Source organism: Lepidochelys olivacea, assembly GCF_965140295.1.
Source record: "Lepidochelys olivacea isolate rLepOli2 genome assembly, chromosome: 3".
NCBI classification, from domain to species: Eukaryota; Metazoa; Chordata; order Testudines; family Cheloniidae; genus Lepidochelys; species Lepidochelys olivacea.
The window spans coordinates 102,109,036-102,232,464 of record NC_140413.1 but is presented as its reverse complement, the minus strand read 5'-3'; the positions used below and the strand labels follow the sequence as shown (position 1 = coordinate 102,232,464).

Below are 123,429 nucleotides of genomic sequence, written 5' to 3'. Positions count from 1 at the left end.
GTTTATAGCCAGCAAATTAAGCAATCTTAACTATAACTGAAGAAAATTATTTAAATTAGTTACTTAGAAGAAGCCATTTAAGGAGCTGTCTTAAAGGGGCCAATTAACCAATATTAAGAATCTTAAATCCAATTAAATCTCACTGTGTCTCTGTTTACCAATCTTTAGCCCTCATCTCCTCCAAGAATACATGGTCTAACCACTTGGTGATTAACAGGAGAAACTGTTAATATCTTAATTTTAATATCCCAATAAAATCATTTTACAAGTTTAAATCTAACCCCTTGGCAGTGTCTTAATTAACTCTCTTTTATCAATCCATGTTTAAAAGTTTGGGCAGGTGTCTTTGGGTTGGTTTCTTCTTGCTTCTTCTCTGTTTTCTTATCTGTTTGTGGCAGGTTGCTTGGAGAGATGGATAAGGTGTATTGGGTAATGCTTTTCAGCTAGCAGAGTAGCAGGGAATGTAAGTACAAGGTGCTCACTTCAGAGTCTTTTATGCCCTTCTTATTTTCATGAAATTGTAGGAAAACACACCTCTTTTGTGCCTGTTTAGATTTAAATGGGCACTATTTCTTAGGTTCCAGGCCTTTGGGGTTGGCTTAAATTACACTTTCCGCTCCTCCATATATAGTCTGTTTTAAAGAATGTGCAACATTTCTGTAGTTGCCTTTGTTTGTATTGCAGCCATAAAGGTCCAAATAACTTCTTTTTCTTCCCGCCCCAGTTCATTTTCTGAGAATTTTTTTCCTGTATTGGGTGAGGGTTTGTTTGTGCACTGCCAGTAATTAATTTCCCCATTAATATAAATATTCAATACTTAAATGGCTTCTAACATTGCTAATTAGTCTAGCATCAAATTACCTTGCTATATTTGTACATAAAACATCTTGCTATTCATACAACAATATCAGGCAGTTGTTATATGAAGCCTGGCATTTAGGTACAAAATATTTGTAAATGTATGTAAGAAGCTTATGCCATCTTAAGCATTTGAGAAACAACAAAGGGTTTTCATCTTTAGGTGGAAAACAGCATTAATTGGAAGTAACCAGTATCTTCTGTAAAATATTTGCCACCATAAATGTTCTACAAGTTTAAAGAATGAAGATTTTAGTGTACTTACAAATTAAATCAATTTCAATAAAGATACTTCTAGAATTCTTTGTGTGGGTTAAAACTCAGGGTTTTTTTCTTGGTATAGGCCCACTTTACCTTTCTATTTTTTGCTCTGATCATAGAATATCAGGGTTGGAAGAGACCTTAGGAGATCATCTAGTCCAACCCCCTGCTCAAAGCAGGACCAATCCCCCGTTTTTGCCCCAGATCCCTAAATGGCCCCTCAAGGATTGAACTCACAACCCTGGGTTTAGCAGGCTAATGCTCAAACCACTGAGCTATCCCTCCCACCCAATAGAATGTCAGGGTTGGAAGGGACCTCAGGAGATCATCTAGTCCAACCTCCTGCTCAAAGCAGGATCAATCCCCAAAAGCAGTATCAATCCCCAAACAATAACATAACAATATGTAGTTCTGGATACCCTGATATACTGACTGGAGTGGGCACCTGAAGATTAGTTTTTGTTTTTTTTCAAGCAGTATTTATGTCAGTTTCACTTAGTTGTATTATATGCAATATTTTAATTCTTTATCCAGTGTCGAAACTGAGTGTTTTGAGTGGCTTTTAGAGCTGTCAAGCAATTAAAAAATTAATCATGATTAATCACACTATTAAACAAGAATAGAATGCCATTTATTTAAATATTTTTGGATGTTTTCTACATTTTCAAATATATTGATTTCAGTTACAACACAGAATACAAAGTGTACAGTGCTCACTTTATATTTATTTTTGATTACAAGTATTTGTGCTATAAAAAAATAGAAACCGTATTTTTCAATTCACTTAATACAAGTACTGTTGTGCAATCTCTTTATCATGAAAGTTGAATTTACAAATGAGGAATTATGTACAAAAAAACTGCATTCAAAAATAAAACAATGTAAAATTTTAGAGCCTGCAAGTCCACTCAGGCTTAATTCTTATTACACCAATCACTCAGACAAACAAGTTTTTGTTTACATTTGCAGGAGATAATACTACCTGGTTCTTTTTTACAATGTCACCTGAAAGTGGGAAAAGGCGTTCTCATGACACTGTTGTAGCCAGAATCGCAAGACATTTATGTGCCAGATGCACTAAAAGATTCATATGTCTCTGCGTGCTTCAACCACCATTCCAGGGGACATGTGTCCATGCTGATGATGGGTTCTGCTCGATAAGAATCCAAAGCAGTGTGGACCAGCACATGTTCATGTTCGTTATCTGAGTCAGATGCCACCAGCATAAGGTTGATTTTTTTTTCTTTTTTTTTTCTTTTTGGTGGTTTGGGTTCTGTAGTTTCCGCATTGGAATGTTGCTCTTTTAAGACTTCTGAAAGCATGCTCTACGCCTCATCCCTCTCAGATTTTGGAAGGCACTTCAGGTTCTTAAACCTCAGGTTGAGTGCTGTAGCTATCTTTAGAAATCTCACATTGGTACCCTCTTTTGTGAAATCTGCAGTGAAAGTGTTCTTAAAATTAACATGTGCTGGCTCATCATCCGAGACTGCTATAACATGAAATATATGACAGAATGTGGGTAAAACAGAGGGGACATAGAATTCTCCCCCAAGGAGTTCAGTCACAAATTTAATTAACGCATTTTTTTTAACGGGCGTCATCAGCATGGAAGTATGTCCTCTGGAATGATGGCCGAAGCATGAAGGGGCATATGAATGTTTAGTATATCTGGCACATGAATACCTTGCAATGCTGGCTACAAAAGTGCCATGCAAATGCCTGTTCTCATTTTCTGGTGATATTGTAAATAAGAGGGCAGCATTATCTTCTGTAAATGTAAACAAACTTGTTTGCCTTAGCGATTTGGCTGAACAAGAAGTAGGACTGAGTGGACTTGTAGGCGCTGAAGTTTTACATTGTATTGTTTTTTGAGTGCAGTTATGTAACACACAAATCTACATTTGTAAGTTGCACTTTTATGACAAAGAGATTGCAGTACAGTACTTCTATGAGGTGAATTGAAAAATACTATTTCTTTTGTTTATCATTTTTACAGTGCAAATATTTGTAATAAAAATAATACACTTTGATTTCCTTTACAACACAGAATACAATATATATGAAAATGTAGGAAAACATCCAAAATATTTAATACATTTCAATTAGTACTCTATTGTTTAACAGCACAATTAAAACTGCGATTAATTGTGATTAATTTTTTTGAGTTAATTGCGTGAGTTAACTGCGATTAATCAACAGCTCTAGTGGCTTTATTAATACATAACTACTTTGTTGCCCAGAATGGGTAGTTAAAGGTCAGTATGGTCTGTTTTTTCATAAGTATTCTGTTGCTCCCAGTTAGCTGTAGTGTATGTATCATTTTCATCCTCTGTGCCACTTTGGAGCAGTGTATTCGGAGTGATTTTAGTAACAAAGCGATTTATTTTCTGGAATGGCCAGTGAAAGCTCGGTTCAGATGGGTTTTTCATTAGCATTAGATTATTCTCACCTATTTTGTATAATCTTGGTAATCTGTGCAACTTCAGAACTTAATGTTCTGGGGCTTTTTTAATCTTAAAAATGGTTCTGGGCCCAAACAGGTTAAAGAAGGTGTGCTGTTAATTAGTTTTCCTTACTAAAATATTGTTCTCAAGATTGTCTAACTGTATCAGCTATTTTTAAAATCAGTTTTATTTATTAAAATGCTGTTCCTAGGAGTTCCGGCTCCTTTCATCTTTTATCTCCTTCCATTAAATCCTATTTGGTTTACTCATGCAAACGATCCTACTTCAGTAAAGAAACTGCTTGTGTGATTTAAGGCAGAAGGATTTAGCCCGGCATGTATAAATAAGTAACAAGGTAAAGAGTAACCAGATCCTGCTGTGACTTTTTCCCCTACTTGTTTTTCTACTGGCTTCATATATATTGTATTCTGTGTTGTAATGGAAATCAAAATGTATATTTTTATTACAAATATTTGCACTGTAAAAATGATAAACAAAAGAAATAGTATTTTTCAATTCACCTCATAGAAGTACTGTACTGTAATCTGTCATGAAAGTGCAACTTACAAATGTAGATTTTTTTTTTTTTGGTTAAGTAACTGCACTCAAAGAAAACAATGTAAAACTTCAGAGCCTACAAGTCCACTCAGTCCTACTTCTTGTTCAGCCAATCGCTAAGACAAACAAGTTTGTTTACATTTACACCATTGGCTCTGCCACAGACTTGCTCTGTTTCTACATCAGCACTGCTGTGTTTCTGCAGCTTTTTCCCAGTGACTTCTATGGCAACAAAAAGGTAATTAAAATGGCACAGCATTACTTGTGCAGGCCTTTTGTCCTTTATGGTGTAAGACTTTCTAGATGTGGTAACTGTGTGTTGCACAGTGTTGGCTTCTTGCAACAGAATGCCTTGATTAAATAGGGAATACGTTTCCCAAGCGAGGCAATCCCTTTTCTGATTTAGTCCCCCCTCACCTTGCCTGCACTTGCAGTCATTTTGAGCAACTATCAAGCTTCAAATATGGCCTGTTCCCAGCCTCATGTTTACACTGCAGCTTTTATTCTGCCTGTCCTGAAGGCCTGTGCCTTGGACAGCTACATTGCAGCAGTGTACAAGCGCTCAATTCTGTTGTCAGAGGACACCAAAATACCAGTTTCTCCTGAAGAGGCTTTGATGCTGATGAACAAAAATATGGACGTGTTGGAAGGGGCCATCAGGACAGCAGCCCTGCAGGTACTGTCATTGGCTATTCTGTACTTAGATGTGTTTAGGGGGAGACTTTTTGTTTTCGCCTGTCTTCTCAGGGTGCATGTATCATTGTGCCTCCTGAAGATGGTATTTACAGCTGGGTCTTCCCAAAGGAAACCGTTTACTCCTATCTTGAAGACATCCCAGATCCACAGGTAACTGGATTCCATGTAGTGACCCTGAAAAATATTGTCTTTGCTACTAAAAGGGGCAGCGGTATGGTGGGAGAGGGGTAAAAATCTTTATTCAGCAGTGAAGACCAATAACGTCATTGTGGCTTGTATAGTTCTAAAAAGTATAGGCTAATAATGAACATGTAATATCTGAAAAGTCTTTTGTGGCTGGTTGCTTTCACGATTGTTTGGTCTCTCCCCCCCCACCCCCCGCATAAAGTATAGTCTTAAATAAAATGGAATAACTGTAATGTACTTGTTGGGTCCGATGCTTATTTGAAACAAAATATAAGGGCCCTGCTTTTTCAACGAGCTCTGTAGGTTCTATGGCAAAACCAGGACCTAAGAAATATTCACCATTACAATGCAGGAAACCTGCTCAAAGGGCTAAAAAAAAATCCTGTAATCTGTTTTTATCTGAACTCTGAATGATGAGTTATTACATAGTGATCTTTATTCAGTGCTAGTAATAAATTTCTGGTAACTAGGTAAAAGTCAAAGTCCAATAAGCATAAACTGACATCCCTTGTTATCAGGTCCGAACAGATATTCTGTGATGTCACAGTGCAATAATTTATGTTGCGCAAATATGAAAAAATACTTCTAAAATGGGGGAGTAGCTTCATTCTAATAGATATTAGGCTGCATTTAAGGGGAAATAGTCCCAATAACTTTATAAATCTTAGTGCTAAAACAATAACAGTTTACAAAAACACTACTGAACAAACAAACCCATAAGAAAAATATCAGTTAAACTTGAAAGTCTTCAAAGAAGGACTTTCAGACCTTCTAATTTCAATTCCTTGCTTTTTAAGCCATTCCTGGCTTTGTCCCATTGCACAGGTTACTAGAATTAGGAAAGGAATATAAAGTAAAGGAAGCTGTCAAATTGTTTTCTGGTTATTATAGTACTTGAAGTCCTACAAACTCATTCGGGCATGTAGGAATGAAATCATGAAGGCTAAATCATACCTGGAGTTGCAGCTAGTGAGGGATGTTAAGAGTAACAAGAAGGGTTTCTTCAGGTATGTTGGCAACAAGAAGAAAGCCAAGGAAAGTGTGGGCCCCTTACTGAATGAGGGAGGCAACCTAGTGACAGAGGATGTGGAAAAAACTAATGTACTCAATGCTTTTTTTGCCTCTGTCTTCACGAACAAGGTCAGCTCCCAGACTACTGCACTGGGCAGCACAGCATGGGGAGGAGGTGGCCAGCCCTCTGTGAAGGAAGAAGTGGTTCGGGACTATTTAGAAAAACTGGATCTGCACAAGTTCATGGGGCCGGATGTGTTGCATCCAAGAGTGCTAAAGGAATTGGCGGATGTGATTGCAGAGCCATTGGCCATTATCTTTGAAAACTCATGGCGATCGGGGGAAGTCCCGGAAGACTGGAAAAAGGCTAATGTAGTGCCCATCTTTAAAAAAGGGAAGGAGGAGGATCCTGGGAACTACAGGCCGGTCAGCCTCACCTCAGTCCCCAGAAAAATCATGGAGCATGTCCTCAAGGAATCAATTCTGAAGCACTTAGACAAGAGGAAAGTGATCAGGAACAGTCAGCATGGATTCACCAAGGGAAAGTCATGCCTGACTAATCTAATTGCCTTCTATGATGAGATAATTGGTTCTGTGGATGAAGGGAAAGCAGTGGACATGTTGTTCCTTGACTTTAGCAAAGCTTTTGACATGGTCTCCCACAGTATTCTTGTCAGCAAGTTAAAGAAGTATGGGCTGTGTGGATGCACTACAAGGTGGGTAGAAAGTTGGCTAGATTGTCGGGCTCAACGGGTAGTGAACAAGGGCTCCATGTCTATTTGGCAGCCGGTATCTAGCGGAGTGCCCCAAGGGTCAGTCCTGGGGCTGGTTTTGTTCAATATCTTCATTAATGATCTGGAGAATAGTGTGGATTGCACCCTCAGCAAGTTTGCGGATGACACTAAACTGGGAGGAGTGGTAGATGCACTGGAAGGTAGGGATAGGATACAGAGGGACCTTGACAAATTGGAGGATTGGACCAAAAGAAATCTGAGGTTCAACAAGGACAAGTGCAGAGTCCTGCACTTAGGACGGAAGAATCCAATGCACCGCTACAGACTAGGGACCGAATGGCTAGGCAGCAGTTCTGCAGAGAAGGACCTGGGGTGACAGTGGACGAGAAGCTGGATATGAGTCAACAGTGTGCCCTTGTTGCCAAGAAGACCAATGGCATTTTGGGGTGTATAAGTAGGGGCATTGCCAGCAGATAGAGGGACGTGATCGTTCCCCTCTATTCGACATTGGTGAGGCCTCATCTGGAGTACTGTGTCCAGTTTTGGGCCCCACACTACAAGAAGGATGTGGAAAAACTGGAGAGAGTCCAGCGAAGGGCAACAAAAATGATTAGGGGTCTGGAACACATGACTTATGAGGAGAGGCTGAGGGAATTGGGATTGTTTAGTCTACGGAAGAGAAAAATGAGGGGAGATTTGATAGCTGCTTTTAACTACCTGAAATGTGGATCCAAAGAGGATGGATCTGGACTATTCTTAGTGATAGCAGATGACAGGACAAGGAGTAATGGTCTCAAGTTGCAGTGGGGGAGATTTAGGTTGGATATTAGGAAAAACTTTTTCACTATTAGGGTGGTGAAACACTGGAATGCGTTACCTGGGGAGGTGGTGGAATCCCCTTTCTTTGAAGTTTTTAAGGTCAGGCTTGACAAAGCCCTGACTGGGATGATTTAGTCGGGATTGGTCCTGCGCTGGGCAGGGGGTTGGACTAGATGACCTCCAGAGGTCCCTTCCAACCCTGATATTCTATGAGAATTGTGCATCCTATATTAGAAACAGTCATTAGAACTGCATTGAGCTCTGCAAGGTCCATGCTTCTTCCAAAGATATGGCGGAGACTAAAAAAGCAGAGCACAGGACTGTGGGAGTTATAAAAACAATACAAAAATTATAGGATGGAACAAGCATTATGGGATGGAAAAAATGGTGTAGGCCTTTATTTGAGGATCCTCTGAACTCTATCCGAGATATTCTGATTAGACCAACCTCTGTGTACTAGACACTGGCTATCAAGGACTACAGATCCCCTGGTGGGTGCCCTTTGGAACTGAACTGGGCTTCCCAGGTCAGAAACTGAGAGTTGCTGCTCCTTTCTGTGGTTTGGGCAAAGAAAAGCTGTGATGGAGCCCTTTTGTTGAATTGCAGCGTTTGAAGATATGCGACCAGGGTTAAGACTGAGCTACTGTTGACAACATGCTAGTGCTGGGTTTATGCTCTCTGTGCTGAAGATGCAGTGTTAAGGCTGTGTGGCTACATTTAAGTCTAAGAAGAAGGAGGGATTTATTGTATGATCAAATTCACAGGCTATTGCTCTCTGATATAACTGTCTGTATTATCAGCTAGTACTGTGCAATCCTAAACTGGTCACAGTTCAAAATCACCTCACTCCTTTTTATTTCAACTAAATTGCCTTTGCCAGACTTACAGAGCACTAGCCTGAACTTCAGCATGCCAATGCACAAAGGAGAGCCCAGGACTATAAACTTAAAGGAGACGGTGCATTCAGGAATGGGGTGGATCTGTGTATAATAAGAGTGTTGGTTAGGTTTATGTTGCAGTTGAAAGCTGCAGCCATTAGCTGAACTATAGAAGTGCTACCTACTGACCTCAGATAGTTATAATAACTAACGCTGCATTAATCCACTGCATTTGCCATTGTATGTTGCTCAGATAACCTTTTAAATAAAATTGTGTTTTCTATTTTGGGTGTTTTATTGCCTGTATAAATATTTATACTTTTTGTTCCTGGAGGCAACTGAGGCATACCTATAGGTTTGTATAGTATCTGTCTCTCTGGAGGCACCACCAACTACAAATATTCATATGAGTAAGAGAACTTCTGCAGAAGGATGACTAGAGGATTTCCACCTAATTCCCCATCTCAGATGGGACCCACCTTCCCCTCCCCCAAATCTCCATTATCCTTAATGACATAAGGCACCCAGGCAACAGGTATGAGTTGCCTGCTCCTGAATAACCTAGGAAGGTAAAGAAGCTTGTGTGGGAACTTGACTCCTAGTTCCCAGGAATCCGTGGGCAAATCATTAGTATCCCACAAAGCATTGTGAAAATGTCCCATAAGGCATTGCACTGGATGGCAGCACAGGACACACTGGGATACCGATTCGTAGTGCACCACTTTTTCTATAGCTGCCACCACTCTTAGTGGGTATGTGCAGTGCCATCATAAGCAGCCAAGCATACATATATCCAAGGGATATACAGATGTTGTTGGCAGTACACCAATGCAACTTACATTAGTGAAACTTGGCAAGGTAAACATAGCCTTAATTTCCTATCTGTAAAATTAGGAGGAGAATGCTACTTCACAAGAATGTAGAAATGATTAAGGTTTATAAAGTGCTAACATTCACCCAAATGCACCCCAAACCTCTAACAACTTGGCAATCCATTGACTTCCACATTCCCAGCTTATTTTGACAAATGACTATTGAAAACATTTTTAAACGTTGATAACTGTGCACAGACCCTAGCACAAGTGGAAGATTTGCCTCTGTCTTTGTACATAAAATTAGTCCTTTAGATTTGGAGGCCCACTAAAGCTATAGCACCACTATCATCTTGTGTAAAAGCTTTTCTAAAATCTTTGGGCTGGCCCTGTTCATAGAGATGTGATCACAAGGAACAGGAAACAGTTTTGTCTGTTGAAGGGCCAAAAATATTTCCCAGGCCTTTACAAATATACAGTACCAAAGTGAGGAATGAGTATTTCCAGGGTGTTTTGAGCATTTCAGGGTATTATTTATGCCCATGAGATTATATATACTAGAGCAAATTATTACTATTCTTATGTTTTCATGTAGCGGACATGAAAATTAAAAATGCATGCAGACTTTCTTCAATATTTTTGTTATGACTTGGGTGAAATCTTGTTGTGGGTTAAGTTAAAGCCTCATTAAGATTGATAAGTGTGAATGCACCCTTCAGTTAACATAATTGTAAGGAAAAGCCCCCCCTAAAACAAAAGGAGTATTTGAACCTGCCCAGAAGCTTTTGCAGAATATTGCTTGGGTCAGAGAGAGAGAGTGTGAAAATTGGCAGAACACAGAGGATCAGTGTGAGCCAAGCGAACAGCCAGAAAGATCTACTGAAAGTCTAGTGTATGACCTTGGAAGAAACCTGTGAAGAGGTTTGTGGGTCAGGGTGAAGGTTGAAAACTGTGGTTTTGTTTTGGTGCTCTGAGCAAAGAAGCTGTTCCCTGTTCTTTGATTCCTTCTGTGTTCAGAGACACAGGACTTTGGACTTTCTGCGGGAATAATTAAAACTGTATCAAAGAAACACCTATCACCAATTTCTACTACTAGACACCAAATTTTTGGCTAGCTGCTTGGGTCAAAACAGGTAACAGTGTTAAGAGTGGGATCCAATTTCCAAGGAGAGAGATTGTGAACGGGTATAACTGTTGAAACAAGTTGAAGCAAATGATGGCAGCTCTCTCAGAAATTAAAGATGGCCAAAATGAATTAAAGTAAGACCTAAAACAAGATCTGGAGGTTTCCCAGAAAGGCCTCAGAGGGGACTTGCAGGCTGAGAATAAATCCCTGTTAGAGCATCAATTACAAATTGCCTGGACAGACTGGGAACCACAACTGCAACACACTCAGGCTGGAATAGCAGAATGGATTGATGAAGTGACCAACAATCTGATGGCCATCAACCAGAAGTTTTACCAAGAAATAGTGGAGACCAAACAGGCTTTGGCCAATCTGGAATCTGCTAACTGAGAAGAATTGAAGCAAGGACTTAAGGAGCTGAAAATTTGGATCCAGAGGGAAATCAAAGGATCACAGACCACAAGGGAAAGCAGCCACCTGGATGAGACTTGAGCTAGCCAGAAGACTTGGATAAGACTGGATATTTACAATAGCTTTCTACCCCATTTGTAAACCACAGAGGCCCAGAGGGAAAGAGTGGGCTGTGCAAGAGCCATCTTTCAGGGGAAAAACTCCTGGGAAGCTTCTTTGGCTCAGTTCGACATTGTAGCTCAAATTGATGGCTGGAAGGGACCGAAAGGGGGATTACTAGCAGCCAACTTCTGTGACCTGTCATGGCATTCTTGCATGCTATCCAGACCAATGAAGGGTTGTATCACTATCTGCCCTGTAACCCTGTGTGCCTGAAATACTCTGCTGCTATAGCTCCCAGCCTGGGATGCTCACAACTAGCCTTCAAGCATGTAGGTCACACTCTGTGTCTGGGTGCTAGACAGCCCTGGTTTAGCGGCTCCAACTTCAGCAGCCTATCTACTGCTCCACTCTGGCTTCCACCAGCCTTGGTTACAACCAGCAAGGTGACCCCAACACACCCCTCATCCCAAATTTTCCCTAAGACGTGTGCCCTGAAGTATCCACCCCACTTGGACTACTCCGAGAAATAATAAGTTTCATTGCTTGTTTAAAGAGACAAAAGCAAGTTATAGCTTACTAAATAGCTGCGGTAAATATGTCCTTCCCTATAAACACAGTACTGAGTTGGTTTATAATAACAATAAAACACCATTTATTAACAATAGGACATAGGGTAAGTGATGCCAAGTGAAAGATATAAAAGTGGAGATGATTACAAGCAAATAAAAGTGAAAACATACATCTAAAATCTAAAGTTTTATCTAGTGAGGTGCAGGCTTTGTTCAAGATGGCTTTTTCTTCAGTCAGGACCTTCCGCAGAAGTACAAGGTGCTGGTTTCCTTTGTCTTCCTAGGTGGAAGTTCTTTGCCTAAGCAGATTTCTCACCTCCATTCAGTTTCCAGAGACTTGAACCCTGCATTGGTTGAAGTAACCATCTTTCTCAGCTTGCAAGAGCTCTGGCCTCTCATGTTTGTCTAGGGATGGATGCATAAATGGCTTTCTGTCTTTGCTAACAATGTTGTGAATCATTATGAAAGGAATCGATAAGACAGAAAATATCTCATTGCCGCTATATAAATCTATGGTATGTCCACATCTTGAATACTGCGTGCAGATGTGGTTTCCTGTCTCAAAAGAGATATATTGGAATTGGAAAAGATACAGAAAAGGGCAACAAAAATGATTAGGGGTATGGAACAGCTTCCATATGAAGAGAGATCAATAAGAGTGGGACTTCTCAGGTTGGAAAAGAGACGCCTAAGGTGGGGATATGATAGAGGTCTATAAAATCATGAATGGTGTGGAGAAAGTAACTAAGGATGTGTTGTTTACTCCTTCACATAACACAAGAACTAGGGGTCACCAAATGAAATTAATAGGCAGCAAGTTTTTAAAAAGTATTTCTTCACACAACGCACACTCAATCTGTGCAACTCCTTGCCAGAGGATGTTGTGAAGGCCAAGACTAAAAAAGGGTTCTAAAAAGAATTAGAGAAGTTCATGGTGGATAGGTCCATCAATGGCTATTAGCCAGGATGGGCAGGAATGGTGTCCCTAGCCTCTGTTTGCCAGAAGCTGGGAATGGGCAACAGGAGGTTGATCACTTCAATGATTACCTGTTCTGTTCATTCCCTCTGGGGCACCTGGCATTGGCCACAGTCAGAAGACAGGATACTGCGCTAGATGGATCTTTGGTCTGACCCAGTATGGCCATTCTCATGTTCTTATGTCTCTCAAAGTTCAATGACTTTATTTCAGGAGACAGGATGGTCTTATGCTGTTCTTCCCTTCCTGTGGGCTTCCCATCCTCCTGTATGTCAATGGGGGTTCCATTGTTTTAATTCCACCATGTGTAATTTACATATAAGATAGATAAATAACTAATGTTCCCTGCTGTCCTGGAAGAGACCTGTATCTCCCTCTGTTTGGACACAGACTATAACATTTAAAATCAATTAATGTTCATGATTCCTGATAGTGTTAATACATCCATTTTACGATATTACTCATCGGTGTTTCATAGGCTTTCATAAAGCCTCACTCCAATACTTTTATAATACACTAATATTGTATACAATCAGCTGATTCAGTTGCTTATCATTTGAGGTTCAGTGTCCTGCCCCCCCCCCCCCCACTCTTCCCATGCCGCATTTTATACACCAGTCAACCTTTGAAATGTTTTTGAAAAGTGAAACCCAGACCAAGCTTCTCTATCCTACTGGGGTGCAGACCCCATGCTGTTTCTTCCCCCACTGGTTAGATTGATTTGATTTCTTTACCTTATATGTAAATGGTCCTTCATTGTCTCTGTCTGATGACGGGGTTGGTCAGAGGAGGAAATACCCATTCCTTTGTCTAGGGCAGACCTGTCTACCAACTCCCCCTGACCTGAGTAGTTTAAACACATTTTAGTCATTCCCATAAAAAAACAAAACTCTTTATACATACCACATATATACATCATGCAAGAATATTAATGATCAGTGAGTTATTAATTATCCAGTGACCTATTATATGACTCTTAGATACAGATTATATAACCACACCTGAGTTGAAGTACACTGAATTGGTCAAGCCAGCTGAAACTCATTACCTGATACCAGTGAACCTGTGGCTTTAGGTTGCTCTTATGCTCACATCTTCCCCCTTACAAAGCTGCAGGAGGCTTAGCCATTGACTGAACTGGAGACAGCAGGTCAGAACTGTCTTACCTGAACAGGGCCTCTACCACCATATTTTCTTTCTCCTTTATATAGAAGAAATGTATTTTTGTCCCCTTGGTCAGCTTACAGTCTCCAGAACATATCAGAGAGAATCTATAATTTCTTCTACAGAGTTATTACAAACATTTCAGTGACATTAATGACCAGTGTGGTGTGGTAGCTTTCAAATGATATATCTTTTTAGATGAATACTCACTACACCTTACAGACTGGTGTCATGATATGTCAGGCCTGACAAGAATTTCTGAGACCGAGTAGTGAACCACAAATGAGCCTGTGTGTCACAGTAACCCAGCTCTGATTTTGCAACACATCAAAGAGGTTTAAAGTTGAAATATTGTGTAGGATGTAGGAGAAGAATGCTGCATGAAGGATTCAAGAAACTTAAAGAAGAAAGTGAGCTTTGGGATAAATAGTTAATATCGGGAGCTTTCATTAAGACTTTAATGAAAGAGAGGACACAACACGATTGTTTCAATGAATTTGTGCTTGCTCTTTGTTTCACCGGACAACCGCTGTTAATTGCAAAGGGACCTATTGATGACATTGTGCAGCAATACTGTCCAGCAGCAAAAACCCTTCCTAATGCAGACAATCTCACTCATAAGTATCTGAAAGAAAATGATGATGCTTTATTATCTAAACTGATGGATGATTTGATGGAAATGTGGTGTCTAATTTGATTTTTGACTTGTCTCCTGATGCTTTGGACTGTCCGATTCTTGGCCTTTTGTTTTTGTTTTGATTTCAAAGCGAATAAACCCACATTGTTTTGTGCTGACGTGACAGTCATCCCCCCTCTGCTGATAGCCATGTTGTCAATGCATCAATACCTGACATGTTTGATATGTACCATCTAACTTGGGAAAATGTGGACACAACTAACAGATTCTGCTTCCCACATGGCTAAGTTTGCACAGGAGATTAAATTCAATCAGAAACCAGAGCTGCTACATATTACCTGTCTTGCTCATCTAACGAATGTTGTATTGTCAGCAGCTACTGCTACCGAAGAAATGAAAGACATGAAAACTTGCATCATTGGATTGGGGGTCATTTTCAAGCATGCGAACAAGCTGAAGGCTTTGTTTTACACAGTGCAAGACAAGTGTAGAGCTGACTGCTTATTACCTTCCCCAGTGTGCTACATGGGTGGATGAGCTTGCACTTCGCTGCCTGTCAGGTAAATAATGTGTGGATGGTGCTAATGTATGGATCATCCTGAGTTTGCTGGAGAAGCAGAAACTCTGAAGAGACTGGCAAATAACCAAAATGACTGCTAGATTTTGTGCACCAAGTTAATGTTCATTGGAACATCATGAAAACTTGGAATCTCTGTGTGTCACACAGAAAACACTTGAGTTTTCTCTGACTACTGCCAACAGGTTTGCCAGTACAGACATTTACCAGATCTTGACAACCAAAATCTCAGCTGAATTGAGCACAAAACCTGAATGAGAAACCTATGGCGAGAAAATCCAGCTATATCTGAAAACCCTTCGGACCCTGGAACATGAGAAAAACCAAAAAAGTGTTCAAAACCTTCAACACAATGGTCCGCAAGGCTCTGTGACCTGTAATCTGAACCCCAGAGTGTGTGTTGTTGAAGATTCTCTTTGGAATGTCATCCAGGTGTTGCAACACTTTCTTAAGGTGATTTTTTTGCAACAGACTTCTACTGTTATGCCACAGTGTTTCAACCATTTGCCACTAAAGAAGAAATTCCAAATCTGAAAGGGGAATTTACTACTTACACGAATATGCCTAACCTTGACAATGTGAAACTGGATGTGACGGCTTTTTGGAACAGTCATAAAGATCTACTTCTCAACTTCAGCAAAGTGGCAGAGCAAGCTTTGAGTGTACCCCCTGTATTTATTGATGCAGAGCACGTATTTTCAAAGTTGGACTACCTCCACGACAGCAAGCTCAACATGAGTGAGAATATTTTTGAAGAAAATGATGCGAGCATATGCAAACCAGGATTTCTGGAAAAACTACTAACTGTGAGAGACAAAAATACCTTTGCCGCCTGACTCCTTGTTGTTTTTGTGGATACAGACTAACACGGCTACCCCCTGATACTTGAAAAATACCTTTGTACCTTTTTTAAAAAAAGTTTCAATTATACTGTATGTGTATATTATGAAAGGCTTCTCTCTCTCTCTTTCCACCGCCTCCCCCCCCCCCCCCCCCCCGATTTTCTTTTTTTCTGTTTCATCCTGGTTTTAATTTTTGGAAGATAAAAAACCAAAAAATTCAGGGGGTTTTTTGGGATAAAAACTGAAAACATGGAACACTAGTTACAATCTTAAAACTGCTGGACATTTTGGGGTTGCAAATACCTTAGCCAAGCTAAGAAAGAACTTCTATTGGGTAAAATGCAGGCAGGATGTAGAAAATTGGTGCAGGAAATGTGATACTTGTATTGCAAAGAAGGGACTCCCTAAAACTGGAAGAGCCCCTTTGCAGCAGCATCTTGTGAGGGCAGCAATGGCGAGCATTGCCATTGCCATTTTTGGGCCACTGCCTGAGTCAGAGACTAGCGATCAATACTTGCTAGTAGCTATGGACAACTTCACAAAATGGCAGTAGCAGGAGCCCTAGTGAATGAATCCTCCACCAGATTTGGGGTCCTGGATGAGTTACACAAAGGAGATACTTTGAATCCAAAGTGTTTCAACAGGTCTGTGAGATTCTAGGGATTCACAAAACTTTCACCACCCTAACAGACTCAAGTCTGATGGGAGGGTGGAAAGGTTCAATCGGACTTTGGGAGTTCAGTTGGCTACCTTTGTGGAACAGAACCAAAGGAACTGGGATCAGCGTATCCCATTCCTTTGGCTTGCTTGTAGAATAGCTGTCAATGAGAGTATAAAGTGTTCTGCACTCATAGTTGGGTATGAGCTAAGGACCCAGCAAACCTTTCATATGGAGTTGCTGAAGAGGAACAAAGGGATCTGGACTATTTGGAAACCCTAGAATCACACCTTAAAAATGTGAAGGTTGCCTCTGACAAAATGGAAAGGTTCTATGATGTAAGGTCACGTGGGGAAACTTTTAAAAGAGGGGACTTGGTCTTGTTCCATAATCCTACAAGAGCAAAGGAAAGGAGCCCTAGATTGGATAAACTGTGGGAAGGACCCTGTACGGTACTGACCTGAATACACAAAGTGGTGTAAAGGACCCAGTTGGGTCCCAGGATGAAACCCAAAGTTATCCATAAAAGCCACCTCAAGAGGTATCGGGGGGTGGGGGCGGGGACGGGACAAGATATAAGCATGACAGCCCCCTGAAACTGAGAATGTAGCTGTAGAAGTTGAGGCTGGGAAAGTTGTGAGGGAGCTGTCCTAGCCATCCAGCTCCACAGAAACAAATGACACACTTTAAGAACACACTGTAAGGAAGTCCAGGAATAGAAAAGTCCCAAGAGATTTGGGTGGGAATAAAAGTATTTTGAGCTGGGGATGTGAAACAAGCCTGACAGAAACACATTGTACATAGTTGTAGATCGTTAACCTAATATTTTTAATTTGTTAAATAGTTTTTTCTCTTTGTTTGGGTCGTATAAGGTGTCACCATTTTGAGCACTTTCAGGCTGATGGGTGGAGTTACAACAGGGGGAGTGGTTATGCTGAGAGGTATGGTGACTGCCTGGATCACTAACCTTTGAGACTGGGTATGAACACACCCTTCAATTAGGGTAAGGATAAGTTAATCACAAGCCAAAAGGGGTTGTAAACTTGCCTGGGAGTTTTGGGCCAAGTGTCAGGCAAGGTTTTGCTGAGTATTGATTTAGATAAGGGTGCCTGTGTGTAGGCAGAAGAGAAAGGATCAGAGCCACACAAAAAGCCTGAAGGAGAAGCTGGAAGCATAGTGTATGACCCTGGAAGAAAACTTAGAAGAGTTTTTGGATTGGGGGGCAAGCTGAAAAGAGCCATGAGCAAAAGACGTTGTTTCTTGCTATTTGATTCTTTCTACATTTAGAGAGAGACAGATGTTTGTACATCTTTGTAAATAAACAAAACTGCATCAAAGAAATCCCTGACTACCACCAATATTTCCTCCTAACTGAAACAATTTACTAATTTTTGGCTAGCCACTAAGGTTAAAAGGAGTGACAGTATTTATAAAGAGCCTGGGGCACCAAGACATGAGTTTGACATACCCTCATGGAGGTGGGTGGAGGTTTTTGTTTGTGCTCTTTCTTTGTGTTTGTTTTTCTCTTGGGACTGAGAGGGGCCAGACAGAAATCCATCTTCTCCAACCCATCCTAATCCATGTCTCCAATATTGCAACCAGTATAGGTAAGCCAGGCAAGGCAGATTAGTTTATCTTTTGTTTTATGAAAAATTTTCCCTGTGTTAAGAGGGAGATTTATTCCTGTTTTCTGTAACTTGAAGGTTTTGCTCAGAGGGGAATCCTCTGTGTTTTGAATCTGAATACCCTGTAAAGTATTTTCCATCCTGATTTTACAGAAGTGATTCTTTTACCTTTTCTTTAATTAAAATTCTTCTTTTAAGAACCTGATTGATTTTTCATTGTTCTTAAGATTCAAGAGTTTGGGTCTGTGTTCACCTGTACCAATTGGTGAGGATTTTTATCAAGCCTTCCCCAGGAAAGGGGATGTAGGGCTTGGGGGGATATTTTGGGAAAAGATGTCTCCAAGTGGTCTCTTTCCCTGTTCTTTGTTTAAAACGCTTGGTGGTGGCAGCATACTGTTCAAGGACAAGGCAAAGTTTGTACCTTGGGGAAACAACCTAAGCTGGTCAGAATAAGCTTAGGGGGTCTTTCATGCGGGTTGCCACATCTGTACCCTAGAGTTCAGAGTGGGTAAGGAACCCGGACATGGAAGATGGATGGAAAGGAGCTAGTGTCTGAGAGAGATCACTAGACCGAGGTGGGCAAGAAATGGGGAGAGGGCTGGCTTGTAATCATGGGGGCCTTTTGATGTAAGGAAGCTACAGCTATAAGGGGGGCAGTGATGGTATATGGAAAGTGTTAATCATATCCCTGAACGGATTGTTTTGATTGTTCCTCTCTGCCTTAATAATGGAGGCTTGGTTTACTGTTTCTTCCTTTCACAGCTCTAATCCCTCTCTCTGCAGCTTTCCCTGATTTCCTTATATTTGTGCCTCTTGCTCCACCTATGCCAACATTCTACCCTTGTCCCTTAGCTGAACTGAGGATCACCGTCAATGCCTCTTCCCACGTTGTCGTCATGTGGTTGTTTGAGGGGCAGCTTCTACAACAGAGTTTTTGTTTTTGTTTTTTGCTTTGCTGGAGGCGGATATGCAGAGATCACGGCTGTTCAGAGGAACCTTCTAACCTCACAGCTTAAGGCTCCTCCAACTCTATAGGAGGAATGCGATAAGGGTAAAATAATATCACTGCTCAGTCCCTGTGTGCGGCATAAGATAGGCCATCCAAATACATAGCTGGAGGGACAGATGCATGACTTTTTTTGTTCTTGGTGACTGGGAAAGGATTTTAAAGTTTCTTAATCGCACTATAAGAAAATCATTCTATTCTAATCTGTTATATGGGGTTAGGGTTGCCAACTTTCTAATCACACAAAACTAAACTCCCCTGCCCTGACCCTTCTCTGAGGCCATGTCTCTGCTTGCTCCATTTCCCCCCTCCCTCAATCACTCGCTCTCCCCCCACCCTCACTCTCTTGCCCCAGGCTGGGGCAAGGGGTTGGGGTGCGGGAGGTGGGTGAGGGCTCCAGCTGGGGATGTGGACTCTGGGGTGGGGCCAGGGATGAAGGGTTTGGGGTGTGGGAGAGGGCTCTGGGCAGGGGTGTGTGTGGGGGGTGAGGACTCTGGCCAGGGGTGCTGGTTCTGGGGTGGGGCCAGGGATGAGAGGTTTAGGGTGCAGGAGAGGTTCTGGGCTGGGGCCCAGGGGTTTGGAGTGCAGAGGTGGGTGCAGGCTCCAGCTGGGGGTGTGGGCTCTGGGTGAAGCCAGGGATGAGGAGTTTGGAGTGAAGGAGGGGGCTTGACTGGGGCAGGGGGATGGGGTGTGGGGGGTGAAGTCTCTGGCTGGGGGTGTGGGCTCTGGGTGGGGCTGGGGATGAGGGGTTTTGGGGTGCAGGAGTGGGCTCAGGGCTGGGGGAAGGGGTTGGGTTGTTTGGGGTGGGTGGGTGGGATCCGAGAGGGAGTTTGGGGGTGGGGGGTGGGATTCGGGTAGAGGTTTGGGGTGCGGGCTGTGGGGTCCCCGTGGCGCTTACCATGGCTCCCAGGAAGCAGCTGCCAGGTCCTTGCAGCCCCTAGGTGCATGGGCAGCCAGGGAGGCTCCATGCACTGCCCCTGCGCCCGCAGGCACTGCCCCTGCAGCTCCCATTTGTCGTGGTTCCTGGCCAATGGGTGCTGAGGAGTCAGTACTAGGGGGCAGGGACAGTGTGCGGAGCCTCTCTGGCTGCCCATGTGCCTAGGAGCTGCAAGGACCTGGTGGTTGCTTCGGGAGCTGTGTGGAGCTAGGGCGGGCAGGCAGGGAGCCTGCCTTAGCCCCGGGTCCCCACTATGCTGCTGACCAGACTTTTAAAGGCCTCCAGGGTTCCTTTTTGACCGGGTGTTCTGGTCAAAAACCAGATGCCTGGCAACCGTATGGGTGGTGGTGGTCTAAAGTTAGATACTGGGAACATTTGTCCTTACATTGCTCTACTGGGAATCTTAATAATGTAATTGGTGCCCAGATAGTATTGGTGATTGTGTATTAAAAATACCTGCTAGGCACATCAGACAGAGCTGGATGCTTTCTTACAAGCCTTCTCCTGCTATATTTGACAACCTGCATTGAGTCCGTACTGCTGAAGCAGCACTGTGGAATCTTTGGCAAGGACAGTGACCCACCACCACATATATGCCACTCACTTTCAGTGAGATTGGCATAAAGAAACAGATACTACATCATCAATCTCTAGTCCCCTTCCTAATTCCAAACTGCTCCCAAAGAACTTGGAGCAAATGCTGATATCGATTCTCTACTGCCTGGCAGGTATCATACCTTTCAGGTCAGTCAATATCTTCTTGGAAAACCATGAGTGAGAAAGGTATCTTAAACAAAGCCTTGAACCAAAACTGACTAGATTAAGTTTTAAATGTATGTTGTCACTTGTATTTGCCTCATAACCATTTCTAACTTCATTTCTTATACTTGAATTCACTTAAAACCCTACCTTATTTTGTTAATAAACTTTTATTTTTAATCTATTCCAATCCAGTGCTTTGTTTAAATTGAACCATTTGGTAATGCCAGTTAAGGTATCAAACTGTTGACTATTAACTCTGTATAGGAGCAACAAACCTTTAACATCTGAACGGTTCAGGAGAGGGCAATGTAGAACACACTTTTTCTGAGAAAATTCAGGACTGGAAGTGAGTTGGGATCAAGCTGCAAGTAGTAACACAAGCTGGTGGAAGCCAGTGAGAGACTGGTGTGTGGCTGACAGGCTGCTGGGGTCAGAGCTGCCCAACCAGGGCTGCAGCTATACACGGACTCTCAGTGTAATCTGCATGCTGGTAGGTTGTTTGTGAGGTTGGGAGCTATGACAGTGAAGCATTGCAAGGCACCCAAGATTGTGCAACAGGAGGTGACAACCCCTCACTGGTCTGGATTGCACCAGGGTATGTGACACATCCCACTTCAGAGTCTAAACAAATGCCTCTTTTGGATCACTTTCCCTTCTGGTCCACTCATACCCTTAATAATCTCTTGAGTGGAGTAATGCAAATGGAGCTCCTACAACAGAAGCGACCCCAGTATTACCTCCATCTCCACTCACAGGGGAATGGGGAGCCTCAGGTGTGGCTGTTAAACTGCCTTTTTGGCTCTCCATTTCTGATGCAGCCTGACTGTGGCAAAGCTCCACTGTACCCCGGCCCTCCTTGAGACCCCGTGCCTGAAGGTCAAGCCCTGCGAGCTATTGCCTCAGTAAGAGGACCTAGTCCCATACCCAGGGCTCCTTTTGGCAGCTGCTCCCCAGCAGCAGGGAGCTGCGAAGGAAGCTCTTTTTCCATTTGAACATGTACTCCTATTGCCTGTCCCTTCACTCCCTGCACTGCAGATACCAGGTCACCTTTGGCCTGGGGGCACACTCCCCACCCCTCTTCCTACCCCAGGAACATGGCTCATAACATTAGCTGATAGCATCTTTGGCCTGCTAAACCCAGGGTTGTGAGTTCAATCCTTGAGGGGCCCATTTAGGGGTCTGGGGCAAAAAATGGGGATTGGTCCTGCTTTGAGCAGGGGGTTGGACTAGATGACCTCCTGAGGTCCCTTCCAACCCTGGTATTCACAGATCAGTGAATCATAGAATAGTAACCTCTGCATCAGTCTCCAAACTGCCTCTTCCAGCATCATGTCCAGAGAACTTATGGGAGTGTAGCAAATTAGTTAATTTTATCATCCATTTATCATTGTATTATGTGGTGTTATGGTCAGTTTATATGCTATTTCATATATAATCAATGTATGCTAAATAGATTTAAGTTGTAGGATTATAGACGTATAGGAGTGATAAGTATTTAGGAGCAATATGTATGAAATTCAATGTGGATAAATGCAAAGTAATGCACATTGGAAAACATCCCAAATATACATATGAAATGATGGGGTCTATTTTAGCTGTTACCACTCAAGAAAGAGATCTTGGAGTCACTGTGGATAGTTCTCTGAAAACATCCACTCACTGTGCAGCGGCAGTCAAAAAAGCAAACAGAATGTTGGACATCATTAAGAAAGGGATAGATAATAAAACAGAAAATATCATATTGCCTGTATATAAATCCATGGTACACCCACATCTTGAATACTGCGTGCAGATGTGGTCATCCCATTTCAAAATTGGGTATATGGGAATTGGAAAAGGTTCAGAAAAGGGCAACAAAAATGTTTAGGGGTATGGAACGGCTTTTGTCTGAGGAGAGATTAATAAGACTGAGACTTTTCGGCTTGGAAAAGAGACAAAGGGGATATGATAGAGGTCTATAAAATCATGACTGTTATGGAGAAAGTAGATAAGGAAGTGTTTACTTCTTCTCATAATACAAGAACTAGGGGTCACCAAATGAAATTAATAGGCAGCAGGTTTAAAACAAACAAAAGGAAGTATTTCTTCACGCAACGCAGAGTCAACCTGTGGAACTCCTTGCCAGAGGATGTTATGAAAAGGCCAAGACTATAACAGGGTTCAAAAAAGAAGTAGGTAAATTCATGGAGGATAGGTCCATTAATGGGCTATTAGCCAGGATGGGCTTTGATGGTTTTCCTAGCCTCTGTTTGCCAGAAGCTGGGAATGGGCGACCGGGCATGGATCACTTGATGGTTACCTGTTCTGTTCATTCCCTCTGGGGCACATGGCACTAGCCACTGTTGGAAGACAGGATACTAGGCTAGATGGACCTTTTGTCTGATCCAGTATGGCCGTTCTTACGTTCTTATGTGATTGTGTATTAGGTATATAAGTAAAACATGGCTGAAATGCAAGGCCTATCGATTGAGACCTGTAAGATTTTAGCTTAGCCATACTAGGTCATAGGTTTAAGAATGCTTAACGTGAGTGACCTAGGAATAATGCTATGCCTGTAAGGTCACAAGGTTTCTGCATAAGATGTTCTAATAGGTGAGGTTACGGAAAAATACATTGCAAAAACTGGAAATGTATTGTCTGAGACCATGAGACACCTGATTGTAACTTCTTAAAATGTCTGTCCTGACCATGATACAAAGCATGCATAAATGCTAATGAGAATAAGAGGAACTATGAACAACCTATGAAAAACAGGGTACCCCTGGGATTCATGGGGTGTGAAAGTACAGATAAGGGAAAGAAGGCTGACACCTTCATGCATACTCATAAGGTGTTAGGCATGGTCAGAATTACAATTACAGAATTATGCTGGCTGGGTAAGAATGGGAAGATCCAAGGGATAACCCCACAGGAAACCCTAGCAGGAACCATCCCTCTGGCAATGATGATCTATTGAGAGGTCCATCTAACCCTAGAATATCATTGAGGATGGGAGTATGACTACAATTATAATTATTGCATAGATTTTTATAGGATTTCTATATCCATGGGTAGTTGTCACTTTACTTATTGCTAAATTACATTTATGTCATGGAAGTCATGGAATCTGTGACTTCCAGAGACCTCTGAGACATTCTCTGCTTCAGCCCCAGGGACTCTGGAGCTGGCAGCCAGCAGGGTCCTGGCAGAGTTCCAGTGACAGGTGACAGCAGCGACAAGTGATGGGGGGCTCCCTGCAAGGTTCCAGCGACAGGTGACAGACTCCTGAGGGGGCCTTCCTCAGGGTTCCAGCGACGAGCGACAGCCTCGGTTGGGGAGGGAAGACGGTGGTGCCTCGGGTGAGCGGCTGGGGGTGTCCCATTTTCTCTTTGGGATATATGGTCATCCTGCAGCTTCCAGCTGCTGCGGGCGGAGTGGGAACCCCACAGCTCCCAGCCACCATGATGGTGGAGGAAACCATGGAGCCACAGCAGCAAAAGTCACAGACAGGTCACAGCTTCAATTAATTTCTGTTTTATTGCCTGTGACATGTCCATGACTTTTACTAAAAATAACCAATACAAAAATCTTAGCCTTACTTATTGCTTTAACACCTGTAGTCAGTGGTGAGCTGGAACTGGTTCGTGCAAACCAGTTAAATTTTGAAGCCGGTTTAGAACAGGTTGTTAAAGGGGTGGGCAAACTCTGTCCTGTCCGGCCTGCCTGAGCTCTTGGCGGCGGGTCCTTCACTCGCTCCAGGTCTTTGGAGGCACTTTGGCAGCGGGTCCTTCAGTGCCACCGAAGACACGAAGCGGGTGAAGGACCTGCTGCCGAGGTGCCACCGAAGACCCAGAGCGATTGAAGGAACCGGTTCTTCAGCTTTTGGCAGCTCATCACTGCCTGTAGTACAGATAAGACTTTGCACTTGTGATTGTGTCCGTAGTCCTTATCCTTGGACTTCATGTGTTCCTAGAGCCACTAAATCTGAGAGAAGCATCAGATGCAATTTCACTCTTGAGCTTGAAACTGTAGCAACTGGAGCTAAACCCAAGGTGGTGTAATACACATCATCACCAAATTCACTTTAAATAAAATAAAAGGATAGAGGAACACAAAGCCTCCTTCAGTCCCACCATCTATGACTGCAGCCATCTTGACAAGAAACAGAGGTAAGAACTATTTCTCTCTAGCTCCCCAACCAGATAGACTTTTGTTTTGGACTTTTAAGTTTTGGGAGTTTGGAATCTGGGTCCTGAGGTAAGAGCCATTAACCAGTTTTCCAGGTGTATGCAGTTCTGGTTGCCCCATCTCAGAGAAGATATATATTAGAATTGGAAAAGCAGTAGAGAAGGGGAACAAAACTTAGGGGTATGGAACAGCTTCCAGATGAGAAGAAATTTAAAAAGACAGAGGTTCATCTTAAAGAAAGGACTAAGGGGGGATATGATAGAGGTCTATAAAATCATGACCTGTGTAGAGCAAGTGAATAGGGAAGTGTTATTTACCCTTTCACATAACACATGGGATTCTATGGAGCAGGATCACCTAATGAAATTAATAGGCAGTATGTTTAAAACAACCCTAAGGAAGTGCTTCTTCACACAACACACAGTCAATCTGTGGAACTTGTTGCCATGGGATGCTGTGAGGGCCAAACGTAAGTGGATTAAAAAAGAATTAGGTAAGTAAATGGAGGATAGGTCCTTCAATGGCTATTAGCCAAGATGGTCGGGGTGCAACCCTATGCTCTGGAGTTACCTAAATCTCCAACTGCCAGAAGCAACAGGACAACAGGGGATGGATCACTCCAAATTGCCCTGTTCTGTTCATTCCCTCTGAAGCATCTGGCATTTGTCACTGTTGGAATACAGGATACTGGGCTGGATGGCCCATTGGTCTGACTCAGTATGGATGTTTTTATGTTACGTTCTCCATTCATGGGGCTTCCTTAAGAGGGAGACATACCTGTGTTAATTAGTGTGTTGGTTTCTCATTAGTCTGATCTGAACAAGCACACTTGTTGATACCGAGGTAAGATAAAGTAGGGTGAGGTGTAGCTGCAATAGCACACCTGGCTACAAAGGAGTGCATAGGGTGACCCACCCCTGTATACATAAAAAGTTTCCATCACAATGTGCAGTGAATGATCATAAAAAAAAAAAATCTACACAAATGCAAATGAACAAATAAGAGGGAAAAATAAGCCCTGAGAATATTGGTTTACCCTGTTATGTCATATTTACTTCCTGTTTAACACAGTTACTCTTCTGACTATATTGCGTGTGTCTCTGTTATTCCTTGGGAGTATCCAACTATCTGGCAAGTAACTCAAATTCTAACCACAGGGTAACTTTTCCTTCCAAGCTGCCTTGCTGATCTTGCCAGGAAGGAGAGAGGAGAGTGGAGGCACTGCCAAATAACGTTATCTGGGAAGAGAATAAGGAATTTAGCTCCTGCCGCTCTGGAGGCGGGATTCAGATAACCCCAGGCCTGTCCATCAAAATCCATAAAGAGATTGGCATTAAATGAGGTAACCAGGCGCATAGGAGCGCTACACAGATAACACCCCAGCATCCATCCCCACCCACCCAATATGCCCAGGTTCCTCTCTTCTTTGGATATCTTCTAAAATTCTTCCTCACTGCCATTCTTTTAGCAGAGGGAGCCAACTGGCCTGTTGCCTCATATGTGTCTTCATGGGAGCTGAATAACTTAGGTCTGCTTCTCAAAATATTGCTGGAAACTTTCGGGAGACTAGGCAGCCCGTGTGACCCCTCTGTTTAGCAGTAGATCAGAAAAGCAGTTCAATGCTAGGCATGAAGTGCCCCATACTCCACCACATAGAAGAAAAATCCAGACCTTCCACCCAAATCTTGGCCCAGAGAAGTATGAACTGCCATTATTCATCTTAATGGGAAGTTGACTCTGAAACCTAATGATGACAACGTAAACATCAGTGTTAACCACTTCACTACTGATCAAAGCATACAGCAAAAAAGGTAGAATCATAGTTTGAAGATATACAGTCTACTGAAAATGACATTTCTTCTCAGCATCATGAATGGGTAAAGCCAGGGGTGCTGGAACAATTTATATAGAGGGGGTGCTAAGAGCCATTGAACTAGACTGTAAACCTTGTATATGATGGAAACCACTTCAAGCCAGGCGGTGTGGCAGCACCCCTACTTCAAACACCTATGGGTAAAACTTGACTTATAGGCAGTTTTTCTAAGTGTATCACCAGTTATATTTTTTTCCAGTATGACCCTAGGCTCCAGCTCGCTGAAATGTCTAAACCTCAGAGAACCTTTTTGTGAACATGGGCTGAGGTTTGTTGCTGGTTTTTGTTTTTTCATCATCATCAATCATCATCATCATGTTCCTATTATGCCTCTAACGTTTAGGGCTGTGACGAAGCTCCTCCACTCCTGTTTGTTTCTGGCAAATCTTTCAATGGTTCCCCAGCTGTGCCCCAGGTTTTTCAGCTCAGCTTCTACAGCTCTCTGCCATGTTGTTTTTGGGCAGGCTCATTTTCACTTGCCTTCAGGTGTCCATCTTATTGCTACTCTGGTGATGGAATCAGTTTCCATCTGAAGCACATGACCGATCCATCTCCAATGTCTCCTGGCAATGATGGTGCTTGGATCGTCTTGGCTGGATTGTGTCAATAGATCTTGGTTTGAGATTGTTCTGGGCCAAAAGATACAGAGGATTTTTCTGAGGCAGGTTGTATGGAATGATGACAGTTTGGATATGTCATACTTTCTCATTCCCCGGTATTCTGCACTATAAAGCAGTGTTGAAAGTGTGCAGCTCTGATAAATCTTGAGTTTGGTTTTGGTGTTGGTGTTGTATTTAAGCTCCTGAAGGTGTTCCTGGCTTTATTGATTTTGTTCCAGGTGTCCTGGCTTGTTCCACCATTCTGGCTGATGGTGGTGCCCAAGTATGTGAACGTTTCTACATTGGTGAGAACATAATCCTCTATCCGTACTGGTGATGGTGAGGCAATATTAAAGGTCATGATATCTCTTATTGCGGTTGATTTTTCAATCCAATTAGCTGGCTGAATGCATTGAGTCGAGTTTTTTCTTGTATACGGTGTTGCGTATGTGATAGGAGAGCGACATCATCAGCGAAGTCCAGGTCTTCAAGGGATGAGAAGAGTGTCCATTTAACACCTCTTGGCACGTCTTCTGTTGTACGCGGCATTATCCCGTCTATGGCAATGTTGAAGAGGATTGCAGATACGACACACCTCTGATGTACTCCTGTTTTGACTTCAAAAACTTTACTGAGAGAGAATTATACATCTAGTAAAGGAATTGCTGCTGAAAGGTGTTGTCATTACGATCTCCTATCAGCAACTCAGGGGGCTTTTTGCTATCAGAATTTTCCAGGGGGCTGGCAGGCAGCAGAAGAATATGGCTATGACTTAGTGTTGGGATACTTCATTGTAATCATAAAGAGAAAAAAGGTGGTAGGGGGAGCATAATGAGAGCTAATGGCTGGAAGCTGAAATTAGAGAAGATAATTTTTATTTTTTTTAACCAGGGAAGGTAATTAATCATTGTAACTATTTATCTAGGGATGCAATGAATTCTCCATCACTTAGTCTTTAAATCAGAATTGGATATCTTGCTAAAATATATGCTATAGCTCAACTGGAAGTTATGGTCTTGATGCAGAAATTTAGGGTTTCAATTCTTATAGACCAGTGGTTCCCCAACTTGTTCCGCTGCTTGTGCAGGGAAAGCCCCTGGTGGGCTGGGCTGGTTTGTTTACCTGCCACATCCGCAGGTTTGGCCGATTGTGGTTCCCAGTGGCTATGATTCGCTGCTCCAGGCCAGTGGGAGCTGCTGAAAGTGGTGGCCAGCACGTACCTCGGCCCGTGCCGCTTCCCGCAGCCCCCATTGGCCTGGAGCAGCAAACTGCGGCCAGTGGCAGCTGCGATCAGCCGAACCTGTGGACGCAGGCAGGTAAACAGGCCAGGCCTGGCCTGGCCCTCCAGAGGCTTTCCCTGCACAAGCAGCAGAACAAGTTTGGGAACCACTGTTATAGACTATTTCCCAGAGTCCTCCCTAAATGCTATAAAAACACCAGGGCAGTGGTTGAACATATTTACAGGTCTTGGCTCCAGACAGCTCCAGCTGAATTTAAGTCTGGCAGAAAATTACTGGGTGACGTTCTGGGGCTTGTGTTATGCAGAATGTTAGAGTAGACCATCATGATAGTCCTTCAGATTATAAACTCTATGAATCTTGTGTCATGGTCACTCCTACTTTGCTACATGCTAAGCACGCACCCTCCTCCCCGCAGCTCCCACAGGTTTGTCTGTCGGCTTGGGACACTGAATGGCAGAATAACCACAGAACACTTCCACCGGTGTGATTCCAGTGCTCAGGTGTAATGTCCCTCTTTTGCTGTGACGGTAAATTCGCAGCTGTTCTTTGTCACCCTTCACAAATTCTCAGGGTAGAAGAACAACAAATATGTCCTACAGCCGCTGATTGGCGGATTAAACAATTAGGGTGACGTAGCCTGTGTCTGCCCGTGGAAAACTGGGAGGGAACGGCCGTGTCAGCTGCTCCCCCGTGCGGCTAAGGAGCGGGTTTAGCGTGAGCTGGGCATGCTCACGACTAACAAGCGAGGCTGCTGCTCCTCTCGCAAGTCTTTCCCTATTCCCGTGCGAAATACCAGGATAGACATTTTTGTCTGGTGAAGCTACATCAGGCTGCGGTATTCAGGACTCTTCGCAATGGGCAGCCAGGAAGCAGAGACCCAGGAGACTTTGCAAACCCCAGGTGGGAGTAAGGGAGTTTTTGGTTCTTTCGGATCCTGCTCTCTTTAACCTTCTTTAGTGTGTCCGCGGTGCTGTTTTCTCCGCCCCCTCCTTCCCCCCGCAAGGCAATTGGGCAATCGCTTCGCTCACCCAAGCAGTCTCCGAATCCTTTCGAGACTCCGGGCTGGCTCCTTTTTGTTTCGTTTAGTTATGGGGTTGTGTTTGCTGCTGAAGGAGTTTTCGGGATCACTTTGCAACTTGGGAGGGAGAAGATCTTCTCTTCCCACCCCGGTTATTTTCTTTTCCTGTTGTTGTTCTGCCACTAAAGTGCACATCCGAAGAATTTAGGACTACTGTACAAAGATCTCTGGCACGTCTCGCCGTTCACGTGTAAACCTCTCACTGTTGAAATTAACCCATAGCATTCTGTTCTAGGGTAATGTGTTCAATTGGCTATTTCTTTTTATGGGACAGCTAACTGAAGCGCAACAGAAACTTGGTTCCTTTAGTAAAGGTTTATAAAACGATGACGTCGAAAGGTTTTTTGCTGGGTATTTAAAAACTCTCTGAAGCTAATTGCGACCCTAGCCAACTAATGAAAAGCCTTACTAGAGGGGCCTGAAGCCAAACCTGTTAAGTAACCATCCTAATTCACCTTGGATAAAGACATCCCTCCCTCCCTGGTAACCTCTTCTGGCCTCAACCTCACCCTGGAATACAGCAGGAGACCCCTCTCTCTGCCCACTTTTTAAAAAAAGAACAATTACTTTACCAAGTATGTAGCAAACAGAAAGGTTCAGGTCTTAATTCTTGTGTTCTGTGACCATGGCAAAAGAAAATAGTACAATTAAATACTATCGATTACAAAACTTTCTTTGAAGGATACAAAGAGCTGGTAGATGGCCTACACCTGTATTTTGAAAGTTTCTTACATGTTTATTTGTAAGCTGATTATTTCTGGGTCTCTGGGCTGTAAAACAAAGTGTATGTGAGGGGTCAGGTGCAGACTTTTTATGGCATACGTAATGATCATTAATACTGTGTAGACAAAAGACTACAACTTTATATGCTAGAAGTTGTCAATTCACTTAAAGGTGCCCTGGGATCTGATCAGGCACTCAGTACTCTGGTGGGCAGTTCTTAGTCCCGCAAATAATCCCGTGGAGCTATGTATGAGTCAGGGCAACGGTGTTGGATCCTTTTGTCATTGATGCTGCAAGCTGCTCAGCTGTAAAAAGACACTGGGACTCTTAGGCCTTGGCTACACTTACAGATGTACAGCGCTGTGAGTTAAACCCCCCTTCCCTTTTCCTGAGTAGGGAAAGCGCTGCAGTCTGTCCACACTGACAGCTGACAGTGCACTGTCCTGGCCACATTTGCTGCTGCATTGGGAGGGGTGCATTGGGAGCAGCTATCCCAGCATTCAAGTGGCTGCAGTGTGCTTTTCAAATGGGGGGCGGGGTGTGGAGTGTGACAGGGAGCAGGGGGGAGAGAGAGAGAGTGGGTTTTTTGGGGTGCTGAGTGTGTCAGCTGAGCTGTCTTGTAAGTACAGACTTCCCCCGCCTCTCTCTCACTCACTGAAAGCATAGGGCAGCTGTTTCTTTTTTGCTCACAGAGGAGATAAGCAGCTGCTCACCGAAAGGGACCCCCCCCCCCCGCCGCCTCTCTCTTAAAGCAAACATGAGCTGTGGGTGCTCCAAACGGGGCGCCCCTGCCTGCCTCTCACTCCGTCAAAGCAAAAAGTAGCTGTGTGTGTTGTTTTGATAAGCAGCCCCCAGGGCTTTGAGCGCACATCCGCCTCCGGAGTTGACCACAAAACAAGTTAAAAGAATCATGGCGTTTCCGGAGGTCAATCAGTGCCTAATAACGTTTCTCCCTGTTTACACTGGGGCTGGAGTGTCTCAGCCAATGCGCAACAGTTGTTAATCCTCTCCGGGAGGTGGAGTACCAGGAGCACTCCAGCCAGGGAGTCAGAGCACTCTATGTGCCTTGCCAGTGTGGACGGGGAGTAAGGTAGAGCACTCTGGGAGGCTTTATTGCGGTATAACGTGCAAGTGTAGCCAAAGCCTGAGAAGTCAAAGGGACTCTGGGTGCCAGGGGCAGGCTATCTGTACAAATTAGGTTGCAGGGTTGGGGGAATCTTCATTTATGGTACAGTAATATATTGAGAAAATGATGGGATTAGGGCTCTTACTGGCAATTACCTTTTCCTGACCCATGGGTTTAGGTTACTAATTCCAAATTCCTGGAGGGCACATCTCTTGTAAACAGACAGCTTGAAATTGTGTCCCAGTTTATCAGAGCCTAATACAAATATTTGTAGTTTTAGAAAATGGCAGACCAGAAGTTCCCAGTGAAGAGTCAAGCAGGTTTACCAGAGATCAGCTCTTCACAATGGCAGCAACAGCTTGTTTGAACTTCAGTTCGATGATTTGCTATTCAATCCTGGGGCCCTTTTTTCCAAGAGAGGTAAACAATATACAGCTCTGCAAACTATTCAGATTTAAAAAAAAAATGGGAAATAACTTTAAAATATAATCCGATAATTTATATTGCAGCATCATCCCTAGAGGCTACATGTGAGCTCAAGCTCCTATTGTGCCAGGCGCTGTAAGAGACTGTTCCTGTCCCAAAGCACTTGCAGCCTATTTTAGATGAGACAGACAAACGGTAGAGAGAGGTGAAGTGATTTGCCGTACCTCACGTAGCAGGTCAGTTGGAGAACCAGGAATAAAACCCAGGTCTCTTGACTTCTATTCCAGTGCCCTATTAGATCACTCTTTTCTCCCCTGCCACCTCCAACTCATCCACTTAAGTCTTCCTCCTCAGCCTTTCCCACGCAAACGTTTGGCAGGCTGGCAGATAGGAAACCCACCTTTACTGTCACATTAAATTGAAAGAGTTGAGAAAAAAAATGCATGTAGAGCCCCATGACACTTCAGAGTAATCTTTTTAGAACAAATCCATTGCTGAGAGAGAGAGGCAGGCCCTGGTCTGTTGGCCAGATCAAGGGTTTTCTCCTTGAACATTCCAGTGTTCCACCCACCTGCCGCATGGAGTGATCTTCAAAGCTTGCCCGCAAATGGTGCATAGCCACCAGGATCTGTGAGAGGCCAGTGCTCTCTGTGCAGAGGCCTTGTACCTCTGTTCCAGTGCTGGAGTCACCCTGGTTCTTTTCCCCCTACTTTCTGAGCTCCACTGGCAATGCAGCTCCAGTGGAAAAGAAAAATACAGCTACCAAACCTATTACCTCTTCCCAGATAACTTCTGTAGGGCCAGTGGGGAGATGATGTCATCTTTCCCCCCTGCCCAGTCCACACTCCCTCCCCTGCATGGATCCCAAATTTGCAGGGTGTCCTCTGTGGCATCCTGGGATGTGGGGGTAGGGGAACTATGCTGTGGAGACAACACATTCCTTCATTAGCTCCTTTCTTGCAGGGGGGATGAGGTCTGTGCACACCAGGTTCCACCTGTGTACAGACTTAGGGAATGCGTTCTGTCCCTGAGTAAGGTCCAATTAGCTGGCCTGTAGTGCAACAAAGCAACTTAGAATTTCCATCCTTCACACCTGCTTCCACGTGGAGTAGATGCTGCTTCTGCTCCTAACTACAGAAATACTGAATTGTGGTGCAATTTTAAATTGTTGTCGAGTTACTGCTGAATCTCCCATTCTTTAAAAGAGAAAATGTTTTATGACCATACTGGCAGGTACAATGAAAGAAGGATAAAGACGGAAGACTTGATTAGAAAGTATTGTCACCAGATGCTAACATTGTGTATGGTGCTTTGTTTTGTTTTTTTGTTTTGTCCATGTTCTGAATCTGGCTGTCGTGATGTTTCCTTTTACAGGCAGAGAAAAAGGGTGCCAGTGATGCAGTTGTTGGACTGATTTTTGGATGCTTTGCTTTATTCAATTTCTTGACTTCTTTAATAGTAGGCAATTATGTAAGTATCTTTAAAGTTTTCAGTACTGACTTAATTATGGAATAGGACCTAACAACCTTACTCAGAGCCTGGTCCAGACAAATCAGTTTATGAATGCTAGCACACACAGGCTTGCTTTTTTAGAGAAAAAGAGATGGGTATTTAGTGGATAGGGAAAGCTAACTTAGGCACTTTGAGACTCACTCCATCCTCTAGTAAATGTGTTTAGGTAGTCTTCCTATTTTCCAGTTGCTTTTACAGACATCCAGCATCCTCCTGGCAACGAAGAGCCTGGACACCTGTAAATTAAACTAGAAATAAGGAAGACATCCAGCAGCATGAGATCAAGTTGCTCTGCTGACCATCAGCAAGTGCTCCACAGTAGAGAAACCACTTTTCTAACAGATGGCACGTTTTTCTCTGTCTGAACATTCAGACAGTTAGTTTTGAAGCAATAAAAGTCTTTGTGCTGTTGTTAAAATAGTGGGTGGTTGCAGACAGAGCTCCAGCAAGAAGGGGTCAAAAACGCAACCAGAACACACTGTGATCAAAGCTCTCCTTTCCACTCTTTTTGGAGTACTTTTTTTTTTAAATTGCACTTTTGCTGGTCTTTTGGTACCTAAAGATTTGAAAAATGCCCACTAGTTCTTCCAAAATTGACAACCTCCTTAGGCACTCTCTTCATTGACTGCAGTCTGGCCTGTCATTGGGGATGGAGCTAAATCATTCAAGGAAAATGTTTTAAGGCTAGAGAATGTCTTCTAGGTTCCTACGCTAAATGTGGCTATCAAATATAATTCTTAAACCTATGTACAGGTTGCTTTAAGGCCACAGCTTGACTTTTTTAGGATTTTGAGATTAACTTTTCTGCTCTCTCTCCCCTTCCTTATCTAAAGAAACAAGGAAAGTCCTCTAGTCTTTTCAAGGAAAGTGGAATTAGACCTCTGGTGTCTCCCTCTAACTATACCTTCCAACCCTCTCTCTCAAAAAAAGGACACTTACAACAGACCACTGATGTATGGGAGGGAAAAGTGGGATACCCTGCTGTCTTCTCATCACTGCTGTCCTGTCTAGCATATTTACCCTATTGCCATGGTTTGAGTAGAAGGAGTTAACAAGTGCAAGTTCTAAGTTTACCTTATTCCTTTCTCCCCTCCATCAGTCTACATCCACCACCCTTTTCTTCCTGTGTTTCATATTATTTTCTCAGTATTCTCTCTCTCCTGCTACCTCCCCCACCCACACACACAGCTGAAGATATTCCTCTGGCTGAGCCAGGAGGCTGCCTCAGAGCTAGCTGTGGCTGGAGCTGTAGTTTTTGTGTATCTTGTCACTAGTCGGGAGTACATATGACTGCTTACCTTTCTGCTGTGAAGTCGGTGGGAGCTGTGGAGCAGTTGAGGCCTCCACTGGAGGTGCTGCTGTGTGAAACACACAATTCATTACCAATGCAATAGACAAGTGGGTAGCCCGTTGCAATGATTGGACATCTCAGGGTTTCACTGAAAGCTGGACAAACCACTGGTTTCAGTAAAACAGGCTGCTCTTTCTCTAACCCTGAACAATCCAAAGAAACTGAAATGTCTGCTCATGCTAAGGCAGGGTTAGAATGCAATTAGAAGCCCCACAGGGTTATATTGTTGAAGGTGACCTGGCCATAGGCTGTGCCCCCAGCCATCCATTTCCTAGCTGGCACAGTCTGTAGTGAAAGCAGGCCATGCTGTCTTGCCTCTGGCATTTCTGAGAATGGGGAGAAGTGAAGTGCATTCCCTTTGTCCTGTCAGTGATTTTTCTAGAGCGTGCACACAGTGTTTTGATTTCATAACAAAACTCCCCAAATAAGTTTCCTTCATAAAAGTGGACTTGAAATAATTTAAAATGTAATATTTATTCTTTACCAATTGCAGCTTGTACAAATTGGAGCCAAATTCATGTTTGTGGCTGGGATGTTTGTCTCAGGATGTGTTACAATTCTGTTTGGGTGAGTGTTGTTTTCTTGCATCTTATTTCTAGTGTGAAATTTGCATTGTGGTGTTAATTCTATGAAAAACAGATGGTCTTGCTATTAAAATTCAGGGCTAGGAGTCAAAAGACCTCAGCTCTGTTTCTGACCTTGAGCTGGTGACTTAACCTCTTTGCCTTAGTTTTCCTTCTCTGTAAAGTGGGAATAATACTTACCTAATTCATGGGGTTATGAGGCTTCTTTAGTACTCTGAGATCCTTGGCTGGAAGATGCCATCAATGTAATTTGCTATTATAGTTGTTGGAAAAACCTCAAGTAAGTATGGTAATAAGTGCATACAAAATCTAGCTCAGAAAATGGGATTTTAAATTGTTTTAAATCCACTTGGAAATCAGAAGCTTTGCCTGGCAATTGTAGGGGTTAAGGCACTAACTTGTGCAAAATGTTACTTTTAAAAAATAAAGCCATCTAGTCCTCATTGGGCAGCTGTAAAATCAAGTCTGCTTCGTGCGGATGCTTCTTGGCAAGACTATGAGGAGCAACAGAGGAAGGCACTGGAGTTCTTCACAGGGAGAAGGACCCTGTGCTGGCCACCTGCCCCCAAAGGATGGGGGAAGCTGGAGGAGGGCTAGAGACATTTCCCTCCCCTTCCCAGCAATAGGTGGTAGAAGATAAAATGCTCCTTTTCTCTTTCAGGTGATAGGGGTATGTCTGAACTGCATTGTCAGCTTGGGACTGTGGGACCCAAGTCTCCAGACTAGGTATTTCTGAGCCTGTCCTTTTGCATGCACACTGCATAGTGAACATGGGCTTACAATTTCTGGAGCTGGGTCTCACAATCATGCTGACGCATCTGTACTGCACTACACAGACCCAAGTCAAACCTTGTGATTCTGGGGGCGTATCCCAGGCCTCTTAGTGAAATATCCAGCTGAAGGGACTTCCCTACACCCCCATGTATTTCCCCATCACCCCTACCCCCAGTGGTCAACTTGTTACATGCAGTGTTGCCAATTTAATCGGTTGGAAATTTGAATTTAAATTGAAATATTAATACACCCTTTAAATGCATATGCAGCATATGATAAAATACTTGTATCTGAAAAAAGCATAATAGGTTTGAAAAGTATGAAAAAAGACTAGCTTCCTCAAATAGCTGTATTTTTTTTATGATCATGTCAGCACATTTGTTTTGGTGGTGACGGCTAACCTAATAATTTCAAATTATGACTTGCGAGCAAGGTCTCAATGAGCTCTCCCTGACAGCTAGTGATGAGCCTGGGGTAGGAGGAGAAGGATTCAGGACCAGACTGTATTTACATGAACACACCTACTCTACCTAAAAAGAAAAGGAGTACTTGTGGCACCTTAGAGACTAACAAATTTATTTGAGCAAAAGCCTTTGTGAGCTACAGCTCACTTTATTGGATGCATGCAGTGGAAAATACAGTAGGGAGATTTTATATACACAGAGAACATGAAACAATGGGTGTTACTATACACACTGTAACAAGAGTGATCAGGTAAGGTGAGCTATTACCTCTTCTGCTGGTAATAGAGGTTGGGGTGTGGCAGGGGGTTGGGGTTCAGGGTGCGAGCTCCAACCTGGGGCCACTTACCTCGCAGCTCCCATGGAACGGGGAACTGCAGCCAATGGGAGCTTTGGGGGAGGTACCCACTGGCGAGGGCAGCATGCGGAGCCCTCTGTCCCCTCTCCCCCGGGGCTGCAGGGACCTGGTGCCGGCCGCTTCTGGGAGTGGTGCGGGGCCCCTGGCAATCCCTCGGGCCGTAGTTTGCCCACCCATGGGTTAAACGCATGCGGTGCAACAGTGAAAGACTCAGGAGTTGAAAGAGTGAAGAACTCTCACAACATTCAAAAAAAATGTGTACATGGCTGATGAATGCACTGATGCAAATGGGCATCGAGTATTAAGTCATTGTGTACGCTGATGTCAGTGGTAGGTCAATAGATGCATTTCTAGATGTTCAGGTTATAGAAGATACACATTGGCTGCATCTGTGACAATCCGCATCTTAGAATTAAATTCTTGTAAACTGAACCTCAAACAAATGGTTGGTTATGCATTTGATGGAGCTGCAAACTTCTCTGGAGACATAGTGGAGTACAAACTTTGCTCAGAGAAAAGTATAACCCTAATCTCTCCTATACACACTACAGAGGCCATCCACTCCAACTAGCAATAGTACCAGCTGTAGAATCTTCAAGACATTTAAAAAGCCATAAATGTAATGTCTTCATTATACTTGTGATTTAAAAAAAAAAGTCCAGAAAGACTGACCATCTTGGAAAAAATAGATACACTGGGACTGGAGTTCAAATTAGTCCAATCTGGTAATGCCCGCTGGCTTTCTCATGAATGACCTCTGGCTGTTGTCTTAATTACTGCAACAGTTATTACTCTCTTTGGAAAGTATCTAGCAAGGTAGGACCGATCTAAGTGGCGAGGCTGGTGGACTACTTTTGCTACTTTGTTCAGAGAAGACTATCACCATTCTCTCTTTTGTAAGTCTACTGTTGAAATCACTTAAAATTGACTGGAAATGTGCTACAAAAATAGTAGACCTTTGTCCAGCAATAGAAGCTACATTTGGATCAGTCAGAATGATACATTGAAAACATACCGGAAGAAGCAAAGACTTCAGTCCAGAAGTTGACTAATGAAGGCACTTGTATTGAATCCTTAAGTGAAGAGGACAAGATGTGTTTAAGCCAGCTGAAAAAGTATACAGACTTGATTCTTACAAATCTACAAGAGCTACTTCTGGTTTCTCTTCAACCTCTAAGTAGCTTTTTACAGATGACTGTCTTATAAAACACTGATAGTTGAGTGGAGTGGGGCACTACCAGCAATGGGGCTGCCTTCTGACCTGATCACATTAGAGAATTTGAACCTAGAGTGGAATATCATAGGATGAATGAATGAAGATTTGACTTCAGCTTCTTTATCATCACTCGTGGCTCAACCCAATCTTTGTGCTATGTTTCCTGGGATGAAAGAAGTAGGAATTTGTCTCTTGCTACTCCCAGTTACAACAGCTACAGCTGAATGTTCTTTTTCTTCATTGAATAGAAATTTTGTGTTCCGAAAGAAGTCACCTTCTACCTGATCATGTGAATGAACTAATGAGCATATCAATGGAAGGACTGGACCTGTGAGAGTCCGCCAAAGATGAACTTCTCAAATGCACTGCATTCATTAACAGAGTTGTGCAAACTTACAACAAGAAATCAAGAAGGATGTAGATGATGTGCTTCATACAAGGCTTGAGTAGCCAACTTTAATTTGTGTGATTTTTTTTTTTTTAAACTTGAGTTAAATCTAATAGAATGGTCGTGAAATATTTTGCAATTTTTACTATGATGCCATACAGCCCACCTTTGCCCTCATGGTCTCGCCCATCGTCAACCCTCACCCACCCTGTAAATTCAAACACTCCAACACCTCCATTTCTGGGGAAAACACTATTCCTGGGGAAAACACTGGCTGTAGCCACTCTAGGCCTTAGTTCATGGAGTATGAAAACTTGACTGTTCATTCCATGGCACTTGACCAGAAGTTGTCTCAGCCTGCCAACACACGCAGTGGAGCCATCTTTGCGTCTACACACTCCCAGCAACTGGAGCCACCGAGAAGGATGAAGCGCCTTTGGAAGAACTTGTCAAGCTTGCACTTTCACGTCATGAGCAGAGCATCTATGAGACACTGGTGGACATCTTGGCAGCCATTTTTGTCCTATCAGAGGGACTTCTTGGAAGGGAAAACAGATGTAGCAGACTCCAACTAGTGGCTGTTGCTCGTGACTCTTGCTGTAGCCACAGATTTCCCATATGTAGATTGGTGTTTCTGGAGCAGGGCCATGAGCATAGACTGGGGGGAATCACATCACCATGCAGACCTGGGATGCCCAGCAGTGGCTCCAGAACTTTCACATGAAGCAGTTGATGTTTGTGCAGCTTTGTCAACCGCTTTACCTGACCCTGCAGTGTCAGGATGCACACATGAGGGAGGCCATGCTGGTCCAGAAGCAGGTTCCTATAGTCATCTGGTAGCTGGCTATCCCTGACTGCTATAGGTCTATAGCTGTCCAGTTTTGTGTTGGCAAATCAGCTGTGTTGGCAGCAGTTTGTGAGGCAGTCAGAACTGTGATTTACTCAAAGGTTAGTGGGCATAAACAAAGTCCCTGAAATAATTGCTGGTGTTGAGAAAATGGGCTTTCCAAAGTGTGATGTGGTCATAGGTGGGACTTGTGCCTTTAGTTTGCCCTCCTCGAGGAGCATTTGAATGCACAAACCACAAAGAATTCTGCTCCATCATTGTGCAGTACCTGGTTGAACACAATGGCCAACTGATGGACTCTAATATGGGCTGTACTGGCAAAGTGTGTAATTCCAGGATTTTCCATAGATTGGGACTTTTCCTTCATGGACAATCTGGGACACTCTTCCCACCAAGTGATGTTGTTATAAATGGGTAACTGTCCCCACTGGGGGACCCTGTGTTGTACCCCCTTTTTGCCATGACATTTAAAACCGTACCCTGAGGTCAGAGCGTCTGGTAAAAGATGGCTAATTACATTCTCAGTAGCTGTAGAATGTGTAGTTGAATGTATTTGGTGGATTGTAATCCTGTTGGCGCTCTTTGCAGAACCATTTGAATGCCAAAGTTACCAAGGCCGTCTGCATTATTGTGACCTGCTGCATTCTGCATAATGTCTGTGAGGACTGAGTTGAGCCATTCCAACAGGAATGGACTCCGGATCCTGCTGGATTGCTTGACTGGTACACACAGCCAAAAAGTGCACCTGTCCTAACTGGAGCAGGATCCCTACATGCAATGGAAATCAGGGATGTTTTTTGTGCCCACATTGTGGGCTTGCACAACCCCAAGGATGAGAGTGAATGTAAGTGCATCATAATATAAACAGTGAGCGAAATACTATCTGTTACGAGATGGGTTCCCTTCACACATCTCACCAGGGATGGTGGTGTGATGGGTTATATCACAGAAACCCCCTTGGGGCTGCCAACTGATGTGCCAAGACTACTTCTGCCTCTGCTTTCGCTGCCAGCGTGGGACTCCAGCACCCTGTCTTGCTAAGCCAGACATGCCAGTCTGCTCCGACACAGACCCAGGATCTGAACCACGTGCCCCAAAGCTACAGCCTTAATTGCAAGCAACTTAAGAAGTGTTCCTGTCTTTAACACTCAGATGCCCAATTCCCAATGGGGTCTAAACCCCCAATAAATCCATTTTACCCTTTATAAAGCTTATACAGGGTAAACTCATAAATTGTTCGCCCTCTATAACACTGATAGAGAGAGATGCACAGCTGCTTGTGTCCGTTCTGCCCACCCCCCGGTATTAGTACATACTCGGGGTTAATTAATAAGTAAAAAGTAACTTTATTAAATACAGAAAGTAGGATTTAAGTGGTTCCAAGTAGTAACAGACAGAACAAAGTGAATTACCAAGCAAAATAAAATAGAACATGCAAGTCTATGTCTAATACAGTAAGAACTCTGAATACAGATAAAGATCTCACCCTTAGAGGACTTCTAGTAAGCTTTCTTTTACAGACTAGACTTCTTCTAGTCTGGGTCCAGCAACCACTCACACCTCCTGTAGTTGCTGCCCTTTGTTCCAGTTTCTTTCAGTTAGCCTCTCCACCCTCAAGGATGTCTCCTTAGCCAGCTGAAGACAAAATGGAGGGGTCTCCCACAGGCTTAAATAGACTTTCTCTTGTGGGTGGAGACTCCCTCCTCTCTCCTATGCAAAGTCCAGCTCCGAGATGGAGTCTCATGGGCAAGTCACCTGTCCATGCATGACTCAGAACTTAAAGGTGGCAGCCATGGTTCACATGCTTGCTTGAACATCCTCAGGTAGATTTCTCATGTGGATTGGAGCCTTACAAGATTCATTGTCCTTTAAGTGTTTCTGGAGTGGGCACCTAATTTGCACATTTCTTTCTCAAGAAGCTGACCAAATGCTCTACTAAGGCTGCTTAGAAATCAAGCCAGTATTCACAACTTCAAATACAAAAAGGATACATGCATACAAATAGGATTAATAGATTCAGTAGATCATAACCTTGACATAGATATGTTACAGGGCATATGTAGCATAAAACATATTCCAGTTAAGTCAATCAGTCATTCAGTCTATATATATAAAAAGCATATTTCCATGGGGTACAAATCATAGGTGGTTCTAATGAATTTGAACTTATGGATGCAGTGGAATATATTGCTGTGCATTATTTATCTTTATTGTATAAAATAGGCATGTGATTTAACCCACTGTTTGTGGATTGCTATGTAGGTCAGCTTTAGTAAAGATAATAAACCGTTCCCATGACTCCACATTTGTGTGGAAATAAAATCACTTTATTTCTAGACATGCATCTAGTAACTGACTACATATAAAACACTCCAAGCTCTGTTTCACTAATTCTTAGTGTCCTGTGTCCCTCTGCTCTTTAGCCCTTCTAGTGTGTGCTGCGTGCACTGGCCTGTGCTGCACCAGAGTAGAGGAGTGAACAGGGTACACTTGTCCTCTCCACGTAATGTTTATTCCTTGTGGCATGGACACCCAATCACAGAATTGTGCAATTCTCTGATATGGTGGCACTGTACCATGGTGGGGACTCATGGAATGGGGTAAAACAGGAGGGGCTGGAGTCATGGAGTTCGCTGTCATGAACACAAGCAGTCTCTCAACCAGTTATTTCTGCTGTACTCTAGTTTCCTCTCTCAAGCGCTGTTCGTGTTCCAGAAATTGCACTGCCAATCTCTCCTCATGCGGTGCAGCCTCTTTTTGCCTGACACCTGGCCATTGGTATTGAAGTTGCTGGCTGGCCTTATTCAGGATCTCCATCATTCTTTATGTACCTGTTTTATTGACAGATAGGAGTGTGCCCCCTTCACAAGGCTCATGGTTGGCTATGGTAGCCCTGCAGGGGTGGAAGGGCATGCCAAGCCTAATGAAAGAACACATTATTGTCAGAGTATTTATTTAAAAAAAAAAAGTAAGTTTTTGACTTCATCTGTAGCATCTGGAATCTCAAGATCAAAAACTGATACTCTGGTTTATTATATTTAGATAACGTTAAGTTCTCAGACACTACTGAGAGTTGAGCAGAGCAGAAAGCAGTCACATGTTATGGTAAAGTCCAATTTACAAGATCAATTTAAATTATAAAATTACAGACCATTTTCCCCTTATGGGTGTCGGGGAGGAGACCACTTACCATGGATTACTCTGCTTGTTTTTGCAATTCTCTTAGGCTGTCTACTTTTAGGAGGACATAACACTTCTGGCAATTCCTGAATGTCAAAGGGATCTTGTGTTCCAAGCTACTGGAGGCAAGCCAGCTGTATATGCTAAAGAGCTTTTAGGCTTATGGTCACTGACCAGCAATCTACAAGAGGAGGGGGCTAGTGACCTACAGAGGAGCCCTAATTAATAACCTTTCCCCTGAAATGTGACCACCCAATTGGAGTTCCTGCTTCAAGAAAGTTTGCAAATGGGATTGAGTGAAAAGTCATGAGCAAATAAACAGGATGCTGTTATCCTGCAGATGTATTACAGCCCACCCAGAAAGCACCCTGCATTCAGGCAGTGACCCTGGTGCAAGCTTGGATTTACAATACAACCCCTATGGACTACATACTGGATGACTTGGACTCCTAATACAGCATCCATGGAGCGTATAGACACCCCAGGACAGGACAGACTTATAATAGGATATACATCACTTAAATAACATCCCCTTTCCCCTGGGATCGTACTTATGTAACAAGGGACTTCAAAGCGTCCCCCTCTCCTCCAACTCATCATATGGCACCCATGGACGACATACAACTCCCCCAGCATATTTCAGAGTATTAATAAGGCTCTGGGAGGGAGTTTGGGGGCGGGGTGTGGGAGGAGGGAGAGGGTTGCAGGCTCTGGGAGGGTGTTTGGGGGCTGTGGGGTGTATGGGGGAAGGGGGTGTAGGCTCTGGGAGAGGGTCGGGGGGGTGCGGTGCTTAGCTGGGGCTCCAAGGCAGGGCAGGCTGCCGCCCCCCAGGTACCGTCCCCGCAGCTTCCCATTGGCCGCGGGGGCAGCACGAGGAGGCACAGCCCTGCCCCGCCCTGGGGCAGCAGGGAGGAGCTGGCAGCCACATGGAGTGAGCAGGCAGGAAGCCGCTCAGCTCCGCTGTACTGCCAGTGATGGGTGGGGCCCCAGGGCATTTTAAATCGCCCAGGGGACATGCATGGGGGGTGGGGGGCTGGGGGAGCACCGGGGGTGGTATGTGGGGCCAAGGGAGAGATCTGGCGCCAAAATTGCTGGAGCCCCGTGGGCCACATTGGGGAGGTTCTTGGGCCGCAGATGGCCTGCGGGCCGGGAGTTTGAGACCCCTGGTTCTGGCAGGCCTTCCATCATTAGTTGATACAGTATATGCTGCTACCCCTGGCTTGTAATAATAATTTTTACTAAGGCATAAGCTGAAAATCTATCCTATCCGTATATTAATAACAAACATGGGGTCAGAAACTTACCAGGCTCTGGCACTACTGCCTTCTCTGCATTTGCTGCTGCGGGCTGTTCCTCTGGGCTGTCCTCAAACAGCATCTCTGAATGTGCTCTGTCTGCTCTGGGAGCAAAGCCTCTTCAGAGACCATTGTAAGTACCAGAGAGTCACTGCCTGAGCTTAATCCAGTGGCTGCTGGCTCTCCTTTGATGCTGCCTGAGACTTGGGGGTTGTACGGATTGTCAGGTACCACCATGGGCTCAGTGGTCAGCGCAGCTCCCTTTATCCTGCCAAATGCCTCATAGAAGAGGCAGGGAGTTCCCAGAGGTGTGGCTGTCATCTCTGACTTTGCTGTAGTTGGTCTTGAGCTGATTGATTCTCTCTCTGCATTGACCAGCAGTCTGGGGGCTCCCCAACACCACACACTTCCTCAACATTTCCTGGTACACATGATCATTTCTGGTACTCTTGATGAAGTCAGACATCTTGTTCATCTCACACCAGAAATTAACCAGAATCTGACTGTGTTCCTGAGGCCACCTAACAGTGCACGTGGTGTGGGGCTTGTTGTGATAATTGGGCCTACAAATTTACCCTAATTGTGAGTTTGAACTGTAAAAAGTGAGTGTAAATTCATATGATGTCACAGTAACCTATTCTAACAATGTTGTAACGAGTGCAAGAGAACCAGTCAAAGGAGCTCTAGTAGCCTAAACCACAGAGGCCCCACTGATATAATTCAAAGACTGTTGAAACTGTGCTTGGCTTATGAACGGGAGATGTGAAGTTAATATACCAAAATTCAGATATTAGGACTAATTGGTGAACAAAATAATAAGGGTAGAGGCTATTCTGCCCATCACTCCCTTTTTGGGGTCCTTAATTTTGTGTGTGTGTGTGGGGAAAGTCTGAAACAACAAAAATACAGACAAACTACTGCAGTGAGCTTCACCATCATAGCTGTTCCTCCTCCCCCATCATTTTCTGGGGCGCTTGGCCTTCCTGATCCTGATCCTGAGAGGTGTCCTGACTAGAATGGGCCGAGAGAGAGGGACCCAGTTGACATCGCCACCCCTGCCAGCTCCAGCTGAATCCCAAACACCACCTGGGATGATCTTTGATACGATCGAAGAGACTGTCAAACAAGGGGCCTTTTTCTTCTAAAATTGGACTTCAGCAACAACATTGAGCTGAGATGGCTGGAGATTTCCTCACTGCTGCAGTTGAAGTCCAATTTTAGAAGAAAAAGGCCCCTTGTTTGATAGTCTCTTCGATGGTATCAAGGACCGTAATGACTGTCCGTTTGGGGAAAAGAGAAGAGGTTAGGTGAGAAGGTTTGGAGATTTCCTAACTTTTTCTCTTTTCCCCCCCAAAAGGACGGTTATTACTGTCTTTAATACCGTCAAAGAGACTCAAACAACATGGGGTTTATTTTTCTTCTGAAAACTCTCTACAGGGAAAGAGGACAAGGGATGTTTAAATGAAAGCCTTATTTAATATTTTACATTTCAGGTGCTTTAACTGTTTTTTAACTTTTTTGTATCTTTAACAAAAGGTTAAAAGGATATTTAATGATGTGTTTGCTATGGTGCTAAGGAGGGTGAAGTCTCTGTATCTCAAGTCCCACACCTTGTTTTATGCTATTTAATGTTAAATAGTGACTGGGTTATGCTAAAACCTTTGGCTGATTTATTCCATGTATATTAATACAACCAACTGCTTCTTGGTGCTGGGCATAGTGAACACAGGATATGGTTGAACCCAGTTCAACGGTCAGCATGGAAAGGAAGGATTGCTTCCAAGGCCTGGGAACTGAGTGGTAGTTTTGGACACGAAGGTCTGAGAAACACATGCCCAGAGGATTGTGGTACAGTGGTGACAGACTCCTTGGCCACAAGTCTAGGGACCCAGGATTGAGCTGCATCCATGCTGCAAAAAGACAGGGCTTGGACCTCAATCATAGCAGGGCTTGGGCTAACTCTCACCCCACCCCACCACACACAATCCCACTTGGTGGGTCCTAAGACCCAGGTCCTGAGAGCTTACTGACTCAAGTCAGAATATTTTTGTGTGGATGGTAGAGAAGAATGGGGTAAGGACTCAAGACTGGGTCTGAGGCTGGGTTTATAATGCAGTGTTAGGCATAACCAGAGATACTGGAGCTTCAAATATATACTGGTCATAAGCAGATACAAAAAAGCTGGAGTCCCTAAGCAAGGTCCAGAGGCAGCACCTTCCACAGCAACTGGGAGTGAAAGTGATGAGCTTCTTACCAGGACTTTGGATCTAGTCTCTGATGTGAAGAGAGCCTACATTGGCTGCTTGATGTCTAAACTTTTCAGGTTCTTTCTTTATATGATGATATACATATGTGATAGGTAGGTAAAAGAGATTCCCATTTGACAGAGGGCAAGTGACTTGCCCTGTGCTTTGACCACTGGACCATGCTGTCTCTAGAAGAAGTTTACCTTACAGTTGTATTTTAAGGATTTTGGTTTTTATTTTGCTAAATTTCATTTGTTTCCTTGTTCTTTCAGTCTTTTGGACAGAGCACCTGATGGGCCAGTATTCATTGGTTTGTGTTTTCTGGTTAGAGCGATGGATGCCATAGGCTTTGCTGCAGCAGCGACAGCTTCATTTTCTGTTCTTGCAAAGGCTTTTCCCAATAACATAGCTACAGTAATGGTATGTACAGAACTACACATTATGGAAGAACGTCCAGAATAAAAATGTTTTAATGACTCTCCTACATCTTTATGCATTTTGCACTGTAACCATACAGCTGGTGTCAAGGGTCTACCATATGCTCCTCCAGCTTAAAAAAAACCCAAACAACCCCTCAAACAAAAATCTCTAATTTAAATTAAAATGCTATATGCCTGAAGGAATAAACATGCTTCGGGTGCAACACAAGTGATGCAGGTCCTGGAACAATGGAAGGAATGAGGATGGAAAACTGAGCTCATTCAGTAACTTATGCAGGAGTATTAGAAAATAAGTCGTCATGACTTTCTGAGGATTAGTTGAGGAGGGATTTTTAATATATTCTTCTTGTGATCCATTTGCCAGTGTTGTTTGAAACATGGGTAGGATACTTACAACGTACAACTCAAAAGCTTTTGAGATTAAGTGGTGCGTTTTTAGTCTTCATGAAAACTGAATTCCGTATGGCATATGACCTAACCCGACAAAGGGAAATGGCCTGGCTTATCATTTGACAAGATCAAATCTTCTATTTCCCTATCCAAGGCCTTAGGTCATGAAGGTACTTAAAGATGGACTTGTTGAACTAGGGCCTCTGGCACCTGTCAGTCTTGTTCCGCCATGAGAGATAACAGAGAATGGCATATGTGATGTCTGTGAAAAATAACTAGAATCATCGTTTCCTGTGTTAGCAGCTAGACTCACAGAAGTAGACTGCCACACAGACATTACAGCATTGTGACATTAAAAAAAGTGAGCCCCCTTATTTAAACAAATTCAACTACCTGAAAGGGGGTTCCAAAGAGGATGGATCTAGACTGTTCTCAGTGGTAGCTGATGACAGAACAAGGAGCAATGGTCTCAAGTTGCAGTGCGGGAGGTTTAGGTTGGATGTTAGAAAAAACTTTTTCACTAGGACGGTGGTGAAACACTGGAATTTGTTACCTTGGGAGGTGGTGGAATCTCTTTCCTTAGATGTTTTTAAGGTCAGGCTTGACAAAGCCGTGGCTGGGATGATTTAGTTGGGGATCGGTCCTACTTTGAGCAGGGGATTGGACTAGATGACCTCCTGAGGTCCCTTCCAACCCCGATATTCTATGATTCTATGAAATTAACTCAAAAGAGAACAAGGGGAGACTTAAGTCTGGCATACATTTAAATTTTATCAGGATTTTAATTATGGGCAGCTTCCTGCCTGCTCGATCCACGTGGCTTTTTTACATCAAAAATAGGTATACTGGTAAAACCCCTCGTGTGGATACAGGTATACTAGTGTAAAGGTGATTTCTACCTGTGTAATTATTCTTCTTCCTGCAAAGGAATAATTATACTGGTGAAAGCACTACCCATATAGTGCAAGCAGTACATCTTTCTAGTGTAGACATGCCCTTATGTGAGCTTTCTTGTCACTGTTCTATCACTTCCCAGTGGATATTATGGCTAAATACTCTTTTTCAGGAAAATTTATTGGTCTAGATATAAGCTGATCAAATAATGTAACGTATGTTGGCAATGGGGACTAATGGTACTACAACAGGAGGAGATGAAGTCCATGTAGGCCCTCTTCATACTGTTCTTTGAGGTCACATCCGATAAAAGAATCCAAACTTAATGGGTCAAACATATCTCTGTTGTAACTTGATGGACTTCATTAGATAGTTGCAGGGGCTAAACTTGACCAATTGTATGTAGGTAGAAAAGTTATTTAACTTAAGGCATCTTTCACCCAAGCCCCAAAGAGGTGACTTAATGATAATTCACTGCAATATGCTTACTAAGTTCTCCCCTTCAGGTTCTAATGTAATTTTGTATTTGGGAAGTGTAGTCACTTCATTGCTGGCATCCCTGCAGATGTACTGGGTATATGGAACATCACAGGAACTGGGGACATTAGGCGGCATGTGAGTGGCTAAGACTGAAAAAGTAAGAAGAACACTTGGTCTTCCTCTTAAAAGCTCACTTAGCTTTTATCCAGACAATTTTTCAGACTCCCTTTGCTGTACTTGCATGTAAAGATTTTTGTTTATGGCTATGATTTGTTCTAGCTCTTGATCAATGACAGAGCCTAGCTTCTATCTACTAACCTTTGTTCTCTCTCTCTCCTTCTCCCCCTTCTTCCCCACCCCCTCCTTAGGGCAGCCTTGAAATTTTTACAGGGCTTGGATTAGTGCTGGGCCCACCTGTAGGTGGTTTTTTGTATCAGTCCTTTGGCTATGAAATCCCTTTCATAGTGCTAGGATGCTTAGTGCTGATCCTGGTGCCTCTGAACGTGTACCTCTTACCAAAATACGGTAGGCTCTTTTCCTTCCTCTTCCTTTGGTCAATATTTCAAATTTGAGATGGATGGATAGATACATACTCTACATACATGAGGAATTAAAGGGTTTTACTAGCTATCCTTATGAGATCCCTGGAGCTCGTTGAAGCACAAGACCTCTGTGGCAAAACTGCAACTGATTTTAATGGTGCAGGATCAGGTCCTTGTTGAACATAACTAAAAATCATGGATGCACATGGCTTGGAATGAATCTCCTTTCTTGTGTCCATCCCCATAAATACTAGCTTTCTCTGTTGCATTGAACCGAAGTGAGATTTTTCTACATGATGTCTCTCTTTGGGACTTTTAAACAATAAGTTGTCTTAGGGTACGTCTACACTGAAAAACAAACCCCACAGTGGCGAGTCTCAGAGCCTGGATCAACTGACTTGGGCTCATGCTACTGGGCTAAAAATAGCAGTGTAGATGTTCCCGCTTAGATTGGAGCCTGGGCTCTGAAACCCATGGAGGGTCTCAGAGTCCCCACTCCTGCCTGAGCAGGAACGTCTACACTGCTATTTTTAGCCTAGTAGCACAAGTTCAAGTAGTTGACCAAGCCTCTGAGACTTGCCATTGTGGGTCTTTTTTGCAGCATAGATGCATGCTTTGCCTCACCATGCTACTGAGCAAGTTGGAGGCTTACAGTACCGAGGACAAAGGGATTCCTATGTATTGCATTCCACGATGCAAGATACATTGCACATGTGGAAGAGAATCCAGCTGCATGCATGTTGTGATTGCATTTCATTAGATCAAGTTTGGATGGCCTAGTTTTGGGGAGAAAAAGGTAGCTGGGAGGGATCAGTAGATGTAGCATAAACAGCCTATGTTAAGATAGTCGTCATATTGCTGGAGGATGAAACAAATGGAAGAGTACAGGTGTGATAACATTGGAGGATAAGAGGAACTGCATAGCTAAAGACTCTAATCTTTTTAGAAAGCCCCAAAGGGGGAGGATGGCAACTATGACAAATCACAGGAGAGGAAGCACCACCTATATATATGAGTCTGTATCCTGCTAACTACTGTTAGATGAAATACACCGGTTAACCATTTGTCTGACTTCGGAAGATGCTTATAGCTTGGATATAAATACTCTGAATTATGCAACTTTGGAATTTTGCAGTGTGGAAGTCCATTGTACAAAGAGCAATAGGCTCTGATCTTGTAGATTATAATGCATGTGAGTAGCAGTCTCATTGTACGCACAATGAGACCATACACATATTGAAGTGTATGCAGGATCAGGCCCATGGAGCATAATTTAGAAATGTAAAACATCGCAATGGCACCTGAAAAGTGGTTGCATTTCTTATATTTGTCTATTCTATCATCTTAGTCACTCAATAAGCACTTGTCCAATTACTTCATTCTAAACTGAAAGTGTTAAGTAGGAAAATTTAAGTTCCGATTGCTTTCTTCATTTGTCTAGTTTCCAAGCTGGAGGCTAAAAAAAAATTCTGGTCTTGTAACAATGTCCCAGGATGACCTGTAACATTCTAAATTTTGCTTCAATTTGTGTATGAGAGGACTACCTTCAAAGCAGTGGGAGAGGGAGAATACTGAATCTCAGAAGCAAGAAAGTGGGTTATAAGCATATCAAATTAAACACAATCCATGTACCAAAGAACAGTTTCTTTTCTTTTTTAAACAGATGCAGTCGCTACCAAGGACTCGTTCTGGATGCTCATTACTCTGCCAAAAGTTGTACTTCTCTGTTTTACTATATTTTCACTAAGTGCATGTTTAGGCTTTCTGGATCCCACTATGTCACTGTTCGTTTCAGAGAAGGTGAGTCATCTTAATGTGTAAGAGATGGGTTAATGACTTCAGCAGTATGGAGTACTTTAATCCAAATATTTTAAAATCAATGTTTTAATAAATCCTATTCTATCAAATGTGCTTATTGTCCGTGTTATCTGAGCCTGATATTGTATTGCTGATTCTTACCCGTTTCCTGTCTCTGGCTAGGTATGTACAGATAATGCATGTGAATGTCAGGGGGTTCACTTGCATTTGATTGAGTAAGAAGAGTATTTTCAGACTTTGCAATAGCTGCCATTCTGGAATATTTGAACTGACTGAACTCCTTAAATATAAATTTATGAATTGTTGATGGCATTGTAGCATTGGCCTATAAAACTAGGGAAAGTCAAATGGCAAGTGAACAAAACTCTACGACATTCTAACTTACTTAAGAATGGTCATACTGGGTCAGACCAAAGGTCCATCTAGTCCAGTATCCTGTCTTCCGACGGTGGTCAATGTCAGCTGCCCCAGAGGGAATGAACAGAACAGGTAATCATCAAGTGATCCACACCCTGTCACCCATTCCCAGCTTCTGGCAAACAGAGCCTAGGGACACCATCCCTGCCTATCCTGGCTAATAGATATTGATGGGCCTATCCTCCATGAGTTTATCTAGTTCTTTTTTGAACCCTGTTATAGTCTTGGCCTTCACAACATCCTCTGGCAAAGAGTTCCACAGGTTGACAGTACGTTGTGTGAAGAAATACTTCCTTTTGTTCGTTTTAAACCTGCTGCCCATTAATTTCATTTGATGACCTCTAGTTCTTGTGTTATTTACTCCTTCTCATAACACTTCCTTATTTACTTTCTCCATACCAGTCATGATATCCCCCTCCCCCTTAGTCATCTCTTTTCCAAGATGAAAAATCCCAATCTTATTACTTTCTCCTCATATGGAAGCCATTCCGTACCCCTCATCATTTTTGTTGCCCTCAGAATGCTTCTCATTCTGTGGTTGCAGCTACAGGGAGACGCCTTTCCTCTCTTTTCCCCATTCACTGTGCTGAATATCTTTTCGTCTGACTTTTTAGAAAAATCAAATCTTTGGCTTTTAAACGGCGGGGAAAAAAGTATTTTCAAGGCAAGTCATGCTGTAAAATAAATGCACCAAATAAGAAGCTATAAATACATAGTATTCTACTAACTGTTAGCAAAACTAAAAATTGAAGGTGTAAATGCAAGAATTACTTAATACCAATCTCTGAGATTTAGACTTCAAACAGCCTAGATTAAGTGTCAGCATTCTGGATTGGGGGCAAATCTGTTTCCTTTTGAGATTAGACTTGAACTGTGTATATCAGTGGAGTGATGGAACCTGATGAACTGAAGATATTTGGGATAGGGGAGGGAATTGAAAATCTACAGCTGATATCCAAGTATTGAAAAATACAAAATAGGAAAAAGAATGATGACTTCAGCCACTTAACTTAAAATGTGATGATAATGGAATACTTTGCTAATTCCATGCTTTTTGTAAAAAATTTATTTTACAGTTCAAATTACCAGCTGGTTATGTGGGGTTAGTATTCCTAGGTTTGGCACTCTCCTACGCCCTGTCTTCACCATTGCTTGGGTTTCTAAGTGATAAAATGCCGGTAAGTACAATCTCTAATTGCTTGTATGGTGTCCTATGTCCATGGCTAATTTAAATATGCAAAGTAAAAAAAAACAGAGATGTCTCTATTCTGAAGTCCTAGACCCAGACCCCCATTCTGCACAGGGCCTTCACACCTGCACTGAATCCCATTTTCCTCAAGTCAATAGAACTTTAAAAGGGCTCACCTGCATGGATCCCTTTGCAGGCTTGGGTGCTATAATAAATCCATACACTTGTCCATCTTGTTTACTGTATGTATGTTGTAGCTGGTATAGAGCAGGATTTTAGGTGGGTGAATACCTCTGACTCACTATTTCAAGTAGAGCTGGTGGCAGGAGATTATGGGGCAGTGAACAAACTATCATGACATTGTCTTTTTCCTCTCAGAAAAATGTTTTGGCCCACTGTATCTTCACATTCTTAGTAACAGTCTCACTGTATGAATATATTTCAAATGAGCTCAAGATATGTGCACGGTGTAGGACAAGGGTTGCCAACCTGTGGCTCTGGAGCCACATGCAGCTCTTCAGAAGTTTAATATGCGGCTCCTTGTCTAGGCACCGACTCTGGGGTTGGAGCTACAGGCGCGAACTTTTCAATGTGCCGGGGGTGCTCACTGCTCAAACCCTGGCTCTGCCCCCACTCCACCCCTTCCCACCCCCTCCCCGGAGCCTGCAGTGGCTGTGCTCCTCCTCCCCTGAGCCTCCTGCACTCCACAAAACAGCTGATCAGGGGGTGCGGGGAGGGAAGGGGGAGGTGCTGGTGGGTGGGAGGCGCTGGGACCAGGGTGGGGGAGCTGATGGTGGTCTGCTGACGTATTACTGTGGCTCTTTGGCAATGTACATTGGTAAATTCGGCTCCTTCTCAGGCTCAGGTTGGCCACCCCTGGTGTAGGAGATTTTGGTGACAGCCTTTTACCTTTGGAGATCCTTATCCAGGCCTTACCTGATCACAAGTGAAAATGTGTCCACTGTTTTTTGATATAGTGCAGATCACTTTTTTACTACTTTTGGCTGTCGCTAATTGGCTGAGGAAAATAGGAAAAGCAGAAGCATTGTATGCCCAAAATGAGGGTGCATTGTCAACTTTCACTTGACAGTAGTGAGAGCCATTAATCTCACATCAGCATCACATGTACACTTTTACTTGTTTCATTTATGCTGCAGAAAAGTAGGACTTGAATCATTCTGCTTGTGGAACCCAAGCTTTGGGCCCCTGGTAGCAGAGTCTGCTTGGAATGGGGGCCCAGTGGCTTGAGATGCCCTCACCTCCTGAAAGCCTCCTGATACTATCTGCATAGTATGGAGCAATTGCCAGGGAGTGGGCATGACCTAGGAAGTGTACTGATCACTGCTTCTCCCATGCTTCTCCTTCTGGCAGAGGTCCTGTGGAGCCCCAGTTATAATGTAAAACAGCTTTCCCCAGTGGCCACTTCTAACAGCTGATTTTAGGGGGTCTGAGGTAGTCAAGCTAAACTCTAAATTCCTCTCTGGTACCTGTCATAACTACAGCATGTTCTTACACTGGGAATAGGCAATACTGTGGCACCATAACTAATGTTGAGTTTAATGACCTGTCCTGTGATATGGGGGAGAGAATATTAATTTCCCCCAGACAATTATTCTAAATCCCTCTCTCCACTTCACCGTGTGAGGTATGAGCTGCTTCTGAAGGAAGGGAAATGCATCTGAATGAGTTTCAAGTATCTTCCTTTCTCTGGTGGTCCAGAAGCACCTTAACCAAATTATTTTTGCGTATGTGCTAGCTTAACAGATAAGAGTTTGGTTGGGTTTGGATTTCTTCAGACCTTTGATTTCTCTTTCACAGCACCTAAGGAAATGGTTGTTGGTCTTTGGGGGCTTACTGACAGCACTGTCCTTTTTCCTGTTAGGACCTGCTCCCATCTTGCACATTGAAAGGTACAGTTTACTGCCTTTTATCTCTATCTAATACTTGTTAACTGAGCCTCTTCAGAGTTGTATCTGCTCACTTTAGTCTGTGTGTAGGGTGGAGAATAATAAAGTTTAGTTTTCTTATTACTGGTAAGTTCTCCAGGACCAACATAGCTGTGGGAGAGCAAAGTGATTTATTTTGTGGCTTATGCACCTTAAGAACTAACTATGGCTATGCCTTCACTGGGGGGAGAGAATCCCACTGAGAGGCCATCTTGATGTAATATCCAAGGGGAAACAGGTAATGTGTTTTTTGACCTCAGTGTAGCTAGGTGGGGTATAGGCTATAGCCTGCATTTGGTATTTACCTCAACTAGCTACACTGAGGTAAAAAAACTACAGTGCCTGTCTCTCCCTGGATATTTGACATTTGAAATGCCTCTCAATGGAAAATCATTGGCAAAAAAATGTGAAGACCATCTGCATTTTTTTTGTAAAGCCACCTGTCCTAGCCCTCTTATCTGCAAATGACATACTCTGTTACATCTGTGAAACAACACTGATGGCCAGGGTTGCTAAGATGTAGAGCCTTTTTTCCCTAACTTTTGAAGAAGAACATAACCAATTTCAAACATTTGTGGGCGGAGGGGTGAATGGAGGAAAAATCTCAGGAAACTAGCTTGGGGCTTGTCACCACTTACCGGGCGATTGATACGTGGCAGTCGATCCACTGGGTTTTCGATTTAGCGGGTCTAGTGAAGACCCACTAAATTGACCACTGATCGCTCTCCCGTCGACTCCGGTACTCCATCAGAGTGAGAAACATAAGGTAAGTCGACAGGAGAGTTTCTCCTGTCGACCGAGCATGGTGTAGACACCACAATAAGTAGGTTATTCATGTAGCTGGAGTTGTGTAACTTAGGTTGACTTAACTCCATAGTGTAGACCTGCCCTTATAAGGTTTTTTCCCCTCCTCTATAATTACACTGGTGTAACTTGAATTTAACAATCCCAGAATGAATTTGCAGGGTCAGCAGTTGGTAAAACCATTCTGTGTTTATAAACTGAACTTCTTGCATAAGGAAATCATTGATGCAATGAACATGGAATCACAGAATTCTTTATTTTTCACAAAGTCCATTTTTCAGACTGGAGCTGCACTCTTAAGAAATCTCTTCTGTCAAAATATGTAGAAGAATTTACTAGGTAATTTTAAAATGAATATTACAGCTAATGATGCTTTGAAGGGAAAACTAGTCTCTTTGAATCATGGAGAGCTGGTGTAACAGTCCTAAATAATGAAAATAAGGCTTTATTTGAAAGGAATGGTATAAAATTTCTTCAAATGCTTATTTTGCAGCAAACTCTGGATGTTTGTCCTAATGCTGATTTTGATTGGCTTTTCCCTTGGGATGTCTGCTATCCCACTGTTCCCTGAGATGCTCCATTGTGTTTAGTAAGTAATCCTGTCCATCACAACTTTAATTATTACTACTACTGGAAGCTGTTCAAACAATTTTCAACCACCATTTCATTCTCTGAGTGGGAGAAAGTAATTAATTGTTGGTCTGAGCCTGAGACGTTGGGTAAAACTTTCAAAAGAGCCTAAGTCACTTTTTCAAGTGTCTTTCTTTTTTTTAAAAAAAAAAAAAGAGGAGGAGAGATCTGGGGTTCTATATCACTTAAGCACTTTTGATTTTTACATATTGGTAAGGGGGTGTAATGGCCTCATTAGAGTCATAGGGTCCAGGTGGTTTTGGTGGTTTGCATAGCAGGCCACAAGACTGATGTGTATATATTTATTAAAGGGACTTTTATTTCAGGTCATTGGAAGGGTTAATATCCAGCAAATATCATTAGCTCTCTGGGAGACCCCACAGCAACAATTCTATCCGCAGGCGTCAGGATTACTTAAAATACAGTTTCCCGTCTCTCATGCTGCTTGGCCATAGTGGGTTGAGGTCCTCTTGGTTCCATGTTTAGCCAAAATGCATTTCTCCTTGGAACCAAGGGCTTTCCCCTTTTTCAGACCCATCTGTCAGCTTTCCTTCTCCTGTGCCCCACAAGACTCACTGTGTATGACTTGGAAATCCAGTTATCACACTGCCAATGGGGATGACACTGTAGTGCTGGAAATTTCACGTAGCATTGTCCTTACCTTCCTTCTCCCAGGGAGGTGGTGCCAGATGGCTTAATAGGCAAGATATGGGGCAGAAAGCTGTGGATCCTCCTTGGAGAGAGGCTTCTCTGTGCTGGATGCACTTGTGTTCACGTTAATGTATTTTCCAGTCATGGAGCACTTTAAAAGGCAAGTCGTGTGCCTAGTGGAAATAACCTGTCTGTCTTTCTCCAGTGAGAATGGATTCGAGGAGGGGTTAAGTGTGTTAGGACTGGTGTCTGGGCTCTTCAGTGCAATGTGGTCACTTGGGTAGGTACACAGTCACTGTCTATAAACTTCTTTTGTATTTTGGTCATAAAGTTGTTGGGCTGCTTAAATGTGTAAAAAGGCCTGCTTGCCCTGTAGTGCCCCCTGCTGGCCAAATATGGCTCTTCAATGTCCTGCCTCAGTTTCCTCAGCTCTCAGGGCCCCCTCAGAATGCCACACGTTTGGGTAGCATTTACCAGGATTTTAGTCTGCCCCACTTTATCATCCGTATTGGCAGCTGATGGGATTCTGTCTTCTGAGTGACTGAAATGCTCGCTATCCTGCTTAGTGCTGGACCGTTGAGAACAATGCTGGGAGTTCATCAACAGCCTGGTGGACATAGTACAGATACGTGCAGTTCATGGTCACCCACACCAGTTCTCTCCTGTTACTAAATACGTCTTTAAGTTGTGTACATTGAAGCAGCTTTTTGAAACTGTCTCTACTTCACAGTTCTAATAAGGGCATCACAGCATGGGTGGGTTATAAACCCCTGACAATAACTAGGCCGCTGGTGTTTTGTGACGAGTGTTGGCTACACAAATGATAACTGTTTCAGTGCTAGAGTGTACTTCCCCCATCTGTTTGTATCTATCTGTCATGTCAGCTTACGCTTAAATTTGAAGCTGTTAGCAGTGGCATTGCGGCCACTTCGTATAGTGGGGGTGTTGAGAACCATTGAACAAAACTGTAAAACCTGTATAAGATGGAAACCACTTCAAGCCAGGGGGTGCTGCTGCACCACCAGTGCTCCTAGTTCCAGCACCTCTGGGTCTTTGGTGCAGAGACCATCTATGAAGGGGGCCTAACACAGTGGGTCTGGCTCTCTAGGGACTGCATCAATACAAGTAATAAAAAATATTAATGTATCAACTCAGTCTTGGACAGTGAAACTAAACTGAGTTACCTCCCTCTCTGTTTTCCATTAACTTCACAAGAAGTGAAGTCAATTGTAAACAGCCAGTAACGTTGTGCGACTGCATGAGAATGACACTGCACCGTACTTTCAGTACTGTACTAGTCACATTGAAGTCGGTGACCCTGGTAAGATGCTCAGCACCCCAGAAAACTGGGCACCTGTATAAACAGGTTAATTTTAAACACAAGGCCCCACTCCTGCATTAAGTTCTAGCACAAGCCTCTGCACAGTCCCATTGAGATCAGCGGGGCTCTGCATGAGCTCAGGAGTTTGAAAACAGAGGCTTGTTTTTATTTTGAGTGGCTTTTTTTCCCGTCCACTAAATCTGAGTTTGGTGCATGGACTACAGTGACAGAGTCCCTGTGTCAATTACCTCTTGTGCTGTACCGGGGCAACCCTGTGCCATCTGTACATTAGCTATAGATCTGAAACCTCTTGTCTCAACATATTGTAATAAAAACTCTTACCTGTGACCTTTGCAATCTGTTCTTTGAGGTACCCATACTTCTTCTCTGATATTTTTAGAGCTTTTGTAGGACCAACATTAGGTGGATTCCTAAATGAGAGGCTGGGGTTTGAATGGGCTGCTACCATACAAGGAGGATGGGCGTTACTAAGTGTAAGTAAAGCTAGCATTCTTGCTTGTTGCTTTTATTGCAGACTGCAACTGTAAAATATAACACAAATATGACAACTGTAATAATTGGTGGCCCTTTCTTTAAAGGGACTAGCTATTGGAATATTCTATATCCTAGAGGCCTCACGAAAAGGAAGGTACTGTGGGACTTTTACATCCATTTCAAACCAGTTTTAAAAGGTTTTCATTAAGGAAAATATAGATTCCCCCCTCCCCCCCCCACCATACTTCTGTTTCTTCACACAATCAGCCTAGTAATGAGAGACTTTAAACATTTCTGGGGGCACAGAATGCACTTCCATTTGTTTTGGGTTTTTTGTTTGTTTGTTAAATAATGCTAGCATTATATATGCAAAAGTATCCAGAAGCTCTGTCAAACTGTTTCCTTTTTCCTTCCTTGCCTTCTTGAACAGATCCAATTTGCAGACCCCTCTGGGCACAAATGAAGAAAGCGTTCACCTATTGGCTAGTGAGACATAGCCAGGAATACTTCTGGATCAGCATTTTTTTTTATTTTTTTTTTAAAGTGAATTTAGTGGACTTAACACCCAAACACATTGTTGCATAATTCTAGAGCTGGGAGAGCCACTTCCCATAATGCATAACGTGGATTATTTGTAATTGCAACATATTGCCACATTGCTATTCTGGTGCTCTATTTAAATACTGCATGCCTTTCTTTTGGATGTTCCTGCTGTGGATTGGTTGAACTGGTAAATCAGATGTCAGCCTGCTTCTGTGTTCACAGTACAGTGCACTGAAGAGAGATTTTTACACAATGTGAAAGAACTATGTTTCAGAGTGTTCTGTTCCTGTACTTGAATCTGCTAGGGACAAACCCAGACAGTCTGTCACTACCATGTTTTATTGTAATGTGTGTTTTCCTTTTTCTAAAAGGAAGTTAATGGTTAAAATATATCTGATAACATTAGATGTTCAAAGGGAATGTGAAACAGTGAGCATAATGCTCTGTTAAATAAAACCAGGTAACTTCTTATTTCTAAATTCAGTGAATTTCTGTAGCCAAATGAGATTACAAGTGAGGATGGAAAGGAAGTCAGCCATCTCCCATGTCCTCCTATTAAACATAGGAGTGGGAAGAAAAGGCAAATCTTGGGGAATGGGAGAGCTGAATTTATATGCTAGGTCATATTCAGTAAGTACAGCATTGCACCTGTTTAGACCAGGACTGAATTTGACCCATGATGGAAAGGGAATTGGGTCAAATTAGTCTGCATTTCTATTGGGTGTGTAGCCCATAGGGCTAGCTTTAGCATTTATTTTATTCAGCAATAATGTAAGGAAACTACAGGCCTGTATCCTATAAAACATTGGCTTCAGCAGTTAGCTTAAGGCTTTAGATCTATGAAATTAAGCCATTTATCTGTGCCAAGTGGTCACCCCTAAGTTTTGGGGAACTGAGAATAGTGTATAAGGGGGAAGTTTGTCAATAATGACACCAGCCAACCACAGGAACATGAGCTAACATCAGCTTGTGGATATCTTAGGATGGGAACATCTGCAGATGTCTGAACACAAGGGTGCCATGGCAATGAATTGATGTATATGATGAGTTGAGATCATTAATATACTAACCTACAGGAGAAGGGCAGCCCAACATTAGTAGGGTGAGGAGATACAAATAAGGAAGAGGGGAGAAACATCTGCTGAATATGCATGAGATATAGTGGTATCAGCTAACATAAAAGTATCCCAGTCTGTGGGCAGGAGGAGAGAGAGAGATGTTCAGATGTATTCTCTGTCTACCTTGCTGGGTTAGAGTATTTGTGACTTTGCTAAATGTATTAAACTATTGTAAATACAGAAGGGTTCCTAAACTCTGTGTGTGTCACAACTCTGCGCATCAGGGTTCCCAACCAAACAGTAATCTCAGTAATACTGGACCTGATCTTGGGACAAGAACCTGTCAAACCTCAGAGTGTGAACTGGGAATTCTTAAATAATCCATATAATTAATATACAATTCATAGATCAGGCTACAGGCGACTTACCTCTGCAACTATGGCAGAGTTTATTTCTTCAATATATAGAAAGTACATGCAAGATTCCCATCTCAAAAAGCTCTGAGCTTATAATCCGGAACATCCAGTCAGCCTCACCCCTTGAGAGCAGCCAGCAGCATTCTAATGATAAATCCCACCTCTACTGTAGACTTCCCTAAATCCTGGAGGAATGGAGGGGCTTGGAAGGCAAGGTAAGAGTGAGGGGAGTGAGTGCCAAACTTCAGGAGCTGTCACAGAGATTGACCTGCCAACAGCATTTCTGCTGTATATCAAGAGGATTTCAAGCACCAGCTGACCACAACTGTGGTCTTTTCTTTGAAAAGAAAAGGGGGGGGGAGGGGAGGAGCTTCAGGGTGAGGGAGGGAAGGAGGTTGGTGTAGATAGAGCCCTGCACAGACACAAAATTTGTATCCGCGTCCAATCCACAAACATTGTCCGCAGCTATAAAGCGGATATCTAGATTTGCAGGGCTCTACGTGTAGGCCCACTTTACCTTTAGATTGATTGCTCTGCTAACACAATCCTGCATTCCTTTCACAGTTAGGTTTATTCCTACAAGCTTTAACATGGTTTGTCTCCTTGATAGATGCAGAAACTTGAAATTTCTTTGATTAACTTTAAACATTGTTGAATATAAATAGCTAAATATGTACATTTTATTTCCGAGCATCCTGCCTACAACACTTTTGTAGCTATATCTTAATACTCAGTAAAGGTGCAAACAAGTTTGTAATAACTTAAAAAATAAGTTACTGTGATGGTTTTGCTCTACTCCCTGCAGACAGGGCTCCTCCTCTTGGAGGTTCTGAGGAATAGCTCACTGGGTCAACACCCCTTACTGCGGTTGCTCACTGTCTCTCCACCTCTCTCTTTGTCTGCAGCCCCTCTCTTGCCCCAGGAGGTGCTGCAGCCTCTTTGTGACTCAGCTCTCCAGCCAAATCACTCTGTGTTCCCCCCGCCTTCCAGGGTTTTACCTGAAGTCCTTCTGCACAAAAAGTCCCAGGCAGTCTTCTCCAGCACTGCCCTGATGGTGCCAGTTCCTCAAGGGTGGGTACAGGAACTCAGGGCCACCCTCTACTCTGGGTTCCAGTCCATGGTCCCTCAACCCAAGCATTTCTGGACTTTCCTCTCACAGCTCTTACTGCTTCTTTCATAGACTGCTTCCTACAACTCCTGGTTTTCCTCCTTGCCCTGAGTGTACCAGCTCCAAACCCTCTTCCCAGGGAGTGACTGCCCTTTCCCAGCAGCAACCCCTGTCTGTTGCCAGCTTCCTGGCTTTATAAGCCCCACTATTCCTGCAGAAGCTGAACCTGCTTGCAATCAATTCCCTGCTCCCTTGCTCTTCCTCCAGGTGCAGCCTATGGAGTTATTAGGCCTACCTGTCAACCTTAACCCCTTCCAGTCCTGTGTGGGATGGACACCCTATCACAGTTATAGTAATTTTATTAATACCATATTTTGCATCAATATTAAGGTCTCTGTCCCACAAATGTCATCTTGAGATTTCTTTTAGAACAGGAAACTTTGGAATTTTACTTGTTCCATTTTAGAAAGAACATTTTTCTGAAACGTCAGTTTATTTATAGCCACATCTACTAGTCAGACTTAGAGAGCGGTGTTATACACCATCCAAGCATTTGGCAGGGTCAGGCCTTACACTGTAAGATCTTCAGGACAAAAGCTTAATCATGTTAATTTTGTCCACCAAGTAGTCCCACTAATTTCATCTAGACTACACAGGAACATTAAAGAGGAAGGGTGGTCCAATGGTTAAGGTGCTAGGCTGCTACTCTAGAGATCCAGGTTCAATTCTCTGCCTTCCTGGAAAAATTTATTTTGATTAAAAACAAGACCCACAAAACAATTTAGATTATAGCACATAACCAGTTCCCTACAAAAACAAAAAAACCTCTTTTTATTCAATATTTTACTGCTGGAACCATTTTAAAGAGGCTACCACCACTCCTCTCTTTCTGCTACCAACAATAAGAATAACAACACAAATAGGCTAATAGTAATAACACATAATGTTTTATTGCACAGAAGTTGGTATAGTATTAAAAGTTGGTTCTGACTATTATATAGCCCTAAGCATTATTTTTATTCTCCCTTCACTTCAGGAGTATGCAGCTCTGGATATTTTTAATCAATAGGCGAACCAATGTATTGACCAGAATGAGTAGTTAAAGGCTGGTTTGGTGCGGGGTTTTCAGCAGTATTATGTTATTCTCACTTAGTTCTATTATATGCAATATTTTTGTTCTCTGTGCTACTATGGAACTGAATATTCTGTTTTATATTAATGATTAACTCTTTTATTGCCTGGAACAAGCAGTTAAAGGTTAGTTTGGACTGTTTTTTTCATAACTAGTATGTTGCTCTCTGTTGCATTACATGTATCATTTTCGTCCCTTGTGCCACTTTATAACAGAACGTCGGGGCAGTTTTAGTAATAAAGCTATTTATTGCCTGTAATGGCCAGTTAAAGCTCAGTTTGGCTGGGTTGTTCATTCGTACTCTGTTATTCTCACTTGTTTGTGTAATTCTGGTTGTCTGTCCAACTTTGAAACCTACTGTTCCGGGGCATTTTAAAAATGGCTCTGGACCAGAACAGGTTAATGAGAGTGTGCTATTAACTGGTTCTCATTACTAAAATATTCTCAAGGTTGTCTGACTGGATCTGTTAATTTTAAAATCAGTTTTATTTTTTAAAATGCCATAGTGGGCAGTTCAGCATTTACCCCTCCCATGAAATCCTGTTTGGTTTACTCGTGCAAACAGTTCTACTGTAGTAAATAAATTATTTGTGTGATTTAAGGCAGAAGGGTTTAGCCCAGCATGTGTAAGTAACTGGATCCTGCTGTGATTTCACCGTACTTGGTTTTTCTACTGAGCTGGCTAGCCTTGAATTCACACCATCGTCTCTGCCATAGACAGGCAGTGTTTCTAAATCAGCAGTACGGTCTTTCTGCAGCTTTTGCCCAGTGAGTTCTATGGCAACAAAAAGGTAATTAAAATGGCACAGCATTACTTGTGCAGGCCTTTTGTTCTTCGTGGTGTAAGACTTTCTAGATGTGATAACTGTGTGTTGCACAATGTGGAGTTCCTGTAACAGAGTCCCGTGATTAAAGAGTCCCGTGATTAAATAGGTAATGAAGGTTTCCAAAGTGAGGCCATCAGTTTTCTGATTTAACCCCCTCACCTTGCCTGCCCTTGCAGTCATTTGAGCAAGTACCAAGTTTCAAACATGGTCTATTCCCAGCCGCATGTTTATGCTACTTTTAATTTTTACTTTGTCTGTCCTGAAGGCCTGTGCCTTGGACAGCTACATTGCAGTTGTGTACGAGCACTCAGTTATATTGTCAGAGGACACCAAAATACCGGTTTCTCCTGAAGATGCTTTGATGCTGATGAACAAAAATATGGATATTTGTGGAAGGGGCCATCAAAGCAGCAGCCCTGCGGGTACTGTCATTGGCTATTCTGTACTGAGATGTATTTATTTAAGTGGAGACTTATTTAATTTAGTCTGTTTTGCCAGGATGCACGTATCATTGTGACTCCTGAAGATGGTATTTATGGCTGGGTTTTCACAAGAGAAACCATTTACCCCTATCTTGAGGACATCCCAGATCCACAGGTGAACTGGATTCCATGTACTGAGCCTGAAAGGTATTGTCTTTGCTACTAAAAGGGGGAGTGGGATGGTGGGGGAGAGGCAAAAATCTCCATTCAGCCGTGGAGATGAGCGAATTCATAAGGGCTTGGTTTCAGTGGTAGCTGTATTAGTCTGTATCAGCAAAAAAACCCGAGGCACTTCAGAGACTAACAAATTAACCTGTGGCACTTCAGAGACTAACAAATTTATTTGGGCATAAGCTTTCATGGACTAGAACCCACATCATCAGATGTATGTCATAAAAGATACAGGAGCAGGTATATATACACGAAAGGATGTGGGTTGCTTTACCAAGTGTTAGGTCAGTCTAACGAGAGTAGCCTAATCACAAGAACGTACTATCTGATAAGTTTTTCATGATTTGTTTTTTCCCCATAAAGTATAGTCTAATATACAGGTTTCAGAGTAGTAGCCATGTTAGTCTGTATTCGCAAAAAGAAAAGGAGGACTTGTGGCACGTTAGAGACTAACAAATTTATTTGAGCATAAGCTTTTGTGAGCTGCAGCTTACTTCATCGGATGCATCATTAGTCTAATTACAGTTTCTCGGTTTCATTTAATGTACTCATTGGGTTCAATGCTTATTTGAAAGAAAAACATGAAATGCAAGTTATAAGGGCTCTGCTTTTTCAATGAGCTCTATGTGGGAGCTGGGACACGATCAGGACCTAAGAAATGTTCACTATTGAAATGGGGGAAACCTGCTCCAAGGTTTAAAAAATAAATCCTATAATCTGTGTTTTTATCTGAACCCCAGTTGAGCAATGAGCTGTGACATAATGATCTTTTGTTAGTGCTTGAACGCATTTTTGGTGATTAAGTAAAAGTCAAAATCCAGTCAGTGTTAACTGGCGATCCTTGTAACCAGGTCCTAAGAGATATTCTGTGATGTCACAGTGCAATAATTTATGAAGAGCAAATATGAAAGAAATATTTCTAAGATGAAGGAATAACTTTATTTTAATAGGTTTAGGGTGCATTTAAGGGAAAATAATCCAAATAACTTTATGCATTTTAGTACTAATATGTTAACAGTGTAAAGAAAAACACGACTGAACAAACAAAAATCAAAATTCAACTTGAATTACTTCAAAGAAGGACTTTCAGACCCTAATAATTTAAAGTCCTTGTTTTTTTTTAAGCAATTGCTATCTCTGTATCAGAGTGCCCTGTTTAGCAGAATTGGGAAATGATTATAAAGTAACGGAAGCTGTCAACCTTTTTTTTTCCTTTGTAAACTGTAACATTAGTTGAGATCATAAAATTTCAGTTTTTAAAATTATTTATTTTTCAATGATCTTAAGACACATCACATCATCTTTAGTATTTTAATATGGTAGGATTACAGGAATCTCCTCAATCAATAGCTAATCATAGGAAAGGAAGGACCTCGAGAGGTCTTCTAGTCCAGTCCCCTGCACTCATGCCAGGACTAAGTATGATCTAGACCACTCCTGAGAGGTGTTTGTCTAATAAAAGGCAGTGATGTAATTTGGACACATCAGGGTACAATCCAGACAAATGAGTAGCTGTCACCCCGCCCTTAACTTGGGGTGTCCTTTACTCTGCTTTGTTGATGTAGCCTCCAGATAATCTGGACCGCTCACAAACAGCAGCAGCAAGTCACTCCCAACTGTGTATGCTGCAGCCTGCCAACCACACCCTGATTTGTGTTCCAGGGTGACACCTGCAACACCTCCCTCTCCTATATTTTCCCCTAGAAATGTATGTCCTGTGCTGCTCAACCCCCTCCTGGACAAGACAGTCATAAAAAAGTCTATTTCTTTAATAGAAATAATATGCACACATATTTGTTACCCCAAATTGAGTTTCCCAGTTACTTCAATTTAAACACACTGGATTAGATTAAAACACTAAAACAAGTTTATAAACTAACAAGTGAGAGATTTTAAGTGAATACAAGTAACGAGGTATAAAAATTAGATACAAGAAAAATAAATATAAAACACAACTGGTACTTGTTAAATTTAACTGTGTTAAATTCAAAGCAAAATTGTTCTCACCACATGTTCTCAGAAGTCTTACTGGCCAAACTTCTTAGGCCAGGACCCCTTCTTCTATGTAATGGTTGCTTCCTTTGTCCCTTCTCACTTAGTTAATCAATGGACACAGTGAGAGGAAGGAGGTGGGGTGCCTTGGGGTGTCTTCCCCCTTCTTTTTATAAGATGCATTTCCAGCTGGGAGCATGGCAACAGGCAGTCTGTGTGGAAGGGAACTCCATGCTGCTTCTTTGTTAAGATTTTTTTTTTTTTTTTTTTTTGCCCCTGCCCCCTTTCTTGCCAAAGAATGGCCACTTAGCAGGTAATGGCCTGTTGACCTTGTTTACACCTAGCTGAGGCACTCTGAGGAACTGGTTTGGCCACTTCCCAGACTCTTCTGGAAAACATACTTTTACTCATGATCTCAGCTCATGTTTATAACTTCACATATAACGCTGCTATGTGAATTTTGCCACGATATTATATTGATCAGCAAATGATGAGTTTTTAAATGATATCTCCTAAGGCATACTTTGTACAAAGACTGTTACAATAGCGTGTAGAGTGTGGACATGAGTACATCCCGTCACAGTAATGTCAATACAGGACAGCAATAGTGCTTGGCTACAATTAATGATTAATAATATATAGTCATAGAAATATTTGTTAATGTTTTGCCACTAGGTGGTACTAGAAGAACGAGTCAGTTTGTTTTCTCATCTACACAAGGGTGATTTTCCCCAGCGGTGTTGGATTGCAGATATTCCACCATCACTTGCGGCTAAGTCAAGCCAGAGTTTAGCCATTCTAATGTTTATAATACAGTAAATACTGGCTTTGTGTTTCAGCTGTGTTTACCTTTAAAATATTGTTGTGACTGTTTGAGCAATGACATGGTAATCAATATTGTACAAAAGTAAAGAGATTTGGAGTTAAATACTAGCTCCATTGAAGTCCAATGGCAAAAATTTCCACTGATTTTACTGGGGCCAAGATTTTGCCCAACAATTTGTATAGTGAGGGTGCTGTGAGCCATTGAACCCAACTAAATCCTGTATATAATGGAAACCACTTCAAGACAGGGGGTGCTGCAGCATCCCCCAAACCCATAGTTCCCTGCATCAAAGAATTTGCAATCCAAAGCGGAAACAAGCAAAAGAAACTCAGATATTTTTGAGCTGGAGATTTAGGCTGAAGTGGGTCTTGTTTAAAGGCTTAAACATAGTTATGGGTTCCTAGAGAAAATGTTTAATACATCTTGGACCATCTTTCAATAATTTAATTTAAAAAAAGCTGTATGTACATTAATCTCTGCAAACTATTATGGAACAGCCCCAAATTTTAAAATAAGTTTAAAAACTCACTTACCTCATATGAGGTAGCATGGTGTGTGTGCATGTGTCCAGGCGCCTAGACAAAAAACTCAGTTAAGATAGAAACCACATGAAAATTTAAGGGTAAAAAACATTACAAAGGTATTTCAGTTATCCCAGAAACTAGCATTATAAATAGAGTTGGGAGAATGACTGACTGATTTTTTGTTTGTTTGGTTGGTTTGCTGGCAGTTTGGAATAATTAAAAAAACAAACAAACAAAAACTCCAACCCTTTGGTTCAGGTAAAACTCCAATTTTATTTATTTATTTTTTAAAATTTTGACTAATGGAAAATGTCTGTTCCAAGTTCACCAAAATGTTTTATGTTACATGAAGTGTTTTTGTTTCTGGGCATTTTAAGGGCTAGATTTACAAAATTGGGGGTTAGGGGAAGGAAAGGTGGTGGTGTTGGTACACATCCCTCCCCCCAATAACCTGTAGCCCAAGGTTAGGTTATTCACCAGGGATGGTATTGGTTACTTAAGGTAGGTCTCTATCAGCCTTTCCTGTTGAAACTGTTCAACTTTGTGTAAAATATTTGAATGCTCATTGGGCCAGAGGACAACTCTGTAGCCTGGTGATTTTGCCCATGTCTAATTATAAACTCAGGGAAACTCAAGAGTTTCAAAGCAATTCAAACCTGTTAAGGTGTGGAAATGTACAATTTAAGCACTCAAACAATGTTAATTCCTGCCCTGTAGTGATGCCATTCAATAACCATACAGTTATGACGAGGGCATTGTAGTGTTTGTGGTCATAGATTAAATTAAATTGATTTTTAAAGATACATTGGTTTTTTTACCCCATTTTCCCCACTTATGGTATAGAGGCCGGGCAAAAGAATGAAGGGATTTGCATGAACAGAATAAAAACTTCCTTCTGCAACGAGCTCCAAGCAGGTTCCAGGGTCTGCTTATGTGGAGCTTATTGTAGGATCAGAGCCTAAGAAATGTTCAGCATTAAGATAGGTGGTACCTGCTCAAAGATAAGATGGCACACAACATGTGCAATTGTTCCTGAACTCAGATTGAACAGTGAGATGTGACATTGTCCTTATCTTATATTTTGGTAACTAGTTAAACATTTGGATTTCAAGAATAAGCAAACAAACAAAACCCATACATCCTCCCCGGGATGTTTGTGGGGTGGGACAAAGGAGGGTTTGTTGTAATGTTGTTCTTTCACTTTTCCTCTTTCCCAAACCTCATTTCTGGCACTTAGTTTTGGCATTTCCTAATTGTGGAACCATAATAATGTTTGTTTATTTGTTGTGTGAATACACGTACATGTGTGCGGGGTTTTTTTCAGTGGAACCCAAACCCAATTCCTTGTGAGAGGAATCTAGTCTAAGACGAAAATGAGGTGTGGTGTGTGTGGGGAGAGACTGGAAGCACAATATCAAACTGTTCTGTCCAGTTAGGATAACCCATACTGGCACAAAGGGAGACTTCTGGATTTTATTCTGAACACTTTGATAGACTCACCAATGGTCTATTCTGTACTTTCATTTGGTTACCCTACAACAGCAGTCTTCTAATTAAAATGATTAACTTAAATCCATCCTTCTTCTTCTCCAAAGTCTAAGAATTTTTTTTTTTTAAATTTCTCACTGACCATTAAATTTGCTCCGCACCAGTGCAGGAAAGACTCAGCTGCATGGCAAGCAGCAGTGCTATCTATGTGGTTGCCAATATTGGGGACAAGAAGCCATGTAATTCCAGTGATCCCAAGTGCCCCAGCGATGGTCACTATCAGTACAATACTACATTGTCTTTGATTCAGAAGGAAATTGGTGGCACGCTACCATAAGGTAAGAAATAAACAACTTTGCACAGTTCAGTGCAGTAATTAACTCCTTTTAATGATATCTAGCATTTTCCCCCAAATTCTATAACTAAAACTATTGTGGAATGTATTTCGTGGTATGCAGAGGATCGGAGTGTAATACCATGTTAAAGCAGGAAAGGTCACGTTTTCAGTGTCTGTAGTCAGAGGAATTCGTTTTCCCAGCCAGAGCTGCAGAATCTGAGCTGAGGAAGCTTTAACCCCTATTTGTCAAAACATTAACCTTAAATGTTCCAGTCCAATCTAGTTCTTGCTTCAATGGGCAGCCACAATTGACTGCTCTTTCACAAAACTTATAAAGGGCAGAAAATTAATGCCAAAAAATTAGCGTGAACCCCAGGCAATACCTACTTGGACTCTCTTAGGGCTTGTCTACACTGGCACTTTACAGTGCTGCAACTTTCTCGCTCGTGGGAAAGGGGGGGGAAACACCCCCCTGAGCGCAGCAAGTTTCAGCACTGTAAAGCACCAGTGTAGACAGTGCACCAGCGCTGGGAGCTGCGCTCCCCACTCTGGTAGGGGTTTTTTAGAGCACTGGGAGAGCTCTCCCCCATGGCAGCACTTCAGCGTTGCCGGTGTAGACTACCCTTAAGCAGCTGGTGACTTAAGTAGTCAGCTGAACTTGTGAGGCCGTACATTCAATTTGATGGTATTTCTTTGTTTGGGTGTAATGCAATAGCTTCTGAATGCCACATCCAATCAATTCCAAAGTTACAGGGAATGTTCTAGGCATCAGTGGGAAGAACTCTATGGATTTTGGTGAAAATTAGGAAAACCTGAAGGGTATAAATCTGATTAGCAGAGCCAGCAGCTGCAACCACTTTTGTAATTGTCTGTAGAACAAAACCAATTGACAGCAACCATTAATACTGTCCAGCATAAGAGCTTCCCCATCTCCGCTCTCTCCATCCTCCCGGTTGTTTAAAGTGTAATGCCCTGAAAGAGAAAGGAAAACATGAGAATAAGAATAGTGGTAGGAGGAAATAAGGAGCCATGAAGGTGCACACAAAGCCTCTGGTATGGGGCGGGGGGGGGGGCTAGGAGGGAATGGAGGACACAAAGAACCCTGACATTAGGGTGTCTCTGAAATGGAGGGGGATGGGAGGATGGTAATGAAGAAGCTGGGTGGGGAGGAGTGCAAAGAGCCACGGGTGTGTGCACCATCATTCGCCTCTTGGCTCAGTGTGCAATGCACAGCCTACAGATGCAACAAATCATGTCATTCTCTAGTAAGGAATTATGAGAACAAACGGTGAAACTACAGTAAGTTCCCTAAACTTAAATTTATATGTAACTAAAATCATGGTTTAAAAGCAAGGACACTAGAAATGCTAGCCACTAACTTGCTGTATCACTTTTTCTGCTATTGTTGAAATTTAATTTGAGCTCCCAAAAGGCCATTTGGTCCCATTTATAAATATGAAGGGACAATCTCTGTGGGGTATGAAAAATCCAATATTTCATAAACTTCCTACCAATGAATAAATGCAAATACCATTCACGGAAGAGAAAAGGGAATCCTGTATAGTCCTGTCTGACTTTCCTTTGTATCGTAATCCAGCCTCTTTCGATGTGGAAAAAAATAGAATTTAACAGAAACATAGACTCTGTGTTCCCTGTATTTATGTAAACAATTTAACTGCACTGAGTTCTGATTTATATGGCCTAATATATTTCCTTTCTCTCTTTCCCATAAACAGCACAACCTCTTTGTGACAGAAACTCAGTTCGATTACCCTAAGGAGCCAGAGTTTGTCACCTTCAATACATCCTTTGGAAAGTTTGGCATTTTCACTTGTACGGACATACTTTTCCATGATCCCGCTGTGGTCCTGGTGAGCAAGTTACAAGTGGATACTGTGCTGTTCCCGACAGCATGGATGAATACTCTACCACTTTTGTCTGCTTGTCAGTTCCACTCTGCATGGGCTATGGGAATGGGTGTCAATTTTCTTTCAGCGAATACACACAACTCCAGTTTAGATATGACAGGTAATTTACAATCTTGGGTTAACTGATTTGGCATCTTAGGCCCTGATCCTGCAAACTCTTATGCACCTGCTTCAAGTTCAGCATGTGAATAGTCTGTCTGACTTCAGTAGAGCTACTCGTATACTTAAATTTATGTATGCGTGTAAGTGTTTGGAGGATCTGAGTCTTAGTAATGAATGTTTACAGATAGAGCAGAAATAAAATGTTAAATTCAGAACAAAGGGTTTTTTTAGGTTAATCTGTAGAATTTAAATTCCTTGTGAAGTAATAATTGCTGAAGTTCGATTTTACAGTTCAATGTAGTCTCACCACAGACCTTGATTTCAGAAATCCCATGTAACTATTGTTTGTTAATCTGATATAACAAACTTGTATCTCCACTAGATAGAGACTTAGTACTGATGAATACTCTTAATTGAGTTGTGATGGCTGATTTTCATGCAATATCTGTTTGCTTTATAAACTAGTGTAAAACTTTTTTTATAGACTTGTGTTCATTGACATTTTTTTCAGACAGTTGCTAGGATTCATACATTGTAGTTGTGTTATGTTCATTGTCACAGAGCAATAGCGTAGTATACAATATGATATCTGTTAAGGATGGGCCTAACACTTGCATAACTATTACATTAATATGAACAGACTTGTCATTCCTTTTTCATATATGAGGCTTTTCCAATTTATAGCTTAGTATTACTGTGGGGGAGCATTTCCAGCTGATAGCTAGCACTAAACTTTTTGCTACTTGGGCTCTTTATTTAGGCATCTTCACAGCCATCTCCACTGATTTTGAGTCATTGCTATGCTAAAGTTAGATGGCCCCATTCTTTCCTCAGACATGTTTTTTGGGGGTGGGTGGGTGGGATGTTTTTGGTATTGTAAAATATAAAAATGATAGCCACACATTTAAGACCTACGTGGAGGTTCAAAGGTAAGGGATTTCTTGGCACATGTTTTCCTAAAATGTTGTATTTGCTTTACAGTGTTACCGGCCACTCTGCCAAATAAAAACTGCATAAGAGAGACAAGACCAAATTCAACAAGGAATATAAGAGTGTAATTTACACCTTCCTTCCCAATCACTGTAATTTACAACAGTTTAGTCACACTTACTAGCATGTGATTTATCGCCCATTACATGTCACTTACCTGCTGTGAAACCTTTGAATTTGGCCTTGTTCCCATTGACATCAATGAGCATTAGACCAGGCATATAGTGTGTAAAAGCTTTAATTTTGATTTTAAAATAGTTCTGACAATAACAGAATAAAACTCTGCACATGTTTAACGTGTGATGATAAAGTGCATAATATGAAATGGGTAATTCCTTTCTGATTAAAAGCTCCCTCTTGTCTTTCACACACAGGGAGTGGCATCTGTGCACCAAATGGACCCAGGGCATTTCATTACAATACAGAAATAGAACGGTCACCTCCTGGTTGCAGAGCTGATTTCACACCCTCGTCTTTCTCCCACTTACCCTATTGTTGTCAACTAGAGCTCATATGCCACAAGCATCAAACGATTCTCACCAGATGACCATGATTTCAGCGGAGTCATTTACTTTGATCAGTTCACCTTCACTGAACTCACTAAGCCTGAAGGAAATCGTACACTTTGCCAGAAGGACCTTTGCTGTCATTTGAGCTACAGGATGGCGGAGAAGCGAGAAGATGAAGTTTATGTGCTGGGTGCTTTTGATGGCCTTCAAGTTGTTGAAGGAGAATACTATCCGCAGGTAAAGCTTTTCTCTTTATTTCTGATGGGGTAGGGTGGCGGAGGGCTGGAACATCCCTTTTCCATTTGGAGCTCTTCACATCTGCCCCAAGGGATAGTTAGATACTTCATCACACAGTGCTTTTCTTAAAACAAATGTTTGAGAAATAGGATGCTATTAACCCCACAGGTCATCTTTACCCAGTTTAGGATCTTGATGCTTCCTGTTCTTTCTCTGATGTAAGTGATCAGAGGTGTGTGATGTCTTTTCCCAGCCAAAGGCCTGGATTTATCTTTGATTATAAGGGTTCAGAGAAGTTGGTGTCTGAACCTGGAAGGGAAGGCACACAGCCCCTCCCTAAAACGCATACTAACTTTAGGAGGACAGCCTGTTGCAGTGCTTCATGACTCAGCAGATATGCTCTATCCTGTGGGACAGCTTGTTTCAGCTGTGAACATTTTGCAACAGGTTGAAGCGATGCTTATGCTGATACGACTTTTTTATGTATTACTGGGATTGCAAGCTAATGTATCTAAGAAACAGGGATATAATCCACTCTTTACACACAGCTTTTGAGTTTGTTCTTATTTCCAGTGTAGTACCATTTCTACAGCATTGTGTAAGCCTAAATGGATCCTTCTGTGTAGGACAGGCAAATATCCCCATTTCACTGATAATGAAACTGAGACAGAGCTGAAGTGATTTGTTCAGGCCACAAATTGTGTCAACTGCAGAGCTATAGTTGAGTGGATAAATACACCCACACACCGGTGGCACAGGTGAAGCATTCTGTTGAATTACAAGGCATCAGAGCATCCATGGGTCTGACTTAATTACATGAGTAAATATTTTTATAATGCCTTGACAATGAGAGGCTTTTCCTGCTGTCTAAGCCTGGCTCTTGTTTACTGTAAGCTCTCCAAATGTATCCCCTCTGTTTCTTCCCCATAGATATGCACACTACTGAAGTGTAAAAGCACAGACTTGAAAACTTGTGGGTACCTAGTGGCTACTGCTGAAACCAGCTCTGACACATTCTCTCTCAGCGGCATGTTTGCCACTAGCTACGTCTTTCCAGATGTCTTGCTCACTGGGGTTCAGCTGGTGCCTGGAGAATTTCAGGTAAAAGGATGCCCTTGAGCTGTTTCAGACTTGCATTTCAAAGGATCTTACCCTAAGATGACAAAGGCTGGTGCTAAACATAAAAAGTGTCCAACAGTGACAGCTTGGGTATGCTTAGAGGCCTTCTGCTCTTGGTAATTGGCTTGAGTCAGAGATTGGGTTGTACATTACATGCCTTTTTTCCAAGCTAAACTGAAATACGTGAACATATGAATGTTGTCCACACACTGCTTTGTTAATGGTACTGTTTATCTTTCTTCTGTCAAACTAGGTATTAAGTGATGGATGTCTGATAAACCAGAATGGCACTTCTAAACCAGTCCTGTCAGTGACACTCTTTGGGAGGTGGTATGAAAAGGACCCTCCACACCCACAACAAGGTTTCCCAGGATGTGGCTATTGATGCTTTTTAGCCTTCTCAGAATAGGAACATCCTGAAATGTTAATCTGTGTTAACTACAGTCATTATCTAGTATCTTTTATTTTTCATATTCCGCAATGTGAATATATTCTGTCTAGTCAGTGCACATTACTTTATTGCCACGATTCCATTAGAAAACCAATTAATTGGACAGCAGCTCTGCATCTTTATTAACTGTTAGCCTCTACTTGCTACTGGCTTGATCTTGCTGCCATTCAAATTGATAGAAAAACTTCCACTAACTTCAATATGGTGGGATCAAGCCCTTTATCAGCAGATATTGGCCTGAGCAACAAAACTCACTTTAGAACCTGGATTTTTAATCCCCTTAAAACTTTTACTTTGCGAGTTGGGGTAGAGGTCAATTCTGGGATTTTGTTCAGGCCCACATCTAAACAAAACTGCTGATAAATCAGAGATTCATATAAACTATTAATTAGATCCATTCTTCTGAGTTGTCAATCCAATACCTTCCACGAGTACTATAATTACTTTGAAAAAGAGAAAAAATTGAAATCCTTCAATTATACAATGTAGTTACATTTTCAAAAAACATAGTCTTCAAACAGTGATCTGTACCCATGCAATAAGTCCTGAAAAAGCCAGGAAATGTCCAATAGCGTACATGCAGGTCTTTGTACCCTCACTATTTCTAATGCACCCATCACAATCAAAATAGCAAGATAAAAAAAAAAAAGGATTTGGGTGTGTTCTGTTGAATGATCTGTGTTTTTTAGGGTCCTACATATACTTAACCATATGGTTAACTTGACTTGTATTAGTTGTTCTGTTGTAGTCCGTGTACTCACGTGTGTAACTTCATATATCTGAGTGTTCACATGAGTGAGGCCTATACTTTACTGGAAGTAGAACATATGAACTTCTTCTTTCTGGAGTGATTTAAATGGGGTGTTTGTTTTTTGACTCAGTTACTTTTCAAATTAAGATATGAGTATCCATTTTCTAATTATAATTAAATGCAATTGTTTAAGATGAAAAAAACCCTGCATTCAGATTGTGGTCTTCAGCAATTTTTATTTCTGCTTTTATTTTGTAGACGTACTTAATCAGGTATTCAACTATTGCACATGTGACCAAGGTTAAACATCATAAGATAGACTCACATTTTAGTCTGTATGCTGTCACTAAAATACAACCACCCTACATAACCCCAAAGGCAGCCAGAATAAAGAGAATGGGAAAAACTCTTTTTAACTCAGGTTTCAGAGTAGCAGCCGTGTTAGTCTGTATCCGCAAAAACAAGAGGAGTGCTTGTGGCACTTTGGAGACTAACCAATTTATTTGAGTATAAGCTTTCATGAGCTACAGCTCATTGGATGCATTCAGTGGAAAATACAGTTACTGTATACTATGGGAGCAGAAGTGATTTGAAAAAATCCCAGGAAGAAAGGGAGAATGGAGGATATATGGATCAGTTGGAGGGGAAAAACGTCAAGTTTAAGATAAGGTGAGATTCCCCATACCAAGACAAAGAAACCTCTGTAAGGAAAGGCTTGAATAAGACTTGTGATTCCAGATTCCAAGATTCATTCTGCCTCTGAGAAATTGCCTTGTTGAACCCAGTTTCTTTCTGTGACACCACACTATCAACAGCCTCTGTTTCCCCAGGACAAGTCAGGTCTTAGCATGCCGCACTAATCAGGTTTTCTTGCTTCACTTTAAATCAAACTAAATAGTGTCAAGCTCTTAGGCCAATGCTGATGCATCCAATGAAGAGAGCTGTAGCTCACAAAAGCTTATGCTCAAATAAATTTGTTAGTCTCTAAGGTGCCACAAGTACTCCTTTTCTTCCGACATATCGCTTCATAGGCCCAGTTTATGCAAGATGCTGAGCCCCTTTTGTCTTACGAGGAGTTGAAGGGACTCAACTCCTCACTGTATGTGCTCCTCAACCTTTTAAGCCACCATTCTTAATTGGGAAAAGCACTGTCTGTCTGATACCTGTCATAATCCCCACATCAGAGGGAAGAGATATTACCCTGTGTGATTTTGGGCAAGTCATTTTTCTGTGGGAGAGCAAGGAATTGAACCAAAATCCCTGAGTCCCACTCCAGTGCCTTAACTGCAAAACAGTCCTCCTCTTCTCAGTGCAGTGTGTGCTGTGTATTGCTTCTGAAGGATGGGTGACGCTAAGCATTCCTTTATTCACACCCTACACACTATTGTAGTAGTCTTTGTACAAGATGTCATAAATATAAAGGGAAGGGTAACCACCTTTCTGTATACAGAACTATAAAATCCCTCCTAGCCAGAGGCAAAAGCCTTTCACCTGTAAAGGGTTAAGAAGCTAAGATAACCTCGCTGGCACCTGACCAAAATGACCAATGAGGAGACAAGATTCTTTCAAAGCTGGAGGCGGGAGGGAACAAAGGGTCTGTCTGTGTGATACTTTTGCCAGGACCAGGTCAGGAATGCTCTTCAGAACTCCTGTAAAAAGTTAGTAAGCAATCTAGCTAGAAATGCGTTAGATGTTCTTTTGTTTAATGGCTGGTAAAATAGCTGTGCTGAATGGAATGTACATTCCTGTTTTTGTGTCTTTTTGTAACTTAAGGTTTTGCCTAGAGGGATTCTCTATGTTTTGAATCTGATTACCCTGTAAGATATTTACCATCCTGATTTTACAGAGGTGTTTGTTTTACTTTTGCTTTAATTAAAATTCTTCTTTTAAGAACCTGATTGCTTTTTCATTGTTCTTAAGATCCGAGGGTTTGGGTCTGTGTTCACCTGTACAAATTGGTGAGGGGGGTCTTTCATGCAGGTCCCCACATCTGTACCCTAGAGTTCAGAGTAGGGAAGGAAGCTTGACACAAGATATGCCTTGTGAAGTATCATTTGAAAACTAATAACTCAGTGATAATAATATTTTTGTGTTGTATGTATGTGATGGGTATTAAGAGTTATGAATATATGCTGGAATTGTGCCTGAAGAGTGTGTAACTAGGTATGGCAGGGGAACTTGTTAAACAGGTTTATCCTAAACAAAATGTGTTTACCTCAATTTACATATAAGCATTAAACAAACCCATCAAGCTAACAAGGGATGGAGGTAAATCTCACAATAAGAAGTTGCGGAGAAGACAGCATGTATACCCAGAAGAAGAGAGAAGCTTGGTCTGGGTTTTACTTTTCAGAAGAATTCATTTCGAAGGCTTACTGGTATGGGCGTGGGTGAACCATGGGCTTGGGGAGGCTAGCCCCTGCCAGCCTGCCCCTTCTGTCTGGGGCGCCGCCCCTTCCCCCACCGGAGCCCAGAGGCCCCTCCCCCAGCCCTGGAGCACCAGGCAGGCAGCGTGGCCCCGAACCCCAGAGCGGCGGGCGGGCAGACAGGTGTGTTGAAGTCTGTGGCTGATCATGGCCCTCAGCATGCTGGGTGGGCAGGCAGCATGAGCACCAGCTCCAGCCGCCCAGAGCCCCTGGCTGCAGGCCAGCTCCTACTAGCCCCAGCCCAGGGCAAGGGTGTTGGAGCTCTCCCAAAAGTGGGCATGCCACTGCCCTGGGGCCCTGGTCACAGGGGAAGGAAGAGCTGCAGCAGAGCATGGCGGGAAGCAGGAGGAGGTCTGGGGGAGGAGTGTGGGCAGGGCCATGCAGGGAGTTTGGGTAGGCTGAGCCTTCCCCTGCCTATAATACCCACTGCAGTATAAAGACGGGGGGCTGAACAACAAGTGATAAGCAATTGAATCAACTGATTGTATACAACATTACTGTATTATAAAAGTGTATAGAGAGAACTTTTCTGAAAGCTAATAGCACACTGGTGATTAATATCTGTGAAATGTGTGTGTTAACACTGTAAGGAAATATGGGTACTTAATTATATTCTGTATTAAAGTCTGTGGTCAAACATGGAGAAACCGTTTCCCTCCCAGACGGGAGAGAAGGCAGCTATTTACCTGTCTGCATGATGGAGCATGGTGTAACCAGAAACAATGGAAGCCATATTTACATAAAAATCATACAGGGTGATGGGAAGCCCACAGGAAGGGAAAAACATCCTCAGGTCATCTTGCCTCTTGAACTTTGGAAGACATAAGCAAGGACAGAGACATCTTTGAAATCCATCACAAGACAGGCACAAGAGGCCTGAGCTCTTGCAAGATGAGAAAGATAAGTACTTCAACCAAAGGCAGGGGGATTGAAGTCTCTGGAACTGACTGTAGATGAGAAACTTGCTTAAGCAAAACTCTTTCACCTGGGAAGACAAGGGAAGCTAGCACCTTTGTACTTTAGTAGAAGGTCCTGATTGAGGTAAAGTCAGCTATGGCTCAGAAGAAGAATGACTGGTGAGAGAAACCATCTTGAAAAAAGTCTGTATCTTGTTGGATTAGGTTTTAGACTTTTTTAGATGCCTGTTTTCACTTTTATTAGCTTGTAACTCTATCTCTTGGATTTTAAGTGAGTTCAAGTGTATCTTGTATTGTTAGTAAAATTTGTTTTACTATTAATGTAAACCACCAGAGCATGGGCAGCAGGCAGACTTCCCCCCCGCCCCCCCTTCGGGTAAGCTAGCCCCACAGCAGGAGCCCTGAGCCTCCCCACGCCCCTCCTGCGGACAGAGATGTCCTGGGCCAGCAGAACCCCAACCCGCCCTCCCGCCACCACCATAGAAGCCCTCTGCTGACCCCAGCTGTGCTGACTGACCGACCCAAGCCAGAGGCCAGTCCCAGCCATGCTTGGCCGGGTGACTGGCCCCAGCCATGGCAGCCAGCCAGCCTACCAATTTGAGTCCTGGGCTGGCCCAAGCCACAGGCCAGAGAATGGGGAAAGGCAGTGTTCCTGGTCTCCCAAGACCCCCAGAAACCCAGCAGAAGAGTGCTGAGCTTTTTATATGCACCTTTTATATGCGCTTTTTATATGCGACGTTCTGCGGTGGCTGAGGAGGCATCCAGGGAGAATACTGATGAACCCAGGAAGCTGAATAGCAGATACCACTGCCTCAGCTGCCCCAGAACCTGCATAGCCCATAATAATAAGCAAAAACCTGCAACATGGTGTCCCGCAGCAGTGGCTCTGCCAGGGGAGGCTTAGCCTTCCCTGGCCTATTATATCTGCTGCCCATGCACCATAGCTGTTGTTTAAATGGAAGGGTGTATTTACCCCAGTTAATAAGCTGTGTTGTGCTCTTGTGTCTTTAGAAATACAAACGAGCCCTATTATTTCTCTGAACTGTCGAGGCGAGAGCAAGACATTGCAGAGCACACAATTATGGGGAGGTCCAGGACTGGGAGTGTATTGGGATCACCCTGCAAGTAGTAACCAAGGGTGGTGGAAGCCCGAGTGGGGCAGTGGGACTGAAGACAGGATGATGGGTTCAGAGCCACTGAACCAGAGCTGTCTAGCACACAGACAGAAACTCAGGGTTTGACCTGCATGCTCATAGGCTGGTTGTGAGCATCCCAGGTTGGGAGCAACAACAGCAAAGCATTGTGAGGCACCAGAGCTGCAGGGCAAGTGGTGACACAACTTCTCACTGCTCTGAATTGCACCCTAGAACATGACAGTATGCATAACCAAGTAGCTTGAAAAGTAAGATCATTTCTATAAAATTTGTCAATTTACCCTTTTATTCTGTCTGGTTTTATTCAACTAAAACACTCATTGTATTCGGCCACATATGAACATGTGTCCAGAAGCAAGGACTACAACAGAGCTAGTCTCCAGGCCGCCTCATCAATACAGCTGGCCTGCAGCAGACTGCCTGATTGGCTGGAGAAGCCAGCAGGCTGGCTCTTAATCCAGCAGCAGCTCCTCGCTGCCTGCTCAGTGCTCATGCCCAACACTGTGACTTGTCCTGTGTTACTTGTTTGTTTCCGTTGCTCACCTCCAGATTGACCTTCAGCTCTAGCTTCTGACTGCTGACTCTGGCTCCACCCCTCGTTCCAATGCTTGGTTTCCTGCACCTGTTGTGACCACAAGGCTAGGCCACCTGACTGAGTGTGAGGAGCTACAGCTGGTTCTTACAGTTTTCCATGCCAATCTGAAGGGCAAAAAATGAACTCATTTCAGGGAGGCTTCCAATTTACCAAAAACATGGAATATTAGTTGCTTCCTTTTTAAAGGACCATATCTGCAGCCAAAAACTGAATAGCTGACATCCTTGTCTAGACCTCTTGTTAGCAATAGTGCATCTAAATTAGTGCGGAACTTTTTAAATGTAAACACAGCAAAAGACACACTGTGCTCGGCACTGCTTTAAAACCACGCTCGACGCTGGTTTTGTAATATTCTTAATAAGTATGGAGAGCTTATATTTAACAACAAAAATGATTTTAAATTAAACATGGCATGACACAGCAATGAGAGCCTGCTGTAAACTTCCGCCAGCCACAGTCTGTTCTGTCCCCTGCAGTCCAGAACCCTTCCTTCCTATATTGGAGATGAGCAAGAACTGGCTATTTAATTCCATGGGAAACTTCACATTGCTAGAAGAAAATCATTTGGAATTGGAACAAGAAGTTGGAAATGAAAAATTTTGCACAGAACAGCTTTTTTTAAAAAAAAAAAAATAAATTCTAGGCAGGGAGTAAACCAGCCAGGGAGGTGGCCATCCAGACAACCCATTAAAGGGGGATTCTGGGAACTGAGCAGCCTGCTAGATGCCTGGCCAGCTGGCCGGCAGGCTGGCAAGAAACCAGGCTGGGCAAGCTAGTCAGTCAGTTTGCCTGACTGATTTTGTTGCTAGTTTCAATGGAATCAACACATTCCAGTGGGATTCTGTTGAAACAGCATTTTCCAAAGAAAAACTATGAGTCAGAAAATTTGTTGACCTGCTCTAGCCAAAATAGAGACTGAACTTTGGTCTCTGCAGTCACTCTGTGTGGGTTTAGTGCACCCGTTCTTATTGGCTACCCTAGTGTAAACAAAACTAAAGAGGCCAAACTGTCTTCATTTTGCTCACTGAGATTGGGATTACTCACATGAGCAAGGTGAGCTGGATTTGGTTCAAGATGTATTTAAGTTCCCCAGCTATGTTTAAAAGAGCAGCATAAATTGTTTAAATGTTGGCCTACTCTCGTCAATTTGGGCTCCTGACAGCTCTGTGTTCTTGGATCAGTTCTGAGAGACATTCTGTGGCCTTCCTTGTCACTTTACAAAACTGTGTGTTAATGTTTATTCTGAGGGCAGCTGGTACAAAAGACAAGACAACATACAATTCAAACTACTACCTGTGTGAATTGCACAAGTTTTGTCTAGAATTGGCCTTAATGGGAGTTGGACTGGACCCAAGCACCAACCTGGTACAAATTCTACTTTGCACAAGTCTACTGAAGTCAATGGAATTGCACATTATAGCAAAGCAGAATTTGGGCCTCTATTTCTAGACAGATGTCGTTTAGTGTGTCCCTTTGGCACAGTTATTCTCATGTCAGTGATTCAGTGAATATCACTCCCCTGTTTAACTGTGTAGAAGGTTTGTTGTTTTGTTTTGTTTTTTTTTTTTAACCTGTGGTAATCTTGTTACACAATGCTGTGTTTTCCCAGATAATTTCACAGAGAATTGTTGCCAAAGTAAACTAATAAGAAAGCTGGACTTTGCCACCTGTCTTCTTTTCTCCTTTACCCTTCAGAAACTTGCTCTGTTTTCCATTTACCACTGAGCATCAGCAATGATCATGTTCCAGCCTCATATATATGCTACGGTTTTTATACTCTCAATCCTTCAGGCCTTTGCCTTGGACAGCTACATTGCAGCAGTGTATGAGCACTCTGTTATATTGCCAGATGTCACTGGGAGTCCTGTTTCATCTGACGAGGCTTTGACGCTAATGAACAAAAATATGGATGTTTTGGAAGGGGCCATCAAAGCAGCAGCCCAACAGGTATTGTCTCTTAATTTTCTTGGTTATTTGTTTTGTTCTTGGTGGTAAGTGCTTAATTTAGCTGTTGTTTCAGGGTGCACATATCATTGTGACTCCTGAAGATGCCATTTATGGCTGGGTCTTCAAAAGAGACACCATTTTCCCCTATCTTGAAGACATTCCAGATCCACAAGTAAACTGGATTCCCTGCACTGACCCTGAAAGGTATCCCTTATGAAGTGTCTTCCAAATAGCTTTAAAATAATGTGTTAATGGTCTGAAGAGAAGTGGATTAATGATAAATGCAGAAGACCTGAGAGGTCTTTTGAATTTGACTCCAAGATTATTGTACACAACAGTTAAATAACCGAATGTCTGTCTAAAATGTTCTGCTTGTAGGAGAAGCAGATAACATGGGTTTTCAAAACTGGCATTGTTGGTGGAACAGAGGAGGCAAAGGGGTAACATGATAAGAAACAAGTGCAGATATGGAGCTTTCGGGGTGGGGGATAAGCTATGAAGAGCTTTAGAGGTATGTACAAAAGATGTGTACTTGTAGTGTAGAAGGGGGAACAAGTAGAGGAGGGGAAGTAACAGGGTCAAAATAACAGGAACAATAACTTCTCCATTGGAAAAGTAACACATACACTTTATCAGGTTGTCGAAGTCTACGTTACTGAAGTCAGAGTTAAAAGTTTGCATTATAGTTCAATTGCGAGGAATGGGGTGTGTGGGGGATGGGTTACTGAACATACTGGAGGTTTCTGAGACGTATGCATATAGGGGCAGAGTCTCTTTGGCTATGTCAGCACAGGAGCTGAGAGTATGCTTCCCAGCGCAGGTAGACAGACACATGCTAGCACTGCTTGAGCTAATGATCTAAAAGTGGCCGCAGTGGCTCACGCTAGCCACCCACATACATCACCAGGGCTTGGGTATGATTGTACCCCTGGGAGCTGACTGACGCCCCCAGTCAGTGTGTTGTATGTGTGGTGGGGGGTACAGTGTATTCAATACATCTTAACTGGAGCTTTCATTGCTTTTAAGGTTTTGCGTGGCTGAGTATTGGTCTTAACCATCCTTAAGTGGGTTTAACTAATTTTTTTGTTTGAAGGAGCAGACAGAATGTCTTTTGGTATGTAAGCCATGCCTCTAAATCGATTAGAATATTTGTGAAAGGATTAATTTTCATATTAGTTTACATAGGATCTCACTTAAATCCAGTTTGTAAAATATAGACTCCTTATCTAACCTTTGTGTATAATTTTACATGCATTTCTGTCCCCATTGCGTGAAAGACGAGGCTTTTAAAGATGAGGGTTATATGGGATTATACCATCCCCTAGGCTCTGATTACCGTGTTTGCAGGTACTGAACTCGCAAGTCTGTTGTCAGCGTGCTGAATGGGGAAGAAGCATGATATTTCAATCCTGCCTGTGTCTCAAGATTCATGAGGAATTCTCAGAGCATTTGCACAGGTCTGGGGCATTTGTGCTGAGGATCAACCTTCCATGCTGCTACTACAGCTCTCTCCTACTCGCCCTGCTGCCACACAGTAGCACATGAAGCTGTACCTAGAATTTTGGATGTGTAATTGAACATTTCTATGAATTTCTAAAGGGAAACCGTTGTGTGTGTGTGTGTGTAACAATTTGCTAGTCAATAGCACCACAGAAGTCTCTCTCCATTCTTTTTCTTTTAAAGGGGCGGATGAACCAATTTTAGTAGTTTGAAATGAATGTTTTGGACACACTTGAACTCAGCCCCATGAGCCATCATCTTGGCTATAGTTTTAATTGTTTTTTTTTAATAATGCATTATATTTATAGTGACAGGTAAAGGCTGCTGCTCATGTTTTGAAGATCAATGTAAAAACCAGACTATGATCACACATGTGAAGAGAGGTGCACTGTCTGGGGGAACCTGAAGAATAAGGAAAGCAGGCCCTGCTCCCTCCATCCCTTCCCATTAAACAAAAAGCAAGGCAAGGAGAGGGATTCAACATGCATTTCTTTATATGCTAAATATTTATACTGCTGTACGAAGTTGGGAGAAATTTTTTCAACAAGTAGATTTTTTTTGTTGAAAAATGCATTTTTTGGTACTCTAAAACTATTCACAAACTCGACAAATAGAGCTAAGAAAAACAACATTTTTTTTGATAAAGTCAAAATGTTTCATTCCTACTTTTCGTTTCAAAATAAATTAAAATTTGGCCAATTTAAAACATACACATACATGATGAAAACACCCCAAAATATCTGAATCAAAATATAAAACTAAAAATTCATTTTGAGTCAACACAAAATGAATCAAAAACATAAAATATTTGAAAACAGTTTTTAGTTTTTTCAATCTGATGACCAATTTAGGAAAAAATTGGTTATCTTTCAAATTGAACTGACAAATCCATACTACATTCAGCTCTACTGTAATAGCCCCCGTCCAGTTTCAGGCAATCGTGGTAGGTGCTGTACAAATACCTAGGGGGATTCACACCCTGTTCCACGCAGCTGACATTCTAAGGCCTCCATCCTGCTGTAGGATCATTGAGAGCAGACCCTTCCTTCCACCCATGCAGAAGTCCACTGAGGTCAAGGAGCTGTCCGTGAATTCTGATAGTCTGCCTGCACAGCTCCAATTGCAGGATTAAAAAATAAAAAGCCTCCTAATACTCAGCTGCTCCATAACAGCTGCTGCTCTAAACGCCAGTGTGCCATTCAAATATTAACTTTGAAGCCTATTTTCTCATTTTTTTTCAGCTTTGAATTTAGTTTGATCCTGGGTTATTTTTTTGTTTTATGCATTTTCCTTTTGCCAAAAATGAACTAGATTTGCTCCTGCGGCAGTGCAGGAAAGGCTCAGCTGCATGGCAAGAAATAACTCTATCTATGTGGTTGCCAATATTGGAGACAAGAAGCCATGTAATTCCAGTGATCCCAAGTGCCCCAGCGATGGTCACTATCAATACAATACTAATGTTGTCTTTGACTCAGAAGGGAAATTGGTGGCACGCTACCATAAGGTAAGAAATAACATTACATTGTTCTTTTCTGTCAGTCTGGGAGGGAAATCTCTCAAGGTGTCAACATTTTTAAACTGCACTGGGAGGATTAGTTGAAACGGGATGGGGGCAGGAGAGTGCTGCTAGGCTGGAAGGTGTTAATGGCTGTCATCAACCAGTTCTTTGATCTACACACAATTTCAAATGTGGTTAAAGCTGCTAGCTCTACTAACCATATATCTCCCTTTACCCCCTTCTGATTTTCCTGATTTTCACCAAAATCAATAGGGATCTGACCATTGATGCCTAGAACATCCCCTGAAATTTTGGAGTTGATCAGGTGTGGTGTTCAAAAGTTATCGCATAACAGACAGAGAAATATCATTAAGTAGAGTGTTAGATCAGGCTTCACTCAACTGGTTATTGGGACGGACTTGGAAATGTAGAGTATGTTTACACTGCAATAAAAGGCCTGCATCACCCCCGCATGGCTGGACCAAATCAGCTGACATGTACTTGGGCTGTGGGGAATTGCAGACATTCGGATTGAGCTCTGAGATCCACCGCCTTGCGGGGTTTCAGGCCCAGGCTCCAGCCCAAGCCCGAATGTCTATGCTGCCATTTTTATCCCATAGCCCAAACTCCGTGAGCCCAAGCCAGCTGACCCAGGCTCTGAGACTTGGTGCCATGGTTTTTTTATTGCAGTGTAGATATACCTTTACATGTTCAATATGAAGACGTTTAGATTTTTTTTCTTTTTAAATGCAGGTCACCTTTAACAGTTTTATAAAATGTTTCCAGGTTATTGCATTAGGTGCCTTTTAACGGTGTTCTTCCTATGGTTTGTTTTGTCAGTATAATCTCTTTATGTCAGAAACTCAGTTTGATTCCCCCAAGGAGCCAGAGATTGTCACTTTCAACACATCCTTTGGAAAGTTCGGCATTTTCACTTGCTTCGACATACTTTTTCATGACCCTGCTGTGACTCTGGTGAGCAAGTTACATGTGGATACTGTGCTGTTTCCCACTGCTTGGATGAATGTCCTACCACATTTGACTGCTATTGAATTCCACTCTGCCTGGGCTATGGGGATGCATGTCAATTTCCTTGCAGCTGATACACACAACACCAGCATGGCTATGACAGGTAATTTGCTGTTTGGGGTTAAGTGAATTATTTTTGTAATACTTTTTTCATGCCCATCTTGATTATCATACACATTGTAAGGAGAGTGATCGCTTTAGATAAGCTATTACCAACAGGAGAGTGGGTTTGTGGGGGTGGGGGGGGGAGAAAACCTGGATTTGTGCTGGAAATGGCCCACCTTGATTATCATACACATTGTAAGGAGAGTGATCACTTTAGATAAGCTATTACCAGCAGGAGAGTGGGGTGGGGGGAGAGAGAACCTTTTGTAGAGATGAACACCCATTTTTTCATGGTTTGTGTGTATAAAAACATCTTCTGTATTTTCCACAGTATGCATCCGATGAAGTGAGCTGTAGCTCACGAAAGCTTATGCTCAAATAAATTGGTTAGTCTCTAAGGTGCCACAAGTACTCCTTTTCTTTTTGTAATACTGGCTCTTTAGTCTCTGTCTCTTCTTTGAGATTATTTTATGCTGCACAATGTATTTCTTCTGAAGCCAAAAACCACCATGGTAGCCTCATTCCTAATTTCGATATTCCTGATGGCAAATGAGGACAGAGCAAAACTCACTGTGTTTTTGCTTTTTATGTTTTTTCCTCTCTCCTTCCTAGCTTCTCAGGAACTTCCTTTGTTCTTTTTATTGACTTGCTGTGCATGAACAAAATCTTGCAGCTTCTTTGCTTGGCTTCTCTGAGCCATTAAATCTGGCTTTTTGCTGATAAACAGTCCTCTTCAATCTCCCTTCTCAACACATATCACTAGGTTGCCTTCACCCTCAAATGCTCTCTAGTTCAGCTAGTTCACACAAAATTTTCAATAGCTAAAGAACAAAACCCATTCTAGATTACTATAAAATACAGTCATAACGCTGGGTAATAAATGAAAACCAGCATGCAAGATTCCATTTATACTAACCAAACGCAAGACTAGTTTGTAGCACCATTCAGCAATGTTCAGCCCCTTAGAACCAAGTTTTCAGGGCTGTCACGAGCACTGTTCTTCTCCCACTTATTTTAAAACAATGTGACCTTGTGTTTACTGAGAACTAAGTAAATGGAATATGATCTTTTAGCAAAGGACCACATTTGCATTTTGAAACCTATTAGATCTCATGCTTGCATGATTTTAGGGTAGGGTCACTGATCGTATTCACGTTGTCTGAAATACAAGGGATGTCTCCCAGTCTCGCCCTCATCTGTTATATGAGGGCTTATCAATCTAGCAGACAAAGGTAACAAGATCCAATGGGTGGAAATTGAAGCTTGACAAATTCAGGCTAGAAACGAGGACAATTTTTTAACCGTGACGGTGATTAACCATTGGAAAAATTTACCAAGGATTCTGATGGATTCTCCGTCACTGGAAATCTTTAAATCAAGATTGGATGATTTCAAGAAGATATGCTCTTCTTCATCCCCAGCAGATAGACTTGAAGCAGGAATTCAAGAATGGAAGTCCTAAGGCATATGTTTTGAAGGACCTCAGACTAGATGGTGATAATAGTGCCTTCTGGTCTTAAATTCTATGAATGAATGAATATGGGATGGCTGTCATAGGATTCATCCCATGCATAGAAACTCTTACACAGTGCTGACTGGAGTGTCATGCTGAGAACATCTGATATTTTGTCCCCCATGGTCCATTATGATTGGCAGAGATGAAGAGATTCAGGAAAGTATATAGGTGTGGCATGGAATCCAATACTCTAATAAATGGTCCAGTTTCTCTCCCTGATTTGCCTTTATCTGGTCAGCCAGATTCCCCTAATATGGAGTTCTCAAGTGGGGTAAATCCAGCATAGCCAGCCCTGGGGTAGGGCTGTAGGGTGAGTGCATTGGGCTCTGGCTGTTCTCAGCTGGTGGATGACCCTTTTAGGTCTGTTGTCAGCTAGCATACGTCACAGCAGCCCTCAAGCTGCTCTGTTCTGCAGTGGGGCCAAGCTGAGCAGAGACTCAGGGAGCCATAATTGGATTCCTGACAGCACTGCATGCTACCATGCCCCAGCCCCCTTCTGTGGTGCTGAGGAGATCTCAGCCACAGTGGAGAATCTGGCCCATTGTCTCAATAAGAACACCATGTACCCTAGGATGACCAAATGTCCCAATTTTATAGGGACAGTCCTGATATTCAGGGCTTTTCTTATATGGGCACCTATTCCCTCCCACCACCCCAATTTTTCGCACTTGCTATCTGGTCACCCTAATGTACCCTGTCCCTTCTCCAGGAATTTTAAGAAAAGACTTGAGTTCTTAAAGGTTTGATTTGGGAGGTTAATTTTTGGTAATGTTCTAGACATCATAATAGAATAGAACAGCATTGGGTAAAATGAAAAGGACAATATCATTCAAATGGCTGATTCTTTTGGACTGAAAATTTTGCCTGTCGCTCACAGGGAGTGGTATCTATGCACCTGATGGACCCAGGGCATTTCATTACAATATGGATACAGAGAATGGTCACCTCCTGGTTGCGGAACTGAGTTCACACCCTCATCTTTCTCCCACCTACCCTGCTGCTGTTAACTGGAGCGCATATGCCACAAGTGTCAAACGTTTCTCACCAGATGACTGGGATTTCTGTGGAGTCATTTTCTATGATAAGTTCACCTTCACTGAACTAACTAAGCCTGAAGGAAATCGTACAGTTTGCCAGAAAGACCTTTGCTGTCATTTGAGCTACAGGATGGCGGAGAAGCGAGAAGATGAAGTTTATGTGCTGGGTGCTTTTGATGGCCTTCATGTTGTTGAAGGAGAATACTATCTGCAGGTAAAGCTTATTTTTGGGGACATATACATCATATATATGTTGATGAGGCTTCTTTGCGTAGGAGATGCTTTTGGATCCTGGGAGAAAAAAGGGACAATGATGTATTCTCATGTTCCCCTGCGTGGCCCTTTGGTTGCTAGTGATGAGTTGATGCTGTAATTTCTAATGAGTCTGCTTGCCCTTCATGCCAAAAATAGCAAGTCTTGAAATGACCCTGGGTACAAACTCAGAGTTCATGTGAAATGAGGGAATTGATCTTATATTATAATAAATTATTCCACGATAGAATAGATCTTTATATTCTCCACCCCTTTTTCTCTCCCGTCTTTATTTCACCATTTGCATTGTCCACTGTGCTGTCTTAGAGACAACTTCAGGATGCTAAATAGCGGAAAGATGTATTTGAGATGCTGTTAGTGACTTTGAAAATTGGAATGAAACAATCTTTTTCTGTCTCCTTCATCAGAGTTGATCTTTATCTGATGATTATTTTTAAAATCTCAGTTGATTGCATCCAACTGTACAAGATATTTTACTCAGCTGAATTCATAAAGATTGAGTTTTTTCTTATTTGCCATGTCATGTCAATGAAGCATATATAAAGTATCAAAGTTTTATTGGAAATATCCAATGTTTTGTTCTGTTAACCAACCATTTGGGAAAGACCATGATTTACCATTAAGTGCTATCTTGCTGTAAATATTAATTTGTTTAGTCACATTACATAATATGGACTGTCCTTTGTTTTTTGAGCAAATCTATTATATTGGCTAATTACTGACAGGTCCTTTTTAAATTTACTTTCTTCTACCTGTCACCAACCACTTTCCTTACCAGCTGTCACAGATTATAATCCCATTATGTGTCTTGATATTTTAGCCACTCTATATCTCCTTTGATACATTTTCAAAAAGTCATTTTGATGGAATCAAAGTTCTTGTTTGGTCCAGTTGATAAAATTATTTTAGTTCTTGCCGAATGTCCAGTGCTGTGGACCAAGTCTTTTACTTCTCCATAAAACAGGCTACAGCAGTTTATACTGCCTCATGTTATCCAACCTGGAGGGATTGTCTCTGGGAATAAAAGGCTAAGTCAGTCTCTGTACCCATTCCAACCTTGGAATCTCTGCTGAGATGGCCAGCAACAGGGTGTCAATTATGGTGCTGGCTTTATTATGTAGACACCTATCCACCAAGAATTGGATGGAGACATCCAAATTAATATCTGATAGACCACCAGCTAGGCCACTAAGTGATTTTGGTGCTAACAATGTGTATAAGATTGCCTGAGCTCTCCATCAAAGAACTTGTCTCAGTTTTATTGGTTAAAAGTCAACTTTTTGATGGAGGAGTGGGAAGAACAAGTGGAAATGGTAGAGGTGGCTCTTAAGGAGAGCATAAAAAAGGGTCCAGGGCAAAGGTGCTGACTTTGTTTTCCCTGGGGGTGCTCCACTCTCACTCTGCCCTAAGGTCCTGCCCTCACTCTGCCTCTTCCTGCCCCCATTTCGCCCCCCTCTCCTGAGGATATGCCCTTGCTCTGCCCCCTCCCCATAGGCCCTGCCCTTACTCCATCTGTTCCCACCCCTGCTCTGCCCCCTCCCCGGACCTTTCCCCGCCCACTGCTCTCCACCCTCCCCCAAACCCCTCTGTCAGCCACCAAACAGCTGTGGCTGGTGGGTACTCCAGCCCCGGAGTACCCATGGACTCAGTGCCTAAGGTCTAGAAAAGTGGAACAGTCTAGGGTGAAATAGGACAAAAGAAGGGGGACAAAGTGTCAAGCAGGAGCAGAGGTATCCAGTGGGTAGGTGGATCTGGAAAGGCTACAAGGCCAAAACCAGCTGATAGAGAGAAACCACTGCCTTTGTGTGCACTAGGTGAGGGAGGGGAGAGCAGTGTGGAGAGACATGCTCGGGAGACAAGCTGCAGAGCTGGAAACCCTTCGATCAAAAAAGTTTGTTCCTGATGCAGTAACTTAGTGGTTCGTTGGCATAAGAATTGAGCTGAATTGGTACCATCGGGTCTTGAAGAAAACACAGTCAAATTTTACTATTAGCTCCTAAATGCACGTTCCTTTTCTCTTCCTCATAGATATGCACACTACTGAAGTGTGAAAGCACAGACTTGAAAACATGTGGGCTGCCAGTGGCTACTGCTCACACCAGGTTTGAAGCATTCTCTCTCAGTGGCACATTTGGCACTAGTTACGTCTTCCCAGAAGTCTTGCTTAGTGGGGTTCAGCTGGCGTCCGGCGAATTTCAGGTAGGAGGATGTATTTGAGCTGCTTCAAACTAGCTTCCCAGGGGGCTCATAGGGGAAAGTAACAAAATATTGCAACAAAGTCAAAACAAACCTAAGACAAACTTGTTAATAATGGGGGGGGGGGGGAACATGTATTTGGTGCCCTTTCAGTTCAGCAATTGGCCTCAGAAAGCAATTTGGCTTTGTATGTTATGGTTCAAGACTTTCCGTAATTAAACTGTTTCCTCAAAATATTTAACATTTACCTTATAAATGCATGTCACTTGTGCACCATGTCATATTGCTGCTTTGTTAAGGATGTCATTTTATTGTCCTCTTCTTCATCTAGGTATTAAGTGATGGACGTTTGATCAGTCAGAGTGGTACATCTAAACCAGTTTTAACAGTGACGCTTTTTGGGAGGTGGTATGAGAAGGACCCACCACAACCACACATCTGATGAAATGAGCTGTAGCTCACGAAAGCTTATGCTCAAATAAATTGGTTATTCTCTAAGGTGCCACAAGTACTCCTTTTCTCTTTACACCAGATACTGTTATTTCAGAATAACAATGTCCCATAATGCATCATCTACTTAAACAATAACCACTGTGTTCCTTGTTTCCTTTTATAATCGTCCTTTGTTTAGTAAATATACAGCAGCCTATTTCATTACTGTTACATATTGAGAAATAAATCAATTGTGACCACTATTTTATGACTACTTATTCTTTTATCACTGTTGAATAGCAGTTGCCTTTGTCTCACTGACTTCTGGAATTTGTTTTTTCTAGCGTGCAAAAAACTGAGCGTTATGAAATAAATTGGTTAGTCTCTAAGGTGCCACAAGTATTCCTTTTCTTTTTGCTGATGTTAAACTGTATATCAAAATACTATTGCATATTTTATAATTTTAGATAACTATGGGATTAATAAATAAAATAACTAAAGGGCTGATCCTGCATAATAAATGCCAGATAGAAAGGCACACAAATGCAAGGAATAAAACCTACCCAGCATGCTGCCCAAGGATATGTGGCCTATTCACATCCCGTGTTTCCTATTATGAGTCCAACACTCACTAAGCTTACCACAGCTCCTTCCTTTCACACAGTTTCTCCACGACCCTTCTGTGTGCCATAACCTCATGCTCTTTGGCACACTGGACTATTGCACTATATTTAAGGTCCTTTGTTTTCAGTTTTAACTAGTTTTTTATGAAAAAACCACAGGGTTTTAAAAAAAGCCATTATTTGGTTTTTTTTACCAATTTTCATGCTAATTTTGGAAGTGCCAGAACTCCCTGGAGCCAGCTACCTGCTGCAGAAGGAGAGATGGGTGGGGGTCAGTGTGGCAATGCTGACTCACCCCCTGGGAACATAAGGGCAGAAGATTTTAAAAATTGTAAGCCTGGGTATTAGAAGCCCTTTCTCCAGGCAACAAGTAAGGCAGCACCCGCCCTCCCTTCCCTTGAGGTGGCAAATATCAGGTTAGGTTAGCACCTGCTGTAGGCATTGCGCTAACTGCACCTTTTCAGCGGGCCTGGGAAGGAATTTTCCCCTCACCACCATATTGGCTTAGGTGAAGTGGGGGTTTCAGGGAGGACCTATTATGGTGAGGAGGAACGGGAGCTAGGCAATAGATCGCAACTCATTTTGTAAGTGTAGGGCGGATGTCTGCTGAGAAGGATCTGGGGGTTATAGTGGATCACAAACTGAATATCGGTTAACAATGTGATGCAGTTGCAAAAAAGGAGTATCATTCTGGTGAGTATTAACATGATTCTGGTATGTAAGTGTTAGCCGACGGCCAAGGATGTTTGGTGAGGTGCCAGCTATGCCCATTTATACCATCCGTGACTTTAACCGCTAGGACGCACTGTCCCTTCGCGGCGGGCAGCCCGGGCTAGGCTGACGGATGCCCCAAGGTCCTAACCACCCGTGACTTTAACTGCTAGAGCTCAGAGCTCCTTCGCAGTGGGCAGTCAATACTGACTGACAGGTGCCCCAATGGCAGCACTAAGAGCCTCTCCACACCCGTGACTTTAACTGCTAGAGCTCAGAGCTCCTTCGCAGCGGGCAGCCAGGATTGACTGACAGGTGCCCCAAGAGTTTGCCCCGTGGAGGCGGCACAACTCAACGCTAGGCTCTTAGTACTCTCACCTAATGGCCAGGCTTTAGAGCCAAAACGGCTGAGGTTCTTTAATTGTGTTGGCTGCTTTACAGTAAACCAGAGAAAACAAGTCAGGCTTATGCATAAATGGTTACCAAAATTTATTAAGCTAGATTCTAATCATGTGGTTACAAAATTGCTAGTGCCTACTTATTTAAATGTAGAGATGTTACACACACAAACAAGTTACAAAACTGAAGCCACAATCCCAAAGAAAGAAAACAAAGTATAGAGCTCTATTTCAAAATATGTGTACACTAAAGATAGGAGATCAGGTGTGGGTGCTTCTTACCCTCCTTACATCTCTCGATTCCAGCGGTGCCAAGCCAGGATCGGTCACTCAATTCCGCGGAAAGACGAATAAGGGACAAGGCGTAGGGACCCTCTTAGCTGCAGAAGCCTTGGGAGGCTGTCACTTATCTGACCAGCAGATAGATAGTGAAAAGCACTCAAAAATCATGGTGCTGTAGGTCCCCTACTTATACCTCTGTACTCCTTTATTCTCTTTCTCCTTTCTTATGCCAAATTGAGGCTGGTCTGTCGGGGTGACGCCAGCTTTTGCAAGAGTAGTTTACACTTGCAAAGGAGAGAAACAATAAGTTTCGACTATTGGACATTTCTTTTATCAGGGTAAATATTTTCCCACCTAGGATGTTGGTGTGTGTGCATCACGCTATTTAGTTGGGGCTAAGAGCCATGTCTGTCACAGGGCCTCTGCCTGCTGTGAGCTTAATCGTCGTATCTGTTCCCAGAGGCACATTGTAGCAGCACACCTGTGCTTTCACAGCTTCAAAGGCTGTGCTGGAATATATGTTAAGTGCCCTGTTCCTGCTTCCTCCTGTGTTTCCAGCAATGCTGGTCTGGGGGGTGGGGGGGGCTGGCTGTCTGGCTACAGTAAGGCACGGCAGGTAATTGTCCCACTCTATGCTGCACTGGTGAGAGCTCACCTAGAGTATTATGTCCAATTCTGGGTGCCACACTTTAGGAAAGATGTGGATAAATTGGAGAGAGTCCAGAGGAGAGCAACCAAAATGATAAAAAGGTTTAGAAAACCTGACCTATGCAGAAGGTTAAAAATACTAGACCCATTTAGTCTTGAGAAACAAAGACTGAGGGGAGACCTGTGATCAGTCTTCAAATATGATAAAGACTGTCATAAAAAGGATGTCAATCAAGTGTTTTTCACATCCACTGAAAATAGGACAAGAAGTAATTGGCTTAATCTGCAGCAAGCTAATTTTAGGTTAGATTATAAGGAGACACTTTCTAAGTATTAGGATAGTTAAGTCCTGGAATAGGTTTCCAAGGGAGGTTGTGGAATCCCCATCACTGACGGTTTTCAAGAACAGGATGGACAAACACCTGTCAGGGATGGTCTAAGTTTACTTGGTCCTACCTCAGTGCAAGGAGGAATTGATAGGGTGACCAGATAGCAAGTGTGAAAAATTGGGACAGGAGGTGTGGGGGGTGGGTGCAGGGTTGTGGTGGTAATAAGTGCCTATATAAGACAAAGCCCCAAATATTGGGACTGTCTTTATAAAATCAGGACATCTGGTGACTCTAGGAATTGACCTGTTGAGGTCCCTTCAAGCCCTACGAATCTATTATTTCAACACTTAAATGTTAGAAAGGGAACAAAGTGGGGTGGCTTCAGGCAGGATTTGCCATGGTTGTTTCCCCCCCCCTTTTCCTTTTGTCATGAGTGGGTTTTATTCTTTAAACTATTATGTATCAACTATTATGGCTCAACAATGTTCAATGAAGATGGTTGTAACAATATTATGTTTGGTTGTTGTCTCATCTGATTTCAGGCCTAACAGTATATGGATGGGAAATTTCCAAATCAAGTGATACAAAATATACCTAAAATATTTTTTAGAACTCAAATTGACTGACACATTTCCATGAGTTATCAAGAGACATGTTGAATGGTTTGTCAATAGGTGGTACCAGAACTACAAGTTCTTTGAAAGTTTTCTGTTCCTCTGTCATTTCGGTGCTATATGTAGCAATAATTCAGCAGGCGTATAATTGCTATGGCTACTTTTTTCTAAGTGCTGTTGTTGCACTTGTAAGCTTACTCTGTTAGAGTGATGTAGCTTTGAACAGCAAGAGGCGCACAGCCTTAAAGGAGTGAAGCTACTTTAAAAGGCTGGAATTTAACTTTTCAGAGGGCCCAACGATGGACTCTACCTGATAATTATTTTAACCCTGATGATAATTTTATAGAGTTAAGTTTTGTATTAGATTTGGCCACAGTGACATTCGTCCTTTTTTTCCCTCCAACCCATTGCACAGCTCGATGCAGGTTCAGTTAATTTAGCAGTAGAAAATCCAACTTTGATTCCAACTCTGCTTTCCAAAAGGTTCTGATGAACTCATCAGCTTTGCTGGCTATGGGCATGTGGAACTGCAAGACAACTAAACATGGCCATAGATGATGCTGTCCATCAGCACAAGAACATGGATTTGAGCTCGAGTTAGCCAGTGGGCCAGCAGCATAGTCCATCAAGTGAGCCACCTATCCATGGGCAAATCAGTTTGATATGGAAAAGAGTAAGGAGCTGTTGAGAGGGACAAGAAGTCCTCTCCATGTTAACCATGTTTCTTCTTTGTGTGTGTGCAAGGGGAGGGTGAGGGAGGAGTGTGCGTGTTGTTCTACACCTTGTCTTCTGTGACTGTCTGTCACTTCAGGGTATGTACGGTATTCCCATTCAAACCTAGAAAACTACCTTAATTCATGTTGCAAGGAGCTGGGGAAAGATACTGTATTGTGAAAAGAAAAAAAAATTAAGAAATTAGAAGCTAGGTTTTGGGTTGCTTTTTTTTAAAGCTTAACAGACCCAGGGTTTTAAATTAAGATAAGAGCAGAGCAGTAATGAGATGTAAACTAGAGAGATAAGTTTTTGGGAAATGAAAGAATCCATGGATTCATGCCGTTCACACCACCCAAATGGAATTCAGTGATTGAAATATTAACTCTAAGGCCAGGTCTACATTACAGAGCTATATCGGTATAACTATGTCACCCAGACATGTGAAAAATCCACACCCCTGAGCAACATAGTTTTACCAACCTAACCCTTTGTGTGGACAGCGCTATGTCAATGGGAGTGTTTTTCCCACCTACACAGCTACCGCCATCCTCATTCAGATTCTTTTCAGGGACTGAGGTGAGGCTGACCCGTCTGTTGTTCCCCGGGTTCTCCTTCTTCCCCTTTTTAAAGATGGGCGCTATATTTGCCTTTTTTCAATCATCCAGGACCTCCCCTGATTGCCACGAGCATAGGCGTCGACTCTGCGGGTGCTGCGGGGCTGGAGTACCCATGGGGAAAAATTAGCAGGTGCTCCGCACCCACTGGCAGCCAAGCTCCCCCCGCCTACACCCCCTCTTCATCTCCTCCTCCCCCAAGCACGCCACGTGCCCACTCCTCTCCCTCCCAGTGCTTCCCACCCGCTGCCTAACAGCTGTTTGGTGGCACTTAGGACTTTCCGGGGAGGGAAGGGGAGGAGTGAGGACATGGCACGCTCAGGGGAGGAGGCAGTAAAGAGGTGGGGCAGGGGCAAGGACTTGGGGGAAGGGGGTGGAATGGGGGCGGGGCGAGGGGCATGGGGGGAGTTGAGTACCCATGGGGCAGAGGGGAAGTTAGCACCTATGGCCACAAGTTTTCAAAGATAATGGCCAATGGCTCTGCAATCACATCGGGCAATTCCCTCAGCACCCTCAAATGCAGTAGATCTGGACCCATGGACTTGTGCATGTCCAGCTTTTCTGAAATCTAAGTGTAGCACTCACAGCCAATTTGGGGCTCTTGTCCTGGTTCTTAGCAGTCTGCCCTGGTACTCACATTCTTGAGTTACTGCAAGACCGCTTAACAACCACCCCACTCTGTTGAAAGCCATCCTGTCTGTCACTCACAGGGAGTGGTATCCATGTACCCAATGGGCCCAGAGCATTTCATCATGATACGGAACTGGAGGGACAGTCACCACCTGGTTGCAGGCTTGAGATCATGCCCTTGTCTTTCTCCCACCTATCCTGCTGCTGTCAACTGTCTTGAAAACTTGTAAGCAATTACTGGCTACTGTTAAGGCCAGGTTTGACTCACTATCCTTCAGTGGCAAGTTTGGCACTAGTTATGTCTTTCCAGAAGTCTTGATCAATGGGTTCAGCTGGTCCCTGGAGAATTTCTAGTCAGAGGATGCTCTTGAGCTATTTTGAATGGATCTTGGGGGTGGAAAGGAAATAGATATGGCAGCTAAGTTGAAACAAAACCAATGCCAACTGTATTTGATCATGTTGGCCCTGATTCAGGAAAGCATTTAAGCACATGCTTTAAGTCCATTCCTATTCATGTTAGCCCTTAAGCATTAAAGTTAAGTGTGTGCTTAAGTGCTGTCTTTAACAGGGATGCATTTCTGAGTCAGGGCCTGAGTCCATAAATAAAAGCTTTCAGGGAATGATTTTTATTTTAATGTTTCTGTACATGGCTAATATTTTAGGGGACAGGGAAATCAAGTAATTTGAGAAATATTTAACCTAATAAGTAGTTGAACATATAGAAAAGTAAAAGTACTATGAGTATCATGCATTAGTGGAACTCATAAAAAAAAATCAAAAATGTTGACGTTTTTGTTTTATAATAGTTCATTTCAATTGTTTTTTTTTCACACAATGTACAGTCAACCTGTGGAACTCCTTGCCAGAGGATGTTGTGAAGGCCAAGACTATAACAGGGTTCAAAAAAGAACTAGATAAATTCATGGAGGATAGGTCCATCAATGGCTATTAGCCAGGATGGGCAGGGATGATGTCCCTAGCCTCTGTTTGCCAGAAGCTGGGAATGGACGACAAGGAATGGCTCACTTGATGATTACTGTTCTGTTCATTCCCTCTGGGGCACCTGGCATTGGCCACTGTCGGAAGACAAGATACTGGGCTAGATAGACCTTTAGTCTGACCCAGTATGGTTATTCTTATGTTCATGATTTTCATTTTCATTTTTTTAAAAAATAACAAATATTTTTACCACAAAATGTTTTCATTCAGAAACTTTTGACCAGTTCTACATAAGAGATTGAATGAAATGTTAATTAGCTCTGAGGAGAAATCATAGTAAATAAACTGGAATGAGTTTGTGGTGAAAGTTTACCTTACAGAAATGCTCTTGTTCATTTTGTACAGTTGTCTTGAATGGGACTATTGCTTGCTGCTCAGTTCTGGACAATAAAGCCTAACTGTTCAAAAGTGATTAGTGATATTGTTTGCCTCAGTTTTTATATGCCCAAATGCAGACATTTTAAAAAGGGGACTGAATTTAGAAGGGTGTGCCTCAAGATGAGTACCTGAAAATTTGAGGCATCCAAAATAATTAGTTGCTACTGAAATATCTTGGTGAGGGCAGGGGCAGACTGTTCTGTCTTGTACAGTTCCAGAGCACAGCTGACTCTTAAATAATATACTTTGTCAAGGTCTAGAAAGAGTCTCTAAGTGCTTTGAGGATTGATGTAACCATCACAAATGTGTGACTGTTCACTTAATGTTGACTAAATTAGCTATTAGCCATAACAGTTTGCACAAATGTTTCTAAATATGACTCCATCATGATGAATTAGCTTCAGAAGCGTCAATGTTTTAAAAATGATGACTGTGAACCTTGTTCTGTTTTTTTTCGCTCCCTTTTTCCTAATCTCTTTATAACTTTGAACAGAAGCTCCTAGAAGACTTAGACTGTTACGTTTGTATCTAGGCACTTATCGGCCTGCATCACTACACCATGGGAGAAGCTCATAAATATGTAGTGAATTTATCATGTAAACTCCCTACCTATGAGGTGGATGGTATTCTCCTCATTTCAGATGTGGGAATTCAGGAAGAAAGACTGAAGGACTGCTCCAAGGACCTACAGGAAGTTTGTGGGAGAACTGGATGAAATTTTTCAGCCAGAATGTTTTTTCATTGAGAAATGCAGATTTGGTGACACTGAAATGCTTCACAAATCTCTATTAGTTTTACAGGATTATTTGCTTTAAAAAAAATTAAAAAAATTGAAATATTTTGTATTGGCACTTTAAAATGAAATGTTTCAAATGTTATGTTTGAAATGAGTTTTTGATTAAAAATTTCCTTTATTCTCACTTTTTAAAAGTCCTAACATTAAAAAAATAGTCAAAATTAAAATGAAATGTTCTCATTTTGTCAAAATGAAACATTTAATTTGACCTGAACCTTTTTTTTGAAACATTTTGAAATTTTCAACGAACAAACTGGAAAGTCCATTATTCTCACAGCTCTGCCAAGATCATCTGAGCTCCAGTCCAGTGATTTAACCACAGATCTATCCTGACTAGTCAGTTTTTGACTTGACAGAGATTTAGGTCATGTGTGTCATGTTCCTAAAACTGCCTTTCGTTAGAATGCTGCATCAAAGTATTTTACATTTAAGTTATACACTCATGCCCTTTTATATATCTGACAATATTATTGCTCTATTAATGTTTTATTTTTCATTCTTTCTTTAAGTAGATATAAACTGATGGACTTTTGAAAAGCAAGAGTAGTACATTTAAACCGGTCTTATCAGTGACACTTCTCCGGAGGCAGTGAGAAAAGGACCTACCGCACCTGTACTGTATCTCCCCATGATGTTACTGTTGATAGTTTACACATTTGCCATCACTTCAAGATAAGAATTTCCTGTAATGCATCATCTCCTTAGAAATATGGCAGTAACTGTTTGTCTTTCATGTTATGCAACCTTATAATCGTGCTTTACTTTAGTAAATATAGATCAATTTATTTTCATTGCTTTCAGTTGCTGAGAAATAAGTCGATTGTCCTGGTATTTTGTGTCTATCTGCCTACTTCTTCCTTAATCGCTTTTAAATAGCAGTTACACTTGGCTAATTAATTCTTCAAATTTTCCTGCAACACATAATTTTCAGCCTCACTTTCCTGTTGACTCAAACTTTTTATGCAAAAAGAAAAGGAGTACTTGTGGCACCTTAGAGACTAACCAATTTATTTGAGCATAAGCTGTAGCTCACGAAAGCTTATGCTCAAATAAATTGGTTAGTCTCTAAGGTGCCACAAGTACTCCTTTTCTTTTTGCAAATACAGACTAACATGGCTGTTACTCTGAAATCTTATTATGCTTAGTGTGAAGTTCCCTCAGGGATCTGTTCTTAGTCCTAGTCAATATCTTCATCAATGATCCTGAAGGAAATACAATCAAAAAAACTCATTGCTAGTAAAATTTGCAAGTGATACAGAAAATGGTAGAGCGTTCACATGAGATGTATGTGTTTTTAATGTAGGCAAATGCAAGGTTAGATATCTAAGCACAAAGAGTGTACATCACACTTGAAAGATGGGGGAACTGTATCCTGGAATGCATTGACACAGAAAAGGACTTAGGGTATATCTATACTGCAATTAAACACCTGCAGCTGGCCTGTGTCAGGTGACTCTGGCTCGCAGGGCTCGGGCTCGTGCAGCTGTAAAATTGCAGTGTAGCTTTGTGTAGATGTTTGGGCTTGAACTGGAGCCCAAGCTCTGGGACCCCAGGATGGGGGAGACTCCCAGAGCACAGACTCCAGTTCAAGCCCAAACATCTACACTGCAGTTTTATAGCTTTGTAGACTAAGCCCCATAAGCCTGAGTCAGGTCACACAGGTCAGTTGTGGATGTTTCATTGCACTGTAGATATACCCTAAGGGGTCGTGGGAGATAACTAACTGAATGTGAGATCCCAGTGTAATGCTGTAGCTACGATGGCAAACAATCCTTGGATGTATAAGGAGGGGAAGATCAAGTAGGAGTAAGAAGGTGGTAGTACCACTGTATATGACACCCTGACTGGAATACTGTGTCCACGCTTCAAAGAGGATATTGAAAATTTGAGATGGGCTCAGAAAAGAGCTTTGAGAATGACTAAAGGTGCGGAAAACATGCCTTAGAGTTAGAGACTAAGAAGCTCAATCTATTTAGTTTATCTAAGAGAAATTGACTTGATCACAGTCTACAAGTACCCTCACGGGGGAGAAATTTCTTATAGTAGATGGCTCTTTACCGGAAATGGATCCGATGGTTGCAAGCTGAGGCTAGACAGATTCAGACTTGGAACAAGGTGTACATTTTGTTCTGATTGAAAATCCACTATTTAGTTTACCTACCATTGTGGTGGATTCTCCACCATTTGACGTCTGTAAACCAAGACTGGATGACTTTCTAACAGATATAGCTTCCAAGGCCGGAAGGTACTGTTGTGTTCATCTAGTCTGACCACCTGTATAACACAGTCCATAGAACTTCCCTAAAATAATTCCTAGAACAGACCTTTTAGAAAAACATCCTAATATATAGCTGTATGCTATAGCTCAAACAGAAGCAATAGGTGCAACTGATCAGAAAAATTTAAAGGAAATATTTTTTCATTGGAATTTGCTGATTTGTCAAATCTATATATTCGTAAGAACATAAAAATGGCCATACTGGGTCAGACCAAAGGTCCATCTAGCCCAATATTCTGTCTACCGACAGTGGCTAATACCAGGCACATCAGTAGGAATGAACAGAACAGGTAATCGTTAAGTGATTTATCCTCTCGTGTTCACTCCCACCTTCTGGCAGTCAGAGGCTTAGGGAGACCCAAAGCATGAGGTTGCATCCCTGACCATCTTCGCTTATAGCCATTGATGGACCTATCCTCCATGAACTTATCTAATTCTTTTTTGAACCCTGTTATAGTTTTGGCCTTCACAACATGCCCAGGCAACGAGTTCCACAGATGGACTGTGTGTTGTGCAAAGAAGTACTTTTTGTTTTAAACCTGCTGCCTATTAATTTCATTGGATGACCCCTGGGTCTTGTGTTACATGAAGGAGTAAATAACACTTCTTTATTCACTTTCTCCACAACATTCATGATTTTATAGACCTCTGTCATATACCCCTTAGGTCTTCTCTTTTCCGAGCTGAGAAGTCTCAGTCTTTTCAATCTCTCCTCATATGGAAGCTGTTCTATAGCCTTAATCAGTTTTGTTGCCCTTTTCTGTACCTTTTCCAATTCTAATCTATCTTTTTGAGATGGGGTGACTAGAACTGCTTGCTGTATTCCAGGTGTGGACGTACCATGGATTTACATAGTGGCATTATGACATTTTAGTCTTATTTTCTATCCCTTTCCTAATGATTCCTACCATTCTGTTAGCTTTTGACTGCTGCTGCACATTGGGTGGATGTTTCCAGAGAACTATCCACAATGATCTCTTTCTCAAATGGCAACAAACGGCTAATTTAGATCCTATCATTTTGTATTTATATTTGGGATTATGTTGTCCAATGTGCATGTCTTTGCATGTATCCGCATTGAATTTCATCTGCCATTTTGTTGCCCAGTCACCCAGTTTTGTGAGATCCCTTTGTAACTCTTTCCCAGGACTGACTAGGGTAGGTTTCTGTCTGCCAGGCAAGTTTTGAAACCTGGCTGGTTTCCTGCCAGCTCTGCAGGCCTGGCTGCTCCTCAGCACAGTTTTCCAGGCTCCCAGCTCCTCCTCAGCCCACCTGACAGGGAGTGGAGAATCTGGAAGCTCTGGGAACCCCAGTTTCCAAGTTTGCGACTCCTTGGTAGCTCAGACTCCCTGGCTACAGGGCAGCTATTCATATACAGGCTGCCTCAGGGTCAGCAATTTGAGGGTCTCCAGCTCCAAGGAAGCCCACCAGGTGGGCTATCTCAGTCAGGGTTCCCAGGGATGCCAGGGTCCCTGGCTCTGAGGGCAACCTATCTAGCAGACCTTCCTAGAGTCCGGGATTCCATTAGAGTTGGTAACTGTATTTCTCAGTAAACCAGAGAATTTTGAATTGGAAGTGAATTTTAGCAAAAAGCCAATTATCTTCCTCTGCATTCTTAGTCTGTCTGAGGAAAGATTTATTATCGGCTTATCTTTTCAGAATGGTTAATGTTTACATTATCCTGTTGGCTAAGATTTTTTCAACAGACCGTAAAGTAGTCAGACTCATCTTGTGCAACAGCGGAACTAGTGAAATTCATATGGAATGGGTCACTAATGCACTGGAATTGCAGGCTGCTCTGACTTTTTAAGGGACTAACTACAGAGATGGTATCGTAAGCTTCTGTATCTTACATTCTGAACTAAGATTTGTTTCTAGTCTGATACCTGTGAAGGGAGTTTTGTTTCAAAGCTGTGTATTCTGTGCTAAAGACTTAAGATAGATCAGTTATTCTGCAATGAATATTAGGTGTTACATAAGAAGCACTGACAGAAATAAGACTTTTGTAGTAACTAGATTTGTGTTGGCTTGTGTGCAGTGCACACTGACAATTTCCAGTCAGTTGGTGTATGGTATCTAGGGCAACATTGCCAATTGGTGCAAGCTAGAGAAGCCTTCAGGATGTTCTAACTTGTGCTGGGACCAGGACAGGGGGAGAGAATCAGGGAATTGTAACTGGATAACACAGATTATTATTTAGAACAGTCACTGTTGAACTTTAAGGAAGTCATTCATCTGTTCATTGACATCCTAGAAAGAAAATAGAGAAGAAATAATATTTAGTTCACTTTGTGGCCAAAAAACCCCAAACCCAAACAAAATAAATAACAAACAAATCAATTCCCATCCAAGCCCTCTTCTTTGGGAAGAAAGGAAGACAGATTTTCTGAAAGAACTGGGATTTCCTTATCTTGAACAGATGTATTGGGGTTGAAGAAACAAATGAAAATATATACAAATAATAAACTCAACTACATCCATGTTAAGTATCAGAGGGGTAGCCGTGTTAGTCTGTAAGGTGCCACCGGACTCCTCGTTACAACCATGTTACTTTGTTTAGTTTCTCAAAGCAGCTCCAGATGGTGTTCTAATGAACCACAAAGGTGAGGAAAATTTACTATAGTCTTTTCTGAGCTGTAATAATTTGCTGTTTACTTGTCAATATTCCTTCCTGACACCCTGCATGCTTGCCAAGGCAAACAAGATCCACCTGTCCATGGCATATCTGATCACTCAGAAAGAAGGCAATACTTTTGAAAAGGTCCTTAACAGAAGGTATTGATGCACGGCTAAACGTTCAAATGAAATTGTAAAATGATAGTGTTATAAAAGTTGGATGCCACACATTGTTGACTTAGCTAAGATTGGCTGTAAATTTAGTGACATTTTTGTCTCCTATTAAAATATTATGGCTTACAAGTACCTTTTTGTTGCCTGCATCATATAAGATCCAAGCACTGCTTGTAGTCTCCTGAGCAAAAGTAGACTAGTAGAGCATCATAATAGCTAAGGTCTCTTTTTTGTTTTTGTTTGTTTTAAAGAGAACAAAACCCTTTTGTTATGTCCTCTTATGTATTTTTTATCCAATGTGACGTCATATGGAATATACATAGTAAAATAGAAACTGATAGTCATGTGAAACAGAAGGTGGACTACAAAAGTTTTGTGATAAAATTTATTAGCCTGTGGTGACTGCTATTAAATTGCAGATCAAATTATGAGCCTATTAAAGTCTGTGGAAGTTTTGCACATTAGTAGTACAAAGATTTGACCAGATACGTTTAATTTATGCAAACCAAATGCTCATCATTATTTTTCAAAAAGGCCTTTTAATTTGTCTTGAAAAATATTGTCACAATGTTACTTATATTGAACTCTGACAATCATCATACAAAACGTTAAGCAAAACTTTGAGTTTTTTCGCATACAAATATATTTTACAAGTAACAAAAACAAAATAAATCAAAGCTCTGCAGATACTTTTCTTTCTTGGATTTTAATTAATATCTTTAAAACAGTTTAAAATGTAGGAACATAACTCTCAAAGTATGTTTCTGAATAAATAGGTTGGAACTGTTCAAATTTTGAAATTTAAATGAAATTTTTGAAAGTAAAAGAAATATTATTTTCTTTTAGACCAACTCTAATTTCTATGTGTATATAAAGAAAACAAGGAGTTGGAAAGTACGGTAGAGAGGAGACAATTTAAATAGGTATACTGTACTTCTTTCATCAGACCTTATCATAAGATTATAGTGTCCTCGCATGGGAGGAAGGAAGTAATACATTCTATAGTGTGTTGTAGAAAAGTCAAAAGCAAAAATAGATTTTCTTAATAAATCTAGGAAACCCTGAAATACTGGTCCCTTCCATGGATGAATCTTGCTTTATCTTTTATAATCACAAATTGTCTTATGAAGTTCTTGGCAGCTTGCACTTGCTCAGCCAAATTTTAGTCTGAATTTGAAACTCCATGGAACTAAATGAGCAGAGGCCTTTCGAACCTAAGTGTTTTTGTTTAGCATTTATTATTACAGTATCTAAATTCTGTTATCTAATAGCTGAAGATTTCCTTCTACTTTCTCCATTTCCTCTCCACTAGGCTATCAGGAGTCCCAAAAGTGAGAAGGTATCTGGCTCTTCATTAGGCAGTGCTGACCTTGTCAATCAACCCTGCCAAGGCTCTTAAAAAGTTGAAGGGGCCAATTATAGATAAAAGGATCTGGGAGATATTAGGAGAAAGGAAGTGGCCCTGGAGTAAGAAGTGTTCGGGAGGAAATCCCGTTACTGTTTCTTTAAGGGAATAGGGCCAGGAGGCTCCCTTCTCACCCAGCCAATTGGGGATGAGGGGATAGAAGGGGACTAGATTGAATACTCCTCCCCACTCACTGTGGGGCAGACAACAGTACGAGGAGGCTGCCAAACCCTCAGAGCTTGGGTGCTAAGTGGGCCAGCTGAGAGAGAAGCTGGGTAAGACCCTACAATGGGTTGAATTGCAACTCAGCTCCAGGAGGAAAGCTGGGAAGTCCTGGTAAGGAGAAGGATAATAATGACTTGAATTACCCAGCTTCAGGAGGAGGGCTGGGGCTTCTGCCATCAGGAGAGAACACAGAGACAGGCCTGAGTGGACACTAGGAACAGCACTTAGAAGGCAGGTGCAACTGGAACTCTCTAAGCCAGAAACACGTTGTTTATTTGGGACTTTTTGTTATGGATCCGTTTGCATGAGGTTCTGTAATGAACCAGTCCCAAGGAGGGTACTATTGAATCAAGCATCAAGATTGCTTGAAGTGGAGTTATTGGCGTTCTGAGAAGGGAAACTGAGGCAAGGAGTACACGCAGTGCCACACTAACTCAGTAGGGGGTGCTACCGGCATGGCCTATGACACTGATGTAATGATCATTGAAATGGGTTTTGATAAAAACAAAGGGGGGCAGATTTGCATTTGATGTAAACTCATATAGCTCCACTAAAGTAAATGAAGCTACACTAATTTACACCAGATGACCCCGCAGCTGTATAGACAGAAATGTTCCATAGTTAGTCACGTATTCATGGGGTCTCTGGATTTCTTCCCTATATTCTGTCCATCAAAGATCTCAGATCACATTGGCCTGGCATAAGAAAATGGGATTTAGCTGATTCTGGAGGCCAGTGACACTGCTCAGAGCATCAGCTGAAAAGAGTTACTAGGTATGGTGCTTCCTGGTCCACAGGCAGAAGTTGAGCATGTTGCCCCTGCAGAACTCCCAGTCCCGGATAGGCTGCGGACTGCATAAATTTAGTTTCTTGAAAATGTGACTGTGTGTGAGTGCATGTGTACATCTGCTTACACACACATGTATGTGAACAAAATAGGATTTGGGTTTGTTTGTGACCAAAGAATCAAAGCTTCACAGAAATCTGATTGAAAATATACAAGATTTCATCACCCATTTCGTCCTCCTCTACTTACCATCTTCCTCCTTCCTTTCATTACCATAGTTTTTATGCTGAACTGCCTTGTAATACTGTCAAGGTTCCTTCCCCACTCTGAACTCTAGGGTACAGATGTGGGGACCTGCATGAAAAATCCCCTAAGCTTATTTTTACCAGCTAAGGTTAAAACTTCCCCAAGGTACAAACTATTTTACCTTTTGTCCCTGGACTTTATTGCTGCCACCACCAAGTGTCTAACAAATATAACAGGGAAAGAGCCCACTTGGAAACGTCTTTTCCCCCAAAATCCCCCCAAGCCCTACACCCCCTTTCCTAGGGAAGGCTTGATAAAAATCCTCACCAATTTGCACAGGTGAACACAGACCCAAACCCTTGGATCTTAAGAACAATGAAAAAGCAATCAGGTTCTTAAAAGAAGAATTTTAATTAAAGCAAAAGTAAAAGAATCACCTCTGTAAAATCAGGATGGTAAATACCTTACAGAGTAATCAGATTCAAAACACAGAGAATCCCTCTAGGCAAAACCTTAAGTTACAAAAAGACACAAAAACAGGAATGTACATTCCATTCAGCACAACTTATTTTATCAGCCATTTAAACAAAACAGAATCTAATGCATATCTAACTAGATTGCTTACTGACTTTTTACAGGAGTTCTGACCTGCATTCCTGCTCTGGTCTTGGCAAAAGCAACACACAGACAGACAGACAGACCCTTTGTTTCCCCCTTCTCCCCCCCCCCCCCCGCTTCCAGGTTTGAAAGTATCTTGTCTCCTCATTGGTCATTTTGGTCAGGTGCCAGCGAGGTTATCCTAGCTTCTTAACCCTTTACAGGTGAAAGGGTTTTTTCCTCTGGCCAGGAGGGATTTAAAGGTGTTTATCCTTCCCTTTATATTTATGACAAATACATAATGTAAACAACTAGGAAAACACATAGTAACTACCCAGTAATTCATCCATAGAAACGTATTGTTTGGGGGGCAGGGAGAGGGAATTGTTTGCCCAAGCAGAAATACAATTAATACAAGAAGGGAAGAGTGAGTTTTTTAACATGGTCAGTAGAAGAAATTGGCCAGCTTTCTGGTAGCTAGACTGGAAAATATCAAGTACTGGCAGATGTGAGTAAAAACACTTGTGGTAGAGCATTACCTAAGAAGATGTCATTCAGAAATGTTTCAAAAGCCAGGGCATCATGTGCCTTTGTGTATAATGGTCAGAATTATAAAGAAAAAGCCTAAAATCAGTCTCTCTTTTTGTAATATAGCAGAACACTCAAACAGTCATTTTCTTAAGACTTTATGAAACTATGTTTAAATGAACAGAGTAGACACTGTATTATTGCATGCTGATACATTAGATTTTTACCAGACTGTTTGAAAAGAAAAACTTAATTTGCAAGGAATGATTTGAGCTCTGCATTCGCTTTATGGAAGAAGTAGCCATGGAACTTCTGGAACAAGAGTTCTCAGTCAGACACCTTGATGTGGGTCATTTTATACAAAAGGGCTTTTATTTTTCAATCAGAACTTTTCTTATGGTCCACCTCCTCTTCTACTTCCAGTGGTGTGGTCCACATCAATCACACAAAACATCCCTGTGACTACTAGAAACATTTCCTTCTATAGAAAAATATTAAGAAAGGCTCTTGTTGGTGTATTTTTAATTGTTTTCTGATTTAATTAAGCAGCTGGAAATAAAGTGGAGGAGACAGCACCATGTGACCAACCAGCTTTCGGCAGACCACCAGCCAGTGTTCCATAGATCACAATTTGAGGACCTGCATTCTAAAGTTTTGAAATTAATTTCTGGGTTACAACTGATCTTCCTGGTACCTTCCTTGCTTTTTAAAAACACCATGGACTCAGTCCAGCCTTCCATATCTTGTTAGACTTGTCTCACTCCATTTTCCTCTCCACTCCCTATTTAGCACCAGGTGGCTGCTAAAAATATTCTTTGAGGGGGCTAAGCCCACCCCCAACTCAGCCTGCAGCAGCACCTGTCCCGTGGGGCTTGGCCCAGCTCCTCACTCCAGCCTGTTGGCTCTTGCTGCTTGGAGATTCAGAGGCTCTCGCTACAGTGTCACTTGACGCATGCATCAATGCACAAGTGGGGCCCTTCCTCTGCGACACCCTGCCCCTTCCTGTCAGGGGGAGCAGAGGGCTGATGGGCCAAAGGAACTGATAAGGGTGTGCAGGGGCTGATGGGAGCATGGCTTAGGGGAGCAGAGGGAAGTGGAGGGGATAGTGGGGCACCATTATTATCAGAATATTTATGAACATGATATTTTTTCTGAAGAGAAACCCCCCTCCCCCGCTTCATGGAGCACTCAAGAAGAGGAACCCCTTCTGAGTCCCCACCCCATGGAGTCCCCCCCCCCACCATAGAGCAGTGAGGAAGGGGACCTCCCATCTCATGGAACTGCCCCCCCAACCCCATGGAACAGTCAGGAAGAAGAGGACTGCCCCTCATACTGGGGACAGACACGACCTATCTTAGGGTATGTCTACACTGCAAAAAACACCCGAGTCAGCTGACTTGGTTGCAGGGGGCTCAGGCTAAAGGGCTGTATAATTGCAATCAAGATGTGGGGTCCCAGAGCCCAGGTTCCAGCTCGAGCCCAAACATCTGCACCACAATTATACAGCCCCTTAGTGCAAGCCCAAGTCAGCTGACACGGGCCAGCTGCGGGTTTTTAATTGTACTGTAGATGTACCCTGGGAGCTCAACAGGCTCTTATTGGCCCTTCCTTCAGGCTCTCCAGGACGATGAACAGTGCTCACTTCATGAGCAGCTATTCAACATTTTATTTTGTTCTCATTACTTAATGTGCACATTACTTAATGTGTAGCCCAACCTTATTTACTGCACACTATTCAAACTCTGCTCCAAAGACAGAATTATTAATTTCTTCATGGACTTTCCTATCGTGCTCATCATTGTAAAATCTGAGTACCTTTCCCAGAAGAGCTCTGTGAAAGCTCAAAAGCTTGTCTCTCTCACCAACAGAAGTTGGTCCAATAAAAGATATTGCATCGCCCAGCTTGTCTCAAACATTAACTAATTTTTCATCATAATACCCCGGTGAGATAAGGGGTGGTGATATTCCCACTGTGCCAATGGGGAGTTGAGGCCTAGAAAGGTTAAGGTCAAAAGAATTCAAGCTAACTTTGAATTTCCAATGTGAGATTACTAGGACCTGATTTTTCGGAGTACTTACTGTTATATAGCACTTCTTATACTTCACAGGCAGTTGTAAATGCTCAGCACTTCTGCACTTCCCCAGGGTCTCAAGTCAGGTATTCAGAAAATGAGGAAAATTAGTGACACCTCTGACAAGTTTGGTTTAAGTGACTTGCCAGCATCACACAGGGAACTCTGTGGCAGAAGCAGGGATGGAATCCAGTTTTCCAGGGCAGTGTTCAACTGTCTTAACCATGAGGCGCTCCATTCCCTTCTTGCAACCCCCTGTCTTATTCACTACACACCGTCTAACTTCTGCAACAAATGAAGCAGGAGTTCTACAAACAATAGCCTCCTTCACTACATAACCCTGATTTGTCCCCAGAGCAGGTCCAGCCACTTCCAGCCCTAAGTGTCTCTTCCTTGGCTCCTCATCCAATCTCAGTTCCCCCCACCCTCTCCCTAGCTCCTTATCCCCATCTTTTTGCCCAGCCAATCCGAGTTCTCTCTCCACAACCCAGCTCCTGGTCAGCTCTCTCTCTCTTTCCCTTGTTTTCTCAACACAGGTTCCTAGTCCCAGTCTCCTTGTCCAGCCAGTTCCAGTCTCCCCTAGGCCCAGTCTACCTCCCTCCTCCCAGTCAGTTTCTTTCTCTTGCAATCCCAGTGTCACTGGACTTCTTGTTCTAATCTACTAATTTCCCATCCTCTGGTCCAGCTTTTACCTCCTCTACATTTGAATCAGATAGTTTCCTCTTCCATGTTGCCTGACTGCCACAGGATGATCATTTAGATGATTGGAGAGGCAGAGTTCCAGGGCCTGTCCCCAACCTAGCCTGGAGAAGCTATTACAGGGATAGGCCTTCTGAACCTCTGTAGCTCTGGGCTGGAGCATGTTCAGCCACTCTGTGGAGATGGTGCCTGTGCAGTCTGGTCACTGTAGGAGCTGTGAAGGGGTGGGGAATGCTCTGTGAGTATGAAAACTTCAGAGATTTTAGCTGTTAAGCTCTAGCAAGTCTCTACTCTGCATGTGAAACTGCAGTTTCAAAGACTTATAGCTTGGCCAAATTTGGGCACACTGTCATAGACCTGGAAAAAGGCACATCCCGGCCACAAAGACCACTCATCCCTGCCCAATTTCAACTCCCCGGTACAAAGCCTGGGGGCACTAGAGCATATCAAAGAAAAAGATTGACAGAATTTTTTAACCTGGGCAAAATAACATACTTTCCCTAGCCTTGTTCCCAGAAATGGCTGAACCATTTGAGCTAAACATTTCCAAAAATGTTCAGCCTGAGGCATACCTAGCATGGGCAATTTCAGACCAAATGGCTAAAGTTTGGCAAAGGGCAACTGAAAACAGGGACTTATAATGGGAAATGTCGGGCAACCTTAATAATAAGTAGTGCTACCAGCCATACTGTAATTAGATCACAATAAACACTTGTCTTTATTTAGTATACTTATTTCCATGACCCTAGTGTTGAGTTAACAAAAAGCATTTATCTTCCTCTGTATTGGTAGCTTGTCTGAGGAGACGTATTATTTGCTTATCTTTTCTAATAGTTAATGTTTACATCATCCTGATAGTGATGATTTTTTCAACAGCCTGTAAAGTAGAGTCAGACTCAAATGTGCAACAGCTGAACTAGTGGGATTCATGTGGAATGGATCACTAATGCACTGGAACTGCAGGTTGCTCTGACTTTTGATGAGGAACTAACTACTGGGTAGGTACTTAAAGCTTCTGTATCTTACATTTTGAACAGAATTAGTTTCTAGTCTGGTAGCTGAGAGAAGAATTTTGTTTCAAAGCTGTGTATTCTGTGCTAAAGACTTAATCAGATCAGTTATTCTACAACGAATATTGGGTTTGACACAATGACGCATTGACAGAAATACGACCTCTGTAGTAGTGGAAAAGATCAGCAAGAAAAGCCAGTCACAACGGCTGAAAGGATAACACAGCTAATAGTTACAATTCTGCTCCCAGGTACAGCGTTCTGAATTCAGAATAAATCCATTGCTTTCTGCAGAATTACTCCAGAGGCAGAGTGGTATAACCGAGAGCAGAATTTAGCCGAAGGTTTTACAATACTTTGGTTTGGATCATATATTGCTATTCCTTATGATTTTTCCCTTCAGTTTTTCTTTGGATTTGGGAGACGTTCCACTGTAATGAGACAGGAATGAATATTTGTCAACTTGGGATACAGACCTGCAGTCCCTGAGCACTCAGAGCTCCAACTGACCTCGCTGAGAGGTTTGGGGGCTCAAGAAATGGAGGATGATTGAGCTCTGCTTTAAGATGTGGGTGGGAGTAAAAACAAGTCTTTCACACAACGCAAATGGAACAAATGCTATGATTCTGATCATTCTCTGGAGCATCACGGAGCTTATTCCTGCTCCTGGCATTGATTTTAGTGGGATCAGGAGTGGCTCCTTGCTCATGAGTAAAAAAAAGTGCTATTCTGTGACAGAGGATGGATATTAATTAGTTAGAAACATCATCATGGCAGTGATATTGAGAATGAAATCTCTGTTTTGACATTACGCTGATGATGTCATTATGCTAGTGGATTTGGACAGCTGAGTTTTGCTTTGCTACAAAACCACTTTTTTTTTCTTTATATATTTGAAATTAATTCATTTTATTGTGCATTTAAAGAGGCTTAAATTTTCATTTTTGGGGGAAGATACATCATCACTTCCCTCAGCACAACACAACTAGAGAGAACGATACAAAATACCAGTTTCGCATGTAAATAGCTATTCCCAAGCCTTATGCTTGGGAGAAAAAATATCTGTTTACATTAGATTAACTGAATATACTGTGGGAAAAAATGTAGAGGTCAATCACTTACTGCTCTAAATTACCCTGGTGTAAATCTGGAGTAGCTCCAAATTAACTTCAGTGAAGTTACTCCAGATTTACATCAATATACTTTAGAGCCGTATTTGGCACAACCTCTTCTCATTTTATTCCTGTGATTAAACCTTTACTTTGGGAAACAGTGTTTAAATGACAAATCTAGCTCGGTCTCCCACATAGCCCCCAACATGTTAAAATTAACATGATTAATTACATTAAATCATATGAATCAAGGTCAAAATTGGAGTACATTTGTTTTTTGTCCACTTCCATTTTCTTCTGAGGGTTGTAGATATGGGTGGGTAAACCTCATGAAATTTAAGGTTTTGTAAACCTATTTGGGAGCCTCTCAAGATTTACAAAATTAATTTGCAATTTTTTTTTCTAATTTCACACCCAGTTTTTCTCCAAGGGGGAGTCAGTTTTAAGAATGTATTCTAGGTAAAGGGAAATCTGTGCTTTGTATGAGGGATAAAATATCCCTGACCCCAAGACAGGTAGCTTAACTTAAGTGATACCCTGTATATGGTAGGACTATTGGCCAATGGAGTTTGAAGCCAATGGAGTTACATCAGGGATCAGTTTGGCCCTGTCTTTTATTTTTCATTATGACTTTTTCTCATTCCCCTCCCTGATCCTTTCCCACAGTCTTTCCTAAGGCCAAAAGCCCAAATTTGGTTTCAAGCTGAATTTTTGAACACGATGTTGCAGTAAGTTTGAAATTAGGCAAAACAAGTTTGCCCATTCCTAATTGTGCTGTTTTCCATTAAAATCATCCCTTATGTTTAAAAAGTCTATTTCTCCACACATGCAAAACCTAATTGTTTCATGTGACCTGAGATTCCCTAGGCATTTGTGTCTTTTTCTGCTAATTAATTTCCTTTCCAAAAAACCTGACGACTGAACAGTCATGGCACTGTAAGTATAAGTCTCACAGAGAAGAAAGAAACAGCAATACCCCTTCAGGTACACTTTTATTCTGAGTTTAAAAAAAAAAAACAATAATGTTATGTTGTGTGATTGTGATTTAGGATACCTACCTCAAAGAGCTCTTGAACAGTTATTCTATGTGAGTGCTTTGAGATCCTCTGATAAAAGAAGCTAAGTATTCTTCTCACAAGTACTATAAATATTAACAGTGAGCATATCAGTTTGAATCTAAACTTGTAAAAGCAGCATGAAAATTTACTCTTTTTTTTTATTTCCACTAGTAGAAATAAAAATCTCACTGTGTGTTTCTAGTGCCACTCTAATATTATTGAACCTATTCTTGGAGCTGATGCTCAGGGAACCCAGAAGGAGCAGTAGAGAACATTCTCTCATGTTGCCCGGTAGCTCCATGGGAATATCAGATACTGTATATTTTTGGATCCTTTCTCAAACCAAAGCTGTTTACATTCTTAAGCTGGCAAAGAAATGGTACCAGCCCTTTGGGAATGACCAGTAAGGTCAAACAAACTGTAAAGATTAATAAAAATTGAACCATTTGCAAAAAGTCTTAAGAGGATGAAGTCCTCTTTGTTTCACACAGTAGGAAAAAAATCACTACTAAAGTGCATTCTTTGGCTCAGATGCTGCTCTGCTGCAAGGAAGAGCTTGACACAGCTCCAGGAAGGGAGTGTTCAAACCTGACTTTAAGCAACATTTATGCCCTACTGATCCTGGTGCTGGTCCAGTCCCTGTTTCAAGTTGGAGCAGCCTCTCTAATTTGCAACAGCAGCCAGCTACCCCAAGGGGCAATTTCATCTGCGGTTTACTGGTGTATAACGATGTCCTGGCCACACTCGCTGTCCTGGTGGACAGGAAGGAGACAATGCAACAGCCACTATACAGGCTCTATGCCCCTCATTGATGCCTTGTGTAAGGGGAATCCTACACTGGCTGGTTACACTGGTTTAAGGACAATTTTGCATCATGGGGGTGACCCAAAGGTGGCCAAGCAACTTGAAAATTTAATGCTAAAGTGTCCATGTACTGCTTTACATTAATTCACACCTTTCTTGATGTTGAAGTTGAGTTAATTTACAATCATTTCACAAAATACACTGTTAAACACCCTTCTCAGCCCTGCTTTAACTTGCACCTCCCTAGAAAGCCTTTGCATGTGAGTTAGACTTATTACACATCAGCAGAGTGAGTCTAAATAAAGTTACTGTAAAGAAAACTAGGTTATACCACTCGGATACATCACTTCTCAATTTGGTCCTCAATCTTCCTATTTCCCACAGGATTTCTTTGCTAATTTATTGGATACTCAATAAGTAGCAATGCAAGATTGTGCCTTTGGCTATGCACTTTGACCATAAGAGTGGAGTGCATTTGGAGTGTAAACTGTTTAGAGTTGGGTATATGTGCTTATCTTGATTTGTCCATTATAAATTGCTGGGGTAGCCTCTGAGACCTTATTTACTTGATTCCCAAGAACTCAGTTCAACTCCAAACTGTTCACTGAGCTTTCTTCATTGGCATACAATCAAACTATCAGGCTTAAATGTAGGGGGTGGGTACAGAGCATACTACATAGTTACAGAGCAAACCTCTTCTTTTATATACATTTACACATTACATTGTATGTACTATACATTGCATTACACATTTTGGGATTGGCTTGGTTACTTTGCAGGAACCAATTCTTGTATAGCATGCTTTAGCTATGTACCACCTATTACCTAAGCTAGTTCAGACATTCTGTCTCTTAGTTTACTGACCCATTTACCTCCCTAATCTTATCTCCCAAGAAATGAGGCCTTACCTATGACCATTTACTCATGTAAAAGCAGGCCTACATAAATAAGTACTTGGAAGTTGGAGTGTCTTGGTTGTGGATGGAAGAGTAAATATGCCAATAAAGAAACCTTGGCCCTTCAGCTCATGCCAGGTGACCAGAGGGAGATGGGAGAGGCCACTGCAGCTAGGCAGTTCCTCTGTGTGTGTGTGTGTATGTGTTGCTTAATTTGTAATAAAAGAGGTGCCAAGGTTCAAGCAATTATGTTCTGGGGCTCAAGAAATTTTTTTATTTTCATAAGTGATGCAGCAAGCCCAGAGATGCCGGGGCTATGAATTGCCAAGCCTAGAGGCGCCAGGGCTCAGCCCTTGGCAAGTCCTGGCACAAATTAAGGTAGGTAGGTAGGTAGGGGTGTGTGTGTGTGTGAGAGAGAGAGCAAGAGAGCACAACTCTGACACGTAACTAAGTCAGCATGTTGAACTCACGTGTGTGTGTGTGTGAGAGAGAGAGCACAACTCTGACACGGAACTAAGTCAGCATGCTGAACTCACTGCCAGACTACCTTGTAACCAATATGTTTGAAAGGGTGTAAGTAAACACAGACTTTGCCCTATTATCTGTAAAATCTAGCTTTATATAATATATATAAATCAATATGGTAAGTTACCGAGGGTGGTATTCACAAAGTTACTTCAGCACCTAGCTCCCATAGATTTCAGTGGAAGTTTGCCACCTATGTACTTCTGTGAATCCCACCCCACGATTATTAAAAAGAGACTGAGCTATTGGGCATTAGTTTAGACCCCTGTGCATACAAAGTAATGCATCAGTTGACCTATAAACATGGGGGATATTTTGCTACAAACAGTACTTTCTCTAATAGTGGAATAATGAAGGAGTAGCTAATTGTGTTTGTCCTGGAAAGGACAAACACTTCACTTTGCATTTGACAAAATCAGCTAGGGCCACCATATGTTACATCAGGGGCGTTCAACGTAATGCTATATCATTGATGTTCAGCAACATCACAATTTTAAAGGAATACTGTGACATTTCTATTGGGAAACAGGAAATTGTTGCTTCTCAACAGTAGACGTTATACCTCCAGTAATAGGTGGTTAGGTATTTATATTAAATGCATTTCTAGTAGCTGCTTTTAGCAAGTAGATATTAGCTGATTAGGCTGCTGGATTCAATCTGTTTGTTCAGTAGAGTAAGCAGAGCTAGGCTGATAAATGTACATGATATCAGTCTTTGTACACAATGAGCCTTTTAAAGGAGATATTTTGTGTTACCTTTCGAGAAGTTTGGGTAAAGGTGACTACATACATGGTTTTGTTCCACTCTTAGACAATCTTGTGATGCTCATAATATGTCCATAACATTTATTAAACAAGTAAACCTCCTTTAAAGGAACTCAATTTACCTATAAACATTACCCTTTAAACAAATAAGTGTCAGAATCATACAACTATTCTTAAGTGGGCTGACGAAATAAATGGTTTGCTTGAAACACTATTAATGTTAGCAATGGTTTCCTAGAAATGGCTGAGGGCTGTATTCATTAACAAATAGGGTCCTCAAGCAGTAGCCTGGTGGCCTCTGTGGGCTTCTTTGGCTGTGTAGCAGGGGTCTACGCCCTGAGAATTATGGTCCCCACAACTGTCATGACAGCAAGGAGCAGGCTAGGCTGTCTCTTGAGGCCGTCTTTAAAAGTAAAGAATGCTGCTAGAACAAGCAAACAGCAAATGAGGATCAAGAGTACAAGTCCTGGAAGGTGGGGAGAAAGGTAGGAGGCCAGGCCTTTAACAATATATATTTCATATTTTCAGTCTCATAGAATTTAGACTGCATGAGCCCAAATGTCCTTCTGTGATCACAGAAGAAATGTGCTTCTGCTCTCCATGCTGAAATCTTCCATATGTAGCCCTTGTTTCAATTGTTATGGTCCCTCCCTCATGTGCTTTGGTTGTTCGTTGTTGCTCTGGCAGAAAGTCACATGCCTGATATTTGTTACATTTTACTATTTTGAATGGATTGTGCTATTCTTAAAAAGAAGGATCCACTAAGATTTTTCAAGATGGCACCATTTTCATGGTAGGTCAGATGTTTAGATGAACCAGTTTCATTTTCAAAGGCAATATCAAGGTTATTAATATTTTATATAAGGAAGAAAACAAATGGAAAATACACCATAATTATATTTACCAAAGAGTCCCTGAATCTAAATACAAATGTACAGGCTACTGTTTCATTTTTTACAGTAATATTTTTCTGAACATTAAAAAATATATACCTTACAAAAATTAAAACTAGTTTTCAAGGTTTGTTATGTATTAAATGCCCTTATAAAACAGATGCAAATGCAATCAAGTGTTACTTTTAAATATGAAGCAGCAATCCAGGAATGAAATTTGTGTCTTCAGGTAAGCATTAGAGCTGAGTGAGTACTGGGAAAACGTTTGAGAATATTTGTCTGGTTTATTTTTCATGGTTTGCTCCTCTTTTGTGTTTGCCTTGTGAAAATATTTTAGGAAATGAATTTCCTAATGTTCACAAAAACAGTGAGTGGTAAGTGAATGTTTTAGAACAGTAATAGAAAGTGACTTCTGAATTAGTAATCTTGCATAACGACATCAGAAAATGGTTTTATAAGAGTTACTCAGCCAATCAGGAAATAGAAGTAATACATGTGACCCCTATCTCCAATCAAGATAGCTTGAAATTCAAGCATTGAATGTTTTCAACTAAACGTTTGCAAACAAAGTACGGACTAAAACTTATTCACAGAAATGGTTCAGGAGATAATGTCAAATGATGAATAAATCCGAGAAAATCACAATACTTTCACGGACACTTTTTGATCAGAAAATGAGGTGATTTTTTGCCTTGCAAATTACTTGTAAATTATTTGCCCAGGTCTAGTAATCAGTAAAGGTCAAATCTGAAGATGAGCCTGAATCAGAATCTTTGAACTTTGTGGATTTGAGTTTCACAGCTAGATGAAAATTTTACCTCTCTAGCTCGTGTCAAATGTGTCTTATCCTGAGTGGAATCATTTCTGGGTCCAACTCCAAAGAAAATTTTAATCAGACTATAGTCTTACCCCCAGTTTATATGCAATGAGGTTCTGACACTTGGAAAATGAGGCTATACTTAAAAAAAATTGAAGTTATATTTCAGGGCATAAAATCATCACATGATGGTCATTTATCCACGGAAATCCCCTTCCTCTCCATAATTACTATTCCAATTATATAGAAGACAAAATCTGTAAATAGTGCTCTCTAATAGCAAACTAAAGGTGGCAAGGATCACAAATGCATTGAACGGTAGAGTTGAAATACAGTAGAATTGTAATACATTGGAAGAATGGGGTGAAATCAATAACATGATATGTTCAGCAAAGAGTATTGTTTGTTCAGGTATGAAGGAATAATTAAAAGGCAAAAAAAAGTTCATTAACACAGAGTAAGGTTGTCCAGTGACAACTTACGTTGCCCAGAATGTCAAGTTCAGTAAAACTCAAACGTCTGAAAAGGGTCGAGTCCCCTGATGTGTGTTAGAAAAGGAAAGAGGCGCCTATGTACCTTGCGGTTCCAGTCTGCATCATTTCAATACAGAATTGTGTAGATAGGAGGGCACTGAGAACTTCTTCCTATGGTATGGTCAGTAGTGAGGTGGGATCTGAGAGCAGTCTGTGGATTTAATGCTGGGTAGGGGAAAGCAGAGGTTTAGGTGGTGTCCTGTGCGCAAGTGTGAAGGGGGGATGAAGTCGTTAAATTTTACAACTGTGGTGTTCTGTCAGGGAGCAGATTCCATGTTTGAATGTAGAGCAAGAGCAGGAAGTACCTGTTCATTACAGTGAAAAGCAGAGTGGAAGCATGTGTGTTATGGGTGTGTTTGGGGCATTGCTCAAAGAGGACAGAGTTAAGGTTGCATGGGCATTTGCTTTAACTCTGTATTTCCTGCTTTCAGAAGTTTGAGCTCTGTGTTCTCGAAGGACAGGCACTATCACCAGGCAGCCTGAACTCTTCATTAGCAAAGTATTTTACCATTTAATTTCCTAATTTTTTAAACAGAAGAGAAATGTTTGTTGGCAGGAGTTAATGGTCATTTAGTTGTAGTTCGGACTTATGTTTACAGTTGACAACATGCTACTACAGCTAGGTAATAATCTAAAGACCTACCTTTTATTTAGTGCTTTTCACCAGAGGCTCTCAAAGAACTTTACATCATTATCCCCATTTTACAGATGGGAAACTGAGGCATTGAGAGGTGAAGTAATTTGCCCAAGGTCACCAAGCAGGCCAGTGGCAGTGCTAGGAACAGTCCCAGTCCAGTGGTCTTTCCACTAGGCCACACGGTTGCTCTGTGATTTCTCAGTGCCTTTCCCCCTACCTTTACATTTTGTTGTAGTGGAATGGAGATAATGGTTATGCTCTGAAATGTTTGCAGGGAGTTGCTAAAAGGTCAGTGAGAGACATTTTATCCATGGTCTATGTCCCAAAACCTTGCCGGTTTTATTACATGGTTGTTCCAGTAACTTTAAGCATGTGAGGAAAGACTGGTGTGTCTCTCTCATTTTCCATCCCTTACCAGCATTTTCAGCTTCCCTCCCCTTTTCCATCCCATTAAACTGCAATGTACAAGACCCATTAACATGTATGTAGTTCCTTATTGTCTCCTGCCCTATGGTGCTGTGTACATATACCACAGGCAGGAGCTTACTAGAAAGCCACATGCTACCTTGGTTACATAGCCTGAGCTGGACAGAGATCTGGACTCTCATTCCTACTGCCCACCTCCAGCTGGGCCTCCTGCCCCTGCTTCAGCCAGGCTTCCCCAACGATGTCCCATGTCCACCCACTCCACTCCTCCTTGAAATTGTGCCCATTTCCCCCACACACTCTGGCCAGCCCTCCACCCCACCTAGGGGTGATGTCTATCTTACCTGTTTATTGTCTGGATTTCAGATGTTCAAATGTGTGTTGTCCTCGGTCCCTCCCACCCCAGATCCCAGCTCACTTGGAGGTACAGAAAAGAGGATCTCAGACACCTCAAGAGGCGCAGGCTTGCCCAGAACACACAGCTCAGACCCCTTGCAGAGAGGTGGGGCTCCCCTAGTTTCCAGTAGAAACACAGAAGGGGAGAATTTGGGGCTGAAAGCCTGCCCCACACCCCGAGCCCACCAACTTCCTCTGCTATCCCTGATATTGTCCACCCCCTCCCGCTTACATTAACCCCCCTCCCCTCTTCCCTTTCCTCAGATTACATTTCTCTAAATATGTCTATATGAAGAAAAATGACCCTTGACGGAGGCAGATTTTCCCCAAATGTTTTCAAGTTATTCTCAGATTTCTGCCCAGGGTGAGTTTCAAACGTCAGCTCTGCAGGCTCAGAGAGGTGTCCAGTGACCCATTCATCTCAGGCAGATGTTCTCAGCTGGAAGAGATGAATACAGTCTGGAACAAGAGGGCTGAGACAAGGGATCTACTCCATTCATGTCAGTGGGTGTTCCCATCCTCCACACATGTGCTGGAGATTTTCTAATGTGTGTCAAGCATACTGGTTCTCAGGCTATGTCCTCACCCCAATATCAGCAGTGTGTGTTCTCGGTTTATGTTCCAAAGATGCCTGTGCTAAGCTCCTCATTCAGAGGGTGGCTTCCCTGGATTCTGGCTTATATGTGGAGGTAGGGAGAGGGTCCCAGAAAAGCAAGATCCCCCAGACCCTGGCTCACATGGCAGGGAAGGGGGTCAGTTGTATTAATTTAGATGGAATATATGGACCCAAAGAATTAAAGTTTTTAATATGACTCTGTCACTGTCCAGCATTACACAGGGTTAAACAAGGTTCAGGGTTGGATGTCCAGAGACCTCAACCAGCTTAGTTTCGTGGCAAACACACCATTAATTTTTTTAAATCTTTAATTAAAGATACATAAAAAGAAGGAAAAACAGTTAAAGCATTTGATATGTAAAGTACTAAATAAGACTTTCATTTTAATTATAGTCCTTGATCCCTTTCTCATTAGCAGAAGATTGTTTTTAGAGGCAAAAAACCCCTATCTGATAGTCTCTTAAATGGTAATAACTGACTGTCCGTTCAGAAGAAAAGAGAGGAAGTTAGTTGAGATGCACGGTCATTGCTGAAATATGATCACATTTGATCCCAGAAGACAAAACAGGACACACACAAAAGGGGAGAGAAAAGAACAACAAAGGTAGGAAAAGCGGCTTCTATCTCTGGTGTTGAGTCACTTACAACCTCACGTCTGGAAAAGTTCAGGCACAGCACATGATCTTATTAGTCACTCCAAGAGCTGGCAAACTTGCACTGGTGTCAGGCTGTTTAGGGTATTGCATTTAGTTGCCTTTATGGTCACAGGCTTACAGCCGTATTGTAAAATATGCAATCTTGGCCAGCTAAGCCAGACTGTTATTAGAGAGAAAGAAAAAGGAAAAAGATGAGAAATAGAAGAAATAAGATAGAGAAGGAAAAGGACACAGTGGTGCAGGAAGGCGGGGCGGGGGTGGAACACAACAAAGTGTGGTGGTTGGGATTTAACCAGTGGAAGTGGAGTTGCTATCCGAGTACCTTGTTCTGGCATGGCCCAGTCTGGTCAGGACATCTCTCAGGATGAGGTCAAAGAAGAGCCAGTGGTATTATGGCCTGGTCATTACACATATTGAATTTATTTCCCCATGTTAAGTATCCTCACATCTTGTCAACTGTCTAAATGGGCCATCTTGATTATCACTACAAAAGTTTTTTTTCTCCTGCTGATAATAGCTCATCTTAACTAATTAGCCTCTCACAGTCTGTATGGCAACTTCCACCCTCTCTGCATGTGTGTCTGTCTATCTATCTATCTGTCTATCTATATGTTCCATTCTCTGCATCCGATGAAGTGGGCTGTAGCCCACGAAAGCTTATGCTCAAATAAATTGGTTAGTCTCTAAGGTGCCACAAGTCCTCCTGTTCTTTTTGCGAATACAGACTAACACGGCTGCTACTCTGAAAAGTAGTGTTAGGGGGGCAGGTACGTCTCACTCCTTCCCCTCTTTTAGTCAGCAATTGTTGCATTTCACCTTACCTCCATTCAAAGTCCATATGACACACCTAATTTTGGTTCAATGATTTTCTGTCCCACACTTCTTTTTTTTTTTTCTTTTTTTTTAACCAGGCGTGATCTTAACACTGTCCTTGAATTATATTACTAGGCCTTTTTGTTTGTACTAATTTAGTCTGTTTGTCTCCCTTTTGTGCCTTTTCCCATCAACATATATTGATTTAGCTTATTGTGACATTTTATAAACTTGAACTCACTTTTTACAGGTGTCCTTACAATTAGAGTAAAGTTGTAGGCCCAATTATTACAACAGATCACACCCTCACAAATGCGCCGCCTCACTGCAAATCCTGGCACACATGGGGGGCGGGGAGCAGGGCTCAGAAACCCCACCGCAAT

General features: G+C 42.2%; 3 protein-coding genes and 1 pseudogene across 5 annotated transcripts in view; all 4 read left to right on the top strand.

Annotated features, from left to right (window-relative positions):
* The first annotated feature begins 29,231 nt into the window (after window positions 1-29,231).
* LOC311518769 (MFS-type transporter SLC18B1-like) lies at window positions 29,232-59,133 on the top strand. Of its 2 annotated transcripts, XM_084624805.1 has the most exons (14): window positions 29,232-29,429; window positions 31,731-31,876; window positions 33,257-33,352; window positions 35,239-35,312; window positions 46,367-46,514; window positions 48,667-48,823; window positions 50,504-50,640; window positions 52,152-52,253; window positions 54,083-54,174; window positions 55,508-55,603; window positions 56,501-56,575; window positions 58,017-58,110; window positions 58,216-58,265; window positions 58,542-59,133. In XM_084624805.1, exons 1-14 carry the CDS (start codon window positions 29,384-29,386, stop codon window positions 58,606-58,608), a joined length of 1,380 nt encoding a protein of 459 aa, XP_084480931.1. In that variant the 5' UTR covers window positions 29,232-29,383; the 3' UTR covers window positions 58,609-59,133. The 2 variants fall into 2 exon arrangements, with proteins under 2 accessions (XP_084480931.1, XP_084480932.1); XM_084624806.1 differs by lacking the exon at window positions 58,216-58,265.
* Window positions 59,134-59,267: 134 nt separating this feature from the next.
* Window positions 59,268-76,942, top strand: LOC311518771 (pantetheinase-like; annotated as a pseudogene). The gene is made up of 7 exons (XR_014714674.1): window positions 59,268-63,617; window positions 63,694-63,829; window positions 68,843-69,016; window positions 70,752-71,043; window positions 72,410-72,781; window positions 73,712-73,882; window positions 74,154-76,942. The product of XR_014714674.1 is annotated as a pantetheinase-like (transcript).
* A 4,948-nt stretch (window positions 76,943-81,890) lies between these two features.
* LOC311518768 (pantetheinase-like) lies at window positions 81,891-91,990 on the top strand. The gene is made up of 7 exons (XM_084624804.1): window positions 81,891-82,141; window positions 82,215-82,345; window positions 84,953-85,145; window positions 85,980-86,271; window positions 88,667-89,040; window positions 91,128-91,298; window positions 91,627-91,990. Exons 1-7 carry the CDS (start codon window positions 81,929-81,931, stop codon window positions 91,735-91,737), a joined length of 1,485 nt encoding a protein of 494 aa, XP_084480930.1. The 5' UTR covers window positions 81,891-81,928; the 3' UTR covers window positions 91,738-91,990.
* Window positions 91,991-111,999: 20,009 nt separating this feature from the next.
* Window positions 112,000-123,429, top strand: part of TAAR1 (trace amine associated receptor 1) — a 24,267-nt gene continuing 12,837 nt past the window's right edge. The window contains exon 1 of the mRNA XM_084622297.1: window positions 112,000-112,088. The gene's annotated coding sequence lies outside the window, so the exon portion shown is untranslated. The remainder of the gene's footprint in view (window positions 112,089-123,429) is intronic.

Coding starts and splice junctions, on each gene's coding strand:
- LOC311518768 (XM_084624804.1), top strand. CDS start 81,929: ATGATCATGTTCCAGCCTCATATATATGCTACGGTTTTTATACTCTCA. Junction 82,142..82,214: donor TCAAAGCAGCAGCCCAACAG/GTATTGTCTCTT, acceptor CTGTTGTTTCAG/GGTGCACATATCATTGTGAC. Junction 86,272..88,666: donor CACCAGCATGGCTATGACAG/GTAATTTGCTGT, acceptor TGTCGCTCACAG/GGAGTGGTATCTATGCACCT.
- LOC311518769 (XM_084624805.1), top strand. CDS start 29,384: ATGGGCAGCCAGGAAGCAGAGACCCAGGAGACTTTGCAAACCCCAG. Junction 33,353..35,238: donor CTTTAATAGTAGGCAATTAT/GTAAGTATCTTT, acceptor TACCAATTGCAG/CTTGTACAAATTGGAGCCAA. Junction 58,266..58,541: donor GAGGCCTCACGAAAAGGAAG/GTACTGTGGGAC, acceptor CTTCTTGAACAG/ATCCAATTTGCAGACCCCTC.